The sequence below is a fragment of the Pseudophryne corroboree genome, chromosome 6, assembly GCF_028390025.1.
Source record: "Pseudophryne corroboree isolate aPseCor3 chromosome 6, aPseCor3.hap2, whole genome shotgun sequence".
NCBI lineage: Eukaryota > Metazoa > Chordata > Amphibia > Anura > Myobatrachidae > Pseudophryne > Pseudophryne corroboree.
Window position 1 is genome coordinate 638,229,653 of NC_086449.1, and position 144,179 is coordinate 638,373,831.

The 144,179-nt window shown below is 47.8% G+C and overlaps 1 protein-coding gene across 3 annotated transcripts; it reads left to right on the forward strand.

The window, feature by feature from the left end:
- The first annotated feature begins 40,123 nt into the window (after nucleotides 1-40,123).
- ZCCHC10 (zinc finger CCHC-type containing 10) lies at nucleotides 40,124-111,460 on the forward strand. Of its 3 annotated transcripts, none has more exons than XM_063928154.1 (4): nucleotides 40,130-40,255; nucleotides 57,506-57,667; nucleotides 72,539-72,580; nucleotides 110,362-111,460. In XM_063928154.1, the coding sequence occupies exons 1-4, from the start codon at nucleotides 40,215-40,217 to the stop codon at nucleotides 110,639-110,641; spliced, it is 525 nt and encodes a 174-aa protein (XP_063784224.1). In that variant the 5' UTR covers nucleotides 40,130-40,214; the 3' UTR covers nucleotides 110,642-111,460. The 3 variants fall into 3 exon arrangements, with proteins under 3 accessions (XP_063784226.1, XP_063784224.1, XP_063784225.1); XM_063928155.1 differs by lacking the exon at nucleotides 40,130-40,255 and adding an exon at nucleotides 40,388-40,526; XM_063928156.1 differs by lacking the exon at nucleotides 72,539-72,580 and having other exon boundaries at nucleotides 40,124-40,255.
- Nucleotides 111,461-144,179: the final 32,719 nt, after the last annotated feature.

Consider the following 144,179-nt stretch of genomic DNA (forward strand, 5'->3'; position numbering starts at 1 on the left):
CATAAAGCTATACCTTTAAACACACCTTTACCATGGAGCTGCTGCGGTCGCTAGCTCACGCTACGTACTTCGTACGCTATTTGCGCACAGAGTCCCGTACCGTATACGCACTCAGCATACAAACGCCGCACTGTGGGTACAAAGCACACACAGCGTGCGCACACACAATTAATACACCTTAAAACCTTATACAGTTATACAATGCAATGATATGATTACACTTTAAACCTTATGCAGCAAAGCTCTGCAATGATGTTATACCTTAAACCTTAAGTAGCGCTGACGGTATAAAGTACCCGCAGTGCGTACACCTTATCAATACTTATACACCTTATACAGATAAATACACTTTAAACTCCCTTGCAGGAAATTGAAGACACCTCACCGATTTGTAGTTGAAACCACAGGGTTCTAAGGCCACTGTGGCTGATTCCAAAAAGGTAAACAATACAATTTATACACTACAGGCTAACAAGAAATTCTAAACAGAATAATGGCTACAGAGAATGTACATACGTGAGAATGTTTCGCAAGCGCAACCCGGTCCGGTCCTCCGCCATCTGATAGATAGCGTTGTGAGCCTTCTGTCTGACTAAACCTGCTGTAGGCTCTCTTTATTCACTTTATCCAAAACATAACACAATGGATACTGTAATCTCTTTGTCCATTGGACACATGGATGGTCATTTACATTACAGGAGAGGTCATAGGTGGATTTGAATAGGTGGGCGATGTCTTTCCCCAACTGCTCTTGTGGGTGGTCTCCTCTGGATTCCCCCCGCATACATAATATACAGTAAACAAAGTTAATGTTCATATTCTACTTTTGCACATAACTATACGCAGGAACAAGCGATCTTTCTCAAACCAACACCAGAATGTTTCCCTTAAAATACCCTACAGCTGGATACCAAACACCACCTTGTAACCTTGTTCTGTCCCCTCCTATCCTGTAAAGGTGAATCCCTTTGTTCTGTTACTATTTTAAACAGCTATTTCTTTCTGATGTGGTGCAGGGGGCTATGTGTACAATGTGCACTATTTGGGTTAAATTTGTAATGTTCTAATAACCCTCTACGCCATGGTTTCCCAAACTGTGCGCCGCAGCTCCCTGGGGTGCCGCAGCACTGTCACAGGGGTGCCGCCGCCGCAGCCTGAAGTTAGCCGTTGACAGGGAGGATGGAAGGGGAGACTGTGTGCTGCAGGAGCGGCGCGCGGGCAGTGAGTAGTCCGCCGGGGGGAGAATGGGGGGGGAGTGCAGGCGGCTGTCCAGTATGTAGTTAGCTGGGGGGGAAGTGCGGCAACAAGTAAGTAATCAGCGTGGGGGCGGGGCACGGGCGGCTGGAGCGGCCGTCTATTAAGTAATCAGCGGGGGAAGGGGGAGCGCGGGCGTATGGTGCGCCCGTCTAGTAAGCAATGTGTAATCAGCTGGTGCCGTGGGGGGGGGGGGGTGAGGGAGGGAGAGTGCGGGATGTCTCCGGCTAGGTACAGCCGAAGTCAGCCAGTTGATCGGCTGCAGGGGGGGGATGTTGTGCTCTCAGGTGCAGGGGAAGGGGGGAGGATGTTGTGCTCTCAGGTGCAGGGGGAGGATGTTGTGCTCTCAGGTGCAGGGGGGGGGGTGCTCTCAGGTACAGGGGGGTAACCGGTGACTGGAGTCACCTGGCAGGTAAGTGGTGGTGTTATGCGGGATGTGCTTGTGTGCAGGGGGAACCTGTGAGTGTAATAATCAGTGGAGAGTGCGGCTGCAAGCAGGCTGGAGTGGCGAAGGAGTGCGCTAGAGTGGCCAAGGAGCTGGCTGAAAAAGTGAGTAATGCTGCATTGGGAAATCTATAGTAGGGGGTTGCCTGCTGTAAGTGACTTAAGGGCCCTACACACTCGGCGACCCGCCGCCGAGCTGCCTGACGGCCAATATGGCCGTCAAACGACCCGGCGGTGGAGGGGGAGGTGATGGGGGGAGTGAAGTTTCTTCACTCTCCCCGTGACCCGGCTCCATAGCCCTGCATGCTTATATGGACAAGATTGTCCATATTGGCCTGCAGGTATGAACGAGCCGGCACCAACGATGGACAAGCGCCGGGCCGCACATCGTTCATCGGTGGTGCCTACACACTGAAAGATATGAACGAGTTCTCATTCATTAATGAACGAGAACGTTCATATCGTTCAGTAAAATATTAAGTGTGTATGTAGGGCCCCTTTACATGACGACAAGCTGGTAAGCAGCTGGGGGGCTGGTCTTGGTGCATGGATGCACGGGAGCCTTTTTAGATTGATTTATTTGACTGCAAAAAAACCTGTTATTTTATACAAAGCCTGGGTTTTATTTTTTTGATGGATGCAGGTGTTCGCTGCGCGGCGATGAGGCTAAAAAAATGGCATTTCTGCGTATGCGTCGCAATGCGCACGCGCGACGTACTAGTACAACAACCGATGTAGTTTCACACAGGGTCTAGCGATGCATTTCAGTCGCAATGGCTGCCGCAGAGTGATTTACATGAAGTGGGCGTTTCTGGGTGGCAACTGACCGTTTTCAGGGAGTGTTCGGAAAAACGCAGGCGTGCCAGGGAAAACACAGGCGTGGCTGGGTGAACGCAGGGCATGTTTGTGACGTCAAATCCGGAAACTGAATGGTCTGAAGTGATCGCAAGCGCTGAGTAGGTTTTGAGCTGCTATAAAACTGCACAAATTATTTTTGTAGCTGTTCTGAGATGAAAGCGTTCGCACTTCTGCAAAGCTAATATACACTCCCATAGGGCGGTGGCTTAGCGTTTGCACGGCAGCAAAAAACTGCTAGCGAGCAACCAACTCGGAATGACCACCATAGGGGAGTATTCATGTACACTACGGAAAATAAATTGATACTTATCACTATACATCGTAATTATTTTGGCGTAAGGGTGCCTTGAAAAAGTCAGGGAGACCCAAAGGGTGCCTTGGACTAAAAAAGTTTGGGAACCACTGCTCTACGCGCTCACAAACTCCGCCGTAAATACCCATATCACGCGCATGATTGCCGGAGAGATCCTACGCAAATTGCGGATATGTGCACTCACGGATGACTGAGTGCACGAGCAGCGGGCATGTGCATGGGGTTAGTACATGGGGCATGCATTACAATATTTCTCGACTTTGACAATGTACAGCCTTTAAAGGCAGTAGTGATGTTGTTGCAATGCAGAATATGTATAATGGTGGTCATTCCGAGTTGATTGCAGCAAGCAACTTTTTACTGCTGCTGCCGCGATCAACTAGTCCACGCCTATGGGGGAGTGTATTTTAGCTTTGCAGGGCTGCGATCGCTTGTGCAGCCCTGCTAAGCTTAAAAAATTTCATGCAGAACAGGACTAGCCCTGGACATACTTACCCTGGCCCTCATTCCGAGTTGATCGCTAGCTGCTTTCGTTCGCAGCGCAGCGATCAGGCAAAAAATCGGCAATTCTGCGCATGCGTATGGGGCGCACTGCGCACACGCATCGTACTTTCACAAAAGCCGATGCAGTTTTACACAAGCTCTAGTGACGCTTTTCAGTTGTACTGCTGGCCGCAGAGTGATTGACAGGAAGTGGGTGTTTCTGGGTGGTAACTGACCGTTTTCGGGGAGTGTGTGAAAAAACGCAGGCGTGCCAGATAAAAACACAGAAGTGGCTTGAAAAATGTAGGCGTGGCTGGCCGAACGCAGGACGTGTTTGTGACGTCAAAACAGGAACTAAATAGTCTGAAGTGATCGCAAGGTAGGAGTAGGTCTGCAGCTACTCTGAAACTGCACAATTTTTCTTTGTAGCAGCGCTGCGATCTTTTCATTTGCACTTCTGCTAAGCTAAGATACACTTCCAGAGGGCGGCGGCTTAGCGTTTGCACTGCTGCTAAAAGCAGCTAGTGAGCGAACAACTCGGAATGAGGGCCTCTGTGCGAAGATCTCAGCGATGCTGGGGCCGGCTTTGACGTCAGACATTCGCCCTCCATTCTCCTGGACACGCCTGCGTTTTCTTCACCACTCCCCGAAAATGGCAGGCAACGGTCTGGTGACGCCCAGGAACGCCTTCTTTCTGTCAATCTTGCGGTCGCCTCTGCGACCGCTTTCTTCATTGTCCATGACGTATCCCAGCGACCCCTGTCACCGGGCAACGACGCGTGTTTGCAGTGCGGCCATCACGCATGCGCATTCCAGACCCATTCGCACCGCGGCAACAAACCACTGCATGCGAATGGGTCGGAATGACCCCCAATATGCGTTCACATACATGTGTAGAGTGGCCTTTGTTTGTTATAAATTTGTCAAACATATATGGATAGCTAACCAAAAATGCTTTGTCCTTCCAGAAACAACTAACGATACCAGCATCCCTCCGACACACCAGCAAGACAGTGACATGGATGAGACAATCATTTTACAACTTCAGCCATTAATTGAAGTAAACACACCCCCAGCACCTGTGAGTACACCACCCCTGCTAAACACACCACCACCACAACACAGCCCAACAACACCAGTAGCACAAGTGCCTGTTCAAGTGTTTTGGGACAATTGGGCTACACAGCAGGCCACTAATCAGGATTGCCTGCGTAGACAGACACAAATTTTCTCAAGCCTGCCTAATCACCTCAAAAGAATGAGCCGCAATATCAGCCGACAAAATGAACCAACCACGCAAATGGCAAACACCATGGAAATAATGCAGGCAGACATGACACATGTAATGGGCAACTTACAACGCCTAATGGAAGAACAGCACAGACAACAGCAAATCTACCTAAAGATTTTAGAAACAAATCAAATGCTCATTGAATCTATATCCCGCATCATGGAGAATCACACTGCAGCAACACGTGAACTCAATGCAACCCTCACTAACCTCAATGAAACACTCAGTTCCCAGCAGCAACAGCAACAAAGCACAAGTTCTGGTACGACAACTCCACTTGTATCGCCAGTGTCCTCACCACCAAGGCGCTCCACCAGAACACGCCCACACGGCAGTGGTAAAGGCAAAGCAGCATCCAAGCAGCCGGCCCCAAGAAAATAACAGCCAGATGTAGTGGTTTCTGTTTGGAGATAAAAATACAATGAGTTAGTAAGTGTATGTTGGACACTATAGCTTGTCCTGTTAGCAGCTTACTAATTTAAACAACATCATTAATTATCCGTTAACTAAGTTTACAAGTGGAGTTGTTCTTCACACTGCTATTTACCAGTCTTTGTAAATGTTTTTGGCAGTGAAATGTTATATGTGCTACACATTGGCCCTCATTCCGAGTTGTTCGCTTGTTCTTTTTCATCGCATCGCAGCGATTTTCCACAAACTGCGCATGCGAAATGTTCGCACTGCGACTGCGCCAAGTAAATTTGCTAAGAAGTTTGGTATTTTACTCACGGCATTACGAGGTTTTTTCTTCGTTCTGGTGATCGTAGTGTGATTGACAGGAAGTGGGTGTTTCTGGGCGGAAACTGGCCGTTTTATGGGAGTGTGTGAAAAAACACTGCCGTTTCTGGGAAAAACGCGGGAGTGGCTGGAGAAACGGGGGAGTGTCTGGTCGAACGCTGGGTGTGTTTGTGACGTCAAGCCAGGAACGAAACTGACTGAACTGATCGCAGTGGCAGAGTAAGTCTCGAGCTACTCAGAAACTGCTTAGAAATTTTTATTCGCAATTTTGAGAATCTTTCGTTCGCAATTTTGCTAAGCTAAGATTCTCTCCCAGTAGGCGGCGGCTTAGCGTGTGCAATGCTGCTAAAAGCAGCTTGCGAGCGAACAACTCGGAATGAGGGCCATTGTGAGCTGCATGCATTACTGAGCCAACAGTCTTTGATTCTCTAATTTTTATTACCAGATTCTAATCATTCTCATATATAGCAGCCTGCCTACTGCACAGGCATGCACATTGGGGGTAATTCTGAGTTGATCGCAGCAGGACGTTTGTTAGCAATTGGGCAAAACCATGTGCACTGCAGGGGGGGCAGATATAACCTGTGCAGAGAGAGTTAGATTTGGGTGGGTTATATTGTTTCTGTGCAGGGTAAATACTGGCTGCTTTATTTTTACACTGCAATTTAGATTTCAGTTTGCATACACCCCACCCAAATCTAACTCTCTCTGCAAATGTTATATCTGCCCCCCCTGCAGTGCACATGGTTTTGCCCAACTGCTAAAAAATTTCCTGCTGCGATCAACTTGGAATTACCCCCATTGTGAGGTGTATGCATTACTGGGCCAACAATCTTTGATTCTCTAATTATTATCAGTGTCGTAACTAGACATTTTAGTGCTGTGTGCAAGAAACGGCATCGGCGCCCCCCCACTTTATGTAAAAAAGGGGCAGTGCGCACCCTAGGTGCGTGCAAAAAATGTATGGGCGTGGCTTCATGGAAAAGGGGTGTGACCACAAAATAATACCAATTCATATAACGGTGCACAGTAGTCTCCATTATTCAAATTACGCCGCACAGTAGCGCCACTACACCAGGTAGAGCCCCTTTTACACATTACGGCGGACAGATTTTTCTTTTTACACATTACGGCAGACAGAGTCCCCTTTTACACATTACGGCAGACAGAGTCCCCTTTTTACACATTACGGCAGACAGCGTCCTCTTTTTACACATTACGGCAGACAGCGTCCCCTTTTTACACATTACGGCAGACAGTCCCCTTTTTACACATTACAGCAGACAGCATCCCCTCTTTTACACATTATGGCAGACAGCATCCCCTTTTTACACATTACGGCAGACAGCGTCCCCTTTTACACATTACGGCAGACAGAGTCCACCTCTTACACGTTACGGCAGACAGAGGCCCCCTTTTACACATTACGGCAGACAGCGTCCCCTTTTTACACATTATGGCAGACAGCGTCCCCTTTTACATATTACGGCAGACAGCGTCCCCTTTTACACATTATGGCAGTCAGAGTCCCCCTTTTACACGTTACGGCAGGATAGGTCGCCTTTTACACAGTATGGCAGACAGAGAACCCCTTACACCCCCCTACCCATAGAGTATAGTGTAGTGTAGTGAAGTGTAGTGTACTGTGGTATAGTGTAGTATAGTGTAGTGTACTGTAGTGAAATATAGTGTAGTATAGTGTAGTGTACTGTAGTGAAGTGTAGTGTAATATAGTGTAGTGTACTGTAGTGAAGTGTAGTGTAATATAGTGTAGTGTACTGTAGTGAAGTGTACTGTGGTATAGTGTAGTGTAGTATAGTGTAGTGTAGTGTCTGTGTAGGCACTTACGTGATGTGTATGTTCTTCCAGCGCTGTTGCCAGCTCCTGACTCCTCTGCACAGTCTGTCCACTTCACAGGCAGAGAGGGGGCGGGCCGTGGGAGCGCAGCAGCGCAGAGGGGGATGTCCTGTTCAGTGCTGCTGCTGACTTGACACAGCATGACAGCGAGCAATCAGGAGCTCCAGCTGGTCGGAGCTTGGGGCTGCTGCGGGCGCAAGGAACAGGGAAGCGGGAGCGGGAGGGCGGCTGTCAGCGGGAGGGATATTTCGGCCACTCAGGGTGTATGTAGAAGGTGCACCCACAGGGCAAGTGCGCTGTGGGCAATGCACCTTCTGCACACACCTAGTTATGGCACTGATTATTATTACCAGATTCTAATCAGTCTCATATATAGCAGCCTGCCTACTGCACAGGCATGCACATTGTGAGGTGTATGCGTTACTGAGCCAACAGTCTTTTATTCTATTTTGATTAATTCCTGATTTTAATCACAATCAGATAACAGCCTGTCTACAGCACAGCCATGCAGATTAACACATGACCCATACAACCTAATTTTGGGGTTTGTTTAATACTTTACGCCATTAGGACAATAACAGTATTGTACAACAAGCAAGTGTCTGAATATGTGCAAACAAGAATGGGGTTTTTTTGTTTATGTTTTTTTGGGCGGTTTGTCATTAATGTCCTGCCATGTTTGTGTGTGCAAAAAAGGCATTATGGGAGCACTTGTTTGGATGCTTCTAACAAATCACACTTTTCCTTGTAACAGCAAAAGTAATGTGTGTAATAATGGATACATACTGTCGGTCATTCCGACCCGATCGCTCGCTGCAGTTTGTCGCAGCGCAGTGATCAGGTCGGAACTGCGCATGTGCTGACGCCGCAGTGCTCCGGTGCATGGCAGCTTTCATTACCTTGCGATCGCCTCTGAGACAGAGGCGGTCGCTAGGCGGGAGGGGGCTGAACGGCGGCGTTAAACTGCCATTTAGGGGGAGCGGTCCGGCCAACGCAGGCGTGGCCGGACCATTGGGGGGCTGGCCGCGGCGGCTGCGTGACTTTTCATGCAGCCGCTGCAGCCAGCGGGAGTGACGTGCAACTCCCGGCCAGCCGCAGGAGCTGTGCTGGCCAGGAGTTACTCCTCAAATACAAAGGCATCGCCTCTGTGCAATGTTTTTGTTTTTGTGCAGGGGGGGGGGGCTGTACTGACATGCGGGGCGGACTGGCCCTGTGCTGGGCGTCCCCCAGCATGTCTGAGTTAATTTAGCACAGCTACGATCAACTCGGAATGACCCCCATTGTTTCTTGTGTTGTGTCTATAAAACATCGAATTTAACAAGCAACCACAAACAAATAAAACATTTTGGATGGTACGAAGTTTGCGTCCCTTAAACACCATGGAACACCACACATAGGGCCACATGTATTCAGCATGTAGAAGAGAAAAAACATGGCAAAGTGTAAAGTGTATACGTAGCAGACATACAGATAGTAACTAGCATTTACAAAAGCAATCAGGATTATCTAGTGCTTTATCACCTTCCACTTATCACTGCTTAATGACTTCTCCAGCCTTAATACATGTGCACCATAATATGATGTGTACTCAAAACAAGAACACACAATACACATGCTGCATTTGTATGCCACTAAGCCAGTGCATGTTTGTATGTCTTTGGAATAATACACATTCTGGCGAAGTAACATGTTTGAATTGGTTACAAATAATAATTATGTGCCAAAGTAAAAATGCCCAAAAAACAGAAACACATATACTTACCTTAAAAATGTAGATTTATAAGCTCTTGCCTTACCTGCCTCCCTACATCTGTACTCCAAGTGTTGCCAGATGTATCTATCTCCTCTGCTTGCTGACTGCTTCCTTCATCCTCCTCCTCCTTATCAACAAGTGGCAGATGTTGATGCAAACATATGTTATGAAGAAAACAGCAGCAGAACACAATTCTGGTCACCTTTAAGGGACTATACAACAAAAGCCCACCAGACTTATCCAGACACCAAAACCTAGATTTTAGCACCCCAAAACATCTTTCTATCACATTCCACGTGGACTTATGTGCATTATTGTAATTGTATTCAGCAGGGGAATCAGGGCAGGACAATGGTGTCAGAAGCCAAGAGAAACAGCCATATCCCCCATCACCTGAAAGGCATATATAGTAACATGTGAAAAGTACATATACAGCAACACATAACTAACACAGTGGATTTGGACGTAATATACAAAGTCCGACACATATCAAATCACATACCCAGCAGCCATCCATCTGGCATTTGTCCGTCCTTAAATTTATCAAAGAGGGATGACTGACCGAGGATGAAGGAGTCATGGCAGCCTCCAGGGTAACCAGCAACAACACTCATGAGTTTGAGTTTTGCATCACAAACCACCTGGACATTTGTAGAGTGGTCAAGATGTCTATTGGTATATATATGCTGCCTGCCCCTAGGTGGTCTCAGCTGAACGTGTGTGCAATCTATGGCTCCCAGCACATTAGGCATGCCAGCAAGGCCATAGAAAACTGCCCTGACAGCATGCCACTGAGACTCCTGTGTAGGGAAGCAGATTGAGGGATCGATGTGGGTCTGCAAAGCATCCAACACCTGTGTGTATATTTATGAAAAAAAAGGGTATTGAGATTAAATTACATAACATTATTACTATGTACTGACATTACTACAACAAATAAACCTGGTTTAGGATTCTTGAATAGGAGGGCTGTGAGATCCCAATGACATCGCCAGAAACAGCCTGAAAGCTACCAGTAGCCATAAAGTGCAACACAGCCAGGAGTTTGTGCAGGCCTCAGACAGGGCGAGAGAGTGCTGTCTCAGGGTCTAGGTCCAGTTTGACAAGGTCATACAGATGGAAAATGTTAGCTCGATTTAGACGAAACATCTGTATGACCTTGTCATCGGCCAATGCGTTTAAGTTTAAACGGCCCCTAAAAAAATGAAGCCTACGCAGCCACCACGGCACCTGTACAGCCTGCTGACCATGTTCAGTTTCCTGGCCCTGGTTTCTTCCAGGCTGATGTCTGAGTCTCAGGAATCCCACAGCACACAAAACATCACTGCACCACAGTCCAGCAGCCGTTTCTGAGTGAGGGATGATTGAAATGGGCCTAGGGTCCTTTTATAGGCCTCCTAATTCAGGTGTGATTGATGTTGAAGTTGCCACACATTTAAACACGGTAACTGTGACCAATTGTACTCCACGTGGATTGTAAAGTATGAAAAAGTGCAAAAAATGAAGCAAATTGTGAAAAATTAATGTCGACCTTTTGTCATGTCGACCTAGAACATGTCTACCTAGTAACCATGTCAACCTAATGCATGTCGACCAATAGTGGTGGACCTAATGCATGTCGACCTAAGTGTGGTCGACCTAGGGACCGGATACCCTTTATATATGTATCACCAAGAAAAAATGCCCTTATCTTGCGCCAGTATCAAGTTAGCAGCACGTCTTAAATGGTTCGTTGTTAGCAAGAACCAAGGGATAGATATAAGAAATACTGTTTCAGAGAGTGCTATCGGGAATGGGTTTAGCAAATTCCCTTTTCAATATATCAAATATAAAACGGAATAAGTATTCACCCAGGTGACCATCCAATTAGAAAATCAAGAATATACAGGATTTTTAATTTATTTTTCATAAAATCAGTACAATATTTAAAAACTTTTAGAACAAAAGGCAGCAGTAATCCATCAAATGACAAAGAGAATAGACATCACATTTACACCAATGACATTGAGATTACAGAAGTCATATTCAGGTGAGTGAGAATCTCCTGGTTTTGTGACTACTGCGTACCAAACCCTACGCTTTTCGTCCAAATGGACTTCCTCAGGGGTAGATGAAGCAAACAATGCAAGAGTATCACATCAGATTCTCACATCAGATATAGGCCCTAATTCCGAGTTGATCACTCGCTAGCTACTTTTTGCAGCCGTGCAAACGCATAGTCGCTGCCCACAGGGGAGGGGTATTTTCGCTTTGCAAGTGTGCGATCGCGTGTGCAGCCGAGCGGGACGAAAAAGTTTTTTGCAGTTTCAGAGCGTCTGAACTTACTCAGCCCTTGCGATCACTTCAGCCTGTCCGGTCCTGGAATTGACGTCAGACACCCGCCCTGCAAAAGCCTGGACACGCCTGCGTTTTCCCTACCACTCCCAGAAAACGGTCAGTTGACACCCATAAACGCCCTCTTTCTGTCAATCTCCTTGCAATCACCCGTGTGAATGGATTTGTTGGAGAAGCATTGCCCAGCAACGATGCTGTTTGTACCCGTACGACGCACGTGAGCATTGCGCTGCATACGCATGCGCAGTAGTAACCTGATCGCTGCGCTGCAAAAATCGGCAGTGTGCGATCAACTCGGAATGACCCCCATAGACATTTATGTAATTATAATAACCAAACCCATTCGATGTGGGGTAACGGATTAGAAATCAAGGCAAGCCAATTAATTAAGACTAACAGGATACTTTATCCAAATGATGGTTAATATTCTCCAGGAATAAAAAGAGTGAAAATAAAAAGTGAACCAGTTAATGGTCAATTATAGTTTGAAGGATGTATCTCTGCAGCTTCAATGTTTTTCCATAGGCTAAAAACATAGATAAATTTATTAATCAGTGTGACATGGATCTCCTCCAGTTGAAGCAGTAAAGGATCTCCTCAATATGGTGACAGAGGCATCACTGTGTGGGGCATAATATGGTGTCAAAAGCATTACAGTTTATCGCAGCACAGTGATCGGGTCAGAACTGCGCATGCGCCCGAAGGCCGTCGCTGAGCTACTATCGCCTCTGCCTGATTGACAGGCAGAGGCGGTCGCTGGGCAGGGGGGGTGGAACGGTGGCGCTTGGGCACGGCGTGGCCGGACCGTGCGGGGGGGGGGGGGGGCGCAGCGGCTACGTGACGAGTAGTTCCCGGCCAGCACATTAAAGCTCCGCTGTGCAATGCTTTAGCACTTCTGCAGGCGGGGGGGCGGCACTGACATGCGGGGCAGGATAGCCCTGTGCTGGGCGTCCCCCCGCATGTCTATTTTCATGATCGTAGCCCTGATAAATTTTGCAGGGCTACAATCAACTCGGAATGACCCCCACTATGTAGGTGAAAAGTAGCCTTTTCCTGCAAGGACACACCCATTACAGCGAGGTCACGTGCACAAATGTTAATTATGGGGGGGCAAATTTTTTAAGGGTTCGCACTGGGAGTGATTCAAATGTTTGGAAAGTCAGTTGGGAGTCTGTTTTTTCCTATCTAATAGACAGGGGAAAAACAGACACCCAACCGATTTTTCAAACATCTGAATCTCCCCCAAAGTATCTAGAAACTGCCCTGATTGAAAAAAGTAAAAAAAAAAATATATATATATATATATTATCAGTGTTACATTGCGGCATGCTCCAACACTGATGAGATACCAGAAAAGTATAACGAGGCTGAAGTTAGCTTCTTATTCGGCCAGCTTCTTATTCACTTCTTATTCGGCTCCAGCTTCTTATTCACGTCTTATTCGGCTCCAGCTTCTTATTCAGAAATTATTATATTAAAATAAATTAAAATAAGATTTTACTTACCGATAAATCTATTTCTCGTAGTCCGTAGTGGATGCTGGGGACTCCGTCAGGACCATGGGGATTAGCGGCTCCGCAGGAGACAGGGCACAAAAATAAAGCTTTAGGATCAGGTGGTGTGCACTGGCTCCTCCCCCTATGACCCTCCTCCAAGCCTCAGTTAGGATACTGTGCCCGGACGAGCGTACACAATAAGGAAGGATTTTGAATCCCGGGTAAGACTCATACCAGCCACACCAATCACACCGTACAACTTGTGATCTGAACCCAGTTAACAGTATGACAAACGTAGGAGCCTCTGAACAGACGGCTCACAACAATAACAACCCGATTTTTTTGTAACTATGTACAAGTATTGCAGACAATCCGCACTTGGGATGGGCGCCCAGCATCCACTACGGACTACGAGAAATAGATTTATCGGTAAGTAAAATCTTATTTTCTCTGACGTCCTAGTGGATGCTGGGGACTCCGTCAGGACCATGGGGATTATACCAAAGCTCCCAAACGGGCGGGAGAGTGCGGATGACTCTGCAGCACCGAGTGAGAGAACTCCAGGTCCTCCTCAGCCAGGGTGTGCCCCTGACCAAGTAGCAGCTCGGCAAAGTTGTAAAGCCGAGACCCCTCGGGCAGCCGCCCAAGATGAGCCCACCTTCCTTGTGGAATGGGCATTTACATATTTTGGCTGTGGCAGGCCTGCCACAGAATGTGCAAGCTGAATTGTACTACACATCCAACTAGCAATCGTCTGCTTAGAAGCAAGAGCACCCAGTTTGTTGGGTGCATACAGGATAACAGCAAGTCAGTTTTCCTGACTCCAGCCGTCCTGGAAACCTATATTTTCAGGGCCCTGACAACATCTAGCAACTTGGAGTCCTCCAAGTCCCTAGTAGCCGCAGGTACCACAATAACTGGTTCAGGTGAAACGCTGACACCACCTTAGGGAGAAACTGGGGACGAGTCCGCAGCTCTGCCCTGTCCGAATGGACAATCAGATATGGGCCTTTGTGAGACAAAGCCGCCAATTCTGACACTCGCCTGGCCGAGGCCAGGGCCAACATCATGGTCACTTTCCATGTGAAATATTTCAAATCCACAGATTTGAGCGGTTTAAACCAATGTGATTTGAGGAATCCCAGAACTACGTTGAGATCCCACAGTGCCACTGGAGGCACAAAAGGGGGTTGTATATGCAGTACTCCCTTGACAAACTTCTGGACTTCAGGAACTGAAGCCAATTCTTTCTGGAAGAAAATCGACAGGGCCGAAATTTGAACCTTAATGGACCCCAATTTGAGGCCCATAGACACTCCTGTTTGCAGGAAATGCAGGAATCGACCGAGTTGAAATTTCTTCGTGGGGCCTTCCTGGCCTCACACCACGCAACATATTTTTGCCACATGTGGTGATAATGTTGTGCGGTCACCTCCTTCCTGGCTTTGACCAGGGTAGGAATGACCTCTTCCGGAATGCCTTTTTTCCTTAGGATCCGGCGTTCAACCGCCATGCCGTCAAACGCAGCCGCGGTAAGTCTTGGAACAGACATGGTACTTGCTGAAGCAAGTCCCTTCTTAGCGGCAGAGGCCATGAGTCCTCAGTGAGCATCTCTTGAAGTTCCGGGTACCAAGTCCTTCTTGGCCAATCCGGAGCCACGAGTATAGTTCTTACTCCTCTACGTCTTATAATTCTCAGTACCTTAGGTATGAGAAGCAGAGGAGGGAACACATACACCGACTGGTACACCCACGGTGTTACCAGAACGTCCACAGCTATTGCCTGAGGGTCTCTTGACCTGGCGCAATACCTGTCCAGTTTTTTGTTCAGGCGGGACGCCATCATGTCCACCTTTGGTCTTTCCCAACGGTTCACAATCATGTGGAAGACTTCCCGATGAAGTCCCCACTCTCCCGGGTGGAGGTCGTGCTGAGGAAGTCTGCTTCCCAGTTGTCCACTCCCGGAATGAACACTGCTGACAGTGCTAACACATGATTTTCCGCCCAGCGAAGAATCCTTGCAGTTTCTGCCATTGCCCTCCTGCTTCTTGTGCCGCCCAGTCTGTTTACGTGGGCGACTGCCGTGATGTTGTCCCACTGGATCAATACCGGCTGACCTTGAAGCAGAGGTCTTGCTAAGCTTAGAGCATTGTAAATTTCTCTTAGCTCCAGTATATTTATGTGGAGAGAAGTCTCCAGACTTGATCACACTCCCTGGAAATTTTTTCCTTGTGTGACTGCTCCCCAGCCGTTCAGGCTGGCATCCGTGGTCACCAGGACCCAGTCCTGAATGCCGAATCTGTGGCCCTTTAGTAGATGAGCACTCTGCAGCCACCACAGAAGAGACACCCTTGACCTTGGAGACAGGGTTATCCGCTGATGCATCTGAAGATGCGATCCGGACCATTTTTCCAGCAGATCCCACTGAAAAGTTCTTGCGTGAAATCTGCCGAATGGAATCGCTTCGTAAGAAGCCACCATTTTTCCCAGGACCCTTGTGCAATGATGCACTGACACTTTTCCTGGTTTTAGGAGGTTCCTGACTAGCTCGGATAACTCCCTGGCTTTCTCCTCCGGGAGAAACACCTTTTTCTGGACTGTGTCCAGAATCATCCCTAGGAACAGCAGACGTGTCGTCGGAGACAGCTGCGATTTTGGAATATTTAGAATCCACCCGTGCTGTCGTAGAACTACTTGAGATAGTGCTACTCCGACCTCCAACTGTTCTCTGGACCTTGCCATTATCAGGAGATCGTCCAAGTAAGGGATAATTAAGACGCCTTTTCTTTGAAGAAGAATCATCATTTCGGCCATTACCTTGGTAAAGACCCGGGGTGCCGTGGACAATCCAAACGGCAGCGTCTGAAACTGATAGTGACAGTTTTGTACCACGAACCTGAGGTACCCTTGGTGAGAAGGGCAAATTTGGACATGGAGGTAAGCATCCTTGATGTCCAGGGACACCATATAGTCCCCTTCTTCCTGGTTCGCTATCACTGCTCTGAGTGACTCCATCTTGATTTGAACCTTTGTATGTAAGTGTTCAAATATTTCAGATTTAGAATAGGTCTCACCTAGCCGTCTGGCTTCAGTACCACAATATAGTGTGGAATAATACCCCTTTCCTTGTTGTAGGAGGGGTACTTTGATTATCACCTGCTGGGAATACAGCTTGTGAATTGTTTCCAATACTGCCTCCCTGTCGGAGGGAGACGTTGGTAAAGCAGACTTCAGGAACCTGCGAGGGGGAGACGTCTCGAACTTCCAATCTGTACCCCTGGGATACTACTTGTAGGATCCAGGGGTCCACTTGCGAGTGAGCCCACTGCGCGCTGAAACTCTTGAGACGACCCCCCACCGCACCTGAGTCCGCTTGTAAGGCCCCAGCGTCATGCTGAGGACTTGGCAAAAGCGGTGGAGGGCTTCTGTTCCTGGGAATGGGCTGCCTGCTGCAGTCTTCTTCCCTTTCCTCTATCCCTGGGCAGATATGACTGGCCTTTTGCCTGCTTTCCCTTATGGGGACGAAAGGACTGAGGCTGAAAAGACGGTGTCTTTTTCTGCTGAGATGTGACTTGGGGTAAAAAAGGTGGATTTTCCAGCTGTTGCCGTGGCCACCAGGTCCGATGGACCGACCCCAAATAACTCCTCCCCTTTATACGGCAATACTTTCATGTGCCGTTTGGAATCTGCATCACCTGACCACTGTCGTGTCCATAAACATTTTCTGGCAGATATGGACATCGCACTTACTCTTGATGCCAGAGTGCAAATATCCCTCTGTGCATCTCTCATATATAGAAATGCATCCTTTAAATGCTCTATAGTCAATAAAATACTGTCCCTGTCAAGGGTATCAATATTTTCAGTCAGGGAATCCGACCAAGCCACCCCAGCGCTGCACATCCAGGCTGAGGCGATCGCTGGTTGCAGTATAGCACCAGTATGTGTGTATATACTTTTTAGGATATTTTCCAGCCTCCTATCAGCTGGCTCCTTGAGGGCGGCCGTATCCCTTTGGTCTTTCCCTGGAGACGGTAACGCCACTTGTTTTGATAAGCGTGTGAGCGCCTTATCCACCCTAAGGGGTGTTTCCCAACGCGCCCTAACTTCTGGCGGGAAAGGGTATAACGCCAATAATTTTCTATCGGGGAAAACCCACGCATCATCACACACTTCATTTAATTTATCTGATTCAGGAAAAACTACAGGTAGTTTATTCACACCCCACATAATACCCTCTTTTGTGGTACTTGTAGTATCAGAAATATGTAACACCTCCTTCATTGCCCTTAACATGTAACGTGTGGCCCAAATGGAAAATACGTTTGTTTCTTCACCGTCGACACTGGAGTCAGTGTCCGTGTCTGTGTCTGTGTCGACCGACTGAGGTAAATGGGCGTTTTAAAGCCCCTGACGGTGTTTGAGACGCCTGGACAGGTACTAATTGGTTTGCCGGCCGTCTCATGTCGTCAACCGACCTTGCAGCGTGTTGACATTATCACGTAATTCCCTAAATAAGCCATCCATTCCGGTGTCGACTCCCTAGAGAGTGACATCACCATTACAGGCAATTGCTCCGCCTCCTCACCAACATCGTCCTCATACATGTCGACACACACGTACCGACACACAGCACACACACAGGGAATGCTCTGATAGAGGACAGGACCCCACTAGCCCTTTGGGGAGACAGAGGGAGAGTTTGCCAGCACACACCAAAACGCTATAATTATACAGGGACAACCTTTATATAAGTGTTTTTCCCTTATAGCATCTTAATATATATAATCATATCGCCAAATAAGTGCCCCCCCTCTCTGTTTTAACCTTGTTTCTGTAGTGCAGTGCAGGGGAGAGCCTGGGAGCCTTCCCACCAGCATTTCTGTGAGGGAAAATGGCGCTGTGTGCTGAGGAGAATAGGCTCCGCCCCCTTTTCGGCGGGCTTCTTCTCCCGTTTTTCTGAGACCTGGCAGGGGTTAAATACATCCATATAGCCCCAGGGGCTATATGTGATGTATTTTTTAGCCAGAACAAGGTAATCTCATTGCTGCCCAGGGCGCCCCCCACAGCGCCCTGCACCCTCCGTGACCGCTGGTGTGAAGTGTGTGACAACAATGGCGCACAGCTGCAGTGCTGTGCGCTACCTCATGAAGACTCAAAAGTCTTCTGCCGCCGGTTTCTGGACCTCTTAACTTTTCGGCATCTGCAAGGGGGTCGGCGGCGCGGCTCCGGGACCGGACTCCATGGCTGGGCCTGTGTTCGATCCCTCTGGAGCTAATGGTGTCCAGTAGCCTAAGAAGCCAATCCATCCTGCACGCAGGTGAGTTCACTTCTTCTCCCCTAAGTCCCTCGTTGCAGTGAGCCTGTTGCCAGCAGGACTCACTGTAAAATAAAAAACCTAAAAACTTTTTCTAAGCAGCTCTTTAGGAGAGCCACCTAGATTGCACCCTGCTCGGACGGGCACAAAAACCTAACTGAGGCTTGGAGGAGGGTCATAGGGGGAGGAGCCAGTGCACACCACCTGATCCTAAAGCTTTATTTTTGTGCCCTGTCTCCTGCGGAGCCGCTAATCCCCATGGTCCTGACGGAGTCCCCAGCATCCACTAGGACGTCAGAGAAATAAGGATAGATCACTAAGTTAACATTGCATAAACTTCAAATAGTGTCCCTTACACCAATTTACATGACATTTTGCAATAAACAAAAGTGATTTAGGCATGAAAATGGTGGTAAAGCGGGCACAGACACCAGATTTCATCATTTTGAATAAGAAGCTGTAGCTGTGCAAGGGTTAAACAGCGTTGGTCAAAAGATTTGACACTTGAAACTCACACAGGGTGGTCACTTACATATCACCCACTTGCAGTTTGTCTTGACCAACAAGCATTTGGGCATGAAAATGGTGGTAAAGCGGGCACAGACACCAGATTTCATCATTTTGAATAAGAAGCTGTAGCTGTGCAAGGGTTAAACAGCGTTGGTCAAAAGATTTGACACTTGAAACTCACACAGGGTGGACACTTACATATCACCCACTTGCAATTTGCCTTGACCAACAAGCATTTGGGCATGAAAATGGTGGTAAAGCGGGCACAGACACCAGATTTCATCATTTTGAATAAGAAGCTGTAGTTGTGCAAGGGTTAAATAGCGTTGGTCAACAGATTTGACACTTGAACCTCACACAGGGTGGTCACTTACATATCACCCACTTGCAATTTGCCTTGACCAACAAGCATTTGGGCATGAAAATGGTGGTAAAGCGGACACAGACACCAGATTTCATCATTTTGAATAAGAAGCTGTAGTTGTTCAAGGGTTAAACAGCGTTGGTCAACAGATTTGACACTTGAAACTTACACAGGGTGGTCACTTACATATCACCCACTTGCAATTTGCCTTGACCAACAGGCATTTGGGCATGAAAATGGTGGTAAAGCGGGCACAGACACCAGATTTCATCATTTTGAATAAGAAGCTGTAGCTGTGCAAGGGTTAAACAGCGTTGGTCAAAAGATTTGACACTTGAACCTCACACAGGGTGGTCACTTACATATCACCCACTTGCAATTTGCCTTGACCAACAAGCATTTGGGCATGAAAATGGTGGTAAAGCGGGCACAGACACCAGATTTCATCATTTTGAATAAGAAGCTGTAGTTCTGCAAGGGTTAAACAGCGTTGGTCAACAGATTTGACACTTGAACCTCACACAGGGTGGTCACTTACATATAACCCACTTGCAATTTGCCTTGACCAACAAGCATTTGGGCATGAAAATGGTGGTAAAGCGGGTACAGACACCAGATTTCATCATTTTGAATAAGAAGCTGTAGCTGTGCAAGGGTTAAACAGCGTTGGTCAACAGATTTGACACTTGAAACTCACACAGGGTGGTCACTTACATATAACCCATTTGCAATTTGCCTTGACCAACAAGCATTTGGGCATGAAAATGGTGGTAAAGCGGGCACAGATACCAGATTTCAAAATTTTGAATAAGAAGCTGTAGCTGTGCAAGGGTTAAACAGCGTTGGTCAAAAGATTTGACACTTGAACGTCACACAGGGTGGTCACTTACATATCACCCACTTGCAAGTTGCCTTGACCAACAAGCATTTGGGCATGAAAATGGTGGTAAAGCGGGCACAGACACCAGATTTCATAATTTTGAATAAGAAGCTGTAGTTGTGCAAGGGTTAAACAGCGTTGGTCAACAGATTTGACACTTGAATCTCACACAGGGTGGTCACTTACATATCACCCACTTACAATTTGCCTTGACCAACAAGCATTTGGGCATGAAAATGGTGGTAAAGCGGGTACAGACACCAGATTTCATCATTTTGAATAAGAAGCTGTAGCTGTGCAAGGGTTAAACAGCGTTGGTCAACAGATTTGACACTTTAATCTCACACAGGGTGGTCACTTACATATCACCCATTTGCAATTTGCCTTGACCAACAAGCATTTGGGCATGAAAATGGTGGTAAAGCGGGCACAGATACCAGATTTCATCATTTTGAATAAGAAGCTGTAGCTGTGCAAGGGTTAAACAGTGTTGGTCAACAGATTTGACACTTGAATCTCACACAGGGTGGTCACTTACATATCACCCATTTGCAATTTGCCTTGACCAACAAGCATTTGGGCATGAAAATGGTGGTAAAGCGGGCACAGATACCAGATTTCATCATTTTGAATAAGAAGCTGTAGCTGTGCAAGGGTTAAACAGCGTTGGTCAAAAGATTTGACACTTGAACCTCACACAGGGTGGTCACTTACATATCACCCACTTGCAAGTTGCCTTGACCAACAAGCATTTGGGCATGAAAATGGTGGTAAAGCGGGCACAGACACCAGATTTCATAATTTTGAATAAGAAGCTGTAGTTGTGCAAGGGTTAAACAGCGTTGGTCAACAGATTTGACGCTTGAATCTCACACAGGGTGGTCACTTACATATCACCCACTTACAATTTGCCTTGACCAACAAGCATTTGGGCATGAAAATGGTGGTAAAGCGGGTACAGACACCAGATTTCATCATTTTGAATAAGAAGCTGTAGCTGTGCAAGGGTTAAACAGCGTTGGTCAACAGATTTGACACTTTAATCTCACACAGGGTGGTCACTTACATATCACCCATTTGCAATTTGCCTTGACCAACAAGCATTTGGGCATGAAAATGGTGGTAAAGCGGGCACAGATACCAGATTTCATCATTTTGAATAAGAAGCTGTAGCTGTGCAAGGGTTAAACAGCGTTGGTCAAAAGATTTGACACTTGAAACTCACACAGGGTGGACACTTACATATCACCCACTTGCAAGTTGCCTTGACCAACAAGCATTTGGGCATGGAAATGGTGGTAAAGCGGGCACAGACACCAGATTTCATCATTTTGAATAAGAAGCTGTAGTTGTGCAAGGGTTAAACAGCGTTGGTCAACAGATTTGACACTTGAAACTTACACAGGGTGGTCACTTACATATCACCCACTTGCAATTTGCCTTGACCAACAGGCATTTGGAAATGAAAATGGTGGTAAAGCGGGCACAGACACCAGATTTCATCATTTTGAATAAGAAGCTGTAGCTGTGCAAGGGTTAAACAGCGTTGGTCAACAGATTTGACACTTGAAACTTACACAGGGTGGTCACTTACATATCACCCACTTGCAATTTGCCTTGACCAACAAGCATTTGGGCATGAAAATGGTGGCAAGGCGGGCACAGACACCAGATTTCATCATTTTGAATAAGAAGCTGTAGTTCTGCAAGGGTTAAACAGCGTTGGTCAACAGATTTGACACTTGAATCTCACACAGGGTGGTCACTTACATATCACCCACTTGCAAGTTGCCTTGTCCAACAAGCATTTGGGCATGAAAATGGTGGTTAAAAGCGGGCACAGACACCAGATTTCATAATTTTGAATAAGAAGCTGTAGCTGTGCAAGGGTTAAACAGCGTTGGTCAAAACATTTGACACTTGAAACTCACACAGGGTGGTCACTTACATATCACCCACTTGCAAGTTGCCTTGACCAACAAGCATTTGTGCATGTAAATGGTGGTAAAGCGGGTACAGACACCAGATTTCATCATTTTGAATAAGAAGCTGTAGTTGTGCAAGGGTTAAACAGCGTTGGTCAACAGATTTGACACTTGAACTCACACAGGGTGGTCACTTACATATCACCCACTTGAAATTTGCCTTGACCAACAGGCATTTGGGCATGAAAATGGTTGTAAAGCGGGCACAGATACCAGATTTCATCATTTTGAATAAGAAGCTGTAGCTGTGCAAGGGTTAAACAGCGTTGGTCAAAAGATTTGACACTTGAAACTCACACAGGGTGGTCACTTACATATCACCCACTTGCAAGTTGCCTTGACCAACAAGCATTTGGGCATGAAAATGGTGGTAAAGCGGGTACAGACACCAGATTTCATCATTTTGAATAAGAAGCTGTAGTTGTGCAAGGGTTAAACAGCGTTGGTCAACAGATTTGACACTTGAATCTCACACAGGGTGGTCACTTACATATCACACACTTACAATTTGCCTTGACCAACAAGCATTTGGGCATGAAAATGGTGGTAAAGCGGGTACAGACACCAGATTTCATCATTTTGAATAAGAAGCTGTAGCTGTGCAAGGGTTAAACAGCGTTGGTCAAAAGATTTGACACTTGAAACTCACACAGGGTGGTCACTTACATATCACCCACTTGCAATTTGCCTTGACCAACAAGCATTTGGGCATGAAAATGGTGGTAAAGCGGGCACAGACACCAGATTTCATCATTTTGAACAAGAAGCTGTAGCTGTGCAAGGGTTAAACAGCGTTGGTCAAAAGATTTGACACTTGAAACTCGCACAGGGTGGTCACTTACATATCACACACTTGCAAGTTGCCTTGACCAACAAGCATTTGGGCATGAAAATGGTGGTAAAGCGGGTACAGACACCAGATTTCATCATTTTGAATAAGAAGCTGTAGTTGTGCAAGGGTTAAACAGCGTTGGTCAAAAGATTTGACACTTGAATCTCACACAGGGTGGTCACTTACATATCACCCACTTGCAATTTGCCTTGACCAACAAGCATTTGGGCATGAAAATGGTGGCAAGGCGGGCACAGACACCAGATTTCATCATTTTGAATAAGAAGCTGTAGCTGTACAAGGGTTAAACAGCGTTGGTCAACAGATTTGACACTTGAAACTCACACAGGGTGGTGACCAACAAGCAATTGCAAGTGGGTGATATGTAAGTGTCCACCCTGTGTGAGTTTCAAGTGTCAAATCTTTTGACCAACGCTGTTTAACCCTTGCACAGCTACAGCTTCTTATTAAAAATTATGAAATCTGGTGTCTGTGCCCGCTTTACCACCATTTTCATGCCCAAATGCTTGTTGGTCAAGGCAAATTGCATGTGGGTGATATGTAAGTGAACACCCTGTGTGGGTTTCAAGTGTCAAATCTGTTGGCCAATGCTGTTTAACCCTTGCACAACTACAGCTTCTTATTCAAAATAATGAAATCTGGTGTCTGTGCCCGCTTTACCACCATTTTCATGCCCAAATGCTTGTTGGTCAAGGCAAATTGCATGTGGGTGATATGTATGTGAACACCCTGTGTGGGTTTCAAGTGTCAAATCTGTTGGCCAACGCTGTTTAGCCCTTGCAGAACTACAGCTTCTTATTCAAAATGATGAAATCTGGTGTCTGTGCCCGCTTTACCACCATTTTCAAGCCCAAATGCTTGTTGGTCAAGACAAACTGCAAGTGGGTGATATGTAAGTGACCACCCTGTGTGAGGTTCAAGTGTCAAATCTTTTGACCAACGTGGTTTAACCCTTGCACAGCTACAGCTTCTTATTCAAAATGATGAAATCTGGTGTCTGTGCCCGCTTTACCACCATTTTCATGCCCAAATGCTTTTTGGTCAAGACAAACTGCAAGTGGGTGATATGTAAGTGACCACCCTGTGTGAGTTTCTTTTTTTTTCCAAATATGTTTATTAAATACCTCCAAAATATGGTACAGAAGTAAGGAAAAAACCGCATACATATCAAACATATCTACATCAAAGTAGGCAAATAAGAAAGGTAAAAGTACACAGCATATATGAGTAGGTGGAGGAAATTTTCCAATTTTCCAAAACAATCAACAAGAACAAACTGTAAACCACCAGAAGAGCGGCGGTCAGGCTATAATATATTGAGAATGGGACTGAATATGACTGACTAAAAACTGACACTCAATTCCGGCAGTTCAAATAACAAAAAGAAAAAGAAAAAAAAAAGGGGAGGTAAAAAAGAACATCACAAAAACGTTAGAACAAAAATAGGCAAAAACACCTACCAAGAGCCACAGGCCACCGATCCGTCCATAGAAGTGTCCAACCAATCCGCCAGGGAAGAAACAGGAGAAATAAGAAGAAAGGGGAAAGAAAAGAAGAAGTGTGTGGAGAGGGAAGTACGGATGAAGAAGAAGAGGGGGAGGGGAAGATAGGAGGCTCAGTCAGTTAGAGAAAGTTGGCTATCAAGTTGTCGGAGAGAGTACCAAAAGTTAGATTGGAAACATTTATGTATTGCTAGTTTAGTGTGGGCAGGGAGGGTACAAATGTATTTATCCCAGCACTTAAAGAGTGCAGGAGTCAGGGTTTCCTTGTGGATAGAGGCCTCCAGCCAGTCCATATTAAATAAGAAGAGTAACCTAGAAGTAGCCATAGGGAGAGTAGGAGAGGTAGGATGGATCCACTGTTGCAATATAGCTTTTTTCCCCACTGCTGAAAGTAGCACTATCAATTTTTTATCAGTGCGTGGAATTCCAGGTTGGTCCGACAGATGACCAAAGAGGGCCCAGGGAGCAGTGCATTGAAAGGGGATGCCTAGCGTTGAGGTGCCATAGTGGTGTAAGGTATGCCAGAATTTTTGGATGACAGGGCAGGCCCAGAGACAATGGAAAAGGTCAGCTTCTACCGTTGAGCATTTATTACATCCGGCCCTATCTGATATACCCATTAGAAAACCTTGTTTGGGCGAAATATATGCCCTGTGTAGCAGTTTATAGGCCATTTCCTGATATATACTAGCCGGTATTAGTTTAAGGGTCATAAAAAAAGTATCTAGTAGGGTGTCTACTGTGAGTGTAGGAACTTGGGAGATCCATTTAGCCAGATCAGGAAAATCAGTGTGGGGGTCCAGTTCAGTGCGGATGCGTGCATAGATAGAAGATATGGAGTATGTGTTGGAGCGTAAAAGGGAGTCTAAGGGGTTAACAAAGTCTTTTCCCGTGAGGTGAGGGAGAACGGATGTAAGATAATGTATAGCCTGGGAGTAGTAAAATCCATGCAGGGGTGAAATTGCATATTTCTCAATAGCCTCCTGGAATGGCAAAGGAGTGTGAGTAGGTGTCATCAGATTACGTAGAGTCTTTAAACCAGAGGAGCACCAAGCACCAAAAGGCAAAGAGGCAGTACCATTTTGGAACTCCAGGTTTCCAAGCAAAGGTAGAGATACTGAGTAATAATATTTGAGACCAAGGGCTTTCCTAGCCATTTTCCACGCCTTAATAGTGGAAGACAATAGCGGGTTATCAAATTGGGAAGATTTTATTTGAGAGGGCCGGGCATGTAGGAGGTAAGCAAGAGAGAGAGGAGCACAAAGCTGAGATTCTAACTTGGTATCTGTGAATACATCGTTGCCACTGAGCCAATCCATAGCGAAACGTAGTAAGCACGCTAGATTGTATTGTTTAATGTTTGGTAGGTTTACACCCCCTTGGCGCACCGATTGCGTCATTTTTTTTAGGCTTATCCTGGGGCGCTTACGGTTCCATATAAACTTGGAAAGCAAGGTATTAAGTAAAGAAAAGTCGGAGTTAGTGAGAAGAATGGGAGTCATTTGGAGAATATACAGGAGTTTCGGGAAGCTTGCCATCTTAAACAGGTTGCATCTCCCTAACATATTAAGGGGAAGGTTTTGCCATAGGCTAAGTTCAGTCTGTATTTTATGTACGATCGGGGTAATATTACGTGCATAGAGGGTGGAGAGATGTTGTGGTAGAGCCACTCCTAAAAAGGTGATATGCGAGGGGGCCCATCTAAACGGGAAGGGTCTAATCCAACCCAGTCTCGCCTGGCCAAATATGGCCAGGGCTTCAGACTTGGCAAAGTTAATGGAGAAGCCAGCAAAAGACGAAAATCTGTCAATTGCCTCTACCAATACAGGAAGGGAGCGTTTAGGGTCAGAGGTACATATAAGTAGGTCATCTGCGAAGGCTATAACTTTGAGTTCGCGATCCCCAATAACAATGCCTCTAAACCCAGGTAGTAGTTGGATATAACGAATAAAAGGTTCCAAGGCCAAATTAAAAAGCAGAGGGGAGAGAGGGCATCCTTGTCTGGTGCCTCTCTCAAGAAAAAAGGAAGAGGAGGCCACATTATTAACTACCACCTGGGCCATCGGAGCAGTGCAGAGGGTCCGCATTAGACTACAGAAATTAGTGCCAAATTGCTGATGGGAGAGCACTCTAAAAAGGTGTGGCCAAGCGATTTTATCGAAGGCCTTTTCGGCGTCTAGACTGATAAGAATATTGTCTTCCAAATTATGAAGGCGGGTATGGGAAATAGCAGCTATCGCCGATCTAATACCTTGTACAGATTGTCTGCCTTTAATAAAGCCTAATTGGGCCGGGGAAATGAGATGAGGCAGACAAGACTGTAGACGGTTGGCCATTAGTTTGGTAAGCAATTTGAAGTCTTGGTTAAGAAGTGAGATAGGGCGATAAGAACCCACAAGGGAGGGATCTTTACCCGGCTTGGGTATTACGATTATCCGTGCCTCATTGAAGTATAAGGGTATAGTTCTGGAGGTAAAGATATGATTATATAATTTGGCTAGAGTGGGTGTGATTTCAGCATTAAGTAATTTATAATATTCAGCCCCAAAGCCATCAGGGCCTGGGCTCTTGCCGTTTGGTAAAGATTTGATAGTTGTGAGTATCTCTTCCTCAGTTATAGACATCTCGAGAAGGTCCCTGTCATCTCGAGAGAGGACAGGAAGCTGAGCGTCATACAGAAAGGATTTACCTGTCTCCACGTTATCTGGCTCTGCTGTATATAGGGATTTGTAAAACTGCATAAATTCGGCGCAAATGGCTGTCGGATCTGATATAATAGTGTCTGAAGATTTAACCACCTCAACCCATGTGCGCGTCCGGGGTCCCCGAGCGAGGTTTGCCAAGAGTCTGCCCGATTTATTACCCCATCTAAAAAATTTGTTCCGCTGGTAATCATATCGTGTCTGGGCCTGCTCTGTTAGGAAGGTATCATATACTTGTTTAGCAGTCAGGTAAGCCTCTTTATGTGCGGGAGTGTCGGAACGCTTATACGTTCTATAAGTTGAGGTGAGAAGGGAGCTCAGTTCATGGAGGCGGGAGTTAAATGCTTTGCGTTTGGAATTTACGTATGAGATAATGTGGCCCCGGATAACAGCTTTAGAGGCGCTCCAGAACAGTGAGACATCCTCCGCCTGGGTCAAATTATCAGAAACGTAGGTGTGCCAAGTGTGTCTAAGGTGTAGGAGAAAATCCTCAGAGTGAGTAAGATAGGCAGGGAATCGCCAGCATTTGGAAAAGCATTGGGGCAACGCAAGCTTAAGAGAGATCATAATAGGGGCATGGTCTGAGATAATAATATTTTGAATCGATGTGTGAGTGACTTTAGGAAAGAGGTGTCGGGATAAGAAAATATAATCAATACGGGAGTGTGTGGAGTGGGGGTGAGAGTAGAAAGAGTAATCACGAAGAAGAGGGTGATGGATACGCCAAGGGTCAGAGAGAGCAAGTTGTGAACAGAGGGAAGAAAGAAGATCATAGCCGGATTTGGAGGATGAAGTACTCACCCCAGACCTGTCCATGGACGGATCGATGACCGTGTTGAAATCTCCTCCTGGGATTAGATTAGAGCTCCCCCAAGAGGAAAGTTTCTGTAGGACAACTGCAAAAAAATCCTGTTGAGAGACATTTGGGGCATATAGATTAAGGAGAGTATACAAGACATTATCAATAATCACATCTAGCAAAATAAATCTCCCATTAGGATCGAGAAATTTTCTGCGTATCGAATATTGTAGGGACTTGTGAAAAAGGATGGCAACTCCCCTGGTCTTATTAGAGTAAGGGGCCGAGATACAATCCCCGATCCAGGGGGCACGTAGAGTGTTACGGGGATCGTCCAGCCAATGTGTTTCCTGTAAGAAGGTGATGTGAGGGGTCAAACGGTGGAGGTGGGAGAGCACTTTCTTACGCTTCACTGGAGCGTTAAGGCCCTCCACATTCCATGATACTATATTGAAGGCAAGGAGTGGGGTATCTTCCGCGGCGGCGGGGGGAGTAGGAGCAGGGTCAGCTATATCAGCCTATACCGATGGTTGGGAATGCAAGAAAAAATATACTAGAGGTAAAGTAGGGCCCCTGCCCGTCCCAGCGAGCGGGAAGGGGTTGACCCATGGAGGATCGGGGTCGGCAGGTCTGGCAGGTGCAACCAACAATATTAAACAGTAACATAGAAAACAAACAAGAAAAACAAGAAAATTTACAGCTCATTGTATACACAGAGCTGCGCAATTATTCCTCTCCACGTGACCTGCAGATGGAGAAAAAAAAAGAGAGAAAAACATGCATGCAAGCAATAATAACAGTGCAACAGTCAAGTGGGTAAACTCGAGAAGTGGGCCTTGGCGAGTGTTATGTCATCGAAGAACAACGGCTTGCCGTCCTCGAAGACCCGCAGCCGGGCCGGGTACAGGAGAGAGAATTTGATTTTGGCATTAAACAGTTGCTTGCACAACGGGGCAAACTCCTTGCGTTTAGCAGCGACAATGGTGGAAAAATCCTGAAATATCAAGAGCCGATCTCCGTTGTAGGTTAAGCTATCCGTCTTCCGGTAGTGGTCTAAGAGTCGAGCTTTGTCGGCATAATTAAGGATTTTCATGATCACCGGGCGAGGGCGACCAGAGTTCGTTTTACGTTCAGGGCCTATTCTATGTGCCCGCTCAATAGCCAGAGGGGCACCTTTGAGATCCATGGCCAGTTGTTGCGGTATCCAGTTAGAGAGAAGATCAAGTAACTCATAGCCTTTGACCGATTCGGGGATACCCACCACCCGGAGATTACTTCTGCGTCCGCGATTCTCCAAATCATCTAGCTTCTGGGTCAGATCCGAAATGTCGCTTTGCTGTGAATTAATGGTGAGTTGTGCTGCATGCAAATCATCCTCCAGGGTAGACACCCTCTGTTCGACGTCATCTAAGCGGCCAGAGTGTTGAGTTAATTTGGATAGAGTAGAGTCAATAGCTTCTCTAAGGCCCGCCAGTTTTTCATCTAGTAGAGGGCCCAGCACCGCCGCAATATCCGCAGGTTTCATTTTGGGAGGCTTATTGGCCGGAGCAGACTTGCGTTTTTGTAAGGACCTGGAACGGGTGACAGAGCAATCTGAATCAGACGAGTGTCTCCACACAGTATCGCCTCGGGTTGTAGAGGCGGGGTCAGCAATTGACATCGGGGTGGGTATGAGAAATTTTTCCATAAAAATAAGCGGGCAACGGAGAACCGATTTATACAGTAGGAGTCGCCTCACGCAAGGAGCAGGCTATAATGAGGTCACATGGAGAGGAAAAAAGAAGCGGAAGTATAACAGGTTACATCTCAACGAGTAATAGCTCAGGACCGGTAGGCATCAGTCCGTGAACAGCGCACATGGGCGAGGAGAAATGTCACACAGGTGTAGAGGCCGGCATGGGTTTATGGGTGGAGCAGGTGGAGCTTCCGAGATATAGGTGATCGCAGCAGCGCCTATTCCAGCAGGGGTGCAGGGTCAGCTCTCTGCAGGGTGAAAGCCTCCGGGCAGATGGCGGCAGGGCTGTTAAAGTTTGCACCTGTTGTTTCAAGGTGTAATATGATAACTGTCACAACTGAGGGCCTGAGCTGACGGGAGGCAGCCTCAGTTGTAGGGGCTGAGATGTACCGGAACCTGGGAGGTTGTATCAGACCCCTGGACATGTAAGTAACATGGATAATAACTGCCCGAAGGCGTGACCACGACAACTTAGATAAAAGTCAATGATGTTTATTATGACAACTCCGCATCACAGCAGCAATAAAAGAAAACGTAAAAGTCAGCAAAGAATAAATACAGTTCCTGAGTACTACAGCATGGCAGGAGCCACAGGGCACTGGTAGTGTGAGATAGTTCTTATGATCTTCTAGATGGAAAGTCCTTACCAGGCCCGGCTGTAGCAATGGAGATAACCCAGGATTGTACCAGCTGGTGTTCCAGGAAGAGCTGGGTTGCTGAAGGTAAAACAGCTGCTGTGGATACTGGCTGGAACCAGACTGTTGTTAGCACGGAGTGGATACTGGCTGGAACCAGTTAAATAATAAATGAACTTTGGGAGCGATGAAATGTGAACTGAAATGTAGAACTTGAGAGCGGAGAAATAATAATTCCGGTGGAGAGTGGTAAAGTGTAGAAAGGACACCGGCCCTTTAAGGGAAGCTGTATTCTGCTGGAAGCTGAGGCTGGAAGCAGGTAGTGTTGTAGCTGGAAACAGATGAATCCACAATGGATTGGAGAGTCAGGCTACACCGCAGGTGGAATGCTGGTGCGGGTCTCTATGGTGGAAGTCTTGAGACAGGAGCTGGAACCTGGAAGACAATCATAGAAGAGAGACAAACAGGAACTAGGTTTGACAACCAAAGCACTGACGTCTTCCTTGCTCAGGCACAGCTTACTTATACCTGCAGCAAGGAAGGGGTTGGCTAGGCAATTATGCAAATCAACAATACAAACAGCAGATTGGTGGAAATGATCAGATGACAGAATCCAAGATGGCTGCGCCCATGCAGACACTTGGAGGGAAGTTTGGTTTGTAATCCATGTGGTCTGGGAAACAGTAATGGCGGCGCCGGCCACCGGAGACAGGAGACGCCAGGCTGATAGATGCACATTTAACCACGCGGGCACAGCGGAGGCCGCGGCTGATGAAAACACCACTCTGACACTCTGCATGTGGAAACTCAGGAACAGCGGAATCTGGTCCTGGAACGCTGAGCCCGCCTTAGGAGGCATCTGAAGGGTAAGTAATGGCGTCCAGATACCCGGATCGTGACAGCACCCCCCCCTTTAGGAGTGGCCCCAGGACACTTCTTAGGCTTTAAAGGAAACTTTGCGTGGAAATTTCGGACCAAGGCAGGAGCATGGACGTCAGAGGCATTGGTCCAAGAGCGTTCTTCAGGACCATAGCCCTTCCAGTCAATGAGATACTGAAGTTGACCGTAACGGTGACGTGAGTCCAGGATCTTGGCCACTTCATACTCAACGCCTCGTTGAGTTTGGACTTTCGGAGTTGGTGGAAGTGAGGAATGAAACCGATTCAAGATTAGCGGTTTCAACAGGGAAACATGGAATGTCCTGGGTATTTTTAAGAAGGGAGGTAACTGGAGTCTGTAAGCAACAGGATTGATGACTTGATCAATTTTAAAAGGACCGATGTAGCAAGGTGCAAACTTCATACTGGGAACTCTTAACCTCAAATTCTTCGTGGATAACCATACCCGATCACCCACCTTGAGAGCAGGAACTGCTCGACGCTTCTTATCCGCAAACTTCTTGTACCTGAACGATGCCTTGAGCAGAGCTGATCGTACGCTCTTCCAGATATTGGCAAACTGATGCAAGGTGATATCCACTGCGGGAACAGAAGTTGCTGGAAGCGGTTGGAACTCAGGGACTTTAGGGTGGAATCCAAAGTTGGTGAAGAATGGTGTTGAAGAAGATGAAGAATGATACTGGTTGTTATGACAGAACTCGGCCCAGGGAAGTAATTGAACCCAGTCATCTTGAGAGGAGGACACATAGATGCGGAGGAAGGCCTCCAAGTCCTGATTCACCCTCTCAGTTTGACCATTGGTCTGAGGATGGTAAGCCGTGGAAAACTTTAACTTGACTTGGAGGACTTGACATAAACTTCGCCAGAATTTGGCTGTGAATTGAACTCCTCGATCTGAGATAATTTCTTCTGGAAGACCGTGGAGTCGGAAGATCTCTTGTATGAATACTTGAGCCAACTTGGAAGCTGACGGAAGACCGGTGAGAGGAATGAAGTGTGCCATCTTGGTGAACCGGTCAACTACCACCCAGATGGTATTGAACTTGTTGCACATGGGCAAATCTGTAATAAAATCCATCGACAAATGGGTCCATGGTCGACGGGGAACAGATAGTGGAACCAGTTGCCCCGCAGGCGACTGGCGGGATACTTTATGTTGAGCACACTTTGGGCAAGATGCAATAAACTCCAAAACGTCCTTTTTCAGAGTTGGCCACCAATAGGACCTAGAGATAAACTCCAGGGTTTTTTGGATACCTGTATGTCCGGCAAAACGGGAAGCATGGGCCCAATGCATGAGCTTCTTCCTTAGTGTCGGCTTCACAAAACTTTTCCCTGATGGGGGCGTAGAGTCCATCCCTACCGTGGAGAATGCCAACGGATTTATAATAGGATGCTTGTCTGAAGACTCTGACTCATTTTCTTGCTCCCATGAGCGGGAAAGGGCATCGGCCTTGCGATTCTGAGAGCCCGGACAGAACTGGAGTTTAAAGTCGAACCTGGAAAAGAAAAGTGCCCATCTGGCCTGACGAGGGTTGAGACATTGTGCGCCTTTTAGATATAGAAGGTTCTTGTGGTCTGTAAGGATGGTGATTGAATGAGAAGCTCCCTCCAACAGATATCTCCACTCCTCTAGAGCGAGCTTGATGGCTAGCAACTCCTGGTCGCCAATGGCATAGTTGCGCTCCGCTGGGGAGAACTTCCGTGAGAAGAAACTGCAAGGATGTAAATGACCATCTTTAGCCCTCTGAGATAACACCGCTCCTACTCCAACGGAGGAGGCATCCACCTCTAAGATGAAAGGAGAGTCGACGTCAGGCTGTTTCAGGACAGGTGCAGAGATGAACCTCTGTTTTAAAAGATGAAAAGCTTGCATGGCTTCTTCAGACCACTTGGACGGGTTAGCACCCTTCTTGGTGAAAGCAGTAATAGGCGCCACAATGGTGGAAAAGTCTCGTATAAACTTTCGGTAATAATTGGCGAACCCTAAGAACCTCTGGACCCCTTTGAGGGTTAAGGGTACTGGCCAATTCTGGATTGCTTGTAGTTTCTCAGGATCCATCTCTAGTCCGGAACCGGACACAATGTACCCTAGAAACGGAATGGACTTGACTTCAAAGACGCATTTCTCTAATTTGCAGTAAAGATGATTGACACGGAGACGGGACAGAACCTCCTTTACCCAGAAACGATGTTCCTCTAAATTGTTGGCAAAAATGAGGATATCATCTAGATAGACCACGACATGACGGTGTAGAATGTCTCTGAAGATCTCATTGACGAAATGCTGGAAGACAGCTGGAGCATTGCTCAATCCGAAGGGCATGACGAGGTACTCATAATGTCCGTCACGGGTGTTAAATGCGGTCTTCCACTCGTCACCCTCACGGATCCGGATGAGATTGTATGCACCTCTCAGGTCCAGCTTTGTAAAGATGGTAGCTCCGCTAACTCTGTCAAAGAGCTCAGTAATCAGGGGTAAAGGATAGCGGTTCTTGATGGTAATGTCGTTCAAACCTCTGTAGTCGATGCACGGCCGCAGACCACCATCTTTCTTCTTTACAAAAAAGAAGCCTGCGCCGGCTGGAGAAGAAGAAGGTCGAATGAACCCCTTTGCTAGGTTCTCTTTTATGTATTCCTCCATAGAATGCGTCTCGGGGAGAGACAACGGATAAGTTCGGCCTCGAGGTGGAACCTTCCCTGGAACGAGATCAATCGGGCAGTCCCATTCTCTATGAGGGGGAAGGATATCAGCAGAAGCTTTACTGAACACATCCGTGAAATCTTGATATGGAGGAGGTGGAACATCAGACGACCTGGGGGAGGAGGAACAGACAGGCAACACTTTAAACAAACATGTCTTAGTACAGGAGGAACCCCATGCCAGGATTTGCGTAGTCGTCCAATCAATTGTAGGATTGTGAAGACGGAGCCATGGAAGGCCCAGGACCACAGGATGTGTGGCTCTTGGAATCACTAAAAGTGAAATAAGTTCGGAATGAAGAACTCCCACTCTCAGACGAACTGGTAGAGTCCTTAGAGAAATAACTGTATCAAAAATTTTACTGCCATCCACAGCAGTTAAGGAAAAGGACGAAGGAAGTCTCTCGGTGGGTAGGGACCACCGTTTAACATAGGCTTCGGTAATAAAGTTCCCAGCTGCTCCGGAATCCAGGAGGGCAATGACGTTCTGATAACGTTGAGCAACTTGAAGCGAGACTGGGAGGTTACAATCTTGAGGAGATGGAGAGGAGATCATTACTCCTAGCCGGCCCTCTCCTTGGCGAGCTAGGATTTGGAGTTTCCCGGACGTTTGGGACAGGCATTAATGGTGTGAGACGGAGCTGCACAGTACAAACAGAGAAACTCGGAGAGACGTCTTCGGCGCTCAGCAGGAGTTAAACGGGAACGGCCAATTTGCATGGGTTCATCTTTAGTTGGTGACAGTTGGCGAGGAGGAGGAGCAGAAGATTTTGGAGCAGATGATCTTCCACGCTCAGTTGCTCTCTCTCTGAAACGTAAGTCAACTTTCGTACAAAGTGAGATTAACTCATCTAACTTGGAGGGTAAGTCTCTGGTAGCTAACTCATCTTTAATACGCTCGGATAAACCATGCCAGAATGCAGCATACAGGGCCTCGTCGTTCCATGCCAGTTCGGATGCCAGGATCTGGAACTGTATAAGATATTGTCCTACAGTACGTGATCCCTGGCGTAAACGGAGAATCTCAGACGAAGCTGAAGTTACCCGGCCTGGTTCGTCGAAGATGCGCCTGAATGTTGACACGAATGCAGTGTAAGAAGATAGCAGGGTGTCGGACCTCTCCCATAACGGTGATGCCCAATCGAGGGCTGAGCCACTGAGAAGAGAAATAATGTAGGCAATTTTTGTACGGTCACTGGGGAAATTGCCAGGTTGTAGCTCAAACTGAATCTCACACTGGTTGAGAAATCCCCTGCAGAATCTTGGAGATCCGTCAAATTTTGCTGGCGTTGGAAGATGAAGACGTGGAGCAGGAATGGGTAAGGTGGGTGGGGTTATAGCTGGAGTCACTGTGGTTGACGTACCAGACGCGCCTGATCCACGGAGAGTGGTCTGAATCCCATCCAGCCGAGTAGAGAGATCCTGGAGACAGCGGATGATGTGGCCCTGTGCAGCCTCCTGATGTTCTAGTCGGGCTGCCAGTTCTTGCATCGGCCTAGCCGCTTGATCCTGGTCTCCGGCTGGATTCATTAGGTCAGTGCTTACTGTCACAACTGAGGGCCTGAGCTGACGGGAGGCAGCCTCAGTTGTAGGGGCTGAGATGTACCGGAACCTGGGAGGTTGTATCAGACCCCTGGACATGTAAGTAACATGGATAATAACTGCCCGAAGGCGTGACCACGACAACTTAGATAAAAGTCAATGATGTTTATTATGACAACTCCGCATCACAGCAGCAATAAAAGAAAACGTAAAAGTCAGCAAAGAATAAATACAGTTCCTGAGTACTACAGCATGGCAGGAGCCACAGGGCACTGGTAGTGTGAGATAGTTCTTATGATCTTCTAGATGGAAAGTCCTTACCAGGCCCGGCTGTAGCAATGGAGATAACCCAGGATTGTACCAGCTGGTGTTCCAGGAAGAGCTGGGTTGCTGAAGGTAAAACAGCTGCTGTGGATACTGGCTGGAACCAGACTGTTGTTAGCACGGAGTGGATACTGGCTGGAACCAGTTAAATAATAAATGAACTTTGGGAGCGATGAAATGTGAACTGAAATGTAGAACTTGAGAGCGGAGAAATAATAATTCCGGTGGAGAGTGGTAAAGTGTAGAAAGGACACCGGCCCTTTAAGGGAAGCTGTATTCTGCTGGAAGCTGAGGCTGGAAGCAGGTAGTGTTGTAGCTGGAAACAGATGAATCCACAATGGATTGGAGAGTCAGGCTACACCGCAGGTGGAATGCTGGTGCGGGTCTCTATGGTGGAAGTCTTGAGACAGGAGCTGGAACCTGGAAGACAATCATAGAAGAGAGACAAACAGGAACTAGGTTTGACAACCAAAGCACTGACGTCTTCCTTGCTCAGGCACAGCTTACTTATACCTGCAGCAAGGAAGGGGTTGGCTAGGCAATTATGCAAATCAACAATACAAACAGCAGATTGGTGGAAATGATCAGATGACAGAATCCAAGATGGCTGCGCCCATGCAGACACTTGGAGGGAAGTTTGGTTTGTAATCCATGTGGTCTGGGAAACAGTAATGGCGGCGCCGGCCACCGGAGACAGGAGACGCCAGGCTGATAGATGCACATTTAACCACGCGGGCACAGCGGAGGCCGCGGCTGATGAAAACACCACTCTGACACTCTGCATGTGGAAACTCAGGAACAGCGGAATCTGGTCCTGGAACGCTGAGCCCGCCTTAGGAGGCATCTGAAGGGTAAGTAATGGCGTCCAGATACCCGGATCGTGACAATAACTCCCCTCCAGCCGCTAAACAGGAGACATGAGAATAGGCAGGAGTATAGAAATATATTTATAGTGGCTGTGAGTTGTCTAATCTAAAAGTCGCCACAAGAGGGAGCTAGAGCTACAGCCATTTCTAGCTATGGAGTGAGGAGAGAGTTGTGCCAGTCACAAGATGGCCGCCGCCTGTAAATGAAACACGGATCCTCCGGAGGTCCCCGGGTCGTTGATCCCCACCAGTGGGGGGGGGGGGGGAGATCTGTTATTGCGAGGATGTATGAGGTGGGGGTCGGAGGGCAGGCGCCCGGAGAGGCCAGGGATCGGCAAAGCAGAGCTTAAAGTCCGGGCGGCGCCAACCACAAGATGGCCGCCGGCCGCCAGTCACACTCGTCCCGGCTCTCACCTCCCGCAGATTGTCCGGTCGTCGGTCTCCTGTGAGGGCCAGTGGCTGATGGGTGAGCTCTTGGGTGCCAGGGAGCGCCGCTCAGGTGGGGGAGGGGTCCGCAGAATCGCCGCACCAGGTCCAACGGACCGACGGCTCCACACCAAAATCGAGGCCCCGGCTTCTGGGGCGGAGGTAGGCCGCAATCCGCAGGGGGCAACACAGGGCCTCCCCGATTCCGCAGCCTCGACCTCCGGGTGCAGGGTGATGTAGCAGGGCTCAGGGGATTGTTTCCTTGCAGGTGGGCCCCCAAAGTTAGCTCAGAGGTTTATTTTATTGTGTTGCTGGCCGGAGCTCTGCAGGAACCCGACTTCTCCTGATGCCAGCCAGGCCACGCCCCCCTGTGTGAGTTTCAAGTGTTAAATCTATTGACCAATGCTGTTTAACCCTTGCACAACTACAGCTTCTAATTCAAAATGATGAAATCTGGTGTCTGTGCCCGCTTTACCACCATTTTCATGCCCAAATGCTTGTTGGTCAAGGCAAATTGCAAGTGGGTGATATGTAAGTGACCACCCTTTGTGAGGTTCAAGTGTCAAATCTTTTGACCAACGCTGTTTAACCCTTGCACAGCTACAGCTTCTTATTCAAAATGATGAAATCTGGTGTCTGTGCCTGCTTTACCACCATTTTCATGCCCAAATGCTTGTTGGTCAAGACAAACTGCAAGTGGGTGATATGTAAGTGACCACCCTGTGTGAGTTTCAAGTGTCAAATCTTTTGACCAACGCGGTTTAACCCTTGCACAGCTACAGCTTCTTATTCAAAATGATGAAATCTGGTGTCTGTGCCCGCTTTACCACCATTTTCATGCCCAAATGCTTGTTGGTCAAGACAAACTGCAAGTGGGTGATATGTAAGTGACCACCCTGTGTGAGGTTCAAGTATCAAATCTGTTGAACAACGCTGTTTAACCCTTGCACAACTACAGCTTCTTATTCAAAATGATGAAATCTGGTGTCTGTGCCCGCTTTACCACCATTTTTATGTCCAAATGCTTGTTGGTCAAGGCAAATTGCAAGTGGGTGATATGTAAGTGACCACCCTGTGTGAGTTTCAAGTGTCAAATCTGTTGACCAACGCTGTTTAACCCTTGTACAGCTACAGCTTCTTATTCAAAATGATGAAATCTGGTGTCTGTGCCCGCTTTACCACCATTTTCATGCCCAAATGCTTGTTGGTCAAGGCAACTTGCAAGTGGGTGATATGTAAGTAACCACCCTGTGTGAGGTTCAAGTGTCAAATCTTTTGACCAACGCTGTTTAACCCTTGCACAGCTACAGCTTCTTATTCAAAATGATGAAATCTGGTGTCTGTGCCCGCTTTACCACCATTTTCATGCCCAAATGCTTGTTGGTCAAGACAAACTGCAAGTGGGTGATATGTAAGTGACCACCCTGTGTGAGTTTCAAGTGTCAAATCTGTTGACCAATGCTGTTTAACCCTTGCACAACTACAGCTTCTTATTCAAAATGATGAAATCTGGTGTCTGTGCCCGCTTTACCACCATTTTCATGCCCAAATGCTTGTTGGTCAAGGCAACTTGCAAGCGGGTGATATGTAAGTGACCACCCTGTGTGAGGTTCAAGTGTCAAATCTTTTGACCAACGCTGTTTAACCCTTGCACAGCTACAGCTTCTTATTCAAAATGATGAAATCTGGTGTCTGTGCCCGCTTTACCACCATTTTCATGCCCAAATGCTTGTTGGTCAAGACAAACTGCAAGTGGGTGATATGTAAGTGACCACCCTGTGTAAGTTTCAAGTGTCAAATCTGTTGACCAATGCTGTTTAACCCTTGCACAACTACAGCTTCTTATTCAAAATGATGAAATCTGGTGTCTGTGCCCGCCTTGCTACCATTTTCATGCCCAAATGCTTGTTGATCAAGGCAAATTGCAAGTGGGTGATATGTAAGTGACCACCCTGTGTGAGTTTCAAGTGTCAAATCTTTTGACCAACGCTGTTTAACCCTTGCACAGCTACAGCTTCTTATTCAAAATGATGAAATCTGGTGTCTGTGCCCGCTTTACCACCATTTTCATGCCCAAATGCTTGTTGGTCAAGACAAACTGCAAGTGGGTGATATGTAAGTGACCACCCTGTGTGAGTTTCAAGTGTCAAATCTTTTGACCAACGCTGTTTAACCCTTGCACAACTACAGCTTCTTATTCAAAATGATGAAATCTGGTGTCTGTGCCCGCTTTACCACCATTTTCATGCCCAAATGCTTGTTGGTCAAGACAAACTGCAAGTGGGTGATATGTAAGTGACCACCCTGTGTGAGGTTCAAGTGTCAAATCTTTTGACCAACGCTGTTTAACCCTTGCACAGCTACAGCTTCTTATTCAAAATGATGAAATCTGGTGTCTGTGCCCGCTTTACCACCATTTTCATGCCCAAATGCTTGTTGGTCAAGACAAACTGCAAGTGGGTGATATGTAAGTGACCACCCTGTGTGAGGTTCAAGTGTCAAATCTTTTGACCAACGCGGTTTAACCCTTGCACAGCTACAGCTTCTTATTCAAAATGATGAAATCTGGTGTCTGTGCCCGCTTTACCACCATTTTCATGCCTAAATCATTTTTGTTTATTGCAAAATGTCATGTAAATTGGTGTAAGGGACACTATTTGAAGTTTATGCAATGTTAACTTAGTGATCTATCCTTATTTAATTTATTTTAATATAATAATTTCTGAATAAGAAGCTGGAGCCGAATAAGAAGTGAATAAGAAGCTGGAGCCGAATAAGAAGTGAATAAGAAGCTGGCCGAATAAGAAGCTAACTTCAGCCTCGTAAAAGTATATCAATCGCTACTGTTCCTAATACTCAGGGATTTTGGATTTGTCTCTGGGAATGGAAAATCAATATTAATCAATTGAACAGCACATATGCTGACCCCCTTACACTGAATGTTCATTCTAGGAGTTTATAAAGTAAGTTTTATTGGATATCAATACGGTATTCAAAATATGACACCTCTTTAACTACGTTCAGTAAGCAGCCAGTAATGGGGATCATAGTTCACAGCTGCTCTGGTGCTACACCCAACCACTTATCATATGCTGACAAGCAATTATTGTGTAAGATCATTAGCTATGTCGGTGAAAAGAAGGATTAATTATCTCTGCCTGGGATACAGAGTAATGATGATGATGGTGTCTCTGAGCAAGGTATGTCTGGCAGTGATGTACTATCAGCTGCCCTCATCAAACATGGCGGCCAGGGTTACGAGTCGCCGCTAGCAGTCGCGTTTTGCCACTACTTCCTGCTGACTGCCGTTGCCCGCCATGCAGTGGGGCAGCCCCGTCTGGCCCTCATCAACATGGCTACTCCCATGCACCGGCTGATCGCCCGTAGGCAGGCGTAAGTGGAGCACGGAGAGGGAGGAGTGTGCTAGACTGGTTATAGTCGCAGTGGCGTCATTTTGGTTCCGGCTGTGCGCCAGGAGTTCCCGCATTAGTACCGTGCCCTGGGCAGCAGCTGTTACAGATGCCTGGGAAGAGGGTGGTGGGGCAGGTGTTGCCTGGAGGTGATGGGCAGTGGCATTATCCTGGCCACAGTAGCTGTGCACGGGGCTTCCTGTGCCATTACCAGGGCAGTACACATGACTACATTCTCTTACATAGGGCATGGGGTACTGTATTATGCACTTTCATAGTTATCATACCAGATATCCCTGTAGTTATATGTGTGTGTAGAGATAACAAAAAGTTACCTAGTATAGCTAATTAGCATACATCAATTCTATATAGCCACTGTGTATGTGTCATTATATGTTTAGTAACTGCTATAAAGTGCAGCTTACGTAAGTTTGAACTAAATTATTCAATGCTTATCTTTTAAATGTAGGTAAAGTGTGATCTTGCAAAGTGCAGCTGTAATAAATGTAATTGTATAGTACACGGTCCAGCTAGGTGCAGTGACCATCCGTTTGCAGCCACATATGCAGCAGGGTTTTCTGAACTGTCATTTTAGACACATGTCTGGTAGCCCCCAGGTTAATTTTGATGGTGAGCTGCTCCACAGTTGGTCGACACTCACGCACCTTCGTAGCCAACGTTCACCTCTCACATAAATGGCACGTGGTGCTCCGCAGTTTCCACGACGGTTATTAGCAATGCTGCCATTTGTCCAGTCACGATACACCTTCACCACATGCAGTACGTGAACATTTCATAAACTGCACTATACAGAAATACTTGCCCTTGGCCCGAACCTGATAATCATACCTTTTTGCAACTCTGATAAATGGCCCCTTTTACCCATGACAGCAACAAGTGATGTGTGTGCAGACGGCCTATCGTACACCTTATATACCCACCAAGCCAGCACAAGACACGTGACGTACTTCATGGGCTACGCGCTGCTGACGTCAAATGTAGGAGGTGGTCATAATAATGTGACCTGACAGTGTGTCACTATTGACGGGTAAATCTGTAATTCTAGCAGCCAAACCTCCTAACCCTTTATCACATTTAGGGGATGATTCAATTTGGGGCAATGTAACGTCGATGCCCACAATGGGCCTAATTCAGACCTGATCGTAGCAGCAACTTTGTTAGCAGATGGGCTAAACCAGGCATGTCCAAACTGCGGCCCTCTAGCTGTTGTGAAACTATATATCCCAGCATGCACTGACAGTTTTGCTGTCAGAGAATGCTAACGCTGTGTCAGGGCATGCTGGTATGTGTAGTTTCTCAACAGCTGGAGGGCCGCAGTTTGGACATGCCTAGGCTAAACCATATGCACTGCAGGTGGGGCAAATGTAACATGTGCAGAGAGAGTTTGATTTGGGTGGGTTATATTGTTTCTGTGCAGGGTAAATACTGGCTGCTTTCTTTTTACACTGCAATTTAGATTTTAGTTTGAACACACCCCACCCAAATCTAACACGTTATATCTCCCCCCCCCCATGCAGTGCACATGGTTTTGCCCAACTGCTAACAAATTTGGTGCTGTGATCAACTCTGAATTAGGCCCAATGTTCTGTGGTGACAGTGTTGGAACGCTGGCAACAGCACCTTTAAATAATTCTGATTTTGACCCTAAACCAGACACTTAATTTGCAGCCATATAGGGTTGCTTACTAAAATGCGCCAGTAGAGTCTACAATATGTACGAATTGCACAACGCACCTAATGGAATTAACCCTAAAGTAGGTGAAGATATTTTGTTGTCCTCAATGTAGTTCTCATTTAGGACCAAGCATCAGTCATGAATGGTGATACTATGGAATAGTTGCCAAAATGTTAAAATTGTTTCAGTGTACACTTCACTGTTGCATTGATACATTGAAGTACAACAATAGACTATAATCCCTATAGTGGGTGCCCTGTTTACTGAAAGTTCATGATATGAGGAAGTAAATGGAGGTAATTAAGAATACTCAGTTTGAATGTTAGATAGTGGGTTCTGTTCCTTCATGTGAACAGAATAAGCGCGGTCCTGGCACACACCATTCTATCTGGATCAAAATTCATACATTCGGCTTGTTGTTAATCTTCTGCTTGTCTGTGTCTACCCTGTTTTGAAGCAGGCATATATAGCCCCTCTAGCCAGTAAAATCAGATTATTTACAGAAGCACAGAGTACGTCAGGAGATGAGACTGGTTTTTGTTTGCCAGCAATTGTACCACTTGTATGATTGTTACTGAGTGTTGTGTCGCATGTTACCATTATTACTATCTTATATGGCGCCACAAGGGTCCACTAGCACCATACAACATGCAGCAAAGTACAAAGGTGTCAAATTAGGCAAGTTATAGACTACTTTACACACACACACACACACATATATATATATATAATTTCTCTTACGTCCTAGAGGATGCTGGGGACTCCGTAAGGACCATGGGGTATAGACGGGCTCCGCAGGAGACATGGGCACTATAAAGAACTCTAGAATGGGTATGCACTGGCTCCTCCCTCTATGCCCCTCCTCCAGACCTCAGTTAGATCCTGTGCCCAGAGGAGACTGGGTGCACTACAGGGGAGCTCTCCTGAGTTTCTCTGAAAAAAGAATTTTGTTAGGTTTTTTATTTTCAGGGAGCACTGCTGGCAACAGGCTCCCTGCATCGTGGGACTGAGGAGAGAGAAGCAGACCTACTTAAATGATAGGTTCTGCTTCTTAGGCTACTGGACACCATTAGCTCCAGAGGGTCGGAACGCAGGTCTCACCCTCGCCGTTCGTCCCGGAGCCGCGCCGCCGTCCTCCTCACAGAGCCGGAAGATAGAAGCCGGGTGAGTATAAGAAGAAAGAAGACTTCAAAGGCGGCAGAAGACTTCAGATCTTCTCTGAGGTAACGCGCAGCCATTTCTCCCACACACAGCGGGCACTGAACGGTGCAGGGCGAGCGCCTTGGGCAGCAATTATAAACCTCTTGGGACTGGCTAATAATATATATAGAGGCTGCGGAGGCACTATATTATAAAATCCCCCGCCAGTATAGAAAATTTGAGCGGGACCGAAGCCTGCCGCTGAGGGGGCGGAGCTTGATCCTCCAGCACTAACCAGCGCCATTTTCTCCACAGCACACTGCAGAGAAGCTGGCTCCCCGGACTCTCCCCTGCTGAACACGGTGACAGAGGGCAAAACAGAAGGGGGGGGGGGGTGACCAAAAATTGGCGCAGTGAGTTTATAATTATATATTTATATAAAAGCGCTGTTTTGTCTGGGAATTTGGTTTCCAGTGTCAGTTGGCGCTGGGTGTGTGCTGGCATACTCTGTCTCTGTCTCTCCAAAGGGCCTTTTTGGGGAACTGTCTCCATATAGATATATCCCTGAGTGTGTGGGGGTGTCGGTACACGTGTGTCGGCATGTCTGAAGCGGAAGGCTCATCTAAGGAGGAGGTGGAGCAGATGATTGTGGTGTCTCCGTCGGCAACGCCGACACATGATTGGATGGTTAAGCTAAATGTTTTAAATGCAAATGTGTCTTTATTACATCAGAGGTTGGACAAAGCAGAGTCCAGGGATAGAACAGGGAGTCAATCCATGGCTTTGGCTGTGTCACAGGGCCCTTCAGGGTCTCAAAAACGTCCCCTGTCCCAAGTAGCAGACACTGATACCGACACGGATTCTGATTCCAGTGTCGACTATGATGATGCGAGGTTACACCCAAGGGTGGCCAAAAGTATTCATTATATGATTATTGCAATAAAGGATGTTTTACATATCACTGATGACCCCTCTGTCTCTGACAAGAGGGTACACATGTTTAAGGAAAAGAAACCTGAGGTAACCTTTCCCCCATCTCATGAGCTAAACGCGTTATTTGAAAAGGCTTGGGAAACTCCAGACAAGAAACTGCAGATTCCCAAAAGAATTCTTATGGCGTATCCTTTCCCTGCGCAGGACAGGTTACGGTGGGAATCCTCACCCAGGGTGGACAGGGCGTTAACGCGCTTGTCCAAAAAGGTGGCGCTGCCGTCTCCAGACACAACCGCCCTCAAGGATCCTGCTGGTCGCAGACAGGAAACTACCTTAAAATCAATTTATACACATACGGGGGCCTTGCTCAGACCGGCAATAGCGTCGGCTTGGGTTTGTAGCGCTGTTGCGGCTTGGACGGATACCTTGTCAGCTGACATTGATACCCTGGATGGGGATACAATTTTATTGACCTTAGGTCACATTGAAGACGCAGTCTTATATATGAGAGACGCTCAGAGAGACGTTGGTCTGCTAGGTTCGAGAGCCAACGCCATGGCGATTTCTGCTAGGCGAGCCCTGTGGACCCGCCAATGGTCGGGTGATGCCGATTCAAAGAAGCATATGGAAGTTTTGCCTTAAAAAGGTGAGGATTTATTTGGGGAAGGTCTCGCGGACCTGGTTTCCACAGCTACCGCGGGCAAATCTACTTTTTTACCTTATGTTTCCCCACAGCAAAAGAAAACGCCGCAATATCAGATGCAGTCCTTTCGGTCGCATAAGTCCAGAAGAGGTCGGGGCTCTTCCTTCCTAGCCAGAGGTGAGGGAAGAGGGAAAGAGCAGCCTGCTACGGCTAGTTCAAAGGAGCAGAAGTCCTCCCCGGCTTCTACGAAATCCACTTCATGACGCTGGGGCTCCACTGAGGGAGTCTGCGCCGATGGGGGCACGTCTTCGACTCTTCAGCCACGTCTGGGTTCGGTCAGAGGTGGATCCTTGGGCAATGGAAATTGTGTCCCAAGGTTACAAACTGGAATTCGAAGACGTGCCTCCTCGCCGGTTTTTCAAATCGGCCTTACCAGCTTCTCCCCCAGAAAGGGAGATAGTTTTAGCTGCTATTCAAAAACTGTGTCAACAACAAGTGTTTGTCAAGGTTCCCCTACTTCAACAGGGGCAGGGGTACTATTCAACCCTGTTTGTGGTCCCGAAACCAGATGGCTCGGTCAGACCCATTTTAAATTTAAAATCCCTAAACCTGTACTTGAAAAAGTTCAAATTCAAGATGGAATCGCTCCGGGCAGTTATCTCCAGCCTGGAAGGGGGGGATTTTATGGTGTCATTAGACATAAAGGATGCATACCTTCATGTCCCCATATATCCCCTTCATCAGGCGTACCTGAGATTCGCTGTACAGGAATGTCATTACCAGTTTCAGACGTTGCCGTTTGGGCTTTCCACGGCCCCGAGGATTTTCACCAAGGTAATGGCGGAAATGATGGTGCTTCTGCGCAGGCAGGGAGTCACAATTATCCCGTACTTGGACGATCTCCTGATAAAAGCGAGATCGAGAGAACAGTTGCTGAAAAGCGTGTCGCTCTCCCTGAGGGTGCTGCAGCAACATGGCTGGATTCTCAATCTGCCGAAGTCACAGTTGGTTCCAACGACTCGGCTATCTTTCTTGGGCATGATTCTGGACACAGAACGAAAGAGGGTTTTTCTCCCGATGGAAAAAGCCCAGGAACTCCAGAACATGGTAGAGACCTGTTGAAACCAAAAAGGGTGTCAGTTCATCAATGCACTCGAGTACTGGGGAAAATGGTGGCGTCCTACGAGGCCATCCCCTTCGGCAGGTTCCATGCGAGGACTTTTCAGTGGGATCTTCTGGACAAATGGTCCGGGTCCCATCTTCACATTCATCAGAAAATCAGCCTGTCCCCAAGGGCCAGGGTGTCTCTCCTGTGGTGGCTGCATAGTGCTCACCTTCTAGAGGGTCGCAGGTTCGGCATTCAGGACTGGGTTCTGGTGACCACGGACGCGAGCCTCCGAGGATCGGGAGCAGTCACGCAAGGAAAACATTTTCAGGGACTATGGTCAAGCCAGGAGGCTTGTCTACACATCAACGTACTGGAATTGAGGGCCATATACAACTGCCTGCGTCAAGCGGAGAATCTTCTTCGCGGCCTACCGGTTCTGATTCAGTCAGACAACCTCACAGCCATCGCTCATGTAAACCGACAAGGCGGGACAAGGAGCAGAGTGGCAATGGCGGAAGCCACCAGGATTCTTCGCTGGGCGGAAAATCATGTACGTGCTTTGACAGCAGTCTTCATTCCGGGAGTGGACAACTGGGAAGCAGACTTCCTCAGCAGACACGATCTCCATCCAGGAGAGTGGGGACTTCATCAAGAAGTTTTTGCAGAGATAACAAGTCGTTGGGGACTTCCTCAAATAGTCATGATGGCGTCACGCCTCAACAAGAAGCTTCGGAGGTATTGTGCCAGGTCAAGGGACCCTCAGGCAGTAGCGGTGGACGCCCTAGTGACACCATGGGTGTTTCGGTCGGTCTATGTGTTTCCTCCTCTTCCACTTGTATCAAAGATATTGAGAATCATAAGACGAAAAAGAGTGCTGACAATACTCATTGTTCCCGATTGGCCTCGAAGGGCCTGGTATTCAGATCTTAAGGAAATGCTCACAGAAGATCCGTGGCCTCTTCCTCTCAGAGAGGACCTGTTGCAACAGGAGCCCTGCGTGTTCCAAGACTTACCGCGGTTACGTTTGACGGCATGGCGGTTGAACACCGAATCCTAGCTGGAAAAGGCATTCTGGAAGAAGTCATCCCTACTCTGATAAGGGCTAGGAAGGAGGTGACGGAGAAGCATTATCACCGTATCTGGAGAAAGTATGTGTCTTGGTGTGAGGCCAAGAATGCTCCTGCGGAAGATTTCCATCTGGGCCGTTTTCTCCACCTTCTGCAGACAGGAGTGGATATGGGCCTGAAATTAGGCTCCATTTAGGTACAGATTTCGGCCCTATCAATTTTCTTTCAGAAAGAATTGGCTTCTCTCCCGGAAGTCCAGACTTTTGTAAAGGGAGTGCTGCACATACAGCCTCCTTTTGTGCCTCCAGTGGCACCATGGGACCTTAACGTGGTGTAACCGTTCTTAAAATCTCACTGGTTTGAATATCTTCAAACGGTGGAATTAAAATTTCTCACTTGGAAGGTGGTCATGTTGTTGGCCTTGGCATCTGCAAGGCGGGTGTCCGAATTGGCGGCCTTGTCTCACAAGAGCCCCTATCTGATTTTCCATGTGGATAGAGCAGAATTGAGGACTCGTCCTCAATTTTTGCCTAAGGTGGTTTCATTGTTTCATATGAACCAACCTATTGTGGTGCCTGTGGCTACGGGGGACTTGGAGGATTCCAAGTCCCTTGACGTAGTCAGGGCATTGAAAATTTATGTAGCCCGGACGGCTCGGGTTAGGAAAACAGAGGCTCTGTTTGTCCTGTATGCAGCCAACAAGGTTGGCGCTCCTGCTTCTAAGCAGACTATTACTTGCTGGATCTGTAACACGATTCAGCAGGCTCATTCTACGGCTGGATTGCCGTTATCAAATTTGGTTAAGGCCCATTCCACTAGTAAGGTGGGCTCTTCTTGGGTGGCTGCCCGAGGCGTCTCAGCATTACAGCTTTGCCGAGCGGTGACTTGGTCGGGTTCACACACTTTTGCCAAATTCTACAAGTTTGATACCCTGGCTGATGAGGACCTCATGTTTGCTCAATCGGTGCTGCAGAGTCATCCGCACTCTCCCGCCCGGTCTGGAGCTTTGGTATAAACCCCATGGTCCTTACGGAGTCCCCAGCATCCTCTAGGACGTAAGAGAAAATAAGATTTTAAACCTACCGGTAAATCTTTTTCTCCTAGTCCGTAGAGGATGTTGGGCGCCCGTCCCAGTGCGGACTATCTTCTGCAAGGCTTGTATATAGTTTTTGCTTACATAAGGGTAATGTTACAGTTTTGATAAGTCTCGGGCTGATGCTGTTTGTTTCATACTGTTAACTGGTTCGTATATTCCATGTTACACGGTGTGGATGGTGTGTGCTGGTATGAATCTTGCCCTTAGATTAACAAAAATCCTTTCCTCGTACTGTCCGTCTCCTCTGGGCACAGTTTCTCTGAGGTCTGGAGGAGGGGCATAGAGGGAGGAGCCAGTGCACACCCATTCTAAAGTTCTTTATAGTGCCCATGTCTCCTGCGGAGCCCGTCTATACCCCATGGTCCTTACGGAGTCCCCAGCATCCTCTACGGAATAGGAGAAAAAGATTTACCGGTAGGCTTAAAATCTTATATATATATATATATAATATGTTTGCAAGATGGTTCGGCACTCCCATACAAAAGTTCAGCTGTCTGCGTGCCCTTGTATAATTTATGTAGAATCCAAGTGTTTTCTGCATACAGCAGAACACAAAACACGGCACTGCAGGATCTGGTTCAGCAATCAATGTTTACTCCTTCAACGTTTCGGGGACTCGCACCCCGTCTTCAGGAAGGTACAACAAAAACCACCTGAAGACGGGGTGCGAGTCCCCGAAACGTTGAAGGAGTTAAATATTGATTGCTGAACCAGATCCTGCAGTGCTGTGTTTTGTGTTCTGCTGTATGCAGAAAACACTTGGATTCTTTTTAGAGAGAGAGATACACTGCTCAAAAAAATAAAGGGAACACTAAAATAACACATCCTAGATCTGAATGAATTACTTATTCTTATTAAATACTTTGTTCTTTACATGGTTGAATGTGCTGACAACAAAATCACACAAAAATTATCAATGGAAATCAATTTTATTAACCCATGGAGGTCTGGATTTGGAGTCACACTCAAAATTAAAGTGGAAAAACACACTACAGGCTGATTCAGCTTTGATGTAATGTCCTTAAAACAAGTCAAAATGAGGCTCAGTAGTGTGTGTGGCCTCCATGCGCCTGTATGACCTCCCTACAACGCCTGGGCATGCTCCTGATGAGGTGGCAGATGGTCTCCTGAGGGATCTCCTCCCAGACCTGGACTAAAGCATCCGCCAACTCCTGGACAGTCTGTGGCGCAACGTGGAGTTGGTGGATGGAGCGAGACATGATGTCCCAGATGTGCTCAGTTGGATTCAGGTCTGGGGAACGGGCGGGCCAGTCCATAGCATCAATGCCTTCGTCTTGCAGGAACTGCTGACGCACTCCAGCCACATGAGGTCTAGCATTGTCTTGCATTAGGAGGAAACCAGGGCCAACCGCACCAGCATATGGTCTCACAAGGGGTCTGACGATCTCATCTCGGTACCTAATGGCAGTCAGGCTACCTCTGGCAAGCACATGGAGGGCTGTGCGGCCCCCCAAAGAAATGCCAACCCCACACCATTACTGACCCACTGCCAAACTGGTCATGCTGGAGGATGTTGCAGGCAGCAGAAAGTTCTCCTTGGCGTCTCCAGACTCTGTCACATCTGTCACATGTGCTCAGTGAGAACCTGCTTTCATCTGTGAAGAGCACAGGGCGCCAGTGGCGAATTTGCCAATCTTGGTGTTCTCTGGCAAATGCCAAACATCCTGCACGGTGTTGGGCTGTAAGCACAACCCCCACCTGTGGACGTCGGGCCCTCATACCACCCTCATGGAGTCTGTTTCCGATCGTTTGAGTAGACACATGCACATTTGTGGCTTGCTGGAGGTCATTTTGCAGGGCTCTGGCAGTGCTCCTCCTGTTCCTCCTTGCACAAAGGCGGAGGTAGCGGTCCTGCTGCTGGGTTGTTGCCCTCCTACGGCCTCCTCCACGTCTCCTGATGTACTGGCCTGTCTCCTGGCAGCGCCTCCATGCTCTGGACACTACGCTGACAGACACAGCAAACCTTGCCACAGCTTGCATTGATGTGCCATCCTGGATGAGCTGCACTACCTGAGCCACTTGTGTGGGTTGTAGACTCCGTCTGATGCTACCACTAGAGTGAAAGCACCGCCAGCTTTCAAAAGTGTCCAAAACATCAGCCAGAAAGCATAGGAGCTAAGAAGTGGTCTGTGGTCATCACCTGCATAACAACTCCTTTATTGGGGGTGTCTTGCTAATTGCCTATAATTTCCACCTGTTGTCTATTCCATTTGCACAACAGCATGTGAAATTGATTGTCAATCAGTGTTGCTTCCTAAGTGGACAGTTTGATTTCACAGAAGTGTGACTGACTTGGAGTTACATTGTGTTGTTTAAGTGTTCCCTTTATTTTTTTTGAGCAGTGTGTGTGTGTGTATATATATATAATATATATATATATATATATATAGATATAGATATAGATATATATAGATAGATATATAATATATACTGCACTCTGCAAATTATAGTGCTATGTTGAAGCCACAAAAGACCAGGTCCTGCTCGCTAGAACTTCCCATTCTAGAGGATGTGACAGTGTCTTGTTGTAAGGGGGAGATTGCATGCATGCCGACGCCGGAATCCCGATACTTCTCGAAATGCCAGCGCCGGTATCCCGACATCCATCACTATCCTGGTGCTAGGACGAGAACTCGTTCATATCTTTCAGTGTGGAGACTTAAGCGATGAACGATGCGCGTCCCCGCGCTCGTTCATCGCTGATCTCCCGTCGGCTGTGCATGCAGGCCAATATGGACGATCTCGTCCATATTTGCCTGCACTTCAATGCAGCCGGGTGACGGGGGGAGTGAAGAAACTTCACTCCCCCCGTCACTGCCCCCCCGCCGCCGGGTTGCTCGTCGGCCGTATCGGCCGTCGGGCACCTCGGCTGCGAATCGCCGAGTGAGTAGGGCCCCTTAGTGTTAGGCAACACCGGGGAAGGGGGGTTAGGTTTAGGCTCAGTGAAAGGGAAAGGGGGGTTAGGGATCGCGGTTAGCTTTTTAAATTTGACATTGTGGTATTTTAAATATCGGGTTGCTGCTGTCAGTATTTTGACAGCATTCATCCCGACCGCCGGGATCCAGATAACAACGCAGTTGAACAAATTCAGGAACATATATCAAAGTGGAGCAGACTGTTGTGTAGGATTCTAATACAGTCAGTGATTGCAAATCATTATTTTGATGTTTGACAGGCGCTGATTGGTTGCTTTGGGCAGCTATCTCTCGCCAATGCTTGATGCATCTCCCCTTAAGTGAGGCAGGCCTTGGGTTCAAATATATTAGAAAAAGGGGGGTAGCGAATTAGCTGCGGTCAATTACCGCAACTAATTGCTTCGCCGGGGGATATCCAGTTAGCTATGATAAACCGGTGGGGGCCGCGTCTAATCAGGGATTTTGTTTCACCTGCCTCAGGCAGATGAAACCAAATCCCCGGAAATAGCCCAGTTTTCATGCGAGAACCTTGCCATGTCTACCGAAAAACACACAGGTTTCACTGAATTTCCGTGAGAATTTTCTCTGACGTCCTAGTGGATGCTGGGAACTCCGTAAGGACCATGGGGAATAGCGGCTCCGCAGGAGACTGGGCACAAAAGTAAAAGCTTTAGGACTACCTGGTGTGCACTGGCTCCTCCCCCTATGACCCTCCTCCAAGCCTCAGTTAGATTTTTGTGCCCGGCCGAGAAGGGTGCACACTAGGGGCTCTCCTGAGCTTCTTAGTGAAAAGTTTAGTTTTAGGTTTTTTATTTTCAGTGAGACCTGCTGGCAACAGGCTCACTGCATCGAGGGACTAAGGGGAGAAGAAGCGAACTCACCTGCGTGCAGAGTGGATTGGGCTTCTTAGGCTACTGGACACCATTAGCTCCAGAGGGACCAAACACAGGCCCAGCCTCGGAGCTCGGTCCCGGAGCCGCGCCGCCGGCCCCCTTACAGAGCCAGAAGCAAGAAAAGGTCCGGAAAAATCGGCGGCAGAAGACATCAGTCTTCAACAAGGTAGCGCACAGCACTGCAGCTGTGCGCCATTGTTACTCAGCACACTTCACACTCCGGTCACTGAGGGTGCAGGGCGCTGGGGGGGCGCCCTGAGCAGCAATGTAAAACACCTTGGCTGGCATAAATACACCACATATAACCCCCAGGGCTATATGGGTGTATTTTAACCCCTGCCAGATTCCACGGAAAAACGGGAGAAAAGGCCGCCGAGAAGGGGGCGGAGCCTATCTCCTCAGCACACTGGCGCCATTTTCTCTCACAGCTCCGTTGGAGGGAAGCTCCCTGGCTCTCCCCTGCAGTTACTACACTACAGAAAGGGGTTAAAAAAGAGAGGGGGGCACTAATTGGGCGCAGTATAACAATACAGCAGCTATAAGGGGAAAAACACTTATATAAGGTTATCCCTGTATATATATATATATATATAGCGCTCTGGTGTGTGCTGGCATACTCTCCCTCTGTCTCCCCAAAGGGCTAGTGGGGTCCTGTCCTCTATCAGAGCATTCCCTGTGTGTGTGCTGTGTGTTGGTACGTTGTGTCGACATGTATGAGGAGGAAAATGAGGTGGAGGCGGAGCAATTGCCTGTAACAGAGATGTCACCCCCTAGGGAGTCGACACCTGAGTGGATGAGCTTGTGGAAGGAATTATGTGACAGTGTCAGCTCTTTACAAAAGATTGATGACATGAGACGGCCGGCGACTCAGTCTGTGCCTGTCCAGGTGTCTCAAAAGCCATCTGGGGCTCTAAAACGCCCGTTACCGCAGATGCCAGATACAGACGCCGACACGGATACTGACTCCAGTGTCGACGATTAAGAGACGAATGTGACTTCCAGTAGGGCCACACGTTACATGATTGAGGCTATGGAAAATGTCTTTACACATTTCTGATAATACCAGTACCACTAAAAAGGGTATTATGTTGGGTGAGAAAAAACTGCCTGTAGTTTTTCCTGCATCTGAGGAATTAAATGAAGTGTGTGATGATGCGTGGGTTTCCTCCGATAAAAAAGTTATTGGCATCATACCCCTTCCCGCCAGAGGATAGGGCACGTTGGGAAACACCCTTTAGGGTGAATAAAGCGCTCACACGCTTGTCTAAACAGGTGGCACTACCGTCCCCGGATACGGCCGCCCTTAAGGAACCTACTGACAGAAAGCAGTAAAATATCCTAAAATGTATATACGCTCACACGGGTGTGATACTGCGACCAGCAATCGCCTCAGCCTGGATGTGCAGTGCTGGGGTGGCTTGGTCGGATTCCCTGACTGACAATATTGATACCCTAGATACGGACAGTATATTACTAACTATAGAGCATTTAAAAGATGCATTTCTATATATGCGTGATGCACAGAGGGATATTTGCCGACTGGCATCAAGAGTAAGTGCGCTGTCCATTTCTGCCAGAAGAAGGTTATGGACAAGACAGTGGTCAGGTGATGCTGATCCCAAAAGGCATATGGAAGTATCGCCTTATAAAAGGGAAGAGTTATTTGGGGTAGGTCTAACAGACCTGGTGGCCACGGCAACGGCTGGAAAATCCAAATTTTTACCCCAGGTAGCTTCTCAACCTAAGAAGACGCCGTATTATCAGGCGCAGTCCTTTCGGCCCCATAAAGCGGGCAAAAGGCGCCTCATTTCTGCCCCGTGGCAGAGGGAGAGGAAAAAGGCTACAGCAAACAGCCAATTCCCACAAAAGCCCTCTCCCGCCTCCGCAAAGTCCTCAGCATGACGCTGGGGCTTTACAAGCGGTCTCAGGCACGGTGGGGGCCCGTCTCAAGAAATTCGAGACGTCTTCCCCTCGCCGTTTCATAAAGTCTGCTTTACCGACGTCTCCCTCAGACAGGGAGACAGTATTGCAAGCCATTCACAGGCTGTATTCCCAGCAGGTGATAATCAAGGTACCCCTCCTGCAACAGGGAAAGGGGTACTGTTCCACACTATTGGTGGTACCGAAGCCGGACGGCTCGGTGAGACCAATTTTAAATCTAAAATCCTTGAACACTTACATACAAAGGTTCAAATTCAAGATGGAGTCACTCAGAGCAGTGATTGCAAACCTGGAAGACGGGGACTATATGGTCTCTCTGGACATCAAAGATGCTTACCTACATGTCCCAATTTACCCTTCTCCAAGGGTACCTCAGGTTTGTGGTACAGAACTGTCACTATCAGTTTCAGACGCTGCCGTTTGGATTGTCCACGGCACCACGGGTCTTTACCAAGGTAATGGCCGAAATGATGATACTCCTTCGAAAGAAGGGAGTTTTTAGTTATCCCTTACTTGGACGATCTCCTGATGAGGGCAAGATCCAGGGAACAGTTGGAAGTCGGGGTAGCACTATCTCAGATAGTGCTGCGGTAGCACGGTTGGATTCTCAATATTCCAAAATCGCAGCTGATCCTGACGACACGCCTTCTATTCCTAGGGATGATCCTGGACACAGTCCAGAAAAAGGTGTTCTCTCCCGGAGGAGAAAGCCAGGGAGTTATCCGAACTAGTCAGAAACCTCCTAAAACCAGGCCAAGTGTCAGTGCATCAGTGCACAAGGGTCCTGGGAAAAATGGTGGCTTCCTACGAAGCAAGTCCATTCGGCAGATTCCACGCAAGAACTTTCCAGTGGGACCTGCTGGACAAATGGTCCGGATCGCATCTTCAGATGCATCAGCGGATAACCCTGTCACCAAAGACAAGGGTGTCTCTCCTGTGGTGGTTGCAGAGTGCTCATCTTTTAGAGGGCCGCAGATTCGGCATTCAGGACTGGGTCCTGGTGACCACGGATGCCAGCCTGCGAGGCTGGAGAGCAGTCACACAGGGAAGAAATTTCCAGGGCTTGTGGTCAAGCCTGGAGACATCACTTCACATAAATATTTTGGAGCTAAGGGTCATTTACAATGCCCTAAGCCAAGCAAGACCTCTGCTTCAAGGTCAGCCGGTGCTGATTCAGTCGGACAACATCACGGCAGTCGCCCACGTAAACAGACAGGGCGGCACAAGAAGCAGGAGGGCAATGGCAAAAGCTGCAAGGATTTTTCGCTGGGCGGAAAATCGTGTGATAGCACTGTCAGCAGTGTTCATTCCGGGAGTGGACAACTGGGAAGCAGACTTCCTCAGCAGGCACGACCTCCACCCGGGAGAGTGGGGACTTCACCCAGAAGTCTTCCACATGATTGTAAACCATTGGGAAAAACCAAAGGTGGACATGATGGCGTCCCGCCTAAACAAAAAATTGGACAGGTATTGCGCCAGGTCAAGGGACCCTCAGGCAATAGCTGTGGACGCTCTGGTAACACCGTGGGTGTACCAGTCAGTGTATGTGTTCCCTCCTCTTCCTCTCATACCAAAAGTACTGAGAATTATAAGACGGAGGGGAGTAAGAACTATACTCGTGACTCCGGATTGGCCAAGACGGACTTGGTACCCGGAACTTCAAGAGATGCTCACGGAGGACCCGTGGCCTCTACCTCTAAGAAGGGACCTGCTCCAGCAAGGACCCTGTCTATTCCAAGACTTACCGCGGCTGCATTTGACGGCAGGGCGGTTAAACGCCGGATCCTGAAGGAAAAAGGCATTCCGGATGAAGTCATCCCTACCCTGATCAAGCCAGGAAGGATGTAACCGCAAAGCATTATCACCGCATTTGGCGAAAATATGTTGCGGGGTGCGAGGCCAGTAAGGCCCCGATGGAGGAATTTTCAACTAGGTCGATTCCTGCATTTCCTGTAAACAGGAGTGTCTATGGGCCTAAAATTGGGGTCCATTAAGGTTCAAATTTCGGCCCTGTCAATTTTCTTCCAGAAAGAACTAGCTTCAGTTCCTGAAGTTCAGACGTTTGTAAAAGGGGTACTGCATATACAGCCTCCTTTTGTGCCTCCAGTGGCACCTTGGGATCTCAATGTAGTTTTGGGGTTCCTAAAGTCACATTGGTTTGAACCACTTGAATCTGTGGAGTTAAAATATCTCACATGGAAAGTGGTCATGTTGTTGGCCCTGGCCTCGGCCAGGCGCGTGTCAGAATTGGCGGGCTTTATCCTGTAAAAGCCCTTATCTGATCTTCCATTCAGACAGGGCGGAATTGAGGACTCGTCCTCAATTTCTCCCTAAGGTGGTTTCAGCGTTTCACTTGAACCAGCCTATTGTGGTGCCTGCGGCTACTAGGGACTTGGAGGACTCCAAGTTGCTGGACATAGTCAGGGCCCTGAAAATATATGTTTCCAGGACGGCTGGAGTCAGAAAATCTGACTCGCTGTTTATCCTGTATGCACCCAACAAGCTAAGTGCTCCTGCTTCTAAGCAGACTATTGCTCGTTGGATTTGTAGTACAATTCAGCTTGCTCATTCTGTGGCAGGCCTGCCACAGCCAAAATCTGTAAAAGCCCATTCCACAAGGAAGGTGGGCTCATCTTGGGCGGCTGCCCGAGGGGTCTCGGCTTTACAACTTTGCCGAGCAGCTACTTGGTCAGGGGCAAACACGTTTGCTAAATTCTACAAATTTGATACCCTGGCTGAGGAGGACCTGGAGTTCTCTCATTCGGTGCTGCAGAGTCATCCGCACTCTCCCGCCCGTTTGGGAGCTTTGGTATAATCCCCATGGTCCTTACGGAGTTCCCAGCATCCACTAGGACGTCAGAGAAAATAAGAATTTACTTACCGATAATTCTATTTCTCGTAGTCCGTAGTGGATGCTGGGCGCCCATCCCAAGTGCGGATTGTCTGCAATACTTGTACATAGTTATTGTTACAAAAATCGGGTTATTATTGTTGTGAGCCATCTTTTCAGAGGCTCCTCTCTTATCATGCTGTTAACTGGGTTCAGATCACAGGTTGTACGGTGTGATTGGTGTGGCTGGTATGAGTCTTACCCGGGATTCAAAATCCTTCCTTATTGTGTACGCTCGTCCGGGCACAGTATCCTAACTGAGGCTTGGAGGAGGGTCATAGGGGGAGGAGCCAGTGCACACCAGGTAGTCCTAAAGCTTTTACTTTTGTGCCCAGTCTCCTGCGGAGCCGCTATTCCCCATGGTCCTTACGGAGTTCCCAGCATCCACTACGGACTACGAGAAATAGAATTATCGGTAAGTAAATTCTTATTTTTTTTTACTGGCAACCAAATTGGATAACCTGTAAAAAAACAAACGGGTGAAACATACGGAAATATTGCGAAAAACGTCCGTTCTTTTTGAGCCTGATGTTTCTTCTCAGGTAATTGGATACCCCCTTATGTGTACTTTTCTTTTTTTCCCCTCCAAAATATACACATACATTCTTATGTGGGATTAACATGTTGACATATTGCTAGAAATAAAAAAAACCCTACCGTCTCATCTTGTACTTGCTACTCTCAACTACCTAGTAAAGATTTTGTCACCCAGTAATACGTATATCTTTAAGAGCTAGCTAGTTCTGGATACCCATTTTATCTTGTAGTTGTGATTTCTTTACACTGACTTTAAAAATGTTAAAGATAAATAAGAGTAAATCCTACTTAAATCCTGTTAGCATGTTTGAGTTAATCCAATATACTGTACCTTTGTCTGTTTCTATTTCCAGTGAAGCCAATAAGCAGAATGTACGTTGTCAGAAGTGCCTAGAGCTTGGCCACTGGAGCTATGAATGTACCGGGAAAAGAAAATATCTGTACAGACCCTCTAGAACATCTGAACTAAAGAGAGAATTAAAAGAAAAAGAAGCAAGATTGCTTTTAGGGCAAAGGTAAATCTACACCTTAGTGATGTACGGCATCTTGTGTGATCTCCCAGATGGAGTGCTCACAGTCCGTTTTCTAGGGCTTTGTCAAGGCAAAAGCAGTCTACACAGAAACAAAACTGAAATTACTGCACACTCTAATTTATCATAGTAAGAGGTACTGCCATGCTGAGACTTGTAGTGCCATGCAGGAAAAATAAAATAAAGGTGCATACTCTAAGAACAATGATAGTAAAAGCAACGGTATCCGGACTCAAGGTCGACACCAAAAAGGTCCACACCAAGTGGTCATGTCGACATGAGTTTTTCACATTTTTTTGAACTTTTTCATACTTTACTATCCACGTGGACTATGATTGGGGCCGGTAACCTGTGCCGAGCGCAGTGGAAGTGGAGCGAGGCACCTTGCTCGAAGCATGGTGAGCGAACACGGTGCACTAATTGGGGTTCACGGTCACTCTACGAAGATAACGACACCAAAAAAACATAAAAAACTCATGTCGACCTTTTGTCCATGTCGACCTTTTGTCCATGTTGACATAAGGTGTCGACCAATTTGTGTCGACCTGGAGTCCCAGACCCAAAAGCAACTGTGATAAATTCTACAATTAATATGGAGTATATATTAATATATTTGGCCAAACGTGAGACCTTCCCCAAGTGAACCCCATCAGATGGATTCCTAACATTGCTACTTCTAACAGATTACATCCTTTAGCAAGGACTGTAAAGGCCCGTATTCACGGGCAGATCTAGGGAGAGATGTATGCTGAGCGAACCGCTCAGCATACATCTCTCCCCCTGCTCAGCACAGCGTGATGTGTGCTGAGCGTGCGGGGGGAGCGGGGGGCGCCCATTTCACCCAGCGGGTAAAGTGAGCGACCTGCTAGATTGGCCTGCATGCTGGCCAATCTAGCATCAGCGATAGCGATGCGCAGGGCTGGGCATCGCTATCGCTGTGAGGGGTACACACGGAGAGATCACTGCTTAAAAGAAAGATTGCTTAGATTTTAAGCAGCGATCGCTCCGTGAGTACCCCCTTAATAGTGCCACTAACTTGTGCTAATTAAAATGACCTAAGGGCAGATAGGCAGAGGGATGTCTACCTTCAGGTGTACTTATATACATAAATAGGTAAGAACGGGAGTTGCGTCCTTTCTGTTACTTAGTGCTTATGTATGCGTCTGCATTTTATTTTTCCTGCATGATTATTAAAGTGTAATTATCACATAGGCAAAATGTTTAATTATAATTTCTCTATCGTCCTAGTGGATGCTGGGGTTCCTGAAAGGACCATGGGGAATAGCGGCTCCGCAGGAGACAGGGCACAAAAGTAAAGCTTTCCGATCAGGTGGTGTGCACTGGCTCCTCCCCCTATGACCCTCCTCCAAGCCAGTTAGATTTTTGTGCCCGGCCGAGAAGGGTGCAATCTAGGTGGCTCTCCTAAAGAGCTGCTTAGAGAAAGTTTAGCTTAGGTTTTTTATTTTACAGTGAGTCCTGCTGGCAACAGGATCACTGCAACGAGGGACTTAGGGGAGAAGAAGTGAACTCACCTGCGTGCAGGATGGATTGGCTTCTTGGCTACTGGACATCAGCTCCAGAGGGACGATCACAGGTACAGCCTGGATGGTCACCGGAGCCTCGCCGCCGGCCCCCTTGCAGATGCTGAAACATGAAGAGGTCCAGAATCGGCGGCAGAAGACTCCTCAGTCTTCTAAAGGTAGCGCACAGCACTGCAGCTGTGCGCCATTTTCCTCTCAGCACACTTCACACGGCAGTCACTGAGGGTGCAGGGCGCTGGGAGGGGAGCGCCCTGGGAGGCAAATGAAAACCTATTTGGCTAAAAAAATACCTCACATATAGCCTCCGGGGCTATATGGAGATATTTAACCCCTGCCAGAATACACTAAAGAGCGGGAGACGAGCCCGCCGGAAAAGGGGCGGGGCCTATCTCCTCAGCACACAGCGCCATTTTCCTTACACAGCTCCGCTGGTCAGGACGGCTCCCAGGTCTCTCCCCTGCACTGCACTACAGAAACAGGGTAAAACAAGAGAGGGGGGGCAAAATAGTGGCAAAAATTATATTATAAAAGCAGCTATACAGGGAGCACTTATTATAAGGCTATCCCTGTCATATATAGCGCTTTTGGTGTGTGCTGGCAAACTCTCCCTCTGTCTCCCCAAAGGGCTAGTGGGGTCCTGTCTTCGTTAAGAGCATTCCCTGTGTGTCTGCTGTGTGTCGGTACGTGTGTGTCGACATGTATGAGGACGATATTGGTGTGGAGGCGGAGCAATTGCCAAATATGGGGATGTCACCTCCTAGGGGGTCGACACCAGAATGGATGCCTTTATTTATGGAATTACGGGATAGTGTCAACACGCTAAAGCAGTCGTTTGTCGACATGAGACGGCCGGACAATCAGTTAGTGCCTGTCCTAGCGCCTCAAACACCGTCAGGGGCTGTAAAACGCCCTTTGCCTCAGTCGGTCGACACAGACCCAGACACAGGCACTGATTCCAGTGGCGACGGTGACGAATCAACCGTATTTTCCAGTAGGGCCACACGTTATATGATTTTGGCAATGAAGGAGGCGTTACATTTAGCTGATACTACTGGTACCACTAAACAGGGTATTATGTGGGGTGTGAAAAAACTACCTATAGTTTTTCCTGAATCAGAAGAACTAAATGATGCCCCCGATAAAAAGATGCTAATTTCAAAGAAGTTATTAGCTTTATACCCTTTCCCGTCAGAGGTTAGGGCGCGCTGGGAAACACCTCCTAGGGTGGATAAGGCGCTCACACGCTTATCTAAACAAGTGGCGTTACCCTCTCCTGAGACGGCCGCACTTAAAGATCCAACAGATAGGAGGATGGAAAATATCCAAAAAAGTATATACACACATACAGGTGTTATACTACGACCAGCTATAGCGTCAGCCTGGATGTGCAGTGCTGGAGTAGTTTGGTCAGAGTCCCTGATTGAAAATATTGATACCCTGGATAGGGACAATGTTTTACTGTCTTTAGAGCAAATAAAGGATGCATTTCTTTGTATGCGTGATGCACAGAGGGATATCTGCACACTGGCATCACGGGTAAGTGCTATGTCCATTTCGGCCAGAAGAAGTTTATGGACGCGACAGTGGTCAGGCGATGCGGACTCAAAACGGCATATGGAAGTTTTGCCGTATAAAGGGGAGGAGTTATTTGGAGTCGGTCTATCAGATTTGGTGGCCACGGCTACAGCCGGGAAATCCACCTTTTTACCTCAAGCTACTCCCCAACAGAAAAAGACACCGACTTTTCAACCGCAGTCCTTTCGTTCCTTTAAAAACAAGAGAGCAAAGGGATATTCATATCTGCCACGAGGCAGAGGAAGGGGGAAGAGACACCAACAGGCAGCTCCTTCCCAGGAACAGAAGCCCTCCCCCGCTTCTACAAAAGCCTCAGCATGACGCTGGGGCTTCTCAAGCGGACTCGGGGGCGGTGGGCGGTCGTCTCAAGCATTTCAGCGCGCAGTGGGCTCACTCGCAGGTAGATCCCTGGATCCTGCAGATAATATCTCAGGGGTACAGGTTGGAACTAGAGACAGATCCGCCTCGCCGTTTCCTGAAGTCTGCTTTACCAACGTCCCCCTCCGAAAGGGAGACGGTTTTGGAAGCCATTCACAAGCTGTACTCTCAGCAGGTGATAGTCAAGGTACCTCTTCTACAACAGGGAAAGGGGTATTATTCCACTCTATTTGTGGTACCGAAGCCGGACGGCTCGGTAAGACCTATTCTAAATCTGAAGTCCTTGAACCTGTACATAAAGAAGTTCAAGTTCAAAATGGAGTCACTCAGAGCAGTGATAGCGAACCTGGAAGAAGGGGACTTTATGGTGTCCTTGGACATCAAGGATGCGTACCTCCACGTTCCAATTTACCCCTCACACCAGGGGTACCTCAGGTTCGTTGTACAAAACTGTCACTATCAGTTTCAGACGCTGCCGTTCGGATTGTCCACGGCACCTCGGGTCTTTACAAAGGTAATGGCCGAGATGATGATTCTTCTTCGAAGAAAAGGCGTATTAATTATCCCATACTTGGACGATCTCCTAATAAGGGCAAGGTCCAGAGAACAGCTAGAGAGGGGATTAGCACTGTCTCAAGAAGTGCTAAAACAACACGGCTGGATTCTGAATATTCCAAAATCCCAGTTAATGCCGACAACTCGTCTGCTGTTCCTAGGGATGATTCTGGACACGGTTCAGAAAAAGGTTTTTCTCCCGGAGGAAAAAGCCAAGGAGTTGTCCGAGCTTGTCAGGAACCTCCTAAAACCAGGAAAGGTGTCTGTACATCAATGCACAAGAGTCCTGGGAAAAATGGTGGCTTCTTACGAAGCAATTCCATTCGGCAGATTCCATGCACGAATTTTCCAGAGGGATCTGTTAGACAAATGGTCAGGGTCGCATCTTCAGATGCACCAGCGGATAACCCTGTCTCCAAGGACAAGGGTATCTCTTCTGTGGTGGTTGCAGAGTGCTCATCTATTGGAGGGCCGCAGATTCGGCATACAGGATTGGATCCTGGTGACCACGGACGCCAGCCTGAGAGGCTGGGGAGCAGTCACACAAGGAAGAAACTTCCAGGGAGTGTGGACGAGCCTGGAAACGTCTCTTCACATAAACATTCTGGAACTAAGAGCAATCTACAATGCTCTAAGCCAGGCAGAACCTCTGCTTCAAGGAAAACCGGTGTTGATCCAGTCGGACAACATCACGGCAGTTGCCCATGTGAACAGACAGGGCGGCACAAGAAGCAGGAGTGCAATGGCAGAAGCTGCAAGGATTCTTCGCTGGGCAGAGAATCATGTGATAGCACTGTCAGCAGTGTTCATCCCGGGAGTGGACAACTGGGAAGCAGACTTCCTCAGCAGACACGACCTTCACCCGGGAGAGTGGGGACTTCATCCGGAAGTCTTCCACATGCTGGTAACCCGTTGGGAAAGACCAATGGTGGACATGATGGCGTCTCGCCTCAACAAAAAACTGGACAGGTATTGCGCCAGGTCAAGAGATCCGCAGGCAATAGCTGTGGACGCGCTGGTAACGCCTTGGGTGTACCAGTCGGTGTATGTGTTTCCTCCTCTGCCTCTCATACCAAAAGTATTGAGAATTATACGGCAAAGAGGCGTAAGAACGATACTAGTGGTTCCGGATTGGCCAAGAAGGACTTGGTACCCGGAACTTCAAGAGATGATCACGGAAGATCCGTGGCCTCTACCTCTAAGGAGGGACTTGCTTCAGCAGGGTCCCTGTCTGTTTCAAGACTTACCGCGGCTGCGTTTGACGGCATGGCGGTTGAACGCCGGATCCTAAAGGAAAAAGGCATGCCGGAAGAAGTCATTCCTACTTTGATTAAAGCAAGGAAGGAAGTAACCGTGCAACACTATCACCGCATTTGGCGAAGATATGTTGCGTGGTGCGAGGATCGGAGTGCTCCGACGGAGGAATTTCAACTGGGTCGATTCCTACATTTCCTGCAATCAGGATTGTCTATGGGTCTCAAATTGGGATCTATTAAGGTTCAAATTTCGGCCCTGTCGATTTTCTTTCAAAAAGAATTGGCTTCAGTTCCTGAAGTCCAGACTTTTGTTAAGGGAGTGCTGCATATACAGCCTCCTGTGGTGCCTCCAGTGGCACCGTGGGATCTCAATGTGGTTTTGGAATTTCTAAAATCTCATTGGTTTGAACCACTAAAAAAGGTGGATTTAAAATATCTCCCATGGAAAGTGACCATGTTACTAGCCCTGGCTTCGGCCAGGAGAGTGTCAGAACTGGCAGCTTTATCTTACAAAAGCCCATATCTGATTTTCCATTCGGACAGGGCAGAACTGCGGACTCGTCCGCATTTTCTCCCTAAGGTGGTGTCAGCATTTCATCTGAACCAGCCTATTGTAGTGCCTGCGGCTACAAGTGACTTGGAGGACTCCAAGTTACTGGACGTTGTCAGAGCATTAAAAATATATATTGCAAGGACAGCTGGAGTCAGAAAATCTGACTCGTTGTTTATATTGTATGCACCCAACAAGATGGGTGCTCCTGCGTCTAAGCAGACGATTGCTCGTTGGATCTGTAGCACAATCCAACTTGCACATTCTGTGGCAGGCCTGCCACAGCCTAAATCTGTAAAGGCCCACTCCACAAGGAAGGTGGGCTCATCTTGGGCGGCTGCCCGAGGGGTCTCGGCATTACAACTTTGCCGAGCAGCTACGTGGTCAGGGGAGAACACGTTTGTAAAATTTTACAAATTTGATACTCTGGCTAAGGAGGACCTGGAGTTCTCTCATTCGGTGCTGCAGAGTCATCCGCACTCTCCCGCCCGTTTGGGAGCTTTGGTATAATCCCCATGGTCCTTTCAGGAACCCCAGCATCCACTAGGACGATAGAGAAAATAAGAATTTACTTACCGATAATTCTATTTCTCGGAGTCCGTAGTGGATGCTGGGCGCCCATCCCAAGTGCGGATTATCTGCAATAATTGTACATAGTTATTGTTAACTAATTCGGGTTATTGTTAAGAAGCCATCTTTCAGAGGCTCCTCTGTTATCATACTGTTAACTGGGTTTGATCACAAGTTGTACGGTGTGATTGGTGTGGCTGGTATGAGTCTTACCCGGGATTCAAAATTCCTCCCTTATTGTGTACGCTCGTCCGGGCACAGTACCTAACTGGCTTGGAGGAGGGTCATAGGGGGAGGAGCCAGTGCACACCACCTGATCGGAAAGCTTTACTTTTGTGCCCTGTCTCCTGCGGAGCCGCTATTCCCCATGGTCCTTTCAGGAACCCCAGCATCCACTACGGACTCCGAGAAATAGAATTATCGGTAAGTAAATTCTTATTTTACAAAAGTGGAAAGGTGCAGTAAGTCTGCAGTGTCAGATGGGTTATATGGGCTATACAGATGTGACTAATGTGATAAAAACATTTAAACCCGCAAAAGTGGCATGTTATTAAGGTGGCACCGATGTCTTCTCACCAGCGCTAAAGTATTGTAAGGCTGGAATGTGCATCATACATTTTCAGACATACCTGCAAACTCTTAAAAATATGTGCAGTCTTCTCTTACGTGGGCAAATCCAAGTACCTGGATGTGGGTTTGCACCTTGTATTTCACTTGGAAGAGAGTGGGAGGAGTGAAGTTTCTTTACTCCCCCTGTCACCTGGCTCCATAGCAGTGCAAGCTAATATGGGCGAGATTGTTTAAACGAGCCGACACCAACGACGAACAAGCGCAGGTCCGCGCATCGTTGGTGCCTACACACTGAAAGATATGAACGATATCTCGTTCATTAATGAATGTGAGGCCTATTAATGGTGTGAGGGAAATTTGGAAATATTGATGGTAACAAAGTTCTAGCTTTTCGACTGTACTTCTGGCATCTCTAGCATTCAAATACCTTCTTTTAAAGTATGGATTTTAAGTTATCATGCTAAGCAACATCACTGAATACTACGTATTAATCCCTTTGAGCGGTGTCCTTTTTGTTTGATATTTATATTCCAAGTGATAAGATTGAGGACAAATGATCACCATTTGAGCACTATGGCTCAAGGTGCATACACACTTGCCCTTCCTGAGCGACGTCGCTCATTTTCTTGGCAAGTGTGTATGCCGCCGGCGACCAGCGATGCACGGCCCCACGGGACGTTAACGACCCTGCTGTCGGCCATGCAGGCAGCTCAATTTGGACTGTTGTCCAAGAGCTGCCTGCCTGGCCGAAGTGTGACGTCACTGAGCGATAAGTGTCATATCGCTCAGTGTGCTGACCGTCCCGGCCTGGAGGGGAAACACAAGGTGATGTCTCTCATAGCTCACGTCGCCTAGTGTGTACCCACCTTATGTACAATGCACAAATGTGATCCGTGGTCATTTCAGATATAGTACATGAATCTGTTATGAAATATATTCTCTTGTTTGTTTCCATTTCTGTAATCACACACAAGATTTTTTTCTACCTTAATTATAAATCTTTAGGAAGAATCTTTATGGCCCTTTGCTGCTTTTCTGTAACATTTGGTTATGGAACTTTTCCAAGTGGGGTGCCTTCTGGTATTTGCGGTGGATAGTAGTCCGCTATGATGGGGAGACAATCCCTGCCTTGCACCATTGTGTAACTTGTCTTAGTGACCCCATGCCAGCAGGGGAACTGTCTAAATTCTATATTTAAATACATGAATGTCATGCGATTTGTATGTCCTCTCTGCTCTGTCACCACTTAAGTCAGCCTTATAAAAGGTATCAAGAGGTGTTAAATGCTACATCTGTTGATCATTAATGGTTTGTATGTGTGACATACTGATAATACTGTACAGTATGTTCTGAATATTCTCTGAGCACACACTTCTCAGTCTTTAGTTGCGATCACATACCAAGGTCTTTTACAGGCAATACAAGTATAAAATGAAATGGAGAATACTGTATGTGAAAGTCATTGTGATCTGAGCTATATGCGTTTCAAATACCAGTTGGAATTTAGTTCACTTTTAACAATAGGAAGTATGGCATTTTATGCTTAGCACTGTGTATACATTATAACCATCAGTATAAAAAGTTTCTCTAACGTCCTTGAGGATGCTGGGACTCCGTAAGGACCATGGGGGGATAGATGGGCTCCGCAGGAGATGGGGCACTTTAAGAAAGCTTTGGACTCTGGGTGTGCACTGGCTCCTCCCTCTATGCCCCTCCTCCAGACCTCAGTTTTTACACTGTGCCCAGAGCAAGATGGGTGCACTGCAGAGAGCTCTCCAGAGTTCTCTGCCTAGAAGCATTTTTGTTTTGATTTTTTTTTTTTCTTCTACCTTTTTACTACTTTTTCACAGGGAGCACTGCTGGCAACAGGCTCCCTGCATCGAGGGACTGAGGAGAGAGGAGTAGACCTTCTTGTCAAAGATAGGCTCTGCTTCCTCGGCTACTGGACACCATTAGCTCCAGAGGGGGTGAACGCAGGTTCTTACTGGGCGTCTACCCCCGGAGCTGCGCCGCCGTTCTCCTCACAGAGCTAGAAGTACAGAAGACAGAAGTCGTCAGGCGGCAGAAGCCTTCAGCTTCACTGAGGTAACGCACATCACTGCAGCTGTGCGTCATTGCTCACATACTCCGGTCACTGTAAGGGTGCAGGGCGGGGGGGGGGGGGGGCGCCGCCCTGGGCAGCAATATAAACAGGTGGCTCTGTACATATATATAAAAGAGCCCCCGCCATATTTTACTAAGTTTGAGCGGGACAGAAGCCTGCCGCCGAGGGGGCGGGACTTCTCCCTCAGCACTCACCAGCGCCATTTTCTCTCCACAGCACTGCTGAGAGGAAGCTCCCTGGACTCTCCCCTGCTTACACACGGTGAAAGGGTGCTTAAAAGAGAGGGGGGGGGGGGGGGGCACATAATTGGCGGTTTACATATTATACAGCGCTGCTGGGGAAAAACATTTTGTGTTGGTCTCCAGGGTTATTGCGCTGGGGTGTGTGCTGGCATACTCTCTCTCTGTCTCTCCAAAGGGCCTTGACAGGGATACTGTCTTCAGGAAAGGGGTTCCCTGTGTGTGTGTGAAGTGTGTCGGTACGCTGTGTGTCGACATGTTTGACGAGGAAGACTCGCTTAATGTGGAGGAGGAGTGCTTGAATGTCAGGTCGCCGTCGGCAACGCCGACACCGGAGTGGGTGGATATGCTGAATGTCTTGAATGCAAATGTCAATCTATTGCATAAAAGATTAGACAAGGCAGAAGCTAGGGATCAGTCAGGTAGCCAGTCCATGCCTGTCCCTGGGACGCCAGGTCCTTCGGGGTCTCGGAAGCGCACCATATCCCAGATCGATGACACTGATACCGACACTGATACTGACTCTAGTGTCGACTATGAAGATGCAAAATTACAGCCGAAGGTGGCTAAGGGTATACGGTACATGATTATTGCCATTAAAGAGGTTTTGCATATTACTGAGGAACCCCCTGTCCCTGACACGAGGGTACACGTATAAAGGGAAAAAGCCTGAAGTCCCTTTTCCATCCTCATTTGAATTAAGTGACTTGTGCGAAAAGGCTTGGGAATCTCCGGATAGGAGACCACAAGTTCCCAAAAGGATTCTCATGGCGTATCCTTTTCCACAAACTGATAGGATACGCTGGGAATCTTTGCCAAAAGTTGACAAGGCGCTGACACGTTTTGTCCAAAAAGGTGGCACTGCCTTCTCAGGGGGTTCACTACGATATGCCGGCGGTCGGGCTCCCGGCGCCCAGCATACCGGCGCCGGGAGCCCGACCGCCGGCTTACCGACAGTGTGGCGAGTGCAAATGAGCCCCTTGCGGGCTCGCTGCGCTCGCCACGCTATGGGCACGGTGGCGGGCTATGCGCGCCACACTATTTTATTCTCCCTCCAGGGGGGTCGTGGACCCCCCACGAGGGAGAATAAGTGTCGGTATGCCGGCTGTCGGGATCCCGGCGCCGGTATACTGTGCGCCGGGATCCCGACAGCCGGCATACTGAAGACCACCCTTCTCAGGATACGGCTTCCCTCAAGGAACCTGCTGATCGCAGGCAGGAAATTACCTTAAAGCACATTTACAATCATTCCGGTACTATTGCTTGAAGGCTATGGCGTCGGCCTGGGTTTGTAGTGCGGTTGTGGCATGGGCAGATTCCTTATCTACGGAAATTGACACCTTAGATAGGGACGCCATTCAAATGACCATAGAATATATCAGAGATGCTGCCTTGTATATGAGGGATGCTCCGAGAGACATTTGTTTATTAAGCTCCAGAATAAATGCTATGTCTATTTCTGCTAGGCGGCTCTTGTGGACCCGACAGTGGACGGGAGATGCTAATTCAAAGCGGCATATGGAGTCCTTGCCTTACAAAGGGGTGGAGTTGTTTGGAGACGGCCTCTCGGATCTTGTCTCTACGGCTACGGCTGGTAAGTCAAATTTCTTACCTTATGTTCCCCCGCAGCATACAAAAAAGGCACCTCATTATCAAATGCAGTCCTTTCGTTCCAATAAAAACAAGAAGGTACGTGGATCATCCTTTGTTGCCAGAGGGAAAGGCAGGGAAAAAAAGCTGCACACAGCTAGTTCCCAAGAGCAGAAGTCCTCCCCTGCGTCTGCAAAGTCCACCGCATGACGCTGGGGCTTTCCGAGGGCAGGCAGATCGGGTGGGAGCTCGTCTTCGGTTTTTCAGCCACGTCTGGGTTCACTCGCAGGTGGTTCCCTGGGCATTAGAGATTGTTTCTCAGGGATACAGGCTGGAATTCGAAGACTTGTCTCCTCGCCGATTTTTAAAATCGGCTCTGCCGGCTTCCCCGTCAGAGAGGGAGCTAGTGTTGGCAGCAATCCAAAAATTGTATATTCAACAGGTGATTGTCACAGTTCCTCATCTCCAGCAAAGAGAGGGATATTACTCAACCCTGTTTGTGGTCCCGAAACCGGACGGTACGGTCAGACCCATTTTAAACCTGAAATCTCTGAACCTGTACTTGAAGAGGTTCAAGTTCAAAATGGAATCACTCAGGGCGGTCATCGCCAGCCTGTAAGGGGGGGATTGGATGGTGTCCCTGGACATAAAGGATTCTTACCTTCATGTTCCGATATTCCCCCCGCATCAGGCGTTCCTGAGATTTGCAGTGCAGGACTGTCACTACCAATTTCAGACGTTGCCGTTTGGGCTTTCCACGGCCCCGAGAATTTTCACCAAGGTAATGGCGGAAATGATGGTGCTCCTGCGCAGGCAGGGGGTCACAATTATCCCATACTTGGACGATCTCCTCATAAAGGCGAGATCTCGGGAGAGGTTGCTGGACAGCGTGTCTCTGTCCATGAAGACGTTGCAGCTACACGGCTGGATTCTCAATATACCGAAGTCCCAGCTAGTCCCTACAACGCGTCTGACCTTTTTGGGGCTGATTCTAGACACAGACCAGAAAAAGGTTTTTCTTCCGATCGAAAAGGTTCAGGAACTCATAGCCATGGTCGGGAACCTATTAAAACCAAAAAAGGTTTCAGTGCATCATTGCACGTGGGTCCTGGGGAAGATGGTGGCTTCCTACGAGGCTATCCCTTTCGGCAGGTTTCATGCGAGGACTTTTCAATGGGACCTCTTGGACAAGTGGTCCGGGTCCCATTTACAAATGCATCAAAGGATCACCCTGTCTCCCAGGACCAGGGTATCTCTCCTGTGGTGGCTGAACAGTGCTCACCTACTAGAAGGTCGCAGGTTCGGCATTCAGGACTGAGTCCTGGTGACCACGGACGCAAGCCTCCGAGGCTGGGGAGCAGTGACACTGGGAAGAAATTTCCAAGGTCTCTGGTCAAGCCTAGAGTCTTGTCTCCACATCAACGTCCTGGAGTTGAGGGCCATATACAATGCCCTGCGTCAAGCGGAGGAATTGCTTCGGAGAAAACCGGTTCTGATTCAGTCAGACAATGTCACGGCAGTGGCTCATATAAACCGCCAAGGCGGAACAAGGAGCAGAATGGCCATGGCAGAAGCGACCAGGTTTTTACGCTGGGCGGAAGGCCATGTAAGCGCGCTGTCAGCGGTGTTCATCCCGGGGGTGGACAACTGGGAGGCGGACTTCCTCAGCAGGCACGACCTGCATCCGGGAGAGTGGGGACTTCATCAAGAAGTCTTCGCACAGATCACGGATCGTTGGGGACTGCCTCAAATCGACATGATGGCATCCCGTCTCAACAAAAAGCTAAAGCGGTATTGCGCCAGGTCAAGGGACCCTCAGGCGGTAGCGGTAGACGCTCTGGTGACACCTTGGGTGTTCAGATCGGTCTATGTGTTTCCTCCTCTTCCTCTCATACCCAAGGCGTTGAGAATAATACGAAGAAGCAGGGTCAGAACAATACTCATTGTTCCGGATTGGCCACGGAGGACTTGGTATCCGGAGCTGCAAGAGTTGCTCGCCGGGGATCCGTGGCCTCTTCCTCTAAGGCAGGGCTGGCCAAACCAGTCCTCGAGGTCTACCAACAGTACACATTTTCCAGACCACCTAGCTGGTGCACAGGTGTAGTCATTACTAATTAAGATGTGCTGCATTCATTCCTAACTGACAATTCTACAGATCTCCAGGAGGCCTGGAAAACATGAACTGTTGGTAGATCTCGAGGACAGGTTTGGCCAGCCCTGCTCTGAGGCAGGACCTGCTGCGGCAGGGGCCCTGTCTGTTCCAAGACTTACCGCGGCTGCGTTTGACGGCATGGCGGTTGAACGCCGGATCCTAGCGGAAAAATGGATTCCGGAGGAAGTCATTCCTACCCTGATCAAGGCTAGGAAAGACGTGACGTTAAAACATTATCACCATATATGGCGGAAATATGTTTCTTGGTGTGAGGCCAGAGCTGCTCCTACGGAGGAGTTCCATTTGGGCCGTCTACTTCACTTCCTTCAAACAGGAGTGACTTTGGGCCTAAAATTAGGGTCCATAAAGGTCCAGATTTCGGCCTTATCCATTTTCTTTCAAAGAGAATTGGCCTCTATTCCTGAAGTACAGACCTTTGTGAAGGGAGTGCTGCATATTCAGCCTCCCTTTGTGCCTCCGGTGGCGCCTTGGGATCTTAACGTGGGGTTACGTTTCCTCAAGTCACCTTGGTTTGAACCACTGAAAACTGTGGAGTTGAAATACCTCACGTGGAAAGTGGTCATGTTGTTGGCATTGGCTTCGGCAAGACGTGTTTCTGAATTGGCGGCTTTATCACATAAAAGCCCATACTTGGTTTTTCACGTGGATAGGGCAGAGTTGAGGACTCGTCCTCACTTTCTGCCAAAAGTGGTCTCATCTTTTCATGTGAACCAACCTATTGTCGTGACTGTGGCTACACGGGACTTGGAGGATTCCGAGTCCCTGGATGTGGTCAGGGCTTTAAAGATTTATGTGACCAGAACGGCTAGAATCAGGAAGACTGAAGCTCTGTTTGTTCTGTATGCGGCCAACAAGGTTGGTGCTCCTGCTTCAAAGCAGACTATTGCTCGCTGGATCTGTAATACGATTCAGCAGGCGCATTCTACGGCAGGTTTGCCATTGCCTAAATCGGTTAAGGCCCATTCCACTAGGAAAGTGGGCTCTTCTTGGGCTGTTGCCCGAGGGGTCTCGGAATTACAGTTGTGCCGAGCAGCTACTTGGTCGGGGTATAACACCTTTGCAAAGTTATATAAGTTTGATACCCTGGCTGAGGAGGACCTCCTGTTTGCTCAATCGGTGCTGCAGAGTCATCCGCACTCTCCCGCCCGTTTGGGAGCTTTGGTATAATCCCCATGGTCCTTACGGAGTCCCAGCATCCTCAAGGACGTTAGAGAAAATAAGATTTTACTTACCGGTAAATCTATTTCTCGTAGTCCGTAGAGGATGCTGGGCACCCGTCCCAAGTGCGGACTTCTTCTGCAAGACTTGTATACAGTTGTTGCTTACATAAGGGTTATGTTATAGTTTATCGGTTGAACCGAGGCTATGTTGTTGTTCATACTGTTGACTGGGTAGTGTATCACAAGTTATTTGGTGTGGCTGGTATGGATCTCGCCCTTAGATTTACAAAAATCCTTCCTCGTACTGTCCATCTCCTCTGGGCACAGTTTTCCTAACTGAGGTCTGGAGGAGGGGCATAGAGGGAGGAGCCAGTGCACACCCAGAGACCAAAGCTTTCTTAAAGTGCCCTATCTCCTGCGGAGCCAGTCTATCCCCCCATGGTCCTTATGGAGTCCCAGCATCCTCTACGGACTACGAGAAATTGATTTACCGGTAAGTAAAATCTTATTTTTACTAGTATGTTTATATCTCATTTTCCGATTATCAAAGATATTTCTTGGCTTTTAACATTTTTTGTTTGTTTATTTTTTGCAGTAGTGCCAACAATATGCCAGACACAAAGATGAGGAAGAAGAGGTGTGTTTCTTTGTATTTAAATAGAAATGTAATTTATAATCTGAAAATCTTTTTATATGGTTTTTATTTTTACAGACTACAGAAAACTGTGGCTTCATACTTGAATTCACAGGATAATTTTTATTTTCAGTATGTCCTGTTATTTACAAAGATGCCGCCAGTGTCCTAAAAGAACTGAAGACTCTAGTGGATGAAGGGGTTAGGTAACTGTATTTCTCTAACGTCCTAAGTGGATGCTGGGGACTCCGTAAGGACCATGGGGAACAGCGGCTCCGCAGGAGACTGGGCACATCCAAAGAAAGCTTTAGGACTATCTGGTGTGCACTGGCTCCTCCCCCCATGACCCTCCTCCAAGCCTCAGTTAGATCTCTGTGCTCGAACGAGAAGGGTGCACACTAGGGGCTCTCCTGAGCTTCTTAGTGAAAGTTTTAGATTAGGTTTTTTATTTTCAGTGAGACCTGCTGGCAACAGGCTCACTGCATCGAGGGACTAAGGGGAGAAGAAGCGAACTCACCTGCGTGCAGAGTGGATTGGGCTTCTTAGGCTACTGGACATTAGCTCCAGAGGGACGATCACAGGCCCAGCTTGGATGGGTCCCAGAGCCGCGCCGCCGGCCCCCTTACAGAGCCAGAAGGCAGAAGAGGTCCAGAAAATCGGCGGCAGAAGACGTCCTGTCTTCAACAAGGTAGCGCACAGCACTGCAGCTGTGCGCCATTGCTCTCAGCACACTTCACACTTCGGTCACTGAGGGTGCAGGGCGCTGGGTGGGGGCGCCCTGAGACGCAATAAAAACACCTTGGATGGCAAAAAAAATGCATCACATATAGCTCCTGGGCTATATGGATGCATTTAACCCCTGCCAGAATCCATAAAAAAGCAGGAGAAAAGTCAGCGAAAAAGGGGCGGAGCCTATCTCCTCAGCACACTGGCGCCATTTTCCCTCACAGCTCCGTTGGAGGGAAGCTCCCTGTCTCTCCCCTGCAGTCACTACACTACAGAAAGGGTTAAAAAAAGAGAGGGGGGGCACTAATTGGGCGCAGTATTAACTATACAGCAGCTATAAGGGGAAAAACACTTATATAAGGTTATCCCTGTATATATATAGCGCTCTGGTGTGTGCTGGCAAACTCTCCCTCTGTCTCCCCAAAGGGCTAGTGGGGTCCTGTCCTCTATCAGAGCATTCCCTGTGTGTGTGCTGTATGTCGGTACTTTTGTGTCGACATGTATGAGGAGAAAAATGATGTGGAGACGGAGCAGATTGCCTGTAATAGTGATGTCACCCCCTAGGGGGTCGACACCTGAGTGGATGAACTGTTGGAAGGAATTACGTGACAGTGTCAGCTCTGTATAAAAGACAGTGGTTGACATGAGACAGCCGGCTACTCAGCTTGTGCCTGTCCAGACGTCTCACAGGCCGTCAGGGGCTCTAAAGCGCCCGTTACCTCAGATGGCAGATATAGACGCCGACACGGATACTGACTCCAGTGTCGACGGTGAAGAGACAAATGTGACTTCCAGTAGGGCCACACGTTACATGATTGAGGCAATGAAAAATGTTTTACACATTTCTGATAATACGAGTACCACCAAAAAAAGGGGTATTATGTTCGGTGAGGAAAAACTACCTGTAGTTTTCCTGAATCTGAGAAATTAAACGAGGTGTGTGATGATGACGTGGGTTTCCCCCGATAACAACGGATAATTTCTAAAATGTTATTGGCATTATATCCTTTCCCGCCAGAGGTTAGGGTGCGTTGGGAAACACCCCCTAGGGGGGATAAAGCGCTCACACGCTTGTAAGGGCTCTACCTTCGCCTGAGATGGCCGCCCTTAAGGATCCTGCTGATAGAAAGCAGGAGGGTATCCTAAAAGGTATTTACACACATACTGGTGTTATACTGCGACCAGCAATCGCCTCAGCCTGGATGTGCAGTGCTGGGTTGGCGTGGTCGGATTCCCTGACTGAAAATATTGATACCCTAGATAGGGACAGTATATTTCTCTATCGTCCTAAGTGGATGCTGGGGTTCCTGAAAGGACCATGGGGAATAGCGGCTCCGCAGGAGACAGGGCACAAAAAAGTAAAGCTTTTACCAGATCAGGTGGTGTGCACTGGCTCCTCCCCCTATGACCCTCCTCCAGACTCCAGTTAGATTTTGTGCCCGAACGAGAAGGGTGCAATCTAGGTGGCTCTCCTAAAGAGCTGCTTAGAGAAAGTTTAGCTTAGGTTTTTTACTTTACAGTGAGTCCTGCTGGCAACAGGATCACTGCAACGAGGGACTTAGGGGAGAAGTAGTGAACTCACCTGCGTGCAGAGTGGATTTGCTGCTTGGCTACTGGACACTAGCTCCAGAGGGACGATCACAGGTACAGCCTGGATGGTCACCGGAGCCGCGCCGCCGGCCCCCTTGCAGACGCTGAAGAGAGAAGAGGTCCAAAATCGGCGGCTGAAGACTCCTGAGTCTTCATAAAGGTAGCGCACAGCACTGCAGCTGTGCGCCATTTTCCTCTCAGCACACTTCACACAACAGTCACTGAGGGTGCAGAGCGCTGGGGGGGGCGCTCTGAGAGGCAAATAAAAACCTTATTAGAGGCAAAAAATACCTCACATATAGCCCACAGAGGCTATATGGAGATATTTAACCCCTGCCTAACTTCAAAAATAGCGGGAGACGAGCCCGCCGTAAAAGGGGCGGGGCCTATCTCCTCAGCACACAGCGCCATTTTCTCTCACAGAAAAGCTGGAGAGAAGGCTCCCAGGCTCTCCCCTGCACTGCACTACAGAAACAGGGTTAAAACAGAGAGGGGGGGCACTGATTTTGGCGATATTGTATATATATAAAAGATGCTATAAGGGAGAAACACTTATATAAGGTTGTCCCTATATAATTATAGCGTTTTTGGTGTGTGCTGGCAGACTCTCCCTCTGTCTCCCCAAAGGGCTAGTGGGTCCTGTCCTCTGTCAGAGTGTGCTGTGTGTCGGTACGTGTGTGTCGACATGTATGAGGACGATGTTGGTGAGGAGGCGGAGAAATTGCCTGTAATGGTGATGTCACTCTCTAGGGAGTCGACACCGGAATGGATGGCTTATTTAGAGAATTACGTGAGAATGTCAACACGCTGCAAGGTCGGTTGACGACATGAGACGGCCGACAATCTATTAGGACCGGTCCAGGCGTCTCAGAAACACCGTCAGGGGTTTTAAAAACGCCCATTTACCTCAGTCGGTCGACACAGACACAGACACGGACACTGAATACAGTGTCGACGGTGAATAAACAAACGTATTTCTCATTAGGGCCACACGTTAAGGGCAATGAAGGAGGTGTTACGTGTTTCTGATACTACAAGTACCACAAGAAAGGGTATTATGTGGGAGTGGAAAAAACTACCTGTAGTTTTTCCTGAATCAGATAAAATAAAATGAAGTGTGTGATGATGCGTAGGGTTACCCCGATAGCAAATATTGGCGTTATACCCTTTCCCGCCAGAAATTAGGGTACGTTGGGAAACACCCCTTAGGGTGATAAGGCGCTCACACGCTTATCAAGTGGCGTTACCGTCTCCAGATACGGCCGCCCTCAAGGAGCCAGCTGATAGGAAGCTGGAAAAATATCCTAAAAAGTATATACACACATACGGTGGTTATACTGCGACCAGCGATCGCCATCAGCCTGGAGATGCAGTGCTGGGTTGGCTTGGTCGGATTCCCTGACTGAAAATAGATGCATTCTATATATATGTATGTGAGATGCACAGAGGGATATTTGCTCTCTGGCATCAAGATAAGTGCGTTGTCCATATCTCCCAGAAGATGTCAGGGACACGACAGTGGTCAGGTGATACAGATCCCATACGGCAGATGGAAGTATTGCTGTATAAAGGGAAGGAGTTATTTGGGGGTCGGTCCATCGGACCTGGGGACCACAGCAACAGCTGGGAAATCCAACCTTTTTTACCCCAAGTTACATCTCAGCTAAAAAAGACACCGTCTTTTCAGCCTCAATCTTTCCTTTCCCATGAGGGCATGCAGGCAAAAGGCCAGTCATATCTGCCCAGACATAGAGGTAAGGGAAGTAGACTGCAGCAGGCAGCCCTTTCCCAGGAAAAGAAGCCCTCCACCGCGTCTGCCAAGTCCTCAGCATGACGCTGGGGCCGTGCAAGCGGACTCAAGGTGGGGGGGTAGTCTCAAGAGTCTCAGGGCGCAGTGGGATCACTCGCAAGTTGACCCCTAGATCGTACGAGTATTATCCCAGGGGTAAAGATTGGAGAGTCGAGACATCTTCTCCTCGCAGGTTCCTGAAGTCTGCTTTACCAACGGCTCCCTCCGACAGGGAGGCAGCATTGGAAACAATTCACAAGCTGTATATCCAGCAGGTGATAATCAAAGTACCCCTCCTACGACAAGGAAAAGGGTATTATTTTTCCACACTATATTGTGGTACTGAAGCCAGACGGCTTGGTGACACATAGTCTAAATCTAAAATGTTTTGAACACTTACATAAAAGGTTCAAATCGAGATAAAGTCACTCAGAGCAGTGATAGCGAACCGGAAAAAAGGGGACTATATGGTGTCCCTGGACATCAAGGATTACCTCCATGTCCAAATTTTGTCCTTCTCATCAAGGGTACCTCTGGTTCGTGGTACAGAACTGTCAATATCAGTTTCAGACGATGCCGTTTGAATTATCCACGGCACCCCGGGCCTTTTTACCAAGGTAATGGCCGAAAAGATGTTTCTTCAAAGAAAAAAGGCATCTAAATTATCCCTTACTTGCACGACCTAAAAAGGGCAAGTTCCAGAGAACAGTTGGAGGTCGGAAGAGCACTATCTAAAGTAGTTCTTCGACGGCACGACTGGATTCTAAATATTCCAAGAATCGCAGCTGTTTTCCGACGATACGTCTGCTGTTCCTAGGGATGATTCTGGACACGGTTCAGAAAAAGGTTTTTCTTCCCGAGGAAAAAGCCAAGGAGTTATCCGACCTGTCAGGAACCTCCTAAAACCAGGAAAGGTGTCTGTACATCAATGCACAAGAGTCCTGGGAAAAATGGTGGCTTTTTACGAAGCAATTCCATTCGGCAGATTCCATGCAAGAATTTTCCAAAGGGATCTGTTGGACAAATGGTCAGGGTCGCATCCTCAGATGCACCTGCGAATAACCCTGTCGCCAAGGACAAGGGTATATCTTCTGTGGTGGTTGCAAAAGGCTCATCTATTGGAGGGCCGCAGATTCGGCATACAGGATTTGATCCTGGTGACCACGGACGCCAGCCTGAGAGGTTGGGGAGCAGTCACACAAGGAAGAAACTTCCAGGGGGTATGGACGAACCTGGAAAAGTCTCTTCACATAAACATTCTGGTACTAAGAGCAATCTAAAATGCTCTAAGCCAGGCGGAACCACTCCTGCAAGGAAAACCGGTGTTGATTCAGTCGGACAACATCACGGCGGTCGCCCATGTAAACAGACAGGGCGGCACAAGAAGCAGGAGTGCAATGGCAGAAGCTGCCAAGATTCTTCGCTGGGCGGAGAATCACGTAATAGCACTGTCAGCAGTGTTCTTCCCGGGCGTGGACAACTGGGAAGCAGACTTCCTCAGCAGACACGATATTCACCCGGGAGAGGGGGGTCTTCATCCAGAAGTCTTCCACATGCTAATAAACTGTCGGGAAAGACCAATGGTAGACATGATGGCGTCTCGCCTCAACAAGAAACTGGACAAGTATTGCGCCAGGTCAAGAGATCCACAGGCAATAGCTGTGGACGCACTGGTAACACCTTGGGTGTACAAATCAGTATATGTGTTTCCTCCTCTGCCTCTCATACCAAAGGTATTGAAGATTATACGGTGAGGAGGAGTAAGAACAATACTAGTGGCTCCGGATTGGCCAAGAAGGACTTGGTACCCGGAACTTCAAGAGTTGGTCACGGACGACCCGTGCCCTCTACTTCTGAGAAGGGACCTGCTACAACAGGGTCCCTGTCTCTTTCAAGACTTACCGCGGCTGCGTTTGACGGCATGGCGGTTGAACGCCAGATCCTAAAAGGGAAAGGCATTCCAGAAGAAGTCATTCCTACCTTGATTAAGGCAAGGAAGGAAGTCACCGCGAAACATTATCACCGCATTTGGCGAAAATATGTCGCGTGGTGCGAGGATCGGAGTGTTCCGACGGAGGAATTTCAACTGGGTCGTTTCCTACATTTCCTACAATCAGGATTGTCTATGGGTCTCAAATTGAGATCTATTAAGGTTCAAATTTCGGCCCTGTCAATATTCTTCCAAAAAGAATTGGCCTCAGTTCCTGAGGTACAGACTTTTGTTAAAGGAGTACTGCATATACAGCCTCCTGTGGTGCCTCCGGTGGCACCGTGGGATCTAAATGTAGTTTTAGATTTCCTCAAATCCCATTGGTTTGAACCATTGAAAAAGGTGGATTTTAAATATCTCACATGGAAAGTGACTATGTTACTGGCCCTGGCTTCCGCCAGGAGAGTATCTGAATTGGCGGCTTTATCTTATAAAAGCCCTTATCTAATCTTCCATTCGGATAGGGCAGAACTGAGGACTCGTCCGCATTTTCTCCCTAAGGTGGTATCAGCGTTTCACCTGAACCAACCTATTGTGGTGCCTGCGGCCACTGGCGACTTGGAGGACTCCAAGTTGTTGGACGTTGTCAGAGCCTTAAAAATATACATTTCAAGGACGGCTGAAGTCAGAAAATCTGACTCGCTGTTGATACTATATGCACCCAACAAGTTGGGTGCCCCTGCTTCTAAGCAGACGATTGCTCGTTGGATTTGTAACACAATTCAACTTGCTCATTCTGTGGCAGGCCTGCCACAGCCTAAATCTGTTAAGGCCCATTCCACAAGGAAGGTGGGCTCATCTTGGGCGGCTGCCCGAGGGGTCTCGGCATTACAATTCTGTCGAGCAGCTACGTGGTCGGGGGAAAACACGTTTGTAAAATTCTACAAATTTGATACCCTGGCAAAAGAGGACTTGGAATTCTCTCATTCGGTGCTGCAGAGTCATCCGCACTCTCCCGCCCGTTTGGGAGCTTTGGTATAATCCCCATGGTCCTTTCAGGAACCCCAGCATCCACTTAGGACGATAGAGAAAATAAGAATTTACTTACCGATAATTCTATTTCTCGGAGTCCGTAGTGGATGCTGGGCGCCCATCCCAAGTGCGGATTATCTGCAATACTGTACATAGTTATTGTTAACAAATTCGGGTTATATTGTTAAGGAGCCATCTTTAAGAGGCTCTTTCTGTTATCATACTGTTAACTGGGTTTAGATCACAAGTTGTACGGTGTGATTGGTGTGGCTGGTATGAGTCTTACCCGGGATTCAAATTGCCTCCCTTATTGTGTACGCTCGTCCGGGCACAGTACCTAACTGGAGTCTGGAGGAGGGTCATAGGGGGAGGAGCCAGTGCACACCACCTGATCTGGTAAAAGCTTTACTTTTTTGTGCCCTGTCTCCTGCGGAGCCGCTATTCCCCATGGTCCTTTCAGGAACCCCAGCATCCACTACGGACTCCGAGAAATAGAATTATCGGTAAGTAAATTCTTATTTTTTGCCTATAGAGCATTTAAAAGATGCATTTTTATATATGCGTGATGCACAGCGGAATATTTGCCGACTGGCATCAAGTCTAAGCGCGTTGTCCATTTCTACCAGTAGAGGGTTATGGACACGTCAGTGGTCAGGTGATGCGTATTCCAAACGGCATTTGGAAGTATTGCTTTATTAAGGGAGGAGTTATTTGGGGTCGTTCTTTCAGACCTGGTGGCCACGGCAACAGCTGGGAATTCCACGTTTGTACCCCAGGTCGCCTCTCAACATGAGAAGACGCCATATTATCAGGCGCAGTCTTTTCGTGGACAAGCGGGCAAAAGGTTCCTCATTTCTGCCCCGTGACAGAGGGAGAGGAAAAAGGCTGCAGAAATCAGCCAGTTCCCAGGAACAGAAACCCTCTCCCGCCTCTGCCAAGCCCTCAGTATACGCTGGGGCTTTACAAGCAGAATCAGGCACGGTGGGGGGCCCGTCTCAATGAATTTCAGCGCGCAGTGGGCTCACTCGCAAGTAGACCCCTGGATCCTTCAGGTGATATCTCAGGGGTACAAATTAGAATTCGAGACGTCTCCCCCTCGCCGTTTCCTAAAGTCGGCTTTACCGATGTCTCCTTCTGACAGGGAGACAGTTTTGGAAGCCATTCACAAGCTGTATTCCCAGCAGGTGATAATCAAGATACCCCTCCTGCAACAGGGAACGGGGTATTATTCCACACTGTTGTGGTACCGAAGCCGGACGGCTCGGTGAGACCGATTCTAAATCTAAAATCTTTGAACACTTACGTACAGAGGTTCAAATTCAAGATTGAGTCACTCAGAGCAGTGATTGCGAACCTGGAAGAAGGGGACTACATGATGTCTCGGGACATCAAGGATGCTTACCTTCATGTCAAAATTTACCCTTCTCACCAAGGGTACCTCAGGTTTATGGTACAGAACTGTCACTATCCGTTCAGACGCTGCCGTATGGATGGTACACGGCACCCCGGGTCTTTACCAAGGTAATGGCCGAAATGATGATATTCCTTCGAAGGAAGTGAATTTTAGTTATCCCTTCCTTGGACAATTCCCTGATAAGGGTAAGATCCAGGGAACAGTTGGAGGTCGGTGTAGCACTATCTCAGGTAGTGTTGCGGCAGCACGATTGGATTCTCAATATTCCAAAATCGCACCTGGTTCCGACGACGTGTCTTCTGTTCCTAGGGATGATCCTGGACACAGTCCAGAAAAAGGTGTTTCTCCCGGAGGAGAAAGCCAGGGAGTTATCCGAGCTAGTCAGGAACCTCCTAAAACCGAGCCAAGTCTCAGTGCATCAATGCACAAGGGTTCTGGGTAAAATGGTGGCTTCCTACGAAGCAATCCCATTCGGCAGATTCCACGCAAGAACTTTCCAGTGGGACCTGCTGGACAAATGGTCCGGATCGCATCTTCAGATGCATCAGCGGATAACCCTGTCACCAAGGACAAGGGTGTCCCTCCTGTGGTGGTTGCAGAGTGCTCATCTTCTAGAGGGCCGCAGATTAGGCATTCAGGACTGGGTCCTGGTGACCACGGATGCCAGCCTGCGAGGCTGGGGAGCAGTCACACAGGGAAGGAATATCCAGGGCTTATGGTCAAGCCTGGAGACATCACTTCACATAAATATCCTGAAGCTAAGGGACATTTACAATGCTCTAAGCTTAGCAAGACCTCTGCTTCAAGGTCAGCCGGTGTTGATCCAGTCGGACAACATCACGGCAGTCACCCACGTAAACAGACAGGGTGGCACAAGAAGCAGGAGGGCAATGGCAGAAGCTCCAAGGATTCTTCGCTGGGCGGAAAATCATGTGATAGCACTGTCAGCAGTATTCATTCCGGGAGTGGACAACTGGGAAGCAGACTTCCTCAGCACGACCTCCACCCGGGAGAGTGGGGACTTCACCCAGAAGTCTTCCACATGATTAAAAACTCGACAGGTATTGCGCCAGGTCCAGGGACCCTCAGGCAATAAGCTGTAGACGCTCTGGTAACACCGTGGGTGTACCAGTCAGGGTATGTGTTCCCTCCTCTGCCTCTCATACCCAAGGTACTGAGATTGATAAGATGGAGAGGAGTAAGCACTATATTCGTGGTTCCGGATTGGCCAAGAAGGACTTGGTAACCGGAACTTCAAGAGATGCTCACGGAGGATCCGTGGCCTCTACCTCTAAGAAGGGACCTGCTCCAGCAAGGACCCGGTCTGTTCCAAGACTTACCGCGGCTGCGTTTGACGGCATGGCGGTTGAACGCCGGATCCTGAAGGAAAAAAGGCATTCCGGATGAAGTCATCCCTATCCTGATCAAAGCCAGGAAGGATGTAACCGCAAAAACATTATCACCGCAATTGGCGAAAATATGTTGCGTGGTGCGAGGCCAGTAAGGCCCGACGGAGGAAATTCAACTGGGTCGATTCCTACATTTCCTGCAAACAGGAGTGTCTATGGGCCTGAAATTGGGGTCCATTAAGGTTCAAATTTCGGCCCTGTCAATTTTCTTCCAAAAAGAACTAGCTTCAGTCCCTGAAGTTCAGACGTTTGTAAAAGGGGTACTGCATATACAGCCTCCTTTTGTGCCTCCAGTGGCACTTTGGGATCTCAATGTAGTTTTGGGTTCCAAAAGTCACATTGGTTTGAACCACTTAAATCTGTGGAGTTAAAATATCTCACATGGAAAGTGGTCATGCTGTTGGCCCTGGCCTGGGCCAGGCGCGTGTCAGAATTGGCGGCTTTATCCTGAAAAAGCCCTTATCTGATTTTCCATTCGGACAGGGCGGAATTGAGGACTCGTCCTCAGTTTCTCCCCAAGGTGGTTTCAGCGTCTCACCTGAACCAACCTATTGGTGGTGCCTGCGGCTACTAGGGACTTGGAGGCCTCCAAGTTGCTAGACGTTGTCAGTGCCCTGAAAATATGTTTCCAGGACGGCTGGAGTCGGGAAATCTGACTCGCTGTTTATCCTGTGTGCACCCAACAAGCTGGGTGCTCCTGCTTCTAAGCAGACTATTGCTCGTTGGATTTGTAGTACAATTCAGCTTGCACATTCTGTGGCAGGCCTGCCACAGCCAAAAATCTGTAAATGCCCACTCCACAAGGAAGGTGGGCTCATCTTGGGCGGCTGCCCGAGGGGTCTCGGCTTTACAACTTTGCCGAGCAGCTACTTGGTCAGGAGCAAATACGTTTGTAAAATTCTACAAAATTGATATCCTGGCTGAGGAGGACCTGGAGTTCTCTCATTTGGTGCTGCAGAGTCATCCGCACTCTCCCACCCGTTTGGGAGCTTTGGTATAATCCCCATGGTCCTTACGGAGTCCCCAGCATCCACTTAGGACGTTAGAGAAAATAAGAATTTACTTACCGATAATTCTATTTCTCATAGTCCGTAGTGGATGCTGGGCGCCCATCCCAAGTGCGGATTGTCTGCAATACTTGTACATAGTTATTGTTACAAAAATCGGGTTATTATTGTTGTGAGCCATCTTTCAGAGGCTCCTCTGTTATCATGCTGTTAACTGGGTTCAGATCACAGGTTATACGGTGTGATTGGTGTGGCTGGTATGAGTCTTACCCGGGATTCAAAATCCTTCCTTATTGTGTACGCTCGTCCGGGCACAGTATCGTAACTGAGGCTTGGAGGAGGGTCATGGGGGGAGGAGCCAGTGCACACCAGATAGTCCTAAAGCTTTCTTTGGATGTGCCCAGTCTCCTGCGGAGCCGCTGTTCCCCATGGTCCTTACGGAGTCCCCAGCATCCACTACGGACTATGAGAAATAGAATTATCGGTAAGTAAATTCTTATTTTTTTTTGTTGTTGTCATGGATGAAGGTGTTATGACCTAGGGATCATGGTAACGGCTGTTGGGGTGCTGGTGGTCATGTGTCTGACGCTGGAATCATGACACCGCTCAGGAGACCTGCGCCGGACCACCGACAGCTGGGATGCAGAAGGTGTTTATCGGGTATTAGGATTAGGGCCCAGGAGATGTTAGGGTTAGGTACTAGGGGGGGTTAAACACTAGCGGTCTTAACTCTAATCAACATCCCCCGAGGGTTAGCCATGGCCGACACCTCCATGGGGGTTAGCTGTAGGGGAGGAGGGTGTAGAAATATTTCCCCCCCTATGATGTTGGAATGTGCGCTCAGTCATGTGACCGCCGGCATCCTGACCGGTAGGGTTTCGTATGTATTCCATGGTAACAATGTTATTTTAAATGTTGGTAGTCTATTTACTGACCTGTTTGTTGAATAAAAGTGCTATGTCCAATTCTTAAGGTCTAATAATTTCTCTTTAACTCTTTAAGACTGGTATCCTATTAACTGTGGTTAATTAGCACTCCGGGCTATCCTATTAGCTCAGACCTCCGTCTCTTATTGGAGGTTTGGTTCGCCTGCACACAGCCAAAACAAATCCTTGATAAATGGCAAAGAAATACATAGGTTTGCGGCATTTTGCGGATCCTATGTATTTTTGGCCGAAAAACGTGGGTTGTTTTTGCGGGAGACCATAGGATAGGAAACCCTGATTCTGCTGCGGGGTACACTGGGCTCCACAGGGAATGACATTGGGGTGTAAAGTAGGATCTTGATCCGAGACACCAACAGGCTCAAAACTTTGACCTTCTTCCCAGAATGCCTAGCGCCGCCTCCTCTATAACACCGCCTCCGTGCACAGGAACTCAGTTTTGTAGTTGGTGCCATGCAGTAAGCAGGCATACAACAGGGGGGCTGGTACCACAGCCCTGAGAAGAAGCTTTTAATGAAAAATGAAGACTTCAAGGGCTGCAGCAGAGACACTGACTGTGTTAGATGTCAGTCAGACATCTCCTGCTGCAGCTCCATCACCTCCCCCAGCGGCGCCGTATACTCCCGCGCCCTGGTTGCCGGGTACTTACAGCAGAGGCTCCGATTTCTTCTATTTAGAGTAAATGTTCCCGCCCTGGAGCTGCCTCTCTCTCTCTCTCTCTCTCAAGCCGCCTGCATGTCAGCGCTGTGCATTTTACAGGACACTTCAGTATTCTACATGTCTGCTGACAGTGTTAGTTAAGAAAGAGTGCATTTAGTCAGGGTCATATAGTACAAGTACCCTGTGATATACATCCAGTCTTTACTGTGTATTGTTATATCTATTGAGTGTATAGCTATACTTAGTACTACTTTTGTATTGCTAGTCCAGTGCATTTTTATTGCATGTCATAATTTCTGCATTGTGTAATTTGACTGTGTGTGTGTGTATATAGCTGCTGTGTGACCTCCATTTCGTGTATCTCACTCAGATTGCTATCCCTATATTCTATAACCTGAGGGGGCTAAGTGCGTCAGGTTTATAATTTTAATACAGGTGTTTCACAAGATATACTCAGTGTATATTTCTCAAACGTCCTAGAGGATGCTGGGGACTCCGTAAGGACCATGGGGTATAGACGGGATCCGCAGGAGAGATGGGCACACTATAAGACTTTGAATGGGTGTGAACTGGCTCCTCCAGACCTCAGTTAGACTTTGTGCCCAGGAGTGACTGGACACACACTAGAGGAGCTCTACAGAGTTTCTCTAAAGACTTTATTGTTACGTTTTTTATTTTCAGGGAGACCTGCTGGCTACAGGCTTCCTGCATTGTGGGACTCGGGAGATAAGTCAGACCTACTTCTTCTTAGTTCAAGGGCTCTGCTTCTTCGGCTACTGGACACCATTAGCTCCAGAGGGTTCGATCACTTGGTTCGCCTAGCTGCTTGTTCCCGGAGCCGCGCCGTCTCCCCCCTCACAGAAGCCAAAAGAAAGAAGCCGGGTGAGTATGAGAAGAAAAGAAGACGGCAGAAGACTTCAGTAACGGAGGTATGCGCAGCGCTCCATGCTCCCACACACCAACGGCACTCACAGGGTGCAGGGCGCTGGGGGGGGGGTGGGGGGGAGTGCCCTGGGCAGCAGTTACTGAGTCTCTACTTTTCACTGGCACAAGTCATATTCGGGCACCGGCTACGTTACCCCCGCCAGTATACTACAGCGATCGCGCTGCACGCCATTGCTCACACACACACCCCAACGGTTACATGGGTGCAGGGCGCAGGGGGGGCGCCCTGGACAGCATTATATATGTTATTTGAGCAGGTATATAGTGTATCGACACTTTATATGGTCCCCTGTCCTGCTTATACAATTATATTATACCGGGGCTGAAGCGCGCCGAAGAGGGGGCGGGGCTTAGCCCTCACAGCAATGTTCAGCGCCATTTTTTCTCTGTCCCCGCCAAAAAGGTGTACAAACAGGGGGACACACAGATTTTTAATGTTATAATGAATTTAGCACTATTTCTTTAGAAATGAGGCATATAATCATTGCTGTGCATGTTTCTCTGTGTGTTCCCTGTCAGCATACCCACTAGAGTCCACATGGGTCTACACTATCAGCTATGGGTATCACTGTCGGCATTGCCGACGCCTGTTGGTACTTGATGCTGTAGTTGCACAGTCAGCAGGTCGGTAGTTGTATGCTTATCAAAAGTAAACACTGTATGGGAATCACAGTAGTGTGTGGGTGACCCTGTCGGCATCAACTGCTATTACTGGGTGTAAATTAACATGCTGTAACTGCCTTATGGCCGTATATATGTTTATTTGTGTATGTATGGTACGGTCTCATGGGGTTCACTACGATCTGCCGGCGGCCGGCCACCCGGCGACCAGCATAACGGCGCCGGCTTACCGACAGTGTGGCGAGCGCAAATGAGCCCCTTGCGGGCTCGCTTCGCTCGCCACGCTACGCGCGCCACACTATTTTATTCTCCCTCCAGGGGGGTCGTGGACCCCCACGAGGGAGAATAAGTGTCGGTATGCCGGCTGTCGGGCTCCCGGCGCTGGTATGCTGGTCGCCGGGAGCCCGACCGCCGGCATACTGAAGACCACCCGTTTCATGGGCCTGTAGCTCGTGCACAGACTCGGTGGTATATGTGGGGGAGTGTTATTAAGATTATTTCTCTGACGTCCTAGTGGATGCTGGGGACTCCGTAAGGACCATGGGGAATAGACGGGCTCCGCTGGAGACTGGGCACTCTAAAAGAAAGATTAGGTACTATCTGGTGTGCACTGGCTCCTCCCTCTATGCCCCTCCTCCAGACCTCAGTTAGATTTCTGTGCCCGGCCGAGCTGGATGCACACTAGGGGCTCTCCTGAGCTCCTAGAAAGAAAGTATATGTTAGGTTTTTTATTTTACAGTGAGACCTGCTGGCAACAGGCTCACTGCAACGAGGGACTAAGGGGAGAAGAAGCGAACCTACCTGCTTGCAGCTAGCTTGGGCTTCTTAGGCTACTGGACACCATTAGCTCCAGAGAGGGATCGACCGCAGGACCCGTCCTTGGTGTTCGTTCCCGGAGCCGCGCCGCCGTCCCCCTTGCAGAGCCAGAAGCATGAAGATGGTCCGGAAAATCGGCGGCAGAAGACTTCAGTCTTCACCAAGGTAGCGCACAGCACTGCAGCTGTGCGCCATTGCTCCTCATACACACTTCACACTCCGGTCACTGAGGGTGCAGGGCGCTGGGGGGGGGGCGCCCTGAGCAGCAATAAAAACACCTTGGCTGGCAAAATAACCACAATATATAGCCCCAGAGGCTATATATGTGGTAATTACCCCTGCCAGAATCCAGAAAAAAGCGGGAGAAAAGTCAGCCGAAAAAGGGGCGGAGCCATTTCTCCCTCACAGTTCCGCTGGAAGGAAGCTCCCTGACTCTCCCCTGCAGTCTACACTACAGAAAGAATAAAAAAGAGAGGTGGGGCACTAAATTTAGGCGCAGTAAAACTTATAGCAGCTATAAGGGGACATAATTCAGTTAGTCCCTGCATTATATAGCGCTCTGGTGTGTGCTGGCATACTCTCTCTCTGTCTCCCCAAAGGGCTTTTGTGGGGTCCTCTCTCCTTTAAGAGCATTCCCTGTGTGTGTGCGGTGTGTCGGTACGGCTGTGTCGACATGTTTGATGAGGAGGCTTATGTGGAGGCGGAGCAGATGCCTATAAATGTGATGTCACCCCCTGCGGGGCAGACACCTGAGTGGATGGACTTATGGAAGGAATTACGTGCAAGTGTCGACTCCTTACATAAAAAATTTGACGACATGCCAAATGCGGGACAGCCGGCTTCTCAGCTCGTGCCTGCCCAGACAATTCAAAGACCATCAGGGGCTCTGAAACGCCCACTACCTCAGATGGCAGACACAGATGTCGACACGGATACTGATACCAGTGTCGACGACGATGAGTCAAATTTAATGTCCACTAGGGCCATTCGTTGCATGATTGAGGCAATGAAAGAGGTATTACACATTTCTGATATAAACCCAGGTACCTCAAAAAAGGGTATTATGTTTGGGGAGAAAAAACTACCAATAGTTTTTCCCCCATCTGAAGAATTAAATGAAGTGTGTGAAGAAGCGTGGGCTTTCCCCGATAAAAAATTGGTGATTTCAAAAAAATTACTAATGGCGTTCCCTTTCTCGCCAGAGGATAGGTCACGTTGGAAAACTCCCCCTAGGGTGGATAAAGCGCTCACACGTTTGTCTAAAAAGGTGGCACTACCGTCTTCGGATACGGCCGCCCTAAAGGAACCTGCTGATAGAAAGCAGGAGGCTATCCTAAAGTCTATATATACACACACTGGTGTTATACTGAGACCAGCTATTGCTTCAGCGTGGATGTGCAGTGCTGCTGCTGCTTGGTCAGATTCCCTGTCGGAAAATATTGACACCCTAGACAGGGACACTATATTGCTAACCGTAGAGCATATAAAAGACTCAGTCTTTTATACATGAGAGATGCACAGAGGGAGATCTGCCGGCTGGCATCTAGAATAAGTGCATTGTCCATTTCTGCTAGGAGAGGCTTATGGACTCGGCAGTGGACAGGAGATGCAGATTCTAAAAGGCACATGGAAGTTTTGCCTTGTAAGGGTGAGGAGTTATTCGGGGATGGTCTCTCAGACCTTGTTTCCACAGCAACAGCTGGGAAGTCAGCATTTTTGCCCCATGTCCCCTCACAGCCTAAGAAAGCGCCGTATTATCAGGTACAGTCCTTTCGACCCCAGAAAAACAGGCGGGGAAAAGGCGGGTCCTTTCTGTCTAGAGGCAGAGGAAGGGGAAAAAAGCTGCAACACACAGCAGGTTCCCAGGAACAAAAGTCCTCCCCCGCTTCTTCCAAATCCGCCGCATGACGGTGGGGCTCCACAGGCGGAGCCAGGTACGGTGGGGGGCCGCCTCAAAAATTTCAGCGATCAGTGGGTTCGCTCACGGGTGGATCCCTGGATCCTTCAAGTAGTATCTCAGGGGAACAAGCTGGAATTCGAGGCGCCTCCCCCCCGCCGTTTCATCAAATCGGCCTTACCGACAACTCCCTCGGGCAGGGAGGTTGTGCTAGAGGCAATTCACAAGCTGTATTCCCAGCAGGTGATAGTCAAGGTACCCCTACTTCAACAAGGACGGGGTTACTATTCCACACTGTTTGTGGAACCGAAACCGGACGGTTCGGTGAGACCCATTTTAAATTTGAAATCCTTGAACACATACATAAAAAGATTCAAGTTCAAGATGGAATCGCTCAGGGCGGTTATTGCAAGCCTGGACGAGGGGGATTACATGGTATCCCTGGACATCAAGGATGCTTACCTGCATGTCCCCATTTACCTTCCTCACCAGGAGTACCTCAGATTTGTGGTACAGGATTGCCATTACCAATTCCAGACACTACCGTTTGGACTGTCCACGGCACCGAGGGTGTTTACCAAGGTAATGGCAGAAATGATGATACTCCTTCGAAAAAAGGGAGTTTTAATTATCCCGTACTTGGACGATCTCCTAATAAAGGCGAGGTCCAGGGAGCAGTTACTGGTCGGAGTAGCACTATCTCGGGAAGTGCTACAACAGCATGGCTGGATTCTAAACATTCCAAAGTCACAACTGGTTCCTTCCACACGCTTACTGTTCCTGGGGATGATTCTGGACACAGAACAGAAAAAAGTGTTTCTCCCGCAGGAGAAAGCCAAGGAGCTGTCATCTCTAGTCAGAGACCTCCTAAAACCAAAACGGGTATCGGTGCATCACTGCACACGAGTCCTGGGAAAAATGGTGGCTTCATACGAAGCAATTCCATTCGGCAGGTTCCATGCAAGGACCTTCCAGTGGGACCTCTTGGACAAGTGGTCGGGATCGCATCTTCAGATGCATCAACTGATAACCCTGTCTCCAAGGACCAGGGTGTCTCTACTGTGGTGGCTGCAGAGTGCTCATCTTCTAGAGGGCCGCAGATTCGGCATACAGGACTGGGTCCTGGTGACCACGGATGCCAGCCTTCGAGGCTGGGGCGCAGTCACACAGGGAAGAAATTTCCAGGGACTTTGGTCAAGTCAGGAGTCGTCCCTACACATAAATATTCTGGAACTGAGGGCCATTTACAATGCCCTAAGTCAGGCAAGGCCCCTGCTTCAAAACCAGCCGGTACTGATCCAGTCAGACAACATCACGGCAGTCGCCCATGTAAACCGACAGGGCGGCACAAGAAGCAGGATGGCGATGGCAGAAGCCACAAGGATTCTCCGATGGGTGGAAAATCACGTACTAGCACTGTCAGCAGTGTTCATTCCGGGAGTGGACAACTGGGAAGCAGACTTCCTCAGCAGACACGACCTACACCCGGGAGAGTGGGGACTTCATCCAGAAGTCTTCCTACTGTTGGGTAAACCGTTGGGAAAGGCCACAGGTGGACATGATGGCGTCCCGCCTCAACAAAAAGCTAAAGAGATATTGCGCCATGTCAAGGGACCCTCAGGCGATAGCTGTGGACGCTCTAGTGACACCGTGGGTGTACCAGTCGGTTTATGTGTTCCCTCCTCTGCCTCTCATACCAAAGGTACTGAGAATAATAAGAAGGCGAGGAGTAAGAACGATACTTGTGGTTCCGGATTGGCCAAGAAGAGCTTGGTACCCAGAACTTCAAGAAATGATATCAGAGGACCCATGGCCTCTACCGCTCAGACAGGATCTGCTACAGCAGGGCCCTGTCTGTTCCAAGACTTACCGCGGCTGCGTTTGACGGCATGGCGGTTGAATTCCGGATCCTAAAGGAAAAGGGCATTCCGGAGGAAGTCATTCCTACGCTGATAAAAGCCAGGAAAGAAGTAACCGCGAACCATTATCACCGTATTTGGCGAAAATATGTTGCGTGGTGTGAGGCCAGGAAGGCCCCTACAGAGGAATTTCAGCTGGGTCGTTTTCTGCACTTCCTACAGTCGGGAGTGACTATGGGCCTAAAATTGGGTTCCATTAAGGTCCAGATTTCGGCTCTGTCGATTTTCTTCCAGAAAGAACTGGCTTCACTGCCTGAAGTTCAGACTTTTGTAAAGGGAGTGCTTCATATTCAGCCCCCTTTTGTGCCTCCTGTGGCACCTTGGGATCTCAATGTGGTGTTGAGTTTCCTAAAATCACATTGGTTTGAACCACTTAAAACTGTGGATCTGAAATATCTCACGTGGAAAGTGGTTATGTTATTGGCCTTGGCTTCGGCCAGGCGTGTGTCAGAATTGGCGGCTTTGTCATGTAAAAGCCCTTATCTGATTTTCCATATGGATAGGGCAGAATTGAGGACGCGTCCCCAGTTTCTCCCTAAGGTGGTATCAGCTTTTCACTTGAACCAACCTATTGTGGTGCCTGCGGCTACTAGGGACTTGGAGGATTCCAAGTTACTGGACGTAGTCAGGGCCTTGAAAATTTATGTTTCCAGGACAGCTGGAGTCAGGAAAACTGACTCGCTTTTTATCCTGTATGCACCCAACAAAATAGGTGCTCCTGCTTCTAAGCAGACTATTGCTCGCTGGATTTGTAGCACAATTCAGCTGGCGCATTCTGCGGCTGGATTGCCGCATCCTAAATCAGTGAAAGCCCATTCCACAAGGAAGGTGGGCTCATCTTGGGCGGCTGCCCGAGGGGTCTCGGCTTTACAACTTTGCCGAGCTGCAACTTGGTCAGGGGCAAACACGTTTGCTAAATTCTACAAATTTGATACCCTGGCTGAGGAGGACCTTGAGTTCTCTCATTCGGTGCTGCAGAGTCATCCGCACTCTCCCGCCCGTTTGGGAGCTTTGGTATAATCCCCATGGTCCTTACGGAGTCCCCAGCATCCACTAGGACGTCAGAGAAAATAAGAATTTACTCACCGGTAATTCTATTTCTCGTAGTCCATAGTGGATGCTGGGCGCCCATCCCAAGTGCGGATTGTCTGCAATACTTGTATATAGTTATTGCCTAACTAAAGGGTTATTGTTGAGCCATCTGTTGTGAGGCTCAGTTATATTTCATACTGTTACCTGGGTATAATATCACGAGTTATACGGTGTGATTGGTGTGGCTGGTATGAGTCTTACCCGGGATTCAAAATCCTTCCTTATTGTGTCAGCTCTTCCGGGCACAGTATCCTAACTGAGGTCTGGAGGAGGGTCATAGAGGGAGGAGCCAGTGCACACCAGATAGTACCAAATCTTTCTTATAGAGTGCCCAGTCTCCTGCGGAGCCCTTCTATTCCTCATGGTCCTTACGGAGTCCCCAGCATCCACTACGGACTACAAGAAATAGAATTACCGGTGAGTAAATTCTTATTTTAGGTATACTCCCCTCGGACCCCTCAGGGTCGCAAGAATGTTAACTTACCTGGTTACTACTCCCTCCTGTTGACGACTACTGGGTTTTTCTGTCGACCATAAGGTTCCCTGTTAGATCCACAATCGGGGCATTCAGTACATGGTCATACACATTCCGAACACATTAATGTCAATAGGGACCCGAGGGTTCCGGACAATACGCTTATATGTATGTTTTATTTATATTCATTTTATGATTTATAATGAATGCTGAAGTAATAGTATTCCTTCTCATGTGCTGGTCGCTCTGTTGATAAAGCTCTAGGTTGGCGTGACGAGTTGGTCTAAGATCCTCTCAAGGAGTCCGAGCGTTTATTCTTTTCCCGCCGCGGATAGAATACTGCAAAAGTCAACTGCTGGTCGACACGGGGCCCTGTCGCAACGGATTGTATACCGGAAGCTGAGTGATATTTTATTTCTATGCTTTGGGCTTATTTACATTACATGCACATGAGGGAGTGGTTATATTCGGAAAGGCATCCGATAGAATTAACCTAAAGAGAGTGGGGGATGTTCCTTCTGTTGGTTCTTCTCTATAACATTGCGGCAGGCTGCCGTACGTATACAGGGGTTCACTACGGCTTACCGACAGTGTGGCGAGGGCAAATGAGCCCCTTGCGGGCTCGCTGCGCTCGCCACGCTACGGGCACGGTGGCGCGCTACGCGCGCCACACTATTTTATTCTCCCTCTATGGGGGTCGTGGACCCCCACGAGGGAAAATAAGTGTCGGTATGCCGGCTGTCGGGCTCCCGGCGCCGGTATACTGAGCGCCGGGAGCCCGACCGCCGGTATACAGAAGACCACCCGTATACAGCAGGTGTGGCCGGGGGAATGCTAAGGCTGGCTCCGAGAGATACTGGAATTTTCCCTGGGACGGTGTACCGCTGTTTGGGGATGCCTCAGTTCAGTCAATCCCGGCGGATACTGCTGGTAAATCTAACTTTGTGAGTTAGTCTCCTTCACAACGGTTGGTGACGCATTCTTTTGTGGGATGCAGTCGTTTTAACCGGTTTGATACCGTTCTTTTTTTTTTTTTTTTTTTTTTTTTTTTTTTTTGTGTGCAGACAGCGGAAGGTGAAAAGGTAAGAGTTCTGCAGCCTTGTTAGGTTCGCAGAAGCGGATGTCGTTTTCGGTTTCTACCACATCCATCACATGTCGCTGAGTCTATCTGGCTGGAGCCCACTCCGGTGGGAACTCGTCTTCTACTTTTCAGTCAGTCCGGGAATAGACTACGACCTGTGAGTTAATTACAGAATCCAAAGGGGGACATTCTGGCGTTACAGATGTTTCCCCTCACTGATTTTTCTAATAGATTTTGCCGTTTCCCCTCTGGAAGGGGAAGTGGTACGTGACGCCATACCAAAGGTGCGTCAGGTTCATGTCATTGTCCTGCCGTCCCTGTTTGAAAAAAAAAAAAAAATAGAGGTTTAAATGCGTTGTTCTCCGCATTCAGATTACCTGGGTGGATATCCAGGATTGTCTTTGCCATTTCACTGGAGTGATGGCAGTGGGATGGTATTCTTTCAATAGTGAGAGCCATTGTGATTCTGTACTGGGACACTCTCCTGATTAAGGCGAGGTCAAGACACAAGTGGTGCAAATCGTTGTTTTCTCTCTGACTGTTCTTCAACACAGGGGAAGGCTGTTATTCCCAACGACGCAGGCGTCGGAGGTGGGTATCAGTGTAGATACGGAACGGTTGAAGTTCTGTGGGTTCCTGTGGAAAGAGGTCTGAGGATCTGCAGTTGGATCAGATTTGCAGTGACAATCCATCAATATGTTCCGTTGATGAGGAAGATCGGTGCGGCCTAAGAGGCCTTTTCGGTGAGCAGGTCAAATGCCAGAGTGGTTTTCACGGGACCAGTTGGAAATGTGGTCCGGGTCTCACCTGCGCAGGCGCCGGAATATAATCCTAATGGCCAGATTTTCGCTCCTGTGGTGTCGGCTCAGTTCTCACCTCCTAGAGAGACGAAGGTTCGAAATCCAGGATGAGATCCTGGTGTCCATGCATGCAGATCTCCGAGACTGGGGAGCAGTCCTTGCAAAGGAAGTATTTCCAGAGGAAAAGGTCGAGCTGGAAGGCTTGTCTGCAGTACGCTTTCTTAAATTAAGAGCTATTTTCAATGAACATATGCTTTGTGATCTGCCCGTGTTAATTCTGTCGGACGACTTGACAGCTGTGGTGGAAGTAAGCCGCTAGGGCAGAACAAGGAGCAAAGCGGAAATGGCGGATGCCGAAAAAGTTTTCCGCTGGGTGGACAGACTGGTAAACGCTATGTTAGCAGTCTTCGTTCCGGATGTGAATGTCGGAGAAATAGATTCCTCTGCAGACGCGATCTCCATCCGGGAGAAATACGGTCGTCATCGAGAAGTTTTCGTTGAAACGACAAGTCTTTGAGGAATGTCTCAATTGGACATATTGGCGTCTCGCCTCAACGAGAGATCTCAGAGATATTGTTCCAGGTCAGTGGACACTCAAGCTATAGTAGTGGACGTCCTTGGGACACCTTGGGTGTTTTCAGTTGGTCTGTATGTCCCCTCCGGTTTCACTCTTCTGAAGGTGATAAACGTAAGAAGAACAAAGGTTCAGGGGATCCTCATTGTTCCGGTCTACACGAGGAGGGCTTGGTATCCAGTTCTTCAGGATTTACTCATAGAAAATCCCTGGCCTCTTCCTCTACGTGAGGAACTGTTACAACAAGATCCGGGCGTGTATCAAAACTTACCGCGGCTGCATTTGACGGCGTGGCAGTTGAACGCCATATCCTAACCAGAAAGGATATTCCCAGGAAGTTGTTTCCACACTTCTTCGGGCTAGAAAAGAAGTAACTGCAAAGCCTTACCACCGTGTTTGGAGAATATTTGTGTCTTGGTGTGAATCCAAGAAGGCTACTACGGAAGTTTTCAGCTGGGTCGTTCTTCTCCATTCTTTGCAAGCAGGTGTGGGTGCAGGCCTGAAGTTAGGCACCATTTCAGTGCGGCTTTGGCCTTGTAAATTTTCTTTCGAGAAAGTATTGGCAACCTTTCCGGAGGCTCGGACCTTCGTGGAAGGTGTACTGCACATCCAACCTCCATTTGTGCCCCCATTGGCACCGTGGGACCTTAACGTGGTGTTGCGTTTTCTTGTGTCAAAATGTTTGGAACCTTTATGAAAGGTTGTGTTAAAGTTTCTCTCTTGGAGAGTGGTCATGCTTTTGGCTTTGGCGTCCGCAGGGCGGATGTCGGAAGTAGCGGTTGGGTCTCACAAGAGCCCTGTTTGATCTTCCAGGTGGATAGAGCGGAATTGAGAACTTGGATAATAGTTCTGCCAAAGGTGGTTTCGGGGTTTCGCAGAAACCTGCCTATTGATGCCTGTGGTTGCTTATGCATTGGCTGATTCAAGGTCTCTCGATTTAGTCAGGTCTTTTGAATATTTATGTCGCCAATTTGGCTCATATTGGGGAAACAGAGGCTCTGTTTGTCCGGTATGCCCCAGCGTGATTGGGGCGCCTGCGTCTCTGCAGTCTGTTACACGCTTGATCTGAGATACAATTCGGCGTGCTCGTTCTGCGGCTGGATTGCCGTTACCGAAGTCGGTGGTGACCCATTCTACTAGGTAGATGGGCTCTTCTTGGGCGGATGCCCGAGGAGTCTCGCCGGTTCAACTTTGCCGAGCGGATACTTGGTCGGGTTCAAATACTTTGGCTAAGCTATACAAGTTTGATACCCTGGCTGATGGGGACCTCATGTTTGCTCAATCGGTGCTGCAGAGTCGTCCGCACTCTCCTACCCAGTCTGTAGCTTTGGTATAAACCCCATGGTCCTTACGGAGTCCCCAGCATCCTCTAGGACGTTTGAGAAAATAGGATTTTAATACCTACCGGTAAATCCTTTTCTCTTAATCCGTAGAGGATGCTGGGCGCCCGTCCCAGTGCGTACTGTGTCTGCAGTTATTGGTTATGGTTACACTCTTGTGGTGTTTCTTTTCTGTCAGGCTGTTGCTGACGTTGTGCATGCCATGGCATGCGGTGTCTTATTATTGGTTGTGTTGACACACTGGTTGTGTTACATATCCTCTCAGCATGTGGCTGTGTATTGTCCATGCTGTGGGCTGGTATTCTTTTGAATGGTATGTTCGTGGTGTGAGCTGGTATGACACTCACCGTGTTTAAACAATAAATTCTTTCCTCGAAATGTCCGTCTCCCTGGGCACAGTTTTCTAACTGAGGTCTGGAGGAGGGGCATAGAGAGAGGAGCCAGTTCACACCCATTCAAAGTCTTATAGTGTGCCCATGTCTCCTGCGGATCCCGTCTATACCCCATGGTCCTTACGGAGTCCCCAGCATCCTCTACGGACTAAGAGAAAAGGATTTACCGGTAGGTATTAAAATCCTATTTTTTCTCTGATTTTTAGTCCCCATATACCTCTTGAATTCCCTGTTTGTGCTGTTGCACTGCACAGGGGGTTCTTGTCAGGTATTGTGCTGCTGATATTGTACTGGGTTGCCCTGCATTGAGCTTTTGGATATGTCAGCTACATGGGGCAACGGAGCTGGGGCTGATCCCACATTGTGTGGTGGTGACGCTGCAGATGCATTTGAGGAAAATATAGCAGCTGAGGGTTCTGTGGGCTCCTTACCACCCAGTGGGATCGTAGCAACGGGGGTTCAAAATGACCCGCCTTCAGCTACTTTCTCCATGCTTTTGAATACGCTGGTAACTAGATTAACGCCCCCTATGGGGCCTCCTGTGCCGGTACAACCGCTTATGTTCCCCGCGGTTAACCCGCCATGAGCAGATCAACTGTCTGCTCAGTTACAGAAATTGAACCAATCACTGACTACTCAGAAGTCTAATCCTCGTCCGCCTAAGACCTAGGGGTCCTCTAAGCGGGCCATTACTTCTCACAATCCACCAACGTCCCAGACACCTTGTCTGATGAGGATGGCGTTTATACTGACACCACAGATTCTGATCCTGATGCTTCTGATGGGGAATCTGCTTCACAGGTGGATGTTCCTAACTTGTTGGGGGCTATCAGGCTCATTCTTCAAATTACTGATGACCCGGAGCCTGATGCTGCCCCTAAGAAACCGGACAGATTTAAACGTCAAAGTGGTTAAAAAAGTTTTACCTCATTCTGACTATTTAGTTGACATACGTCAGGAGTCCTGGGAAAATCCAGGAAAGAAATTCACGCCTCACAAGAAGATGCTGGCTTGCTATCCCCTCGCTGCGGAGCTAAGTAAAAATTGGGAAACACCCCCTGCCAGTGGATTCGCAAGTGTCGCGGCTGGTGGTATCCTCAGCTCTGCCAGTAACTACCGTCACGTCTCTGAAAGAACCGACGGATAAGCGTGTGGAGGGTTGTTTAAAGGCGATTTACACCCTAGCAGGTGCTGCGCGTCAGCCCACCATTGCAGCGACTTGGGCTGCAGAAGCTATTGAAGCAGGGGCTCAGGAGTTGGAAGCTGAGATGTTTTCCAACGCTTCTGATCATGCTAGACAATGCTTATCGTAAATTGTCACAGCTTCTCATTACATTAAAGAGGCGGCTTCTGATGCCGGTATTCTGCCGGCCAAGTCTTCTACTACGTCCATACTGGCTCACCGGATTCTATGGTTGTGGTCCTGGTCTGTGGATCTGGACTCTAAGAAAACCCTGGAGGTACTTCCTTTTAAGGGAGACATTCTTTTCGGAGAAGACCTCAACAAGATAGTGGCTGACTTAGCTTCTGCTAAAACAGCTTGTCTACCTAGTACTGCTCCTTCTGTACCGAAGGCTAAGAGTACTTCCTTTCACTCCTTTTGTCCTTCAGGGAAATCAAAGGGTCAGGCGTACCCGAAACAGGCTCGCACTTCCAAACCCAATAAGCCCAAACCCAAACGGGCCTGGGCTGCCCGTCAGCCTGCTTCCAAGACTGACAAGCCTGCCGCATGATGGGGCGGGCCTCCCTCTGGGGACTTCTAGGGTATACCCAGGAATGGTTGAAGACCACTTCCGATGCCTGGGTATGGGAAGTCGTCACTCGAGGTTACGCCGTAGCCTTCAAAAATCGTCCCCCTCATCGGTTTTGTCTGACAGACGTCCCTTCGGATCAGGTGAAGGCAAAAACTCTTCATTCAGTGGTACAGTCCCTCCCGGACACAGGAGTGGTAGTACAGGTGCCTCTAACTCAGAGAGGCAAGGGGTACTATTCACTGCTGTTCCTAGTCCCGAAACCGAATGGGTCCTCCCGGCCCATTCTCAACCTCAAGTCCTTTAACAAATTTGTGAGGGTCTCCAAGTTTCGTATGGAAACTCTTTTCTCTATTGTTCTGGCATTGGAACCTGGGGATTATATGGTCTCCCTGGACGTACAGGATGCTTACCTGCATATTCCCATTGCAATGTCGCATCAGCAATATCTGAGGTTTGCGGTTGGCAACCGCCATTACCAATTTTGGGCGTTAGCTTTTTGGTTTGACCACGGCTCAGCGAGTCTTCACCAAGGTCATGGCGGTAATGACGTCTGTACTCCGCCGTCAAGGGGTCAGGATCTTACCGTACTTGGACAACTTAGTTGATCCTGGCAAATTCCCCAGAAGTTCTCCTACGCCATCTGGATCTGACCATCCAGTTTCTGCAAGCCCACGGGTGGCTCATCAACTGGAAGAAATCTTCCCTGGTCCCTACCCAGAGTATGGTGCACCTGGGGGCGTTGTTGGACACTCACAACCAGCAGTTGTTCTTGTCTCAGGAAAAAGTCCTGAAGCTTCAGGACAGGATTCGATGCTTCCTATCTTGTCCGCAAGTGTCGATACATTCGGCGACGCAAGTGCTATGTCTCATGGTGTCTGCTTTCGACATGGTGGAGTATGCTCAATTCCATTCCCGCCCTCTGCAGAAGCTGATTCTTGCCAAATGGGACGGCCTGCCTCACCGAATCAGGTCTCAAATGATCTCATTGTCTCCGGAAGTCCGTCTGTCACTGAGCTGGTGGCTTCAGGACCAACGTTTGAGCAGGGGTCGTCCCTTCTGGATCTCCAACTGGGTCCTTCTGAGGACGGATGCCAGTCTGAGAGGTAGGGGCGCGGTGTTGGAGCAACACTACCTTCAGGGTTGGTGGACCAAGGAGGAGTCTCTCCTCCTGATAAACATTCTGGAATTACGGGCGGTGTTCAACTCACTGAACTTGGCCCAGCATTTAATACAGAACAGACCTGTTCAAGTACAGTCGGACAACGCCACCACGGTGGCTTACATCAATCATCAAGACGGCACTCGAAGCCGCATGGCAATGATGGAAGTATCACGGATTCTTCAGTGGGCGGAATGCCATCTGCCAGCCATATCTGCAGTATTCATTCCGGGGTCCTAAACTGGGAAGCGGACTTTCTCAGTCGTCAGGACGTACATGCCAGAGAGTGGAGCCTCCATCCAGAGGTGTTTCAAACTCCTCGTGGACAGGTGGGGCCTTCCAGATGTGGACCTGATGGCATCTCGACACAATCACAAGGTTCCGGTCTTCGGAGCAAGGACAAGGGATCCTCAAGCAGCGTTCGTGCATGCACTGGCAATTCCATGGAACTTTCAGCTGCCAAACGTGTTTCCTCCGGTGTCACTCCTGCCCAGAGTAATAAGGAAGTTAAAGCAAGAAGGAGGAATCTTACTTCTGATCGCTTCCGCGTGGCCCAGACGGCATTGGTTTTCAGACCTTCAGGGTCTCTCGATAGAGCGTCCTCTTCTACTTCCACAGTGCCCAGATCTTCTCGTTCAGGGCCCCTGTGTATATCAGGATTTATCCCGGTTGGCTTTGATGGCGTGGCTCGTGAATCTTCCATCTTGAGGGCCAAAGTATTTTCGGAGGCGGTCATTCAAACCACGTTGAAGGCCCGGAAACCGGCTTCTGCTCGGATTTACCATAGGGTCTGGAATTCTTACTTTGCTTGGTGCGCATCTAACAATCATGACGCTTACAAGTTTAGTACGGCCAAACTTTTGGCCTTTCTACAACAGGGCCTGGACTTGGGCCTTCGTTTGGCCTCCATCAAGGTTCATATTTCTGCCTTGTCTGTTTGGTTCCAGAGAAAAATTGTGACTTTACCTGATGTACATACGTTTACTCAGGGTGTGTTGCGGATTCAACCTCCCTATGTCCCGCCTGTGGCCCCTTGGGACTTGTCGGTGGTTTTGGAGGCGTTGCAAGGGTCTCCGTTTGAGCCTCTTGAATCTGCGGACCTTAAGTGGATTTCTCTTTAAGGTATTGTTTCTGCTGGCTGTTGCCTCTGCTAGACGGGTGTCGGATTTTGGTGCCTTGTCTTGTAGGTCACCATATCTGATTTTTCACCGTGATTGGGCGGTTCTTAGAACACGTCCCAGGTATTTACTTAAGGTGGTGTCTTCTGTCCACCTTAATCAGGAGATTGTGGTTCCGGCCTTAGCCTCTCCTGATTTGTCTTCCAAAGAGCGGTCTTTGGATGTGATACGGCTCTCCGTATCTACATGAAGAGAACTGCCTCCATCAGGAAGTCTGATTCTCTCTTTGTTCTGTTTGGTTTTCACAAACGTGGCTGGCCTGCTCACAAGCAGACCCTGGCCAGATGGATTAGAATGGTGATTGCACATGCTTATGTACAGGCTGGCCTTCCAGCTCCTGCTACCATAAAGGCCCATTCTACTCGGTTGGTTGGACCTTCTTGGGCGGCACGCCGTGGTGCGACCTTTGAACAGTTGTGCAAGGCGGCTACGTGGTCCTCAGTGAACACGTTCATAAGGTTCTATGCCTTCGATCCTTCCGCCTCCCGGGATGCTTCCTTTGGAGACCGGGTTCTTGTGCCCGCTACTGTGCGTCCCCTCCCATAAGGAACTGCTTTAGGACATCCCCAATGGCATTCCCTGTGGAGCCCAGTGTACCCCGCAGCAGAAAATGAGATTTATGGTAAGAACTTACCTTTGTTAAATCTCTTTCTGCGAGGTACACTGGGCTCCACAGGGCGACCACCCTGACGCACTTAGCTTCTTTGGGTTGGTATGGCATTAGCCGCTGACACTCTCATGTCGTGAGAGTGTGGTGTATGTGGCTACTAACAGTTGTCGTTTCTTTTGCCTGCTACTGCATTGGACTGGTTAACAAAAACTGAGTTCCTGTGCATGGAGGCGGTGTTATAGAGGAGGCGGCGCTAGGCATTCTGGGAAGAAGGTCAAAGCTTTAAGCCTGTTGGTGCCTCGGATCAAGATCCTACTCTACACCCCAATGTCATTCCCTGTGGAGCCCAGTGTACCTCGCAGAAAGAGATTTAACAATAAATCTCGTTTTTTCACAAGCTGTACACCAGTGCGGCTAATAGGATACTGGCCTAAATATATGTAGCATAATACCTTTATCCACTCGCCTCTTCAAATTATTTTTAAAGTAATATTCAGTAAGGACTATATCCACTCATTGAATATTAAGGGTTTCAATCATGATCGTATTCAGACGTAGGAGCAAAATAAACAGCAATTTACACCTTGGTAAAACCATGTTGCACTGCAGTGGGAGCAGATGTAAAATGTGCAGAGTGTTGTAGTTGGGAATGGCTGTGTCCTAGCTTTCATTGTAAACACACAAGTGCCAAACATTTGTATGCTACATGCAAATACAGCCAGTATTTACTCTGCATGCAAAACAATAAATGCATTTGAACGAATTGCATGGCAACATGGACTTTTCCTGTAGTGAATTGCTCATTGTTTCCTCTTACTCCTAACTCCGAATAAATCCCTCAGGGTTAGAAGCAAATTTGCACCTGGTGAAACCATGTAGCAATGCAAAGTGTATGAATGTATATTTAGAATGCATGCATAGAAAATATTTCCTGATTTTGCTTATAGCACATACTTTATTTCATTACTGCATTTTACGTCTTATTTTTGTCTGTTTTCATAGACCTACAGTAATCTGCAGAAGTTATAGACCGATGTGGAAAAAGTGCTGCAAAATAACAATAGAAGTAATAGTTTACATTTATCAAGTAAAAAATGCAAATTGAATGAACAGAACTCTAAAAAGCCCTACACACTGGTCGATACCAGTGAAACATATGAACGATCTCGTTCATTAATGAACGAGATACCGTTCATATCTTTCAGTGTGTAGGCACCAGCGATGAACGATGCGCGGCCCCACGCTCGTTCAGCGCTGGTGCCGGCTCGTTTAAACATGCAAGCCAATATGGACAATATCGTCCATATTAGCATGCAGTGCTATGGAGCCGGGTGACAGGGTGAGTGAAGAAACTTCACTCCCCCCGTCACCTCCCTCTGCCGCAGGGTCGCCAGTCTGCCGTATCGGCAGTCGAGCAGCTCAGCGGCGGGTCGTCGAGTCTGTAGGGCCTTTGAATCAAATTGATATTTGGTGTGACCACCCTTTGCCTTTTAAAACAACATAAATTCTTCTAGGTATACTTGCACACAGTTTTTGAAAGAACGTGGCAGGGGGTTTGTTCCAAACATCATGGTCAACAGTATTGAAAGTAGTAGAAAATTCCAGGGGGATGACTATGGACAGGTAGCCTTTACACCTTGCTGTATCTGATTAATGATCTACTTTTGCAAGTGTAGTCTCTGGAATGTTGGAGGCGGAGGTAGAAATTCAGAAGATGGGAAGAAATAGGTTTGAGGTGGCAGGCTGTAGGATGATATAATGAAACAAGTCAAAAGACGGTTTACTGGATAGAATATGAGGGTGGATTGGGGACTGTAGGATAATGTGGGTGGAGTGTAGCAAGAGGAAATATCTTGTCAAATTGTGTTGGAAGTTGCAGTATGAAGTAGAATGCTGCACTACTGTATTTCGGGTTTGAGGGGATAGTGCCCCATAGTACAGTGCTGCATTGTATGTAGTGTCAGAGGATGCAAGCCAGGTTTCTATAATGACAAGAAGCTGAAGGAATTTTGAAACGAATAAATCATGGATGGATATGCGTTTATTACAAATTAATTGCACAACAAAAATACTGTAGGTGGTTAAGCATTGAGGTATCTGATTAGTCCGGTGGATAAGGATTGTGGGATTGGTTTAATCAGGTGGGTATGGTTGGAGGGATTGGATTAGTCAGGTGGAGAAGGTTGGAGGGATTGGATTAGTCAGGTGGAGAAGGTTGGAGGGATTGGATTAGTGATGTGGATGCAAATGTGCATAAGGTTGGAGGGATTGGATCAGTGATGTGGATAAGGTTGGACGGATTGGATCAGTATTGTGGATAAGGTTGGACAGATTGGATCAGTGATGTGGATAGAAAGTTTGCCGTGGAACAAAGAGCATGGGCACATGGTGGGGATTATTTGAGGGCCCAGGGTTGAGTCAGAACTGACTATAACATCCCAGCAGATCTTACCAGGCTGTTGGTATTACAATATAGTATAACTGACCTAGCTCATAGTATAAGGAGTAGTACACATCTCTCATATGGAAGAAGAGATGCAGCATATCATAATACAGATAGAGCTGTCACAGGGGGCATTGTATTTCTTTTTCATCCACTAGGGGTCACTGGAGTATATGGACGGCTTTAGCAAGAACAGGGCACTGAATATTTAAATTTAGAACACTCCACCCCTCCATATCCCAGAGTACCTCAGTGTTTTTTCTGTGCTCACAGCACTAACAAGGCTTGTGTGGAGGTCCCACACTTAGTTGAATATTTTTAACCATGCTTCCTGTTCTTTCTGTTTCTGATTTCAGAACATTCTTGTCCTACATCTCTACTCCACCGGCTGGCACAGGGGTGTTAGTGGGAATTTGGGATCAGATTTCATATAGTACTGGCCACGTGTACTGCACTGCGGCTATATATATATATATATATATATATATATATATATATATATATATATATATATATATATATATATATATATATATATATTACACACACCTTAGTACACTTTTACTGAGTCGTGCAAGTGTCTGTTTTTTTATGTAGTATTGTCTGTCTGCATAATGAGTAAGGCACCAGCATTCACTGCAAGGTCCGTAAGAGCTGATGGATCTACCACATGTACAGTATGTTTTGTGAAATCCGCTACAAATACAATTTTGCCTCCGGTTTCTAAGCCGGTTTCATCCCCGGACCCTCCATTGGAAATGCTAGCCAATGTCTTGGCTGGGTTGCAATCAGAATTGGCCGCCGCTCGACAAGAGCGGGAAGCAAAAGATCTGAGTCTCGGCTGAGACCGCCAGAACTACCTGAGGGGTCTCAGCCTTGCCAAATGTCCAAGTCTACTTTGGGTAGATGGGCTAAATTTAATTTGTCTTATGATTTACCAGTTTCTGCTATGTTGTATTCTGACGATTCTATGCCAGACCTCACTGCGCAAGATGAGGATGAGGAGGGCGAAGTAGACCAGCAGTCAGACAGTGAAGATTTTGACAGCCCAGGCATTGATAATCTCATCAGAGCGGTGCATCAGTCTCTGAAGTGTACAGAGACTGAGGAGCCTCTGACAAATGATGAAGTCGTATTTACTAAACGACAGAGATCTCCAATGTTTTCTTGTTTCGGAATCTCTTAATAAGATGTTAGTAGAAACACGGAAAAATCCGGATAAACGGTTTTCTATACCTCGCCGATTTAAGTCTAGTTACCCGTTTCCAGAGTCTGTGACATCTACATGGGAGAATCCGCCAATGGTGAAATCGTCTGTGTGTCAAAAAACTGCCCTAAGTGACGATCACCTTATACTTCTCGCTGATCAAATCTGGGAAGCTGCTGAGTATCTATGTACAGCTTCTACTGACGTCTGTCAGCTCACTTCTCGCATTTCATCGTCGCTAGTTACGGCACGACGAGCACTCTGGCTGCGATCTTGGCAAGCGGAGGCAGAGTTTAAGAGAGGTATAGAGGCGTTACCTTACGGGGGCGAGAAGTTGTTTGGTCCTCAATTGGACAAATGGTTTCTGAGGCCACGGGAGGGAAGTCTGTTTTCCTACCATTGCCTCCAACGGTACTTAGACGGAAATACTCTGGCCCGGCGTTCAAATCTTTTAGACCTCAGCCCTGTCGAGGCCGTGGTAGAGGAACAGCCACGCCTGGCAGACGAGGACGTGGTTTCCAACAAGCCAACACCAGTCGTCAGGACGCAAAGGTCACCGACAAGCCAGTGGCATGACGGGCTACCTGCCAATCTTGGTTCTCCGATTGTGGGAGCACGCCTTCAGATGTTCCATTTGGCGTGGTTCCAGACATCTGCGGATGGGTGGATCCGCAATTTAGTGTTAAGAGGTTACAAAATAGAGTTCGACTGTCTTCCGCCACTGCGGTTTTTCAAGACAGGACTGCCTTGGTCGGACGACAAGAGGGCGGTTCTGCAGATTGCCATTCAGTCCCTACTGGATTCAGCAGTTTTGATTCCGATCCCTGTACATCAACAGGGTCAGGGTTATTATTCCAGTCTGTTTGTGGTACCGAAGCCGGATGGCTCAGTCAGGCCAATATTGAACTTAAAGGGTCTCAATTGGTACGTAACTTACTACAGATTCAAGATGGAATCTCTGCGCTCTGTGATTGCAGGTTTAGAGCCAAAGGAATTCATGATTGCGCTAGATCTCAAGAATGCGTACTTACACATTCCGATTTGGCAGCCTCATCAGAGGTTCTTGCGGTTTGCAATACGCCAAAACCATTACCAGTTCAGGCTCTACCGTTTGGCCTATCGTCAGCGCCTCGGGTATTCACCAAAGTGATGTCTGTGATGATAGCTCATCTCAGATCCCTGGGAGTGACAATAGTTCCGTATTTGGACGATCTGCTCATCAAAGCTCCGTCTCAACAGATGCTCCTCCAACATGCATTGCTAAAGTACAATGTACTAGTTCAGCACGGTTGGATTGTCAACTTCAAGAAATCACATATAATTCCGTCTCAACGACTTAATTTCCTAGGTATGATTCTCGATTCTGTAAATCAAAGAATTTACCTACCAGAACAGAAAGTACAGATTATTCGTCATCTGGTACGATTAGTGCTCAAGCCACGCACAGTCTCGGTACATTTGTACATTCGCCTCTTAGGCACAATGGTGGTGGCTTTCGATGCGCGTCAGTTCAGGAGATTTCACTCAACACAATCTAACCGCAGGGAAACGGTTCGGCACCTGGAATTGGATAATTCTAACGATGGACGCGAGTCTCAGAGGTTGGGGAGCTGTAGTTCAAAATTGTCAGCTCCAGGATCTCTGGGTGGATCACGAAAGATTACTGTCTTTAAATGTCCTGGAACTCCGAACAATTTACGATGCGCTACGACAAGCAGTGCACATGCTTCGGTCTCAGCCTGTCCAGGTGCAGTCAGACAACGCGACGGCAGTCGCGTACATCAACAAACACGGAGGAACGAGAAGCCGCATGGCAATGCGGGAAGTAGCTCGAATCCTCAATTGGGCCGAGCATCACCAAGTGATATTGTCGGCAGTGTTCATTCCGGGACTGGACAACTGGGAGGCGGATTATCTCAGCCGTCGGGATTTGCAGCCGGGAGAATGGGCATTAAATCCAGAAGTATTCACAGGTTGGTCCAGAGATGGGGTTACCCTCAAGAGGACATGATGGCATCTCGCCACAATCACCAAATGCCCCAGTATGTGTCCAGAACGAGAGATCCAAAGGCAGTGGCGGTGAATGCTCTCACAATTGCGTGGCGGTACAGCCTCGTGTATCTGTTTCCACCTTTGCCGCTGCTCCCTCTGTTGCTAAAACGGATCAAAAGAGAGTCCGCCACAGTCATATTAGTGGCGCCTCATTGGCCTCGGAGAGCTTGGTTCTCGGATCTCCGCGGACTACTCGCAGACTATCCTTGGCCGCTCCCATGATGTCCGGACTTGTTACCACAGGGTCCGTTCCTTTACCCCAATTTAGCGCGGCTGCGTTTAACGGGGTGGCTGGTGAGACCGCCCTCTTAAGAAGAGAGGGCATTCCAGAATCGGTTATACCAACCATGTTACGAGCTAGGAAGCCAGTTACGGCAGCTCATTATTACACAATTTGGCGTGCCTATATAGGTTGGTGTGACGCTCGGAAGTTTCCGACTTCATCTTTCAGTTATCCCGTCTTTTGTTATTTCTACAGACGGGGTTTGATGGAGGTCTGCGGTTATGTACACTTAAGGTGCAGGTATCTGATTTGTCAAATTACTTTCAAAGTCGATTGGCTCTATTGCCGTCGGTACACACTTTTCTACAAGGTGTCCTCAGCGTACAGCCTCCATTCATTCCACCTACAGCGCCATGGGACTTGAATCTGGTTTTAGATTTCTTACAGTCTTCATATTTTGAACCCTGACAGCAAGTGGATATAAAGTTTCTCACTTGGAAAACAATTTTTCTTCTAGCCTTCGCTTCGGCAAGGCGTGTTTCAAGATTTGGGTGCCTTGTCATGCAAGCCACTGTATTTGGTGTTTCATGATGACAGAGCGGAACTTCGGACGAATCCCGCTTTCTTACCAAAGGTAGTGTCATCTTTTCACATTAATCAACCAATAGTAGTTCCTGTGTTAACATGACATTCTGGAACTCTGGATGTGGTACGCTCATTACGCGTTTATGTATCCCGAACGTCTACAGTTCGTAAGACGGATACATTGTTTGTTCTCTATGATGCTGCCAAGATGGGTTGGACAGCGTTTACGCCGACCTTATCCAGATGGATAAAACTGACTATACGTCAGGCTTACCTTCATGCTAGGTTACAGCCGCCTACATCAGTAACAGCTCATTCCACACGTTCTGTGGGAACTTCATGGGCCGCTGGTCGTGGAGCTTCCACGACGCAGCTTTGCCGTGCGGCTACATTGTCATCAGTGCACACGTTTGTGCGCTTTTACAAGTTTGATACGTTTGCGGCATCAGCTTCTAGCTTTGGCCGCCTAGTGTTACAGGTGCCAAACAGCTCTCCCGCCCAAGGGGGAAGCTTTGGTACGTCCCAAGAGTACTCCAGTGAGTCCTAGTGGATGAAAAAGAAAATAGGATTTTGGTACTTACCAGGTAAATCCTTTTCTTTGAATCCATAGGGGGCACTGGACGCCCACCCAGAGCAGTTTTACCTGGTTTCTGGTAAGTTCAGGGGATCTTATGGTAACACACTCTCACCGACTGGTTCAAATTATCAAGTACTGGTTATGGTGTCAACTGTTTAGTTGTCAGTAACGTTCTGTGTCAACTTCATTGTTGTCCGTTATGTTATATGTAATACTCCATTGTCAACCTCTCTATAGCTCCTGTTCGGCTCAGTAAAAAACACTGAGGTACTCTGGGATATGGAGGGGTGGAGTGTTCTAAATTTGAATATTCAGTGCCCTGTTCTTGCTAAAGCAGTCCATATCCCAAGAGTACTCCAGTGCCCCCTATGGATTCAAAGAAAAGGATTTACCTGGTAAGTACCAAAATCCTATTATCACAACAATGCATTGCAATTTCAAGTGGCATAATAAAGAAGAGTAGGACATAAAAGCTAGGTAGCAGAAGTTGCTTAAGAAGGCTCGTTATAGATATTAATAAAATCACGCTGGTCACACTTCCCGGTTACTGTTCCTTTCCACATATGCCTGATTTCTGTCTTCTCTGTAGTATGAGCACTTGGATCAGTATACTGGGCCAGGAAGTATGGAAATAGCTGATCATGGTTTGCTTTAAGCAAAGCTTTCTATCATTTGTGATGTATGCACTGCACAGAAAGCATTTCTGGTAAGAAAAAATGTTTTTTTAGACTGGTGTTCATTCTAGCACCCTGCACCCCTCGCAGCCCGTGCAGTTCCTCTTTCCTGCCTGGGGTGTCACTCTGCTCTGGTGCTTCTAGCACACTCTGGTTTGTATCTTGGCACTGACATACCGACGAAAGAGTGCTAGAAGCACCATAGCAGAGAGCAACATCCCGGGCAGGAAAAAAGGTGCTAGTTTGAACACTCGAGACCAGTGGTTCTCAACCTCGGTCCTCAAATACCCCCAACAGTTCATGTTTTCCAGGTCACCGAGCAGTTGAACAGGTGTATTCATTACTCACTGACACATTTTAAAAGACCCACAGATGGAGCAAATTATTTCACTTGCAATCCTGAGAGGAGACCTGGAAAACGTGAACTGTTGGGGGTACTTGAGGACCGCAGTTGAGAACCACTGCTCTAGACCACAGGCTTGCAAACTTATTTCTCAAGACACCTCACAGTTCATATATTCCAAGTCATTTGTGGATTTTTAAAATGTGACAATTGGTGATACACAGTGCGCCTGCCGGGTGACTTGGAAAATGTGACCTGGGGGGTCCTGAGGACTTAGTTTGAAAACCCCTGCTCTAGATATTGTGATCTTGAAAAAGAAAAAAAAATCATGCCAGCTGAACTAAATGAATGTGGTAACCAATAAGAGTTAGTGCTCTTCAACACCGCTTATTAAGAAGTTAATAATGTTTGAAAATTGTTCAACTTCTAAAAAGCCAACAGAATGTGAGTATATTGTAATGTGGCTGCACCACTAGGAAGGTGCACAGTGCCTGCTAACGTTTTTACTTTTTCTTTTTTTTTTCAGGTCTAAAAGTGTCACAAGCTCCAGTAGTGACAGCACAAGCAGCAACAGTTCAGATAATGACCCTTCTTCAGACAGCGAGGACACATCCAGCTCCTCCTCCTCTTCCGAGGACTCCTCCTCCAGCTCCTCCTCCTCATCAGATAACTCCTCTTCAGAATCTGAGTCCGAGTCGGACTCTGAGTCGGAGACCAGCAGTAGCAGTGGTACTAGCAGCAGTAGCAGCAGCGAAGAAGACAGCAGCTCAGAAGATGAGCCACTTAGGAAGAAAAGAAAGAATTAGAGGTGTTGAAACCTTGCTGTCTTTAAAGATCTCTCAAACCATCCATGTTGGGATAATTTGATTCTTTGTAGAGAAATCAAAAAAGGAACCTATACTTTAATGAAATGCCTGTTCGGCACCGAATTGGTGTTCTCTTCCTTCGTTAAAAAGTTTTCAGTCCACATGGATTTAAGTACTGAATGTCATGTTCTCGCTAGAAATATAGCTTACAAGAGTTTCTAAGTAATGTATTTTACTCTCTGGATATAAAGGTGGCAGATCCGTTATTTTTTTCCCTGCTTTTATTTAGTAAGACCAAATGTGACATGTAATTTCCACGTTGATATCAAAGCAACTTGGGTGTCATATTGTCTGCAGTCCATCTGCCATGGAGTGTAACTTAATATGTACATATGTTGTCTGTGCAAATTAAAAAAAAAAAAAAAAGATAGTTTAACAAGAGCTAACAGGGTGTAAAGGTTTGACCCCTCAGCTGAAGAGTTGTGTAACACAGCTTTGGGGATTATTTTTATAGAGGAATATTATGAAGGATTTATCTAAATACTAAAATGTGGAGATGTAAGGCTGTAGCTGCAGACACGAGGTGGTGTTAGTTATATTTTTATGAAGAGAGACAGAGAAATGGGCCATACTTTTAGCTGTTTTTTATCGTGTAATTTACCAGATTGCAAAGATGAGTTTCATTGTGATTTTCAAAGTGCCATGTTTGTAAATAGGCCTGCGACTGTATCCTGTGGTGCGGTCTAGTCCAGCACAGCAAGGAATAATGTCACCTTGTATTACGTCTTCGGTTAATAAACATTTGTCTATTTGCTATTAGTATTACTAATGTTCTTATTTAAGCAGTGTGTGTAGCCATATCCAGTGTCAGAAGGAGGTACCTTACAGGTTAGCTGCTATTTCCATTGTCCATTTTTACACAATGAGTATTAAAAGCAATTCATGTGACCCTCACTAACTAGACAAATAAGCACACGTTTCCCATCCAGATAGCTAAATTGCAGTATATTACATCTTCTTTGTAATGAGTTTAAACAATATACTAAATTGTTACAGGTCTTATCACTTTTATAAATAAGAATCTAATTAAACGAGTGCCAATCACACATGTGGCTTTCTCATGTCTTTATGGGATCCATTGCTGCAGCGTTTACTATAGGTCATTTAGGAATGTGGGAAATGGTGGCAGTTCTGTGTAAGGCGCACATACACTGGTGCACTGCCCCCTCCGGTGTCTACTTGTGCACATGCTTTGTGCAACACCTTGCCAGGGTTATTGTTTGTGATAGAAAAGTGCATATGGATTAAAGTCACTTTTTGATCACACCACTAAAAGGGATTGTATGCCCGCCAGTTATGAAAGCAGCTGGTTTGAAAAGAGGAGGTGACATCTCTGCTATAGTGTAGAGTAGCGATTTTTAACCTTTCACAACTGTTGGCAAACTGAACAAGATCTAAATATTGCCAAGGCACACTCAAATATAATGGTGTTGCATGGTGCAGTTGCGTGTCCTAGGATGTCATGTCGCTGCTTCTCCATAGGTAACGCCTGAGCTGAGAAAACCAGAGGAACCCAACATTGCCCGGGCCCAAAATTAGAACTGGCTCTGCAACCACTAAACCCACCAGTATTGATCATTCCGGGCCTCAGTGGCGGCAAAACACTGACGAGCCTGCCTGTGCTTCTATGGCGGCACACCTGGAGACTGCTCAGGGCACACTAGTGTGCCACGGCACAGTGGTTGAAAAACACTGGTTTAGAGGGTTCAGGATTGGTCTGTGGCATTCAGCACAGCCTCATCTTTTCACACCTACTGCAGTTGTCTTTTAAAAAAGCAGCTTCAGCAAATAGAAAGACCCTAGTGATCTCTTATGGATTATCAAGGTGATTATATCATTATATGGAAAAGTTAAATACATAAGAAACACTGAAAAAAAGAAAAAGTAATATTCTGAGTAATGGATGCGTAATACATACCAAAATGCATGTGCTTCCACACAGGTGTGCTTTACAAGTTCCTATTATTTTACCATCACAAAAAGGAGAGACCTCAATGAGAGAAGAGTCCTGGAGTGATGAGGATTGCATAACTGGCTGATCAAGAACAATGGCCAAGTGAGCTGGCAGAAAGCGCTCATCAGTTGTTGACAAAACAGACTGGATTAGTGCCTGAGAGTATTTTCCACCACCACCCACACAGCATTCACTTATGGAATTTGTAATGCAAGTGCACGTTTAGATCCCTGAGTTTACCTGTAGATTCTGTGTCCAGGTAAATTGGCTGTTTTGTGCTGGCCCAAAGTGTTAGCATTTCAGTGTCATTTTTCAGCAGCTCTATTTGTGTTCCAGCCTTCCCGTGCATAAATGTACTCTGACTTTACATCACAAGCTCTTCAATCATTATATTTTTATTGAAACATTTCTAAACCTAGACAAAGATCTGACTTTTATAACATTGTCACAGTGCATATGCAGGAGAGGGAGAGCTTGATATATCAGTTTACACAGTAAAACATGTTTTCAAGCACTGGCCAGTAACATTTCTTGAACTTGGGCAATCATATTTACGAATGAATGTTCAAGCCTTAGAATAAAATCCTGTGTTTGTCACGCATTAATTCTAAGAGCTCTTATAATAGTTATAAAGTGCTTTGTTATTAAACCTGTAAAGTAGGATATATGTCCCGCTGAAAACATTGCTATGCACACTCTGGGGCTCATGTAGAGCTGACCGTTAAAGCGCTTTGCATTTTCTCCCCCTTTTTGCACTGTATATGCATCCCAAATTGCCGGGCGCATGCCACCAGAGTTGTATGTAATGCTTAGAACTCCTTGCAAGAAATGGGTAGGATGGGGCATGTAGACATTGCCAAATACAATAAGGGCATGTGCACACACAAGGGGGGATATTCAATTGTTTGAAAAGTCATTTGGGTGTCTGTGTTCTCCTGTCTATTAGATAGGAAAAAATAGACGCCCAACCGACTTTTCAAACATTTGAATTCCCCCAATGTGTCTCACTCTGAGTACCAATCAGGTGTATATATGTCTAGGAGGAAGTTTGCTTGCAGGTGCAAACTATCGATGATGACTGGCAGCCACATATGATTGGCTGAATGAATTTAAATCACTCCTAATTAGGCTAATAGTTTTACGATAATGCTGCTATAAACTATATACAGGATTCCTCCTCCGTTACATTGTACTTCTTGAATAATTCTGGTACTTATTTTAAAAAAGCTGACTATTGGAACAATAGATTCCTGCAGCGGGGTACACTGGGTTCCACAGGGATAACATCAAGGTGTAATGTAGGATCTTGATCTGAGGCACCAACAGGCTAAAAGCTTTGACTGTTCCCAAGATGCTCAGCGCCGCCTCCTCTATAACCCCGCCTCCGTGCACAGGAGCTCCGTTTGTAAGTTGGTGCCTGCAGTGCAGGCATCTAACAGGCAGGGCTGCTCCAGCAGCCCTGAAAAGAGCTTTTAAAAGTGAAGATTGAAGACTTCAAGGGCTGCAGCAGAGGCACTGTCCATGCTAGATGTCATTCTGACGACATCTGCTGCAGCTCCCTCACCTCCCCCAGCGGCGCTGTATACTCCCGTGTCCCTGGTTGCCGGGTATTTACAGCGGAGGCTCCGGTTCTCTACTTCAGGAACACACACACCAGCCGCAGCTCTCTTGGATCGCGTGGCCGCATTCAGGGAGGAGGTAAGGGGGTCCCCCAGGCGGGACCCGCTGGAAATCGCGATCTGGCGCTGCCATTAGTAGGTGGGCCGCGCGCTAGCGTGGACACTGTGTCAGTACAGGGATCCCACTAGACCACCAGGGCAGGGGCACAGGTCGGTTTTACTAAAAAACGTTTTCATATGGCCCACAGTACCTGGTGGTGAATTCCAGCAAGGGGATAAGGCTCTGACCTGTAGCCCCAGCCGCAGGGCACCATTTAGAGTAAATGTTCCCGCCCTCACTCCCTGTCAGCGGTTGGGCGCCATCTTCACATGCTGAGCTGATCCTGAGACTGTTTGGGTAAAGCCTCCTCTGTAAAGCCGCCTGCATTATCAGCGCTGTGCATTTTACAGGACACTTCTACATGCCTGTTGACAGTGTTAGTTAAGAAACGGTGCATTACTTCAGGGTTATGTAGTACAAGTACCCTGTGATATACATCCAGTCTTTACTGTGCATTGTTATATCTATTACTCTGTATAGCTTTACTTAGTGTTGCTAGTCCAGTGCAGTTTTATTGCTTGTCATAATTTCTGCATGTGACTGTGTGTGTGTGTGCGTGCATATAGCTGCTGCGTGATTTCTACTCCGTGTATCTCACTCAGATTGCTATTCCTATATTCTGTACCCTGAGGGGGGCTAAGTGCATCAGGGTCATTATTTGATATAGGTGTTTCACAAGATATACTTGTGTATTTTTCTCTGTGATTTTCAGTCACTGTATGCTTCTTGAATCCTCTGTTTGTAATTTCACACTGTACAGGGGGTTCTTGGTAAGGTATTATACTGCTGATATTGTACTGTGTTGCCCGTGTTTAAGCTTTCAGATATGTCAGCTTCAAGGGGCGACGGTGCTGTGGCTGATCCCACAATGCGTGGTGGTGACGCTGCAGACACATTAGAGGAAAACATAGCAGCAGAGGGTTCAGGTTCTGGGGGTTCACTACCCCCCAGTAGGGCCGTAGCAACGGGGCTCCATAATGACCCATCTTGGGCTACTTTCTCTACTCTACTAAATACGCTGGTAACTAGACTTACGCCCCCTATGGGACCACACGTGCCGGTACAGCCACATATTGTTCCTGCGGTTAATCCGCCATGGGCAGATCTTTTGTCCACCCAGTTACAGCAATTGAACAAACAAAAACCTAACCCTATCCCGCCTAAGACCAAGGGGTCCTCTAAGCGGGCCATTACTTCCTCACAATCCACCCATATTCCAGACACTTCGTCTGATGAAGATGTTGTGTATATACTGACCCCTCAGACACTGATCCAGATACTACTGATGGGGAATCTGTTTCACAGGTGGATGTTCCTGACCTATTGGAGGCTATCAGGCTGATTTTTAAAATTGATGATGACTCAGAACCTGTTGTTACCTCTAAGAAACCAGATAGATTTAAACGTCAGAAGGTTTTATTAAACAAATTTTACCTCATTCTGACCACTTAGTTGACATATGTCAGGAATCCTGGGAAAATCCAGGAAAGAAATTCACACCTCACAAGAAGATGCTGGCTCGCTATCCCCTCGCTGCGGAGCTAAGTAAGAATTGGGAAACGCCACCGCCGGTGGATTCGTAAGTGGCGCGACTGGTGGTATCCTCTGCTCTGCCTGTAACTACTGTCACCTGTCTGAAAGAACCAACGGACAAGCATGTGGAGGGTTGCTTAAAAGCTATTTACACCCTCGCAGGAGCTGTGCAGCTACTTGGGCTGCAGAAGCTATTGAAGCGTGGGCTCAGGAGGTGGAAGCAGAGCTGCCGTCCAAATTTCTGATAATGCTAGACAATGTCTCTCGTGTATTGTCACAGCATCTCATTACATTAAGGAGGCGGCTTCTGATGCCGGTATTCTGGCGGCCAAGGCTTCTACTATGTCCATTTTAGCTCATCGGATTCTCTGGTTACGGTCCTGGTCTGTGGATCTGGACTCTAAGAAAACCCTGGAGGTGCTCCATTTTAAGGGAGACATGCGTTTTAGTGAGGATCTCAACAAGATTGTGGCTGACTTAGCTTCTGCTAAGACGGTGTGTCTTCCTAGTACTGCCCCTTCGGTCCCGAAGGTTAAGAGTACTTCCTTTCGATCCTTTCGTCCTCCAGGTAAAGCAAAGGGTCAGCCGTACCCGAAACAGGCTTGCACTTCCAAACCCACTAAACCCAAACCTAAACGGGCCTGGGCTGCCCGTCAGCCTGCTTACAAATCAGACAAGCCTACTGCATGACGGGATGGGCCTCCCCCTGTGTTATGAGCCACGGCTCATTCCTGTTTGCATTTTGCTCATGTGTTTTATGTTATATTTCTATTTGCATGCCAGGATTTCTCATGTACTTGTTTAGAGTACTGTTGTTGGCCGCCTGTGGTGAGTCTGTGTAATTTCAGTCTTTCCTATGTGTTCAGTCTCACCTGCCAGTAATTAGGCCATTACCTTGTGCCTCGCTTCCAGCTATCCTGATTGGGGTGTGCTTCCTTTATTACTCAGCTGGCCCTGCATCCAGTGCTGGTGATAGAAGTAAATGATTGTACCTGTATGTTCCTGGTTAGCTGCCTGCAAACCTGTTCCTGGTCCCTGTCTGTAATTTATGGTTCCAGTCTGAACTCCTGGTGTCCTGGTGCTGGTTCCTATTTGGATCGTGTACAGTCAAGAGCCCTGTTCGGTTTCCAGCTCTGTCAGCCAGTCCTTGGAACTGCCCTGTGTCATCCCCTTGTGGTATCGTGAGTCTGCAGCTCTGCCGCATTCTGCATCGTTATTACTTTTCTGTTGTGCTGTGAGCTGGAGACTTTGACTGTTCGATTCTTGACCAGATCTTGCCAGCTGGTGTTCAGGTTTTCGTGGAGTATCCACTCTAACAGTTCTTTATTTATATTTATAGCTTTAACATCCCTGAGCATTGTTGCTCTCACTGTTTATTTGCTTATAACATCTAAAACCATTGTCGGTCTCATTATCACTCGTGCATTGGTGTTGCAGGGTTTGTTAGGTTCCCCATTACTCCCTCGCAGTCTCGGGTGGTGCCTTGTCACTTACTAAGACCGGGGGGCACTGGAGTTTGGGTGGACATAATTCGCCCATTCAAACCCGGCTGTCGTGGGCACAAGAACTTTAGCACCGCAGGCACCATCCGACCACTAAGAGGGGTAACTGAGTCAGGGGTAGAGCACGAGTTGCTGCAGACATCAATTCTAGCTGGAGCTTTATCTGTGAGTACTGGAACTTCCCAGTTGCCGCATACTCCCCTGAGTTCAAGGTACTCAATTAGTAACACCCTGGGGGATCCCAGGGTGGGAGACCGACTTCTAAGGTTTACCCAGGAATGGTTGAAGACCACTTCCGACGCCTGGGTACGGGAAGTTATCACTCACGGATAAGCCATATCCTTCAAGAATCGTCCCCCTCATCGATATTGCCTGACGGTCATCCCTTCGGATCAGGTGAAGGCAAAAACTCTTCATTTGGTGGTACAATCCCTCCTGGACACAGGAGTGGTAGTACAGGTGCCTCTGGCTCAGAGAGGCAAGGGGTGTACTATTCACCGCTGTTCATAGTCCCGAAACCGAATGGTTCCTCCCGACTATTCTCAACCTCAAGTCCTTGAACAAATTTGTGAGAGTCTCCAAGTTTCGTATGGAAACTCCTCGCTCTATTGTTCTGGCTTTGGAGCCTGGGGACTATATGGTCTCCCTGGACATACAGAATGCTTACCTCCATATTCCGATTGCCATGTCACATCAGCAGTACCTGCGGTTTGCTATTGGCAACCTCCATTATCAATTTCGGGCTTTACCTTTTGGTTTGACCATGGCTCACCGAGTCTTCACGAAGGTTATGGTGGTAATGACGGCTGGACGACCTGCTGATCCTGGCGAATTCCCCAGAAATTCTCCTTCATCATCTGGATCTGACAGTCCAGTTTCTGAAAGCCCACGGGTGGCTCATCAACTGGAAGAAATCTTCCCTGGTCCCTGCTCAGAGCATGGTGCACCTGGGGGCATTGTTGAACACTCACAACCAGCGGTTGTTCTTGTCTCAGGAGAAGGTCCTGCACCTTCAGGACAGAATTCGATGCTTCCTCTCTCGACCACAAGTGTCTATTCACTCGGCGATGCAAGTACTAGGCCTCATGGTGTCGGCTTTCGACGTGTTGGAGTACGTTCAATTTCATTCCCGCCCTCTGCAGAGATTGATTCTTGCCGAGTGGGACGGCCTGCCTCACCGGATCAGGTCTAACATGATCTCATTATCTCCGGAGGTACATCGGTCACTGAGCTGGTGGCTCCAGGACCAGCGATTGAGCAGGGGCCGGTCCTTCTGGATCTCCAACTGGGTCCTTCTGATGACGGATGCCAGTCTGAGGGGTTGGGGCGCGGTGGAGCAACAATCCCTTCAGGGTTGGTGGACCAAGGATGAGTCTCTCCTCCCGATAAACATTCTGGAATTGCGGGCGGTGTTCAATGCGCTGAACCTGGCCCAGCATCTGATACAGAACAGGCCTGTTCAAGTACAGTCAGACAACGCCACCATGGTGGCGTACATAAATCATCAAGGCAGCACTCGAAGCCGCATGGCAATGATGGAAGTGTCAAAGATTCTTCAGTGGGCGGAACGCCATCTGCCAGCCATATTGGCAGTGTTCATTCCGGGGGTCCTAAACTGGGAAGCAGACTTCCTCAGACGTCAGGACGTACACGCCAGAGAGTGGAGCCTCCATCCAGAAGTATTTCAACTCCTAGTGGGCAAGTGGGGCCTACCAGACGTAGACCTGATGGCGTCTCGACACAATCACAAGGTTCCTGTCTTCGGAGCAAGGACAAGGGATCCTCAAGCAGCGTTCGTGGACGTACTGACAATTCAATGGAACTTTCGGCTGCCGTACATGTTCCCTCCGGTGTCACTTCTGCCCAGGGTGATATGTAAATTCAAACAAGAAGGAGGAATCTTACTTCTGATCACCCCAGCGTGGCCCAGACGGCATTGGTTCTCCAACCTACAGGGTCTCTCGATAGAGCGTCCCCTTCTACTTCCGCAATGCCCAGACCTCCTCGTTCAGGGCCCTTGTGTATATCAGGATCAGGCCCGGTTGGCTTTGACGGCGTGGCTCTTGAAGCTTCAGTTCTGAGGGCCAAAGGATTTCCTGAGGCGGTCATTCAAACGATGTTGAAGGCCCGTAAACCGGCTTCTGCTCGGATTTATCATAGGGTCTGAAATTCTTACTTTGCTTGGTGCGCAGCTAGTAATCATGGCGCTTACAAGTTTAGTATGGCCAAACTTTTGGCCTTCCTGCAACAGGGCCTGGATTTGGGTCTTCGTCTGGCCTCCCTCAAGGTTCATATTTTTGCCTTGTCGGTTTGGTTTCAGAGAAAAATTGCGACTTTGCCTGATGTTCATACATTCACTCAGGGTGTGTTGCAGATTCAACCTGCCTATGTCCCGCCTGTGGCTCCTTGGGATTTGTCGGGGGTTCTGGAGGACTTGCAAGAGTCTCCGTTTGAACCTCTTGAGTCTGCGGACCTTAAGTGGCTCTCTCTTAAGGTTTTATTTCTGCTGGCTATTGCCTCTGCTAGACGGGTTTCAGATTTGGGTGCCTTATCCTGTCTGTCTCCTTTTCTGATTTTTCACCGTGACCGGGCGGTTCTTCGGACACGCCCTGGTTATCTACTTAAGGTGGTGTCTTCTTTCCACCTTAACCAAGAGATTGTGGTTCCGGCCTTTATCTCTCCTGAATTGTCATCCAAAGAGCGGTCTTTGGACGTGGTACGGGCTCTCTGTATTGAGAATGCTGATTTATATACAGGGATGAAAAGCTATACCTTATACACAGTTTAAATACACTTTACCATGGAGCCGCTGCGGCCGCTAAACTTAATATACACTCTACGCACCTTTTTACGCTGTTAGCGTACAGAGTCCAGTACCGTGTACGGACTTTGCGTACAAACGCCGCGCTGACGGTACAAAGTACACACAGCGCGTACACACCCAATGAATACACTTTAAACCTTATGCAGCAATGCAGCAATGCAGTGTGATGCTATTACACTTTAAACCAGAGGTTCTCAAACTCGGTCCTCGGGAGCCCACACAGTGCATGTTTTGCAGGTCTCCTCACAGAATCGCAAGTGAAATAATTAGCTCCACCTATGGACCTTTTAAAATGTGTCAGTGAGTAATTAATACACCTGTGCACCTGCTGGGTTACCTGCAAAACATGCACTGTGTGGGCTCCCGAGGACCGAGTTTGAGAACCTCTGCTTTAAACCTTAGCAGGGAAAGAAAGACACGACACCAGTCTGTAGTTAAACCACTGGGTTCCGACACCACAGCGTATTATTGCTGAAAGGGGGTTACAATATAAACAATACAATACAACACAACAGAATAATGGCTACATTCAATGGTACATATGTGATTGGATTCGCCGCGCGGTCCGGTCCGGTCCTCGGTCATCTTAATAGATAACTTTGTGAGTCTTGTGTCTGACCAGGCCTGCTGCAGGCTCTCTTTATACAATTCATCCAAAACATAACACAATGGATACTGTAATCTCTTTGTACATTGTACACAGGGATGGTCATTTACAGTACAGGAGAGGTCATAGGTCGGTTTGAATAGGTGGGCGATGTCTGTTCCAACTGCTCTTGTGGGTGGTCTCCTCTGGATTCCTGCCGCATTCATAATGTATAGTAAATACAATTTATATCTATATTCTGCTCCTGCACATAACTATCCGCAGGAACATGCAATCTTTCTCAAACCTACACTGGAATGTTACCCTTAAAATACCCTTCAGCTGGATACCAAACACCACCTTATAACCTTGTTCTGTCCCCTCCTATCCTGTAAAGGTGAATCCCTTTGTTCTGTTACCATTTAAACTGCAGTTACTTTCTGATGTGGTGCAGGGAGACTATGTGTACATTGTGCACTATTTGGATTAAATATGTAATGTGGGGGCGGTGCCACGGCGGCAAGGGACTAGGCAGCAGGATCGAGGAGCTCCCTGGATATTAATCCTGACATTATCCTAGGGCTCTTTTTGTGGCTTCCCCTTGACTCCTCTCCTGTGTGGCAGCGCTGGTAAGGCGGCGAACATCACTGGAGGACCCGTGCGAGCGCTCCCGGCTCGCGCCAGCGGCCGCCCAGATCTCGGGCTTAGTCCGCAAACAAGACCCCGGCCTCAATTTCACCGGATCCCGGAGCTCCGCCGGGCGCGCGCGTGCGTACGAGAACGCGCACCCGCGGCGATCACAGCTGCCTGCGGCATTGAGGGTGAGTGGCACCCCACTCCTGCACCCCCAGGGTACCATACTGCCCCAATCCTGCTCCCCTGGTGCCTGCTATTAAGAGAGCTGGAAGAAGAAGGGAGAGTCTGAATGCCTGGCGGCCATTTTGACTGCAGCATGCTGTGTCCCTCCTCACTGCATGGTGCTGTATAAATGTAGTTAGAACTGGGCTGGATGATCTGAGCTGGTCCCTGCTGCCCTGCCTTCTGCTGCTGGACTGTCTTACACTATATATATATATATATATATATATATATATATATATATATATATATATATATATATATTAAGATGCTGCGGTCCGGCACTCAGTATAAGCCTTGGTAATCGCTGTCGCCGGTGCCCTCACAAAGATAATTCAATAACCATTCCACGGTGCGGCACTCATGCTGGTCTCAGAAATAAACGGACGATGGTTCTTATCGCTTCAACGTTTCAATTTATTTGTCAAATTGTCATCAGGAAGGATGACTTCCTGATGACAATTTGACAAATAAATTGAAACGTTGAAGCGATAAGGACCATCGTCCGTTTATTTCTGAGACCAGCATGAGTGCCGCACCGTGGAATGATTATATATATATATATATATATATATATATATATATATATATATATAAAAAAGAAAAAATTAAGACCCCTTAATTGCGCAATTGTCTAATAGCTCAAACCACTGAGAGATACCCCCTGTCAGAAGGAGTACTGCACATAGAATGGACAAAAACAAAGGTTCTCTTGGGGAGCTTAACCACCACAGATATACTTATATTATTATAAAATCATTTATTAAAAAACATGTTACATACATACTTTTATAACATGAATCACAAGATCACACATGTCACTTGAGCAATACATTCATTTCTGATTATCTGTTATATATGATGTTTTCAATCATTAGATGGAATACTTATTCCTCAGCATGAGAAAGTATGTATGATCTGTTCACTGTTTTTACGGAAACGCACAATCGTTGAAACCCAACGCGTTTTGTCCCTTAGGACTTCATCAGGGGTGCAAATCAAAGAATGGGTTCACCAAAGGAAATACAGACAGAACATGAATTCACTGAGAGTGTATTCCTGTAGAAACTCAACAGACCATCAAATTATGGGTGTTGGCCGAAGTACATCAATAGTGCATCCGTGAAATCAAAATAGAAGTTTCTGGAAATACACGGATGCACTATTGATGTACTTCGGCCAACACCCATAATTTGATGGTCTGTTGAGTTTCTACAGGAATACACTCTCAGTGAATTCATGTTCTGTCTGTATTTCCTTTGGTGAACCCATTCTTTGATTTGCACCCCTGATGAAGTCCTAAGGGACTAAACGCGTTGGGTTTCAACGATTGTGCGTGTCCGTAAAAACAGTGAACAGATCATACATACTTTCTCATGCTGAGGAATAAGTATTCCATCTAATGATTGAAAACATCATATATAACAGATAATCAGAAATGAATGTATTGCTCAAGTGACATGTGTGATCTTGTGATTCATGTTATAAAAGTATGTATGTAACATGTTTTTTAATAAATGATTTTATAATAATATAAGTATATCTGTGGTGGTTAAGCTCCCCAAGAGAACCTTTGTTTTTGTCCAATATATATATATATATATATATATATATATATTCCACTGGATCCCTCTGGTCCTCCCATCCCTGTTCTGTATTACAGCTGGATGTCCTGGTCCCTGGTGTGCTGTTGATATTGCATTCACCATCCACTGCTATACTTCTTGACACTGAATATTGGGACTTTGAATACTGCCGGGCCTTGCTACCATTGTGAAGGGAGGCCAGAGCGCGGCCGCGGCTAAATTAGAGAGGTTTGCTCGACAGACTGCTACTCAGCCGACGCAGTCACCTCCTAAGCTCTCCCCGTCTGCCAGAATGGACCCCCCGGCCGGGGCCGACTCAGGAGTAAACGTGCAGCCATCTGCTCCTTCCATCCAACAGGTCCTGGAGGCCATAGCGGCCAGCGAACAACGCCTGTCGGACAAAATGGAGAAGGTGCAGTGCGATTTATCATTGCTGCGCCAGGACGTCCAGCGGGTCCGGGAGAGGGTGGGCGAAACCGAGACGCGGGTCTCTAATCTGAAGGACCTCAGCGGCCCTCTGCAACGATCCGTGACTGCAGTTACACAACAAGTCTCGACACTGCAAACTAAGCTCCTGGATATGGAGGCCAGACTTGCAGAAATAATGTGAGATTCGTGGGACTGTCTGAAAAGGAGGAGGGGGCACATCCTGAAGATTTCCTGGAGTCCTGGCTAAAAGAGGCATATGGCGCTGAATCCTTTACCTCCCAGTTTGCCGTGGAGCGGGCTCACCGAGTTCCTTTCTGGCCTTTGCCCCCAGGCGCCCCGCCACAAACTTTTATTGCCAAATTCTTGCACTATAAGGACCGGGACTCTGTCTTGCGCCTGGGACGTGCGAAGGGCCCTCTGCTTCGGAACGGAGTTCGGGTGTCGGCATTTCCGGACTTTGCAGCGGGCGTTCAGAAAGACCGGGCCCAGTTTCTTCCCATTAAGCGACGTCTACGCGACCTGGGTCTGCCCTACTCGATGCTGTTTCCCTCCAGGTTGCGTGTGGTGGCAGATGGGGAGACCAAGTTCTTCAGCTCTCCAAGAGAAGCGGCTGCCTGGTTGGACAGATATGCTCCAGGGGTCCGCCAACTGGCTCCAGACTGACACCGGGTCGCCCTCCTGCATGGGCCTCCAATCCGCAAGTATAAGTCCGGGGAGCTTCCTCTTGTATAGTGGTTCTGGACTTTGCTGAGTAGTGATATAAACGTATAAGGGTTTCTGTGTTGGGGTTGCTTTAGATCTGTAAGCCTAGTACAGAGTTGCCGTAGGCTTTAGGATCTCCAGGGGTAGAGTTCTGTTAGGGATATGTGTATGCCACAGTTCGGGAAGGTATACGGGGTGGGGGGTTCTGGGGCCGCTGTTGGTCTCTCAGAAGTTTTTTTGTTATGTTTTTTGGTTTCTATATATCTGTTTATTAATCAGTGAGGTGAGGATGTACTGTTTTATGGGGTTTGGTTTAAGAACCGGGGCCTGCGGACGATATGACTATAGGAGTGGAGCACCATACGGGCGGATAGCCGCCCGGATAGCATTGATGACGGTATTTCCTCTTTGCCTTCTGGTATCTAGGAGTGCTGTGTCCCTGTTGGTGCATTGGCTGCCATGTCTCCCTTAAAATTCTTGGCGTGGAATGTCCGGGGCATTAATAATAAAGTAAAGCGATCCCTAGTATTTAAAATGATTAAGAAATATGGCCCGGACGTTATCTGCCTGAACAAAACTCATTTAGAGGGTAATAGGCTGTTGTCGCTCCACAGGCCTTGGGTAGGTTGGGCGTATCATTCCTCGCACTCCTCCTGTTCCCGAGGGGTGTCGGTCATGATAAAGAGGACTGTACAGTTTGAGCTGATCACGGTTAATACAGATCCGTATGGTAGATACGTGTTTCTAGAATGTAAATTGTATTCCCGAAATTTCTTCCTATTGTCTGTATATGTCCCTCCCCCATTTTCATATGATGTCCTGCAGAAGGCTGCCTCATTTATTGCTTCCTCCCCCCACACTCCTGTCATCTGTCTGGGGGACTACAACAATGTGTTGGATGTCTCCTTGGACAGATGGAGGACTTCTCAGGCTCCAGGAGCGGGGCGCGACCCGAATTCATCTAGATCTAAGTTTGCGGATTTTCTAGATAGTATGCACTGGGTGGATGTTTGGAGGACTCGGTATCCTACGCTTCGGCAATACTCCTGCTTCTCTAGTACGCACGGCTCCTTCTCCAGAATCGACCTGGCCCTGGTCTCACCTGAGCTCCTCCCTAGTGTAACAGATGTTCATTACGAGGCACGGGGGGTGTCTGACCACTCGCCCCTGATGCGGTCTTTGGATGGGGAGTGCCGGAGGGGACAGTCGTATTGGAGGTTGCATCCATCTTGGTTGGCCCAGCTGGGCGACTGCCCGGATTTAGCGTCCATGTGGGATGGGTTTTTTGCGGATAATGTGGGCATGGCCCCGGCCCCGGTTGTTTGGGATGCATTCAAGGCTTATTTACGCGGTACATTGATTGGCAAAATTGCAGCCTGCAAGGTAGCACGTAGGGCGACGGAGAGGCAGCTTGAGTCTGAATGCAGGGATCTGGAGACCCGCTATCTGACCGAGGGTACCTCTGGCTGCTGGCTCAGGGGGCCTGGCTGGCTCACCTTTCAGACAAAAACGCGCGCTCCCCCTTGTTTAAGGCTACAAATATATATATGCAGGCGGACAGAGTCGGTAGTTTGCTGGCCCATTTGGTGCATTATGACCGACCTGGGAATACGATAGCGCAGATGCTTGGCCCGGACGGTTCCACGGTAGATAACACCCCTGACATTGCACAGATGTTCCTCACGTACTTTAGGGAGGTTTATGATACTCAGCTGACATGCTTCATGGAAGACTTAGACCTGTACCTGACAAATATACCCCTTTCTAAACTTTCACCCGAGGCTAGGGATGCTTTAGATGCGCCTTTGACTCTGGAGGAAGTGACGGCGGCGGTGGAGATGTCTCCCAGTGGCAAGTCTCCGGGTAGTGACGGTATTCCCACGGAGCTGTATAAACAGTACTTACGGTTCTTTGGCCCTAAGTTGCATGAAATGTATACTGATATGTTTACCGCTAACCGCCTTCCTCCCTCAATGTCCGAGGCTGTCCTCATAGTGCTCCCAAAGCCGGGTAAGGACCCTAAACTTTTGGAGTCTTACAGGCCGATCTCCCTCATCCCCACCGATACCAAGATCCTGGCGAAAATTCTTGCGGTCCGGCTCAACTTAGTTATTGAATCTATAATACATCCGGATCAGTCCGGCTTCATGCCCGGGAAATCCACATCCATTAATTTGCGCAGGCTGTACACTATTTTGCAGGCTCCTCATGACTTCCCCTCGGATGCGGTTGTGGTCTCATTGGATGCGGCCAAGGCATTTTACAGCGTTGAGTGGCCCTACCTGTGGGGAGTCATGGGGAGCATGGGCTTTGGCCCTAATTTTATAAAATGGATTAAATTGCTATATCAAAACCCACGCGCCAGGGTCTTGGTCAACGGCTACATCTCCTCTTTTCCTTTGACACGGGGCACCAGACAAGGGTGCCCCCTCTCTCCTGCCCTGTTTGCCATAGCCATCGAGCCCCTGGCTTGCTTGGTTAGGTCGCACCCGGACATTGGGGGAATAGACACGGGTTGTAATGTGTTTTGATAGCCTTCCATGCGTTCACAAACTCTACCGTAAATACTCATACCACGCGCTAATACGCAGGACCGCGGGAGCGACCATACGCAAATTGCGGATATGGGCACGCACAGCAGAACAAGCACGCGCACGGAGGCCATCTGTGCGTAGTTTGTACGTGATGTGTGTACTGCAATATTTTTCGACTTTGACAGTATCTATGTGAAGAGGACAACTTCCATTCGGAAGTCTGATTCTCTCTTTGTCCTTTTTGGTTTTAACAAACGTGGCTGGTCTGCGAATAAGCAGACCGTGGCCAGATGGATTAGAATGGTGATTGCACATGCTTATGTACAGGCCTTCGATACTTCCGCCTCCCAGGATGCTTCCTTTGGACGCCGGGTTCTTATGCCCGCTATAAGGCGTCCCCTCCCATGAGGAACTGCTTTAGGACATCCCCGATGTTATCCCTGTGGAACCCGGTGTACCCCGCTGCGGAAAAGGAGATTTATGGTAACAACTTACCGTTGTTAAATCTCTTTCTGCGAGGTACACTGGGTTCCACAGGGCGCCTACCCTGACGCACTTAGCTTCTTTGGGTTTGTATAGCATTAGCCGCTGATACCTTCTACTGTCGTAAGAATGTGGTGTATGTGGCTACTAACGGTTGTCGTCTCTTTTGCCTGCTACTGCATTGGACTGGTTAACGAAACTGAGCTCCTGTGTACGGAGGCGGGGTTATAGAGAAAGCGACGCTGAGCAACTTGGGAACAGTCAAAGCTTTTAGCCCGTTGGTGCCTCGGATCCATATCCTACTCTACACCCCAATGTTATCCCTGTGGAACCCAGTGTAAGTCGCAGAAAGAGATTTAACAATGGTAAGTTTTTACCATAAATCTCCTTTTTTTTATTACTTGTCATACTGTTTAACTAGAGGAAATAAGAAATCACCCCAATAGCCCTATTTTTCATAGTGAGAGTAGTATATGTTTTATACTATTCTGAAGCTGGGTACACACTTGATCGTTCCTTGGCTGATCGGGTTAAACGCTTCCAATGACCCCTGTGAGGCAGCAGGTGGGGGGGGGGGGACCGGCTACTCTACAGGGATCAGGAGGTCGGCTGTGCAGCGCATGAGAAGTAGCCTCCTGGTCCCGACTGTTGCGGGAGCATGATGAGCTGTTTATCGGCTAAAACTCTCCTGCATCAGCACTGCATACTTCCCTATACAATCGTTGGCCGTTCACCCGATATCAGAAGAACAGCCATATATTGTATAGATGTGTAACCAAACACTGGTCAATGATAGTATAGGTGTGTACCCAGGGCTGACTCTAGGCCTACTGGCGCCCTGAATGAGAAAATTTTGAAGTGCCCCACCCCCCACCATGTGAACGTGCTCTCCTGAAAAAGTGGGATCAAACTATAAATAAATATATTTTCACACCCCCTCTTCACACACACAAATAGCAGCCTTACACATAACGCCCACAGTAGTGTTCCTTACACGTCTCCAGTATAGTGTCAGACACATAATGACCTCAGTAGTGCAGTGCAAGAAACACATATGCCCTCAGTAGTGCCAGATACACATTATATGCCCCCACAGTGCCAGATACACATTATATGCCCCCAGTAGTGTGTTGTCAGATTGACATAAGCCCCCAGTAGTACAGTGCCAGATGCACATGATATGCCCCCAGCAGTGCCAGATGCACATGATATTCCCCCAGCAGTGCCAGATACATGTTAGCTGCCAGAACAGTGTACCTTATGAGGACAAAAATAAACTACCCTTAAGGCAGGGCTTACTTCGAGTGGGTGCTCAGGAGGATCCAATTGCTTCTAGATGCACTGCACCCTTGCAGCAGAGTAAGAACTGGTCTGCTTTGGTGACAGTGTGTGCGGGAATGGAGAGCAGCAGCGTCCGTCCCACGCCCCGCCTCCTAGCAGTGGCTGTGACGATGAGGGGGAATGCTGTGAGCGGGCCAAAGATAAACTATGTGTGCGGTTTAGCTTTGGCCCGCCCACAGCATTCCCCCTCATCATCACAGCCACTGTTGGGAGGCTAGGATGCGGGCCACGGGATGGATGCTGCTGCTTTAGGGACCTGGCTCCAATATGGTGGCGAGAGATAGCGGCGCCCATTAAGTGTGGCACCCTGTTCGGCCGCTCTATTAGAACGTGCCTGGAGCTGGGCCTTTGTGTACCCAACTTAAGCTTAATGTAAGGCAGTCTCATTTTATCAACAAAAGACTAGCTTCCAAGCTAATGTGTTATTCTCTATTATTTAGAATACTGTAGCTCTTTGCAAAGACTGAATAAATCCTGCCCTGTCTACATCTGCAGTACTTTAGGGTAAAGCATCTAAACTAGAAATGGAAGTAGAAGTATTTATCTTCAGATTTGAATTTGTAAATACCATCTACAGTGTGTGTGTAGCTTGGGAACAGGTGTTGGGGCACTCTGTTCCTACCTATGTATTTAATGGGGAATGTTTATTTTATCTGTTACAGACTGCTAAGTATGTAAGGATTCGTAGGGAAAGATTCTTCCAAATCTTCATAGCAAAAAGCTGAGAAATATTGGAGGTCATTCCGAGTTGTTCGCTCGGTAAATTTTTTCGCATCGCATCGATTTTCCGCTTAGTGCGCATGCGCAATGTCTGCACTGCGACTGCACCAAGTTAATTTGCTATGCAGTTAGGAATTTTACTCACGGTATTTTTTTCGTTCTGGTGATCATAATGTGATTGACAGGAAGTGGGTGTTTCTGGGCGGAAACAGGCCGTTTTATGGGTGTGTGGGAAAAAACGCTACCGTTTCTGGGAAAAACGCGGGAGTGGCTGGAGAAACGGAGGAGTGTCTGGGCGAACGCTGGGTGTGTTTGTGACGTCAGACCAGGAACGACAAGCACTGAACTGATCGCAGATGCCGAGTAAGTCTCGAGCTACTCAGAAACTGCACAGAGATGTATTTTCGCAATAATGCGAATCTTTCGTTCGCAATTTTAAGAAGCTAAGATTCACTCCCAGTAGGCGGCGGCTTAGCGTGTGCAATGCTGCTAAAAGCAGCTTGCGAGCTAACAACTCGGAATGACCCCCCTTGTGTATATATCACAGTATTGACTTTTATTAATGAACCTTATTTGCTGGAAGGTATGAGAATACAGACCAGAAAAAGGGGCTTCAAAATCTGATCAGACACTTCAAATTCACTTATTAAGTATGGTGTGTCCTATTACTGAGATATCATTTGGAAAGTGTTATTTACTGAAGTGAACTTCTTTGTATGTTTGTATACAATCTGATACAATCCATAATATACAATTTAAGAGATCTATGAATACTTATTTTGTCATTTGTTTACATTTCTGTTTTTTTAAGTCCAGCTCTTTCTGATCTATAATAAATATTGATATATTAATTACAGATAAGCCTATTTGTGTGTTCATATTTTTTCTCACTGACAAATATTTTTACAATTTCTCTAGCATACATAAGGGATATTGGGGAGACTTAGTACAATGGGGTATAGCCGGGGTCCAAAGGAGCCGGTGCACTTTAAATTTCTTCACTGGGTGTGCTGGCTCCTCCCCTCTATGCCCCCTCCCACAGGCAGTTTAGAAAAAAGTGCCCTCAGGAGAGAATGCACATCTCTGCAGCTCCAGAGACTTTTCTTCAATTTCTTTTAAACTTTTATTATTTTCAGTATGCTGTTTTGGCAACAGCATACCTGCACCGTGGGAGTTAGGGGGGGGGGGGGGGGGGGGTCACCGGCCTTGCGAGGTGTCAGAGCCACTTTCCTGCTGCAGGACCACCGTCCTGAGAGGTTCTTTGTTCAGCAAGGCACTGCGCCTTAGCTGTCGCAATCGCTGCACGCCGCACACCCCTAACATACAGTATGCCTGAAGGTGACGTCTGTGGTGCGTACAAACCGGGGGCTGAACGCGGGCGTGGCATATTGGACCCTCCTGGGGGGGGGGACCCGATAGAGCACCCCATGTGAACTGGCTTGGAATAGCTTAAACTAGCACTTGTGTGATGTTTTTAAGCATAATAGGAGACATTGCCAGTATAAAAATCACTGTAGCTCCGGCGCCATTGGGGGGGACAGAGCTACCTCAGAGCGGGACCAGAGGTATTTTGGCACCTTCCTCTGCTTAATGCAGCAGCAGCAAGCACACACAGCTCTTCCTGACTCACAAGACACGCTGAGAAACTGGTACAGGGTGTAAGGGGGAGAGCCGCTATTGTACACAATCTGTGTCCTATACAGGACAGAAATCATTAGTTTTTCACTGTCTTATAGTTACATACCTCCCAACTTTTGGCTTGTCGATAGCGGGACTCTCGATCCGAAAAGGGGGCGTGGCCTCGCTAGAGTGAGCATGACCTCGCCAAACTGCCCATTTTTTTTTTCGTTTGGGGGCGTGCCCAGGACTCCCCCAGCAGCTGGGCAGCCCCCGCTCCCCTCCTAGCTCTGAATACATGCCGTGCGCGTGCGCACAGCATGTATTCAGTGATCACCGGCTGCTTTGCAGAGCAAAGCAGCGGGTGATCAAAGCCTTCCCCAACTGCCCCCCCACCCGCAGGACACTGCTGCCCGCGGGAGGGACAGCGGGACAGGGTCAGAATAGCTGGGAGGTATGTAGTTAGCTGACAGCCTCACTGGGGGTGTGCTGGTGTCTCTCTCTGTGTGTCTCCTCTCACATATAGTAAGGGCAGGCTTGATAAGTATTACTGTCTGTCTGTCTGTCTGTGTGGATGTGGATGTCATTGTGATTACTGTAAACATGGGTGAACACAAACTATGCAGTCTGTGCTACACCAGATTCTCTCCCTTTTCTACTGATTCTGTTTCATGTGAACAATGCAGCCAATCTTCACAAATCAGTGAAGGGGCTGGGGGAGAGGGTCCAGAGCCTTCCTGGTTAGGGGCTCTTAAGACTATGATGTCTGATATGTCATCACAGCTCACTGCTAATGTTCAGAAAACTCAGCTACTACAACAGGTTGTTGCAGACTTAGCTGCTAGAGCAGATGTTACCAGTGACGTGCGGTGGGGTGAGGCAGGTGAGACAGAGCCTTTCCTGTCATACTAACGTTTGTGCCAGAGTTTTGACTGTATAAAGTATATGAAAAATACAAAGAATATGTTAGAAACATCTTCTTTGCATTATTCTAATCATTTTTATAGCCAAAACTCTGGAGTAAAAAGTCTATGGCAGGTGAGGCAGTGCCTCACTTGTGTATCTTTTCCACACATCTCTGATCAAAACTCACCAAATTTCCAGGAGCTTATACTACTGCACCGGTGTATAATGCCCAGATGTTCCCTTTGGCTCGTATTTTATATGTAAATCTGGCTCTGGTGCTAGCTAGTGCCTCCTTAGCCTTTCAGCTCACCGCACGTCCCTGGATGTTACACAGCCCCACCTCTCTAGCTCAGGACCACAAAAGCGTGGTTTACCTGCTCTACTCTCTGATTCAGAGGAGGATATACAAGAGGATGGGGAGGACTTGGATCCCATTAGTGGGGATTCCGCTTCTGCTCAGGGTATTGGACCCCTCATTCTGGCTATATGGGACGTGTAAAAGCTCCCTCTAGAGGATGCTGCGTCACAGCAGTCGTTTTTCTGTACACAAAACAAGCCTATTGTTACTTTAGACAAATAAACATATACCAAATAAGCCAATTAGGAAAATTCAGTACAGGCGCTATAGATATAGAATAACCACAATAATATATTTAACTTATTTTTGCAGCTCTCACACAATTTATTATGATTAAAAAGTCCAATTGGTAAATAGATCAAAATTTGTTATAATAAGACCACATCACATCACTTGAACCATTATAAACCAGTAGACGTATGTCCATGACCAGTCCCAATTTAAATGTATTAATAAATGGCTCCCTGTATTGAAGAATAAATGTGGATGTATACCTTATTGAGGGTACTGGCCTATTAGATATAGTGGAGATATGTGCCGAAATAGAGCTTGACACTCTGCTGGATATGATTTAATAATCCTCCTCATCCATGTAGTGCAGTCACAGCCCCCGTGATTGGTACATAAAATATCTCACCGCTAGCATTTTTGTGCATCCCGTCCTTTGAACTCCAAACGGTCCAAACGGATCTCCGACGTAGCTGGCTGTCGGTTTCCTCAGAAGGTAATGCATTACCTTCTGAGGAAACCGACGGCCAGCTACGTCGGAAAAACGCGTAAAGGTGATAGCCACTTCACCCACCTTGTTACCAGCTTTCAATACCGGCATTGCCACTGTGGTGATTACATGTGCCGCGGACAGCTGCTTCATCCCAGCTTTGGGATCCACCTCCTTGCAGATCACCTTTTTTGTTGCCGGCCGCTCTGTCCCAGTCAGGGACGAATCATCTGCAGACCGCCCGTGCTGCTTGCGGCTGCGCTGCCCCAGTCCGGGATTCACTGTCTTCTACATCGCTGCCTCAGCCCTTGTGCTATAGGGTCTGGCAGCGTCTCCCTGCATTCCACGGCTACAAGTGCACCATTTGGAGTTTACATTTTTGTCCATGTGAGAATCTTGGACATCTATAAATACATTTAAATTGGGACTGGTCATGGACATAAGTCTACTGGTTTATAATGGTTCAAGTGATGTGATGTGGTTTTATTATTATAACAAATTTTGATCTATTATTTACCAATTGGACTTTTTAATCATAATAAATTGTTTTTATATTATATTATTTTCGTGCTCTCTTATATAGTCAAGTCTATATATTCATTTTATCTATTGTTACTTTCCCTGATTCTGCAGAGTGAGATGACCTATTTAAGTTAGCCTGGAAAAATCCAGACAAAAAATACCAAGTGTCAAAAAGATTTTTGCAAACTTTCCCATTTGCTCCTGAAGGTAGGAAATTCTGGGAAGAACCCCAGAGAGTTGACATATCAGTCTCTTGACTGTCAAAAAAAGGTGGTGCTACTTGCCCCAGGCTCTTTTACCATAAAGGACCTTGGGGACAGAAAAATAGAGACTAGACTAAAGTCTATCTACACAGCAGCAGGTGTATCACAAAGGCTGTTCATAGCGGGTTGCTGGATGGCCCATGCCATTCATACGTGGGCTACTTAAATTCAGGAGGGCCTCTCCGGGGATATGCCTCTGGTCACCACGGTGACTCTCCTGAAGCACATTCAGGACACCATGCGTCCTGTGTGACTCGCTCAAGGAGATGGGCAATATTAATGCTAGGACTTCTGCCATGGCAGTTTCGGCGTGCAGGGCTTTTTGGTTGCGTCAGTGGATAGTGGACACAGAATCCAAGCGCAGTGTAGAATCCCTCCCCTTTTCTGGGGAATGGCTCTTTGGGGTTGAGTTGGATACGTGGATTTCCAAAGTCACTGCTGGGAAATCTACATTTCTCCCCTCTGGGGCCTCGCCGGCTAGGCGTTCCTACCCGGGGCCATCTGTTCAGTCCTTTCGGTCTAACAGATTTCGATCTAGGGCCAGATGTGCCTCCAATGCGGCTAGAGGCACCAGAGGTGAGACAAAAAACCTGCAAACACCCGTTCTCAAGAACAGAGCACCAGTTCTGCTTCCACTAAGTCCTCAGCATGACAGTTGCCCGCCCACCCACCCCGAGGGGATCTCGAGGTGGGAGCTCGACTGCGTCACTTCAGCCACGTCTGGGAGGATTCCTGCCAGGTTACCTGGGTCAGGGACCTAATTTCTCAGGGCTACAAGCTGGAGTTCGACAGTGATCCTCCCCATCGATTTTTCAAATCAAGCTTACCGGCTTGGAGGATACGCAAGTTACACTGCAACAGGCCATCCAAAAGTTGGTCCAGTCCCACATCATTGTTCCAGTACCAATACCACAACGAGGCAAGGGTTATTACTCTAACCTGTTTGTGGTACCGAAACCAGACGGTTCGGTAAGGCCCATTTTGAATCTAAAGTCCTTGAACCCTTATCTAAGGGTTTTCAAGTTAAAAATGTAATCCTTAAGAGCAGTGATTGTGGACCTGGATGTCCAAGAATTAATAGTTTCCTTGGATATCAAGGACGCCTACCTTCATATTCCAATTTGGCCACCTCATCAGGCTTATCTGAGGTTTGCCCTACTGGAGGATCACTACCAGTTCCAGGCATTACCCTTCGGCCTGTCCACAGCTCCTAGGGTATTCACAAAGGTAATGGCGGAGATGATGTTCCAGCTCCGGCTCCAGGGGGTCAATGTTGTCCCTTATCTGGATGATCTTCTGATAAAAGCAAGATCCAGGGAGCTTTTATGGCTCCATATCGACTGCACTATCCAACTTCTGTCACACCATGGGTGGATTCTCAATTACAGAATTCCCACTTGGAGCCAACTCAACGGCTCCTGTTCCTGGGTATGCTACTGGATACTGTGGCCCAGAAGGTGTTCCTCCTGGAGGACAAAGCGAGAACACTTCAGGAGATGGCCCGCATGGTGCTCCGAACTGCTCGAGTATCCATCCATCTTTGCATAAGATTGTTGGGGAAGATGGTCGCCTCATACGAGGCGATCCAGTATGGGAGGTTCCATGCTAGAACATTTCACTTGGATCTCCTGAACAAGTGGTCCAGATCACATCTACAGATGCACCGGATGATTTGGCTGTCACCTCTCCTGTGGTGGCTGCAGTCCTCCAATCGCCTGGAAGGCCGGAGTTTTGGGATTCAGGTTTGGACCCTCCTCACGACGGATGCGAGTCTGAGAGGATGGGGAGCTGTCACCCAAGGGGCGCAGTTACAGGGCAGGTGGTCAGCCCATTAAGCCCTCCTTCTGATCAACATTCTGGAACTTCGGGCGATCTACAATGCTCTGCTTCAGGCCTCTCCTCTGCTCAGGGATCACGCGATCCAATTACAGTCGGACAACGCCACACCAGTGGCGTACATCAATTGGCAAGGAGGGACAAAAAGCAGAACCTGCATGCGAGAGGTGTCAAAGATACTCCTCTGGGTGTAAAGAAAGGCAAGAGCAATGTCGGCAATCTTCATTCTGGGTGTGGACAACTGGAAAGGGTGCCTTCCTGAGTCGTCACGATCTCCACCCAGGGGTGTGGGGACTCCACCATCGAGTGTTCCAGCAGATCAAGAAGATTCACTGGTATTGCTCACGAACCAGGGACCCTTAGGTGAGGGCAGTGGATGCACTGACGTCGCCTTGGCCTTACCGGCTGGTCTACCTGTTTCCTCCTATTCCGTTGCTCCCACGGGTGCTCAAGCGAATCAGAAATCAAGGAGTCCAGGCAATTCTGATTGCCCCAGATTAGCATCGGAGGGCGTGGTACGGATCTTCTGGACATGTCCGTCGAATAACCCTTGGCCTCTACCACTAAGAAGAGATCTTCTTCAACAAGGACCATTCGTCTACCTGGACTTACGGTGGCTTCGTTTGGCGGCATGGAGGTTGAGCGGAACATCCTGGCTCGCAAGGGCCTTTCCAAAAAGGTTATGGCTACCATGGTTCAGGCCAGGAAACCTGTGACATCGAAAAACTATTATCATATCTGGAGAAGATATGTCTTTTGGTGCGAGGTACGCACGTATCCACCTCCAGAGTTCCACTTGGGACGTTTCTTATGTTTCCTGCAGGCGGATGTGGATAAGGACTTACGTCTGGGTTCCATTAAGGTCCAGATTTCAGCTCTCTCCATTATCTTCCAGAAGAAATTGGCAGTGTTGCCAGAAGTTCAGACCTTAGTGCAAGGGGTACTCCACATACAACCTCCTTTTGTGCCGCCTACAGCACTCTGGGATTTGAATGTGGTGTTGGAATTTCTACAGTCCTCCTGGTTTGAACCTCTGATGATGGTAAAAGACAAGTACCTCACGTGGAAAAGAGTGATTGTACTGGCCCTGGCTTCTGCTAGATGTGTCTCAGAATTGAGGGCCTTATCGTGTAAAAGTCCATACTGGGGGGTACATTTTACAAAGATGGGAGTTCTATTTAAGATGGGATGTTGCCCATAGCAACCAATTACATTTCAGGTTTTATCTTCTAGAAGGTGCTAGATAAATGGGAAGTAGAATCTGATTGGTTGCTATGGGCAACATCCCATCTTAAATAGAACTCCCGTCTTAGTAAATTTACCCCTTGGTCTCTTACGAGGACAGAGCGGAGCTCAGGACTAGGCAGCAGTTCCTGTCGAAGGTTGTCTCTGCATTTCACCTGAATCAACCTATTGTGGTTTTGTCCAGTTCTGACACTTCTGCTCCTCTGGAGACATTGGATGCTGTGCGAGCCTTGAAGATCAATGTCAAGCGAATGGCTCGGATCAGAAAGACGGATTCCTTGTTCGTGCTCTATGATTCACAGAAAAAGGGTTGTCCTGCTTCGAAGCAGTCCATTGTTCATTTGCCTAGGCTTACTATCCAACAGGCCTATGTGTCGGCAGCCTTACCTGTTCCTAAGTCTCTGAGGGCTGACTCTACAAGATCGGTGGGCTCTTCCTGGGTGGCTGCCCGTGGAGTCTCGGCCTTGCAACTGTGCCGAGCTGCTACCTGGTCAGGGCAGAACACTTTTGTGAAGTTCTACAAGTTTAATACCCTGGCCAAAGAGGATACCAGGTTTGGGCAGGCGGTGCTGCAGAAGTCTCCGCACATTCCTGCCCGTTCTGGAAGCTCTGGAACATCCCCATCATACTAAGTCTCCCCAATATTCCTTATGGATGCTAGAGAAAATAGGATTTTAATTACCTACCGGTAAATCCTTTTCTCATAGTCCCATAAGGGATATTGGGCGCCCGCCTCAGTGTGTTGACTTTTCTGCAGGTTCTCTTTTATGTGGTTACCTGTTCAGCTGTTGCTGTTGTTGTTTCCAGCCGTTGCTGGTTGTTACATGTTCGTGGTGTGCTGGTATTAAATCTCACCACTCTTTGTTATCATGTTCCTTCTCTCATATATGTCCTTTCTCCTTCGGGCACTGTTTTACCTATAACCGCTTGTGGGAGGGGGCATAGAGGGGAGAGCCAGCACATCCAGTTAAGAAATTGAAAGTGCACCGGCTCCTTTGGACCCCGTCTATACCCCATCGCACTAAGGAGGTCATTTCAACCCGTTCGCACGCAGCGGTTCTTCACTGCGGTGCAAATGGGTCAGAACTGCGCTTGCGCGGTGCCCGCAATGCGCATGCGCATCGTTGCCCAGCGACAGCCGTTGCCGGGCAATGACCAGAAGAGAGAAGAAAGTGATCGCTAGCGCAATCACAAGAAGATTGATAGCGGGGAGGCGTTCCGGGGCGGACACTCACCGTTTTCCAGGCATGGAGATCTGAACACAGGCGTGTCTAGGTGTTTGGAGGGCGGATGTCTGATGTCACTCCCAGGACCTTTGTCACTCGATCCGTCGCACACAGGGTAAGTAAGTCTGACTCTGGTCTTGTTTTGCAGGAAACTTTTTTAGCATAGCAGGGTTGCACAAGCGATCGCAGCCCTGCTATGCTAAAATACAGGCGATGTCAAGTTGATCGCACGAGCATCAAAAAGTTGCTACATGCGATCAACTCGGAATGAGGGCCCAAGTCTCCCCACTATCCCTTATGGACTACGAGAAAAGGATTTACCAGTAGGTAATTAAAATCCTATTTTTGGGATCCGAGACACAGTTGTCATTAGCTGTGTTCCCACGGGATCGATATGAAATACCGTAAATCAAAATCCCAACGGACGAAATCCCGACATCAATTGACCGACGGTCAAAATCCCGACATGGACAAAATACCGACATTTAAAATACCGACAAGGTCAAAATACCGACATGTAAAATGTCGACAGGTCAAAATGACAACATGATTTTTTTAAATTTTTTTGTTTGTCTATGTCGACATAGGTCCACATGGACACCATATAAGTGTACTGCGTCCCCTCGCTGCGCTCGCCATGCTTCGGGCACGGTGCCTCGCTGCGCTCGGCACACTATTATATTTCCCCCTCCATGTCCACTGGGATGGTAAAGTATGAACAAGTCGGTTTCAATGAAAAAAATAGGATTTTGATAACCTACCGTTAAATCCTTTTCTCCTAGTCCGTAGAGGATGCTGGGGATGACATCAAGACCATGGGGTATAGACGGGATCCGCAGGAGACATGGGCACGCCAAAGACTTTTCATTGGGTGTGAACTGGCTCCTCCCTCTATACCCCTCCTCCAGATCTCAGTTGTAGGAGCTGTGCCCAGGGAGACTGACATTTCGAGGAAAGGAATTACTTAACTAGTGGTGAGATATCTATCAACTCACACCCTCAACCATGCTGCACACATGGCATTCAACATAACACACGCCAACAGGCATGAACTAATTGCAGCAACATGCTGAAACCAAGATAACACAACTTGTGTAACTGTAATAACTAAACTGCAGGTAAAGTACGTACTGGGAGGGGCGCCCAGCATCCTCTACGGACTAGGAGAAAAGGATTTACCGGTAGGTTATCAAAATCCTATTTTCTCATACGTCCTAGAGGATGCTGGGGATGACATCAAGACCATGGGGTCTTTACCAAAGCTCCAGTACGGGCGGGAGAGTGCTGATGACCCTGCAGCACCGATTGACCAAACTTTAGGTCCTCATCAGCCAAGGTGTCAAACTTGTAGAACTTAGCAAATGTGTTTAACCCTAACCAAGTAGCTGCTCTGCAAAGTTGTAATGCCGAGACTCCCCGGGCAGCCGCCCAAGATGATCCCACCTTCCTAGTGGAGTGGGCCTTTACCAACGTCGGTAACAGCAATCCAGCCGTAGTATGAGCTTGCTGAATCGTATTTCTAATCCAACGTGCAAGAGTCTGCTTGGAAGCAGGACAGCCAATCTTGTTGTGATCACACAGGACAAACAGAGCCTCTGTTTTCCGTATACGAGCTGTTCTAGCAACATAGATTTTCAAAGCTCTAACCACATCTAGAGACTTTGAATCAGTGAATGTGTCAGTAACTACTGGCACCACAATAGGTTGGTTTATGTGAAAAGCAGAAACCACCTTTGGAAGAAAATGTTGGCGAGTTTGCAACTCTGCCCTATCTTCATGGAAAATCAGGTAAGGGCTCTTGTGAGACAAGGCCCCCAATTCCGACACCCGCCTTGCGGATGCCAATGCCAAAAGCATCACCACTTTCCAAGTGAGAAACTTCAACTCTCTCTTTTGTAGAGGCTCAAACCAATCCGATTGAAGGAACTGCAATACCACGTTAAGGTCCCATGGTGTCACTGGAGGCACGAATGGAGGCTGGATGTGCAGAACCCCTTTCATGAAGGTCTGAACCTCTGGAAGAGAGGCCAATTGTTTTTGGAAGAACACTGACAAGGCCGAAATCTGGACCTTGATTGATCCCAATCATAGGCCCGTCTCCACACCATCCTGCAAAAAATTGAGAAAACGTCCTAAGTGAAACTCTTCCGTAGGAGCTTTCTTTGATTCACACGAAGACACATATTTTCTCCAAATACGGTGGTAATGTTTTGACGTTACTCCCTTTCTGGCCTGAATAAAGGTGGGGATGACCTCCTTAGGAATACCCTTCTTGGCTAGGATATGGCGCTCAACAGCCATGCCGTCAAACGTAGCCGCTGTAAGTCTTGGTACACACACGGTCCCTGCTGCAGCAGGTCCTCCCGAGGAGGAAGAGGCCGAGGATCTCCTATGAGTAATTGCTGAAGATCTGGGTACCAAGCCCTTCTTGGCCAGTCTGGGGCAATGAAGATTGCTCGAACCCTTGTCTTTCTTAAGATCCTGAGTACTTTTGGGATCAGCGGAAGTGGAGGGAAAACATACACTGACGGAAACACCCACTGGGTCACCAGTTCATCCACTGCTACTGCTTGAGGGTCTCTCGACTTGGAACAGTGGGGGTAATTCCAAGTTGATCACAGCAGGAAATTTTTTAGCAGTTGGGCAAAACCATGTGCACTGCAGGGGAGGCAGATATAACATGTGCATAGAAAGTTAGATTTGGGTGTGGTGAGTTCAATCTGCAATCTAAATTGCAGTGTAAAAATAAAGCAGCCAGTATTTACCCTGCACAGAAACAAAATAACCCACCCAAATCTAACTCTCTCTGCAAATGTTATATCTGCCCCCCCTGCAGTGCACATGGTTTTGCCCAACTGCTAAAAAATTTCCTGCTGCGATCAACTTGGAATTACCCCCTGTATCTCTGAAGCTTCTTGTTGAAACGAGACGCCATCATGTCTATTTGAGGAACTCCCCAAAGACTTGTCACCTCTGCGAAGACTTCTTGGTGGAGGCCCCACTCTCCTGGATGGAGATCGTGTCTGCTGAGGAAGTCTGCTTCCCAGTTGTCTACTCCCGGAATGAATATTGCCGACAGAGCTTGTAGATGTTTTTCTGCCCAGCGGAGGATTTTTGTCGCCTCTGCCATTACCGCTCTGCTTTTTGTTCCGCCCTGCCTGATTATGTATGCGACTGCTGTTACATTGTCCGCCTGGATCTGCACGGGACGGTCTTGAAGAAGATATACCGCTTGTTGAAGGCCGTTGTAAATGGCTCTTAGCTCCAGAACGTTTATGTGAAGGCAGGCTTCCTGTTGTGACCAATGTCCCTGGAAGTTTTCTCCCTGAGAGACTGCTCCCCAGCCTCGGAGACTTGCATCTGTGGTTACTAGGACCCAGTCCTGAATCCCGAACCTGCGTCCCTCTAGCAGGTGAGAGCTGTGCAACCACCACAGGAGCAAAATCCTGTTTTTTGACGACAGGATTATCTTTCTGTGCATGTGTAGGTGTGACCCCGACCACTTGTCCAACAGGTCCCACTGGAATACTCTGGCATGAAACCTGCCAAACTGTATGGCCTCGTAGGTCGCCACCATCTACCCCAACAACCGAATGCACTGATGGATCGACACAATTGATGGTTTCAATATCTGTTTTACCATTTTCTGGATTTCCAGAGCCTTTTACAACGGAAGAAATACTCTCTGAACTTCTGTGTCCAGAATCATTCCGAGGAAAGACAACCTTGTCGTCGGTTCCAATTGTGACTTTGGGTAATTTATGATCCACCCGTGTTGTTGGAGTATTGACAGGGAGAGGGATATGTTTTGTAAAAGCTGCTCCCTGGATCTCGCATTTATCAGGAGGTCGTCCAGATAAGGGATTATATTGACTCCTTTCTGACGAAGGAGGACCATCATCTCCGCCATCACCTTGGTGAATACCCTCAGCGCCGTGGAGAGACTGAAAGGTAACGTCTGGAATTGGTAATGGCAATCCTGAACCGCGAATCTCAGATAAGCCTGGTGAGGAGGATTAATGGTGAAAATAAAATTATTACACTTGACAATTAGCGCTCATCAACTATCATGCAAATGAAAGTATATAACTGGTAAAATTTTCATTCACCCTTAATAGAAGGTGGATCCTCATGGAATGGTGAAACAGTTTTTATTCTAGATGTTCCTCAAATCAACCAAAAATTCCGATAAAACATGCAAGTATCCAGAAAACCTGCAACGATAAATGCCTCTGTCTCCAAGAGAATTGGATTGGGAAATCCGAGGCACCATTAAATACCGACCATAGTGTAGTACTTTTTAAAACACGCACTGGTTTTAATACACTGATAAAACTTACAAGAAATTAAAAGAACATAGGCATGTAATCATTTCACTCCATAGGACAACACAGATGATATATCACCCAGAAATTCACTGCAGCCCCAGCAGATGGCAATGGAAGACGTGCACAATCTCTCCAATAGTCCAGTAGCATGCAGGATAACCAAAGATGATTGTGTCCAGAAAAGTCCTAGGATCAATGACAAGTTAAAAGCAGGAGCCACGCTTAACGCGTATCGGACCAAGTGTCCTTCATCAGAAGCGTGGTTTGTCTGGCTCAGGAAAGTGCTTTTAAACCCCTTTAGGAGGAGGATTAATGGGAACATGCAGGTAAGCATCCTTTATGTTCACCGACACTAAGTAGTCCCCCTCCTCCAGACTGACAATCACCGCCCGAAGTGATTCCATCTTGAACTTGAACCTGAACCTTTTCAGGAAGAAATTTAGATCTTTTAGATTTAGGATCGGTCTGACCGAGCCATCCGGCTTCGGAACAACAAAGAGGCTTGAATAAAAACCCCGCCCTTGTTGTAACAACGGTACCAGGACTATAACCTGGTCTTGACATAATTTTTGGTTTGCCGCTGTTACTGCTTCTCTCTGGCGGAGAAGCTGGCAAGGTTGATTTGAAAAATCGACATGGGGGAACGTCTTGAAACTCTAGTTTGTATCCCTGGGATACTATTTGCAACCCCCAGGTATCCAGGCCAGACAGAATCCAATCCTGGCTGAAGAATTTGAGACGTGCCCCCACCCGAGCGGCCTCCCGCAAGGGAGTTCCAGCGTCATGCTGGGGATTTGGCAGAATTAGGGGTAGACTTCTGCTCTTGGGAACCTGGAGCCGGTGTGGGCTTCTTTCCCCTTCCTCTTCCCCTACCTGCAAAGAAGGGGGAACCTCTCGCCTTTTTGTATTTATTGGGCCGAAAGGACTGCATTTGTGGGTGATAGGTCTTTTTTGCTGGTGCAGGCGCAGAGGGCAAAAATGTTGACTTACCTGCGGTAGCCGCCGAGACTCACGCATCCAGGCCATCGCCAAATAAGGCCTCACCTTTATATGGGAGAGCCTCCATGTTTCTTTTGGAATCTGCATCCGCGTTCTACTAGCAAATCCATAACGCCCGCCTAGCCGATACTGCCATGGTAGCGGCTTGTGAACTCAAGAGTCCAATATCCTTCATTGCTTCCAGCATGTAGGCGGCAGCGTCCTTGATATTCCCTAACTTAAGGAGTATCTCATCTTCATCAATCGTGTCAATTTCTGATGACATGCTTTCTGACCATTTTTCAATAGCACGACTCACCCATGCACAGGCAATAGTGGGCCTGAGCAGTGTACCATTGGTAACATAAATGGATTTTAATTTCGTTTCCATTTTGCGGTCTGCCGGCTCTTTAAAAGAAGCCGTACCAGGAGCAGGGAGAATTACCTTCTTTGTCAACCTGGAAAGTACACTGTCTAACACAGGGGGTGACTCCCATTTTTTCCTTTCTTCAACCGGGAAAAGATAAGCTATGTGAATCCTTTTGGGAATACGACATTTTTTTATCAGGATTCACCCACATCCCTTCAAACAGAGCATTTAGTTCGTGTGAAGGAGGGAACGTGACTTTGGATTTCTTTTCCTTACATAAATAAGCTTTCTCCTGAGGTACAGGAGTGCTTTCTGTAACCTCCAACACGTCCCTTATAGC

What these genes read in the sequence shown, in the direction of transcription:
- ZCCHC10 (XM_063928154.1), top strand. Translation starts at nt 40,215, where the DNA reads ATGGCTACTCCCATGCACCGGCTGATCGCCCGTAGGCAGGC. An exon ending in AGATTGCTTTTAGGGCAAAG is followed by an intron (nt 57,668 to 72,538) that starts GTAAATCTACAC and finishes TATTTTTTGCAG; the next exon opens with TAGTGCCAACAATATGCCAG. An exon ending in ACAAAGATGAGGAAGAAGAG is followed by an intron (nt 72,581 to 110,361) that starts GTGTGTTTCTTT and finishes TTTTTTTTTCAG; the next exon opens with GTCTAAAAGTGTCACAAGCT.